Genomic DNA, 144,179 nt, shown 5'->3' on the forward strand with positions numbered 1-144,179 from the left:
ATCCACTCGAGGAGATCGATCTGGGGGATAGGATCACGAAAAGACCAACCTACATAAGTATTAAGGTAGGGACAAAAATGAGGGTAAATCTGATTGAAGTATTGACCAAATACAGAGTCTGTTTTTCCTGGGATTATAACGAAATGCCCGGTTTAGATCGAAGCATGGTGGAGCATCAACTGCCTATCCAACCTGGGAAAAGGCCAGTGGAGCAACACACTTGACGATTTGCTCCGGACGTCACCTTGAAAATTAAGCAGGAGATCGAAAGACTCCTCAAAATTCGTTTTATCATAACTGCGAGGTACATCGAATGGTTTGCCAATATAGTACTCGTCATTAAGAAAAACGGAGCTCTTAGAATCTGTATAGATTTTAGAGATCTGAATAACGTCACGCCAAAGGATGAAAACTCGATGCCCATGCCAAAAATGTTGGTCGATTCGGCCGCAGGTTTTGAATACCTGAGCATGCTTGATGGTTACTCCGGCTACAATCAAATTCTTATAGCTGAAGAGGATGTCCCCAAGACAGCACTTCGATGCCTTGGAGTTTTAGGGACATACGAATGGGTCGTGATGCCATTTGGTTTAAAAAACACAGGAGCAACCTATCAAAGGGCTATGAATGCCATATTTCGTGACTTCATTGAAAACTTTATGCAAGTGTATATTGACGACATCATGATAAAATCGTCATCACAAGGAGATCACTTGGACCACCTTCAACGCTCGTTTGATAGAATGAGTAAATATGGATTGAAAATGAATCCATTAAAATGTGCTTTCAGTGTGCATGCAGGAGACTTCCTGGGGTTTGTGGTACACAAACGAGGCATCGAGATCAATCAAAACAAGACAAAAGAGATCTTAGACCTCGAAAGCCCATCGATAAAGAATTAGCTCCAGTATTTGTTGGGAAAGATAAACTTCTTAAGACGTTTCATATCGAATCTAAGTGGTAAGACGAAGGTGTTTTCGCCACTACTGAAAATTAAGAAGGAAAGTGATTTTCACTGGGGACCAGAGCAACAAGAGGCTTTCGACGCCATTAAGGGTTACCTTATGAAGCCTTCTATTATGTTATCTCCTAGTAGGGGGAAAATATGAGTTTATATATCACTACATCGGATACGACTATAGGGAGTATGTTGGCACAAGAGGATATTAATGGTGTCGAGAGACCCATATATTACCTCAGTAGAATGTTAATAGATGCTGAAACTAGGTACAATCTCATCGAGAAACTGTGTTTATGCTTGTACTTTTCCTGTATGAAATTAAAGCAATATATATAACCAATTGATGTTTATGTTTCGTCTCATTATGATATTATTAAACATATGTTGTCTAAACCTATTTTGCATAGCCGAATTGGAAAATGGGCACTAGCTTTAACAGAGTTTTCTCTGACATTTAAACCTTTAAGGCTATGAAAGGCCAAATTGTGGCAAATTTTATAGTGGATCATGCCATGGTCGAACCACCACTAAACATGGTTGACACCAAACCATGGCGGTTATATTTTGATGGGTCAAGCCACAAGGATGGAACGTGATTCGAGGTGTTAGTATTATCCCCACAGGATGGCCTGACGAGATTTAAGTGCAAGATCAACGAAAAATGTTCCAACAATGAAGCTGAGTATGAGGCCCTAATAATTGGTCTTCGACTCTTGAAAGGGTTAAGAGCCAACAAAGTTGAGTTAAGGGGAGATTCGGAGTTGGTAATCAAGTAGGTCACACGAGAGTATAAATGCATCAAGGAAAATTTGTTGAAGTATCTTGTGACGACAACATAACTGTTGGAATACTTTGAGGTGGCAGACATAAAACAAGTGTCGAGAAACGAAAACCAAGAGGCCAATGATCTGGCCCAGATTGCTTCCAGGTATAAGATGTCTAAGTCGAAATTCCAAGATATGATTGAAGTTCGAGAAAAGATGGTGTCGCCTGCACCGCCACTAAAGAAAGATATCCTCGACAGGAATGACAGTCATGATGAAGGGTTCGACGAAGAATGTTAGGAAGTTTTTGGATCCAAGAAGTCTTGGGGACATGGAGTTTTCACTGTCAACAGTTCATCACCAACGGACTGGAGAAAACCAATCGTGGAATATTTAGAGAATCCATTTGGAGGAATTGATAGGAAAATCAAATACAGAGCTTTGAGCTATATGCTGTTAGGAAATTAATTGCTGAAGAAAACACCAGAAGGAGTACTGCTTAAATTCCCAGGAAATACATAAGCATATTTGGCCATATCTAAGGTACATAGTGGAGCCTGTGGTGCGCACCAGGCTGGCCACAAGATGAAGTGGTTGTTGTTCGGACAGGGCGTTTATTGGCCCAGTATGTTGAAGGATTGCATCGAGTTCACCAAGGGATGCCAGGAATGCCATGTGGATGCAGGTGTTCAACACATGCCAGTGAGTGAGTTGCATGCGATTATCAAGCCATAGCCTTTTAGGGGGTGGGCATTAGACGTCATTGGAGAGATTCGACCAGCCTCATCGAAGTAACTGAAGTTCATCATAGTCGGGATAGACTACTTCACTAAGTGGATCGAAGTTGTCCCTCTAGTGAAAGTGGATCAGGAGGTGGTGATTGAATTCATCAAAAAACATATTCTCTATCAATTTGGAATCTCATAGACCATTACGACAGATCAGGGGTCAGTGTTTGTGGGATAAAGGATGCAAGAGTTTGCTGGTGAAACAGGTTTTAGGTTGGTTACCTCTACGCCTTACTACACACAAGCGAATGGCCAAGTCGAAGCGGCCAACAAAGTGATAATAAGCTTAATTAGAAAACATGTTTCCAAAATGCCAAAGAATTGGAACAAGACTTTGGACCAAATCCTATGGGTCTGTCAAACGTCCCCAAAGGAGACAACAAATTTGACGCCTTTTCTACTAAAATTTGGGCATGATGCGATATTACCATTAGAAATCTGTTTGTAGTTCGTCAGACTACAACACCAAAACGATCTCCAGTCGGAATAATATTGGGAGATGATGTTACGAACTGGTCGATTTGGACGAAGAAAGATTGGTTGTGATGGAAACACTGACACGATAGAAAGAACGCGTTGCCAAGGTTTACAACAGGAAGGTAAGGGAAAAACATTTACAGTGGATGATTATGTTTGGAAAGTAACCTTGCATATTGATAAAAGAGATTGAACTCTAGGAAAATGGTCTCCAAAATGGGAGGGACCATTTCAGGTAATCTGAACATTTACCAACAATGCTTATGACATCAAAGAACTTGGTATGGATCAAAAGGTCTTGAGAGTTAATGGGAAATATTTAAATAAATATAAACCTATGCTACAAGAAATCCAAATCCAAACGTAATAAAATTCATTAGTTCATTGAAGTGGCCTAAAAGGCGCTACAAAATGGTCGATAGACCTTACAGGATGAAAACAAGAAAAGGATCAAACATGATATATAGACTTGAACTCCTCAAAAGAGGTTATCTCATGAATAATCCTATTGGCTAGAGAAAAATTATTTCCACGCTAGTGTTTGATATCGGCATCAATCTTGAGGCATTTTTCTCCGTGGGATATCCCCTTCAGAACCTCACGGTCGACAACCTCTTGAGTTGGAATTTCCTCAGCCGTCTCCAAGGACGTCTTTTGCGCTTCCACATCAGCAGTCTTTCTATTAAGTTCAGCTATCTGGGCTTGGTAGTTGGAGATTTGCTGGTCGAAGGCTTGTTGTTGATGAAGGCGTTCCTCCTTTTTGTTTTCAAATTTGTTGAGCTTTTGTTCACATGCCTCACTGGAGTCCCATTCAAGCCTTACCTCATTAAGTTTTGTTTTGATCTGAAGGTCAACATTTTGACGTAGGCTAAGGTCCTTAAAAAATTGGGTGAAGAAGGCCTCTAACTCGACAAAATACTTGACCATTGTGGCAGGAAGATCATGAAGGGCCAGTGAGTCAAGGAATTTAAAAATATCACGGGTTATCCCTTCTTATGTTTCAAGAGCACGTAGAAAGTCGCTCTCGAAAAGTGACGCCTTCAGTTGTTGAAGTATGAAAACAACCTCAACATTTAGCTCCGGGGGAGGAACAACAGTCGAAAAGAGAGGTGGCGCATCGGTTGAAAGACGATGAAGTTGTTGTAGTTTCCGAAGTGCCTCAACGGGGTTCCACTGTTTGATAATCCTAATCTCGCTCGAAGTTAAAAGACATGTTGATGCACTTCTATCAACAACGTTTGGCGGATTTAGAGTTGGTGGGGAGACATGATTTTGATGAGCCGATGGTGAGGCACTCTGGAACTTAGCTTGCCACTGTGGACTCAAGACAATGTCGGCAGAAGGATGGTCGGTCTTATCTTCGACCACAGTTTCGACCGGAATTGGAGAGGCCACGGGTTCCTGAAAGATAGAAGTATTAGAACTCACGACGAAAAGAAAGCCATGGTTGGTGGAGGTAAAGATGGACGAACACCTGAAGGGCGACGAGGGATGGAGAAGCGGTAGGAGTCCTCTCTGAATCACGAGGAGTTAAAGCTTCCTCAAGGTCATCTTGGATTGTCGGGGTCGAAGCCGATGGAGCCACTTTCGATGGAGTCTTTTTGTCCTGAGCCTTTTTCTGCCGCATAGGAGTAGGAGGCATTTTGGGCGGTGCCTTCGACGTGGGAAAAATGTGCGAGTTAACACTACCGTCAGACTTCTCATTTCCATTAAGGTACTTCTGAAGGTACCTAAATTTCAAGATGAGTGAAAAGGTAATGGGAATTACTAAGGTAAAAGTTTTCATGATATTGATGCGTAATACCTGCGAAGTGGGGGTCGAAGGCGCTCGTTGATTCTTCGATGGCTTGGCTAGAGTTGGATCTGACGAGGGAATGACCCTCTTTCGACCCTGATAACAGGAACTGACAATTTTTGCATCCACGGAAAAAGAGGAAATGAAATTAGTAACATATACCTTTTTGGGGGCTTCATCGACTTGAGAAGTTTGGATTATTTGGTCGGGAGCATTAACAGACGGGGGAGGAGGAGGTATATCACCAACGAGGGTGGATAGAGCGTAAACCATGTTCTGGAGAAATTGGTCACTAGGGAAAGAACGACCATGGTAGGAAGACCACCATTTGTCGAAATCAATTATTGTCAAAAAGGATTGTTGGAATTTGAACACTAGAAGTTCATAACGGTGAATAGATTTACAGAAACGAAGACAAGATTTATGATCATCGGAATTTAATGATCGACCATACCATACAATATCAGTGACATGCGATACCAGAGGTTTCAGAACCATTTAACTTAAACCAAACTGGCGAGCCACCAGATTGGGTTGATAGCTCATGAAACTGAACCCCTTCGACCCTGGTTCAATTCTGTAGGATAATAATGTAGGAGTCAAAAAGGCTCTTGATATTGTGTTCGATTGTGTTGCGGTCTGCGGAGAGCCACCTGGAAAAGGATCTTTGAACCACTTTGGGCCGAAGGTTCGATCAGCAAATGCAGTCATGCCAGGAGCAAATTTATCTGCTTCGATGAACATATTCAAGTACTTCATGAAGAGATGTATGTTGGGAGTCTCTTGGCAGGTCGTCTAAGCCAACCTAGCCCCTTCGATTGGTCGATCTTCAGTTAGCCTCATGATGCATTCCGACACGGGATAGCCCAATTGATACTCAAAAGTAGCATTTAACCAGTGTTGTAAAATCCATAAGGGACCTGACAGATTCAGGTCCTTGGGAGTGTTGGAGAGGAGTTTTAGTTTGAGGGTTGCAAGCCCCAAAGCCTGATATAAAGAGGTTAACAAAAATTTACCTAAAGACACCTGTCGACCCTCATGAATTTGGATTGCCAGGGTGATGTAGCTCTTCACTATCTGCAAAGAGTCTGGACAAAATATGTAGTAGGAAAGCCATAGGGTAAGGAAAGCTATATGTTCTTCATTGGACACCTCGAAGGAGTTTTTGTTGTGGTGATCTTCGATGTAATTCTGGAGACTGGCTCGACTGAACGAGAAAGTATTCTCCGTCGAAAGTGTGGGGTCGAAGACTTCCCCTAACGGCGAAAGACTGGTGATTGTCGCCACATCGAAGAGTGTAGGTGTTAGCATCCCATAGGGAAACTGGAATGTGTTGGTAGAACCTTCCTAAAAATACAGAGATACCACGACCTAGGGATAACTGATAATGATGGTGGAGTGTCTGGGGAACTGTGTTGCAGGAAAATCATCATTATATTTTAGGACATAATTAGTGATAAGACGACTAGCCGAAATCTGAACCATCAAAAGGCAAGTTCCTCGGTCGACGAGCTCATGTAGAAACCAGCCTTTTCATGGGGTAATTTGTTATCTGACAAATTTCGGCCAAAGAAGGCAAATTCACTCGACTAGGAAACCCGTCAGAATATGAGATCAACAAGAAGTTGGACAATCCATGGGTCGACACCAAGAGTTTCGGTCATAGCCGAAGGGTATCTCTATGGTGAGGGTGATCGTGGGCGGCCAAAAATGTGGGCAGTTATCTACGCACATGGGAGAAGTGGGCCGACACATGTCATCTTAAGATAGGTTCGTAACCCCCCGATAATTACTTTTTATTAGTATTTAAGAAAGTGTTAGGGATCATTGGTAGGGTGACATTTTTATCATTTGCAGTAGGAGTGCACTTGAAGTACCAAAGCGTTTACAAGAAAAGAATCATCTCCCTACGAAAAATGTACATTTGCCTCAATTTATATTCATCAGTCATTTAAACTTACCAAATTGTCTTTACTTTATTGCTTTACTTTCACTATATTTTTGCCTGTCATTGCTTTTTACTACCTTTCTAACTCACCAAGAGTTATATTTAATCCTTTTGAATATTTCAAAGACATTGCCCACTAAAACATCATACACTTAAACACTAAGTCCAGGACTTTGTAGCCGGTCCTGCAAGTAACCCTCTCATAGGAAGGCTAGAGATTGTTGGCAAAGAAACAGGTATACTTGACTACAAGTGAAAAGGTTTCATGAAAATTAAAGCTTCAATATTTGTGAAAGTCATTTTCTACAAGCTAGCCATGTATTTTCTAATGCTTACATATGGACTTTCTTTCACCTTGAAAATCCACTTGCAACCAATGGTTTTTGTGTGAGGTGGTATATTCAACCTGCATTACTTCAAACCACTTAGGTTGAGATAAGGTCTACTTTATGGTGTTGAGTTCTGAGTGAACCATGAATACCTTTGGTTTGGGTTTGCCAGTTTTGACTCTTGTAAACAAGAAGTGATTATTCACAAGTGAGGTATTTGGAGGTTGACTACGAAAAAAGGGAGATATTGATTTCGTGGACTCAAACATGTACTAGTGAGAGAAGGAATTGGTATTTTCACTTTCTAGAGGTGACTTTTGAAGTAAGTTATCTGTAGATCTAGAAAGACATGTGAAGTAACCTATATGCAGATTTAGACAGACTATGACTGAAGTCAGGACTATGGTTATGACTGGATGTACTTGTGTTTAGGATGAATATTATTAAGATTGTTTGATGGTTCAACAATGTGTCTAATTGGTAAATTTTGATTTGAGGAAGTTGACTCAAGTTGGGAATGATGAGGTTTGACTGACTCAGTCTGAGAGATTGACCCTGGTAGGTGAAGTTAAATGATTGTGTCAATGTGTATGGTAGGATGAGTTTGATTAGTTGGTACAAGTTGAGATTTGTTACATAAAGTTAGAGGTAAGGAAGAGCTATTATGAACTTGGTCTAAGTTTTTTTAAGGAGAATTTTATGACATAAATTGTAGGTCAAAATAGGAAAACTTTATTTCATCAAATAATACATCTTTTGAAATAAAGATTATACTGTCATACCCCAAAATTTGCCCATTAATATTTCAAGACATTTTTCAAGGCATTCTGACTCATTTTTATGACACTGATCTTAAAGGAACAAAGGCCCAGCTCACGAATGGCCCAATCCAGAAAATGGCCCAAACTGGCCTGTTCGCTACACGCTCGCCTAGCGAACGTTACGTTCGCTACCAGCTCGCCTAGCGAACGTTCGCTACGCGTTCGCTACCAGCTCGCCTAGCGAGGCTGACAGACAACAAAAAATTTCGGGCTTCGTTCTGAGCCCATTAGGTCATGAAAAAGGGCATTATAAATACCAGCACTTCAGTAATGAAAAGGGGAACGAAAAGGAAAAGGAGAACCCTAGCAAGCAAACCCTAGCGCTCACAGTCGGAAAACCCTGAAGGAAAAGCCGGCGGCCGCAAAGCTACCTCCGTCCAACTCAATCCGGCTCGCCAATTCAGCATTACCACTCCATTGCAAACAGGTTTGCACTACTATTATCACTTTATTTTCTTAATTTGCATGTGATACCGCTTTATGTTCGTAACTTGCATGTGATATTATAATTGAATTCATAAACATATTTGAGGTTTTGCATGTGAATGTAAGGGTGCCTGAATATTGTGAATGCTGAACCATGTAATTATGTGTTGGATGCCATAAGCCATGCTGCAGGTTGAAGTCATACTATTCTGAAATTCAAAACCCGCAGCCGCTCGCTAGCACATCGCTAAGCGAGCATGTAGCGAGTATTCGCTAGGCCTTCGCTAGGCGAGGCAGGCGCGAACCTGACAGTAGCCAGCTTTTCTGTTATGACTTTTCATTCATGTTTTATCATGGCCAGGCATTGTTTATTTGATCCTATTACTGTTGTGATTTCTTTTGCGGTGTAATCCTCGATTGCACCCTGATTTGGTATGCTAACCCGTTTGTTGAATTTTGCAAAGGTTCATATGTCCCAGAAAAAAAGACCGTCGTTAGGTCTTCCACTTTATTTGTGGGATACCCTTGTGGAGGCTCACCCTAAATTGCTTAATTAATTTTAATGTGTTAATTTTAATAATTAATTTTAATAATTAATTTTAATGTATTAATTTTAATGTATTATTTTTAATGTATTGATTTTAATGTGGAGACTCATCATAATCACCTAATTAACTTTAAAATGCGGCCTTTAAATATGTGATCTTGGACCTCTCTTTTGCCTTACGATATTACGGTATTATGGTCATGTCCCGCGAATGTGGGGATACACTTAGCAATGGCCCTTCGATTAAATCATCATAAAATAAATCATGGTCCCTCGGATGTTGCCTTCGAAAATACAATTTTGTCCCTCGATGACCCTTCGGTGTAGCCTACGGTTAAATGATGATCGTCCCTTCGAATGCTAAGGTATCCTTACAACTGTTGCCTTCAATGACCTATCGATGACCCTACGGTGACCCTTAAACATCCAAAGGGTAAGATTACTTACTTCTCAATAGTAAGGACAGTTTTACCCTCATAAGGATAGGAAATGCCCATAACGACCTCAGGAAGGTATAACTCTCAATTACTGGATCATAACCTAAAACATGTTCCACCCCTCACACTTTACACTTTACAAATCTTAGAAAATCACCACTTGGTATACATTCATACTAGAATCATTACCGAGTTATATTTTTCTAAACCATTTTCAAAATCAAATGAGATAAATACTTTGTATACATTCATACGAGAATCATTACAAAGTTAAACTCTCTTTCAAACATTTTTTAAGCAATTCACCGACACTTTTCAGACAAAAATATAAGTGATCCAGTAATTAAGAGCCCATGGATAACCATGGATACAAAGGGTGCTAACACCTTCCCTTTGTATAATGTACCTCCCGAACCCAAAATCTATTGAGGTCTTTCCTGTTCTTTTCCACCTTTCCTTATTGGATAAAAGAAAAGTCGGTGGCGACTCTTGCTATCCGCGACATTGCGATAAAAAGCAAAATACCCCAAGTCAGTTCACCGTATGACAGAACTGGCGACTCTGCTGGGGATGCTTTAAAAAGAGAGGTTACCTTAAAAACAAGATCACTTATTCCAAATTGTCTGATTTACTTTTAAGGGATTGCTTGGGTATTTTTGAGTGAAAGATCCTACACCCGGATCTAGTGTACCTTAGGTAAGTAGCAATAGATCATCGCGACTATCCGGCGTATACTGGAATGGTTAAAATGATGGCTACGGTTAATGTGACACTTTGGATGTCCTGATGTTCCTCATGTTTACTTGAGGAAAAATTTGGCATCTGCGTGGTGTCATCAAAGCATTAACCAGACCTTTAGAACCCTAATTGACTCATCCTAGCCATTAGAAAGTAGTGAGATAACTGACTTCGGTTCCGACTGGGGTTGGTTGAGACTCGATACTACACTCTTTGAGATTGGACTTTAGGGAAGCTTCGGTCAACCACTTGGTGTTGCACTGAAGTGGACTTGAAGGAAGGTCAATGATTGGAGATCCTTTTAGAACCCGGTTACTATTCTAGGACAGGTTGAACCAACTAAACTTCAGTGGGGAGGGTACTTACCTATGGAACTCATGCAAGCCTTAAAACCTAGGAATGATGGTTGTGTGACTTGCTTGTGCTTGTTATTTATTTAACCTCATAACATCATAACATCATAACATCATGACATCATAACATTGTACTAACCATTTCAAGGACTTAGGGATTTAACTTTGCTCTGTTTTGTATGAAAAAAAAAACAAAAAAAAAACAAAAAAAAAAACAAAAAAAAAGTTTCCCTTTTCGGTAGTTTATGCAAAGTTAAATTCCAAAAGGCCTTGAAAACATTTCATGCATTGCATAGCATAACATAGCATAACAAGTACTCTAAAGGGATCAGTGTTCTCACGGTTTTCCTCCACACAGAAAAATGGACCTCGAACAAACTGTCAAGGATCTCCATGCTCAGAATGCTCAACTCCAGGAGATGATCTTGAACTTATCCAGGGGGCAGGAGGAACTGAAAGCTCTCTTGCTCGAGAAAAAGAAAGACAAGAAAGCTGTGAGTTACATTAACCCGGGAAGAAGGCTTAAAGGACAGGCTGCGGGAATCAAAATCAGAATTCCGAAGGATCAAGAAGAGGAAACAGAGACAGATTCAGAAGATGAGAATGCTGATCCTTTCAACCCTGAGGATGACGATGAAGATTACGAGAATGAACAGTACTCTCCAAAAGATGGCAAGTACAAGTTGCTGGAAGAACGCATGCTAGCTATGGAAGGTCAGAAGGCGCCCGGTCTGGATTTTGAAAGTTTGGGTCTAGTCTCCGATGTGATCATTCCTCGCAAATTCAAGGTCCCCGCTTTCACTCAGTATGATGGGGCATCTTGTCCTCAGATGCATCTGAGAGCTTACGTGAGAAAGATTCAGCCGTATACCACTAATAAGAAGCTCTGGATCCATTTCTTCCAAGAGAGTCTGTCTGGCACACAATTGGAGTGGTATTATCAGCTCGAGAGCTCTGACATCCACACATGGACTGATTTAGCAACTGCTTTCTATAAACAGTACCAGTATAATTCTGAACTAGCGCCTACTCGGCTACAGTTGCAGAATATGACTATGGGATCTAAGGAAAGTTTCAAAGAATATGCTCAAAAGTGGAGAGATTTGGCTGGCAGAGTCAAACCCCCTATGACTGATCGAGAATTAGTGGACATGTTCATGAGCACACTGACTGGCCCATTCTACAGCCATCTATTGAGGAGTTCCTCATTGGGTTTCACTGAACTTATATTAACAGGTGAACATGTTGAAAGTGGCATTCGAAGTGGGAAGATACAGGCGACTATCTTTGATCCTCCGGAGACTCCTAATGGCATCACTGCCCCTCTGCCTAATCATGACGAGACTGTCAATGCTGTGGAAGATACTGATAACGATTATGACTTGGATAGCTGGATTTTCCCAACAATTGGTGACGGACCCAATAATTGGAAGGCTGAAGACACTATCCCGATTTCCTTTAGTCAGGAGTAATTGTTATTGCTATTTTTGTGTTTCAAAGCATTGTGTCTATACCCGGGGCATAATAGCTAATTTTTCAAGGGTTTTGTCATTTCATAAGCATATTCATATTCAATAAATCAATGGACTTTTTGCATTCAAATATTGCGCTCTTTATCTTTCCTGTCATTTTTTTCAAAACAAGCTATGTTTTCTTGCACACACGCACGTAACAGTTTTCCGATCCATATCCACTCTGGATCCTATTGATAATAGTTCTGCTACTGTTCATTATGACTTTGAAAATCCGATATACCAAGCCGAGGATGGAAGCGAGGAAGATTGTGAAGTCCCTGGTGAACTTGTCAGACTGTTACTACAAGAAGAAAAGACCATACAGCCGCAGGAGGAATCAATTGAAATTGCAATGGGTACTGAAATAGACAAGAAAGAAGTCAGAGGTTTCTTGGGGCACTCGAATTACATTGCCCGATTCATCCCACATTTGACTGCTACCTGCAAACCCATCTTCAAATTACCAAAAAAGAAAAATCAAGAGATGGTATGGAATGATGAATGACAAAATCAAGAAATATCTCCAAGAACCTCCAATTCTAATGCTACCAGTTGAAGGAAGACCTCTAATCATGTATTTGACCGTGTTAGAAAATTCAATAGGGTGTGCTGGGGCAACATGACGAGTCTGGTCGAAAAGAGCATGCCATACACTGCCTTAGCAAAAGGTACCGACTGTGAAACAAGATACTCACAGCTCGAGAAAGCTTACTGTGCTTTGGCTTAGGCTGCTCGCCGACTAAGACAGTATATGTTGAATCATACCACTTTATTGATTTCTAAGATGGATTCTATCAAATATCTACTTGAGAAACCTGCTGTCTCCTGAGAGAGTTATCACTGATAATGGTACTAAACTGAACTCTACACGCAGTTCAAAATAAAGCACCATAACTCTTCTCCGTACCGGCCAAAGACGAACGGCGCCGTGGAGGCTGCTAACAATATCAAGAATATAACAGTAACATACAAAGACCGGCAGGAGATGTTACCTTTTGCTCTTCATGGTTACCGCACTTCGACAGGGGCAACCCCTTTCTCTTTAGTCTATGGAATGGAAGCCGTTTTACCAGTGGAAGTTCAGATTCCCTCTCTAAGAATTGCGAAAGATGCAGGCTTAGATGAGGATGAATGGATTCAAACTCGACTCGATCAGATAAATCTGATTGATGAAAAGAGACTTGCGGCTGTTTGTCATAGGCAGATATATCAGAAGCGCATGACCCAAGCATTTAACAAAAAGGTCAAGAGACAGGTGTACCAACTTGGCGCCTTGGTGGTCAAGCGTATCATTCTACCACAAGGTGATCCCAGAGGCAAATGGACTCCCACACACGAAGGGCCATTTGTAATTAAGAAGGTATTCTCTGGTGGAGCCATGATGCTTGCTACAATGGATGGCGAAGAGTTCCCGCATCCTGTGAACGCTGACATAGTTAAAAAATACTACGCATAAAAGAGACCCGCTAGGTCGACGTACCTAGGCAAAAGTAAGGGCATCCCGGCGAACCAAAAGGGTTCGGGCAAAAAAATTAGGGATAAACATATAAAGACATACACCCGGCAAGTCGAAAACCTGAAAAGGCGGCTTGAGCAAAAAAAGGGTATCCCGGTGGACTGAAAACCTGAAAAGGCGGTCCAGGCAAAAATTAGGGATTAAAGCGTATGACTATGCCCCGTTCTCTGTCTGCTTCAACCAAGTTCAAGGGACTGAACAAGCCAATCACTTTCATCCGACAGCAGGAGATGAGAGGCTTGAAGACATAATGACAGTAGTGGAATTAAAATCAACAGGACTTTTTCTGCATAGCTTTGTCTTCGTTTCTTGACGATTTCCTCTTACTAGGATTTCTGTCTCCTTGTACACAAATTGCCTGTTTATAGGCCCTCTTTCTAAATCAATACAATTCTGTTTCAAAAAAAATGCTTTTGTTTTACTTTCTCTATTTTGTTTGCATAAACGTCCATTGATTTAACTTGAATTGATATATGCATTTGAATATGATCAATGTTTATCAAAATACATGCATAAAATAACAATGACAATTACTAAAGGACTTCAGGATCGAGGAGAAGGTCTAACCAGGCTTTCCAATGAATCTGTTGCCAATTCTATTCCCCGGCTAAGCCAGTTATGCCCCAGAAGAACTTGGCATCACTAGACTGGTCATCTCTTCTACCCCAGCCAGGCTCTGTTGAATATCTCTGCCATCAGATAAAGGTCAAATACCCCTAGCTAAGGAAGGGTCATCAATACAAATATCTCCGACCAGAAGACTGAGATTTATTTCCCCAGTAGAGTCCCCAAGCAGAACTTCTCATACGCATAACTCATTCATTACATCATTTCACAGCATACGCATGCATACAACATTCGCATTTATTTCTTGGCATAACACGAAACATCTCATGCATCATGACATAGCGTGAAGCTAACGTTTCTGTGCAGGTTAATTATCCTCCGGATATAGTCAAAGTAAAAGGTTCATTCAGACATACACCTTTATCAATTAGGTACAAAGTTCGGATACGTATTTCAGATATCATTCATGGGAACATTCATTCTGACAACACTCCAATATCCTCCTAACGATGGCATCTTTAAGCTCATCCCAGACATTTATTGCAAGTACAACATATACAGATATCATCAGATGCTACCTAGTGTACGGTACATTTCTGAAGTGTAGTCTAGTGTACGACTACCCCTTTTTTATCATCAGATTCAGCCTAATGGACGGCTCAGTCTGCTCAGATGCGGTCTAATGTACGACCCAATTTGACCTTCGTCTCTTCAGATGCTACCTAGTGTACGGTACATTTCTGAAGTGTAGTCTAGTGTACGACTACCCCCTTTTATCATCAGATTCAGCCTAATGGACGGCTCAGTTTGCTCAGATACGGTCTAATGTACGACCCAATTTGACCTTCGTCTCTTCAGATGCTACCTAGTGTACGGTACATTTCTGAAGTGTAGTCTAGTGTACGACTACCCCCTTTTATCATCAGATTCAGCCTAATGGACGGCTCAGTCTGCTCAGATACGGTCTAATGTACGACCCAATCTGACCTTAGTCTCCTCAGATGCTACCTAGTGTACGGTACATTTCTGAAGTGTAGTCTAGTGTACGACTACCCCCTTTTATCATCAGATTCAGCCTAATGGACGGCTCAGTCTGCTCAGATACGGTCTAATGTACGACCCAATTTGACCTTAGTCTCCTCAGATGCTACCTAGTGTACGGTACATTTCTGAAGTGTAGTCTAGTGTACGACTACCCCCTTTTATCATCAGATTCAGCCTAATGGACGGCTCAGTCTGCTCAGATACGGTCTAATGTACGACCCAATTTGACCTTCGTCTCCTCAGATGCTACCTAGTGTACGGTACATTTCTGAAGTGTAGTCTAGTGCACGACTACCCCCTTTTTTTATCATCAGATTCAGCCTAATGGACGGCTCATCCTGCAACTCCAATACAGTCTATCATAAGACCCATTTGGATCTTCAACTTAGAGACGATCTAGCGTATGATCCATTCTGATTTTTCATCCTCGGCAAAGTCATCTGCCTAACGAACAACTCACTCTGATACTCAGATATGGTCCAGTGTATGATCCATTCTGATCCCTTATCCCCAGCAGCATATAGCATACTCAGACTCCCCAGCGAAGTCAACAGCATGATGGATGACTCATTATATGGTCTAACGTACGACCCGGTATGACACCCATGTCTTCAGATATCGTCTAACGTACGACACAATCTGAAGCTCTCATCATCAAACTTCCTGGATGGTACCTTTAAGCCCATCTTCATCAAGACTAACCTGTGATTAGCAAGAGCAAATTTTTGGGGCATTCTAGTGTTCAATAATCTTCCACCTCCAGACCACGAATGGCGTACACACCATTCTAACTCTCTCGGTTCAAGAATATTGAACAGGGGCAGCTGTCATACCCCAAAATTTGCCCATTAATATTTCAAGACATTTTTCAAGGCATTCTGACTCATTTTTATGACACTGATCTTAAAGGAACAAATGCCCAGCTCACGAATGGCCCAATCCAGAAAATGGCCCAAACTGGCCTGTTCGCTACACGCTCGCCTAGCGAACGTTACGTTCGCTACCAGCTCGCCTAGCGAACGTTCGCTACGCGTTCGCTACCAGCTCGCCTAGCGAGGCTGACAGACAACAAAAAATTTCGGGCTTCGTTCTGAGCCCATTAGGTCATGAAAAAGGGCATTATAAATACCAGCACTTCAGTAATGAAAAGGGGAACGAAAAAGGAAAAGGAGAACCCTAGCAAGCAAACCCTAGCGCTCACAGTCGGAAAACCCTGAAGGAAAAGCCGGCGGCCGCAAAGCTACCTCCGTCCAACTCAATCCGGCTCGCCAATTCAGCATTACCACTCCATTGCAAACAGGTTTGCACTACTATTATCACTTTATTTTCTTAATTTGCATGTGATACCGCTTTATGTTCGTAACTTGCATGTGATATTATAATTGAATTCATAAACATATTTGAGGTTTTGCATGTGAATGTAAGGGTGCCTGAATATTGTGAATGCTGAACCATGTAATTATGTGTTGGATGCCATAAGCCATGCTGCAGGTTGAAGTCATACTATTCTGAAATTCAAAACCCGCAGCCGCTCGCTAGCACATCGCTAAGCGAGCATGTAGCGAGTATTCGCTAGGCCTTCGCTAGGCGAGGCAGGCGCGAACCTGACAGTAGCCAGCTTTTCTGTTATGACTTTTCATTCATGTTTTATCATGGCCAGGCATTGTTTATTTGATCCTATTACTGTTGTGATTTCTTTTGCGGTGTAATCCTCGATTGCACCCTGATTTGGTATGCTAACCCGTTTGTTGAATTTTGCAAAGGTTCATATGTCCCAGAAAAAAAGACCGTCGTTAGGTCTTCCACTTTATTTGTGGGATACCCTTGTGGAGGCTCACCCTAAATTGCTTAATTAATTTTAATGTGTTAATTTTAATAATTAATTTTAATAATTAATTTTAATGTATTAATTTTAATGTATTATTTTTAATGTATTGATTTTAATGTGGAGACTCATCATAATCACCTAATTAACTTTAAAATGCGGCCTTTAAATATGTGATCTTGGACCTCTCTTTTGCCTTACGATATTACGGTATTATGGTCATGTCCCGCGAATGTGGGGATACACTTAGCAATGGCCCTTCGATTAAATCATCATAAAATAAATCATGGTCCCTCGGATGTTGCCTTCGAAAATACAATTTTGTCCCTCGATGACCCTTCGGTGTAGCCTACGGTTAAATGATGATCGTCCCTTCGAATGCTAAGGTATCCTTACAACTGTTGCCTTCAATGACCTATCGATGACCCTACGGTGACCCTTAAACATCCAAAGGGTAAGATTACTTACTTCTCAATAGTAAGGACAGTTTTACCCTCATAAGGATAGGAAATGCCCATAACGACCTCAGGAAGGTATAACTCTCAATTACTGGATCATAACCTAAAACATGTTCCACCCCTCACACTTTACACTTTACAAATCTTAGAAAATCACCACTTGGTATACATTCATACTAGAATCATTACCGAGTTATATTTTTCTAAACCATTTTCAAAATCAAATGAGATAAATACTTTGTATACATTCATACGAGAATCATTACAAAGTTAAACTCTCTTTCAAACATTTTTTAAGCAATTCACCGACACTTTTCAGACAAAAATATAAGTGATCCAGTAATTAAGAGCCCATGGATAACCATGGATACAAAGGGTGCTAACACCTTCCCTTTGTATAATGTACCTCCCGAACCCAAAATCTATTGAGGTCTTTCCTGTTCTTTTCCACCTTTCCTTATTGGATAAAAGAAAAGTCGGTGGCGACTCTTGCTATCCGCGACATTGCGATAAAAAGCAAAATACCCCAAGTCAGTTCACCGTATGACATATACTTTCTTTATTCATGCACTTATAGTCTTTATGTGTAGGTGAGACTCCTAAGAGCACACACTTGAGCTTCAAAATTCCAACTTGTGTTAATTATAAGGTTTTAGGAGAGAATAGAGGGTAGCTTGCACATCTAATAGACATTTATCCATTGTTTTGATGTGCATTTATACTATCTTAACTTGCATTACTCAAACAAACATTTTTAAAATTAATTTTTACCTTAATTTTCTTGTTCAAACGATTTTTTTTTAGGATTTTTTAATGCATCATATATGTTTCTTAGACACCGTGCAAAAATTCAAAAATTCTTCTAATTTTTTGAGGTGCATCTCTGAATGCATTCAATATACAATTTATTCGTTTTTTAACCATAAATTTCATTATATTTATGAGTTACTAAAATTTCATTATTTAACCATAAATTGAATTTTCAGACATGGTTTATTTATTTTATGTGTACGGGCAACATTCCCATGGACATTTTTTCCATTGAAGTCCTAAAAATTGTATTTTCTTTTTAAATATAGAATATTTTTATATAGGTGTAAGAATAAACGTCAATATTTTTCAAAAATATATTTTTATGAATTTTTCGAAGATATATTTCCAAAATAAATTTATTCATAAAATTAAGATATAAATAAAAAGAAAATAAATTTTATATATTAAATACGTTCAAAAATATATCTTTAAAAATAAGAGGGTATTTTTGAATTTTCACGTAATACTTAAAAAATATTAAGATGCATTAAAAAATTCTCGTACTCTTTAAAATTAAGTTTTTCTTACCATAATAAAACCCAATAGATATCTAGTTATTGTTTGGATGCAGATTTATTCCTATCTTTCTCGTGTCCCTAACCACATTTAACATGATAAATGAAGAAGCTACGTATAAGATATTTGTTTGGACTGTAAGAAGCATCTCTCCCCTATTGTAAAAGAAAATTTGTTATTAAACTTTTTTCGGTTTTTAAATTTAGTACAACATCATATTTCAATCAATTACACTAAACTAAACGTAGAAACATCTGGAGTGCAAGAAAAAGTTACCAAGTCAATTATAATAACCAAAAAGCACACTATATAACCAAAGAGGTTAGAGAATGGAGCCCATAATAAAATAAAATAAAAAGTAGAAAGGACGTTGTTTCAGCTTCATACAAGGAAAAGGACAAAACACTTTGAACTTATCACAACATTAACCAGGGTAAAATCGGAACATAACTATTTCAAAACAAAAAAAAAATCATCCATTTTTTGTCTCACAATATTTTCACTCTACTCTCTAACTCTAATCTACTTTTTCTTTCTTCATTCATGTATCAATAAATATTACCACCATTTTGGTTTCTTTTTTCTTTTTTATGATAAGAAGCTTCTGAAGATGAAGAAGATGAAGATGAAGATGAGGAGATTGCAGCAAAATAATAGTTCTCACTCTGAATATTGTTACTTTCTTCCTCATCCATGAAAATCTGCTTGCATCTACATTCCACGCTACAGAAAGCTCTATCGCCTCTTCATTATTTCATGTTTCAAATAAAATAAAAACACAAAAAATAAGTATATAAAATCTCAACCGAGAATAAAAAAAAACTTTTTTTTTTCATTTTTTTAAGGAACAAAATAAAAATGAAGAATAAATATACATATAAATATAAAACATTAAAGTAGAATAAGATCTAGGATATTTAAACATAAATTAATATTGTAAAATTTTATATCATAGTTTATAATATAAAAGGACTTACTTGTACATGTAGATGTCTTTTCCTGGTAACAACCTTTTCCTGCAGAGAAAACATAGTTTCAGAAACGTTGTATGTTGTTGTTCCTGAAAATGAGATTCATGATGAAAAGGAGATTGTTTATGGAAGCTATTAAGCATCATTGCTTTGTTAATAACTTGGGGAGTTTTCTTGTTGTTCTTGCTTATTATACCACCTTTTTGAGATTCTAATACTACACTCAAACCCACCATTTTTTGTTGTTGTTGTATATTGTTTTGGTGGTTTCTACTTGCTAGTGAATGGAAAGTGTATAGTTTTGATGAAGAGGAATTTATGGAGAAGATAGTACAAATATTGAGAGAAGATAGAAATGAAAAGAAGAAGAGAAAAAAGTGTGTGTGGTGTGATGGGACCCATAGAACTATATGGATGAAACAATAATAAGAAAGGACAATCAGTAATTTGATTGCTTTTGATATGAAAATGCCACGTAGTGGTTATGGTTTTTATTATTATGATTTTTGTTTCGTCGTTTTGTGATAATGTTTTTGGTAGGAGTGTGTTTTTTGGATGTGTAGTATTACTAACATTCTAAACTTTGGTTGACAAGGGAGAGAAAAGAAAAGAGAATGAATGACCCAATACAATGCATAGTCAAATTTAACTTTTGAGCTTTTAGGTGAAGCAGTATTGTATGGGTTATGATAATGAGTTGTTGTTATTATATTAGTATTATGGGTTTGTTGGTGATTTGATTCAATTTGAATGTTTGAAGAGAGTTGCTTTTGGGTTAGTTCAGTTTGTCATTCATTGATTAGAACAAAGAGTCATTTTATGCATAGTCAAACTTTGGTGTTTGTTTTTTATTTTTTATCTGTACTATGAAAACGTTGGAGTTAATAACGTACCTATATTCTCCAACAAACCGCAACTCTTGTATTTTCATAAAGATTAGTTTCACTTCAACATAAAAACACAAGGCATTCAACTACTAGTCCTTTTACTTTCTATGAAAACCACTTCTAAGGTTAAATAGAATAAAGATTAATTAAATAAATATTACAGTATATACTACAAGTATATTCTAAATAGATAATATAAATAAATTACTAATGTCAAAACTGTGTCTTGATAAATGTTATTATAATTTCAATGTCCTGTTTAATCTTTCAAGTTCACTAATATCCAAACTTAAAATGGAAATAAAATGTTATCTTGGCCCTTGACTGTATTTTAATAACACATTGTCTATAAAGTGCAAATTTTAGAGTGCAAATTTTGTTACATATGAAATCTATTGAAACTAAACTCAACATATATATATATATATATATATATATATATATATATATATATATATATATATATATATATATATTCACTTTTAAGAGATTAGAAATATCATGTATAGTGTAGTAGTAGTATAAGCGAAACTCCAACTTCGAAAGGAATCTTGCATTATTATTTACCCGGACAAATATTCCTTCAAATGATACTAACAAAAAACTCAAGCAATAATGACTGGTATAGTATTTTGCATTGTCTTTATGGTTAAAAACAACTATTCAACTTGTAAGAACCACAAAGTCTTCCATAATTTAAAGGATTGTGACAAAGAGAATTCATATAGCCATGATTCGTGTAGCCTATACTAGAGGTAATGATGGTCGACATAAGTCACATTCCAACAAAAGAACTACTATAGGAATAAAGAGCCAAAAATGTCCTTCCAAACCTAACTATACAAAAGCTTTACTTTATTAGCTTTTAGGAGTTTTTAAATCGATTGCTCCCGCGGTATAAAATCAACTGTTTTGAAAAACATGGACATTTTAAATCAGTTCTGAAATTGATTTTAAAATGTTTTCATATCTTTTAGAGAACACACACAAAATATATTTCGCATAATGGACATAACATTAATTTATATTTCAAGTATTTTTGTTTAAAGTTTTATTGAATGAACTATGAAACATAGAAAGAGATGTCACAAGATCTTCTTGTGTTCTTTAAATTTTGTTCATTACTTTGTTCATGGATGGTAGCAAGATATATATATATATATATATATATATATATATATATATATATATATATATATATATATATATATATATATATATATATATATATATATATATATATATATATATATATATATATATATATATATATATATTAATTGTTATGCACTGTCAATGTAAAAAAATTTACACTGTCAATACATCACAATCATTTGTTTGTGTTACTTTACATATGATTATAGAAAAAGTCAAACTTCTCTAAAAAATCAATGATTGTGATTAACTGACAGTGTAAAATATCTTTACACTTTCAGTACATTTCAATTAAACTCATATATATATATATATATATATATATATATATATATATATATATATATATATATATATATATATATATATATAAAAGCTTATACAAAACTATCAGTTAGTTAAAAAGCCAAAAGTTTTTTATTTTAACTAATTTCCCTGACTTCTTCTAACCACCATTTTAAATAACTATCTAAAATAGTTGTTCTACTTTTAATATTCTCCATCCCCACAAGCTCGAGGTTGGAGAGATGGATAAACTTTGAGTTTGAGCTGAAAATCTTGGAACAAGTTGGTTGATAGAGGCTTCATGAGAGCATCAACTATGTGTGCAGTCCCAAATACACGTTAGATTTGAAGCTTGTTTGATACAACCCTCCCACAGACAAAATGTATATCCAACTCCATGTGATTGGTCTAACATAGATGAATTTATGAGATAACATTACAACACTTAAGTTGTCACATAATAGAGTTGGTGCAACTTAGTTAACATGTAATTTGGACATGAGAGATTCAAGCCATAAGAACTTAGAGGTAGTATGATCCAAAGCTTTCTAATCCACTTCTCTTTTAGAGCGTTTAATTGAAGATTGTTTCTTTGAGATTCATGAGACCATGTTGGGACCAAAGTACACACACGATCATGAAGTTGATCTCTTATCATCAAGATCACTAGTCAAAACTTAGCCACTAGAAGCCCTTGAGGAGAATTTCTGTAAAGGATTAGTTGGTGAGAAAAGTAAGCCATGATGAATTGTACCACTTAAATATCGAATGACACATTTGACTACACTCCAATGTGATTACAAAGGTTTTGTCATGAATTGGAAGACTTTATTGACATAATAATCTATGTTTGCTTTGTTTGCAATGGATGGACTTTGGTTCTCTTCATTTGCATCAGTCATGTTGGCCTTAGACAATAACTCTTTGATGTACTTGGTATGTGTCAGCAATACAACTTCATTGGGTTGCTGATGCATCTCGATTCCAAGAAAATACTTTGGTTTGGAAGTTTCTTCAGGGAAAACCTATTATAAAGATTTGAGATCATATCATAGATTATTTTAGAAGATGCGCTAGTGAGAAGAGTGCCATCAACATAAACTAATGTGTATAGGGTGATATTTTGATGCTTATAGACAAAGAGTGAGTGATCACACTTTCTAAAGGAAAAATCAAATTGAAGTACAATTTGATGGAGTTTTTTCTACAGGCCCTTGGAGCCTATTATAAACCATATATTTTCTTCTTTAATTTTCACATAATATTTGAATTGATGTTGACAAAATCAGGTGGTTGATGCATATTCACTTCTTATTGAAGATCTTCATTAATAAACGCATTATTGATGTCAATTTGTTGGATTTTTCATTGACATGTAATAGCCAATGACAAGATGATTCTAATGGTGGTAGACTTGACTACAAGTGAAAAAGTTTCATGGAAATCAAAGCCTTGATGTTGGTGAAAGCCTTTTTCTAAAAGCTAGCCTTGTATTTGTTAATGTAAGAACAAACTCAGTATCTACAATTCATCTCTAAGATTTTGATAATAACAAAGGATGAAACAAAATGGTACCCTAACATATTTTATCTAAGTACGCAGGACTCTAATAAAAAAGAAGTCAGATAGACATACATCAGATATAGACACAAGTTCAGAATGACCACTTAGACGCAACTCAAGCAGAAGCTCTGACTCTGAATAAAGGAAACGTACAAAGCGTAACAAACAAAGAGAAATCAGACACTCTAAAGCGGAAGAGCGCACTCTAGGATCTGAAGCTTTTACACTCTGACGTAATCAATCAGGAAGACATCAAGAACCTCTGAAGACAGTCAGCTGCAAGCAACTTTCTGAAGATATACTTGCTGAACAGAAACTCTGATATCTGAACATTATGATTCAGAAACGATCTCCAAAGACTTAGCTATGAAGACTTCCACTTATGGCAAGAATCTAATTTTGGAAGAAAGTTATAGCGCCTCAAACTGCTTTAGAAAGAACACAGAGATTAATGACATTTATCAACCATCATTGCCAAAGATCCTTTCATTCAACGGTCTCCTCATCACTTCTATATATAGGATGGATCACTTCACTAAGTAGACAACGGAAACACACGAGAATACACAAACTCTTTCATATCTCTTACTCATTCTCATTTTCACACGAGTTGCCGCTCTAAAGTGTGAACAATTCTTTTGCCCTTACCTTGTGTAATTTCTGCTTACCTAGAAGCACTAAGCACTACTGTAATTTTATTTAATTGCTGAATTATTCTCAAGTGACTTGTGAAGTCTGTAAACTTGAGAGGGCTAAGAGATCTTTATACTCTTAGACGATCATTATTGTAATCTTTCAAGATTAGTGAATTAAGTCCTTATTGAAGGCGAAATCACCTTGGCTGGGTGGACTGGAGTAACTTTGAATTTCAAGCGAATCAGTATAAAAATTTCGTGTTAACATTATTATTTTTCGCGTGTATTTTGTTTCCAAAAAGTTTTTATTATTAGTTAAAATAATTCAAACCTCCCTTTCTTGTTTTTCTCTACCTTCAATTGGTATCAAATCTTCGGCTCTGTTATTGATTTTCTAATCAAACACTTAACATTGTAGAGAGATCCAATGTGAGAAAAATGCTATGGCCAACACCAATGAAAGAGAAAGTTACAATGCTAAACCTCAAATCTTTGATGGAGAAAAATTTGATTACTGGAAAGACAGAATCGAAAGTTTCTTTCTGGGTTATGACGTTGATCTATGGGACATAGTTACTATTGGCTATATACCTCCTATATCTGATGTTGGTATTGTTATTGCCAGAAACAAGATGACGAATGATCAAAAGCGTGACTTCAAGAATCATCACAAAGCCAGAACAAAATTGTTGAATGTCACTTCCTACAATGAATATGAAAAGTTCACCATCAGGGAAACTTCCAAAAAGATACTTGACTCCTTGAGGATGACTCACGAAGGAAATTCACAAGTCAAAGAGACAAAGGCTCTGGATCCAATTCAGAAGTATGAAGCTTTCAAGATCGAGGACGACGAAGCTATAAAGGTAATGTTTTCTAGATTTCAAAAATTGCAAGACTCAAGGTTCTGGACAAAGGCTACACAGCTGCAGATCATGTCAAAAAGATTTTCAGAAGTCTGCCAAAGAAATGGAGACCCATGGTCACTGCATTAAAATTATCAAAGGATCTGAACAACATAAGCCTAGAAGAACTCGTCAGCTCCCTCAGACGTCACGAGATAGAACTTGAGGAAGATGAGCCCCAAAAGAAGAACAAATCTGTAGCCCTGAAATCCAGATCTGAGAGACGTAAACTAGAAAGGAAAAAAGCGCTCCAAGCTGAAGAAGATGATAATGATAACTCTGAAAAGGAAGACTCTGACGATGAAGAAGAGTTATCCCTTCTGACCATAAGAGTGAAACAACTCTGGAGAAAAAGGAATAACAACTTCAGAAGACCAAAACCCAAGGGAGATCTCCCAGAATTAACTTCCAGAAGCAAATCAAACAAAGAGGTAACATGCTATGAATGTAAAGAAACAGGTCATTACAGAAACAATGCCCAAGGCTCAAGAAAGAAAGCTCTAGAAGAGAAAGTTTCAAGAAAAATTCCTTCAAAACCAAGAAGGGACTCATGCCCACCTAGGATGACATTGAATCTGATTCCTCTGAATCATACTCTGAAGAACATGCAAATATGGCATTCATGGCTACCACATCTGGTAACTCATCAGAAAGAGAATCCGATCCTGAAGAGGTATTTTCTGATCTTTGTCGCTCTGACCTTGAATCATGCATCTCTGAATCTCTAAACTCATATTAGAAACTTAAACAAAAATTTAAAGCATTAAAAAGGGTCCTTGAAGGAACCATTGAAGAATGTGATAAGCTTGAGATAACAGTTTCTGAATTAAAGGATGATATTCTGATTCTGACAAGAGAAAAAGAATCCACAAATAAACAATGTTTAAAATTTGAAGAAGCTTTATCTCAAGCCCCACAAACTTCCAACACAATTATATATGAATATGAAAAAGCTTTTCAAAAGTTTCTGAAAATGGGATCTAAAGAAGGATAATGGCTTCTATGATTTATGGAGTCAGTCAGAATAAGAAAAGAGGAATAGGATATGATTCTAATGAAGACAAACACATATCTTCTGCATATAACAAACCTAAATCCCCATTTTCTTATCATTATACACATGCACAAACACAACGGTTTACTAATGCTAGAAAACCCAAAGTCTTAAGAAACTCTGGGAGAACTAATCACAAAGGACCCAAAGAATTATAGGTACCAAAGGATAAGATAATTTATGTTGTAGATATCCTATGCAACAGAGTTAAGACACCAATCATGGTACCTGGACTTTGGGTGCTCGCGACATATGACAGGAAGAAAGCATATGTTCCAAAGCCCGGAGCTTAAGGATGCTGGCTTTGTAGGTTTTGGAGGAAATCAAAAAGGAAGAATCAGAGGCTCCAGAACTATTGGTAATGGATCTCTTCCCTCTATATTTGATGTTCTCTATGTAGAAGGATTAATGCATAACCTGTTATCAATAGGCAAATTAAGTGATAACGGTTATGATATAATCTTTAATCAGAAAACATGTAAAGAAATTAATCAGAACAATGGAACAGTTCTATTAATTGGCAAGAGGAAAAACAACATTTACAAAATAAATCTTTCAGATCTAAAAGATTAAAATGTTTAATGTCTGTAAACAAAGAGAAATGGGTATGGCATAGACAGTTGGGACACATTAGCATGAGAAGACTCTCTCAGCTAAATAAACTCGAGTTAGTCAGAGGTCTACCTAAGCTGAAGTTTTCTTCAGATGCCCTGTGTGAGGCATGTTAGAAAGTAAAATTTTCAAAAACATCTTTTAAAAATAAAAATGTTGTTTCCACCTCTAAGCCTCTAGAACTTCTTCACATTGACCTTTTTGGACCTGTTAAGACAACTTCAGTCAATGGAAAGAAGTATGGACTGGTCATTATTGATGATTTTAGTCGCTGGACATGGGTAAAATTTCTAAAGCACAAGAGTGAGTCTCACTCTGTATTCACTAGCTTCTGTTCTAAAGTGCAGAACGAGTTTGACTCTAAAATCATCAGAGTCAGAAGTGATCATGGTGGCGAATTCGAAAATAAGTTCTTTGAAGAACTGTTTGATTCAAATGGAATATCCCATGATTTCTCATGCCCTAGAACTCCCCAACAAAATGGAGTTGTAGAGAGGAAGATAGGATACTCCAAGAAATGGCCAAAACCATTATCAATGAAACAAATGTGGCTAAGCACTTTTGGGCAGAAGCAGTAAATACAACGTGTTATATTCAGAATAGAATCTCTGTAAGACCTATTCTGGAGAAGACTCCCTATGAATTGTACAAGGGAAGAAAACCCAACATTTATTACTTCCATCCTTTTGGATGCTCATGTTTTATTCTTAACACTAAAGAACATCTGAACAAGTTTGATTCAAAAGCACAAAAATGTATTATGTTAGGATACTCAGAACGCTCTAAAGGCTATAGAGTATACAACACAGAAACCAAAATTGTGGAAGAATCAATACATGTCAGATTTGATGATAAGCTTGACCCTGAAAAGTCAAAGCTAGTTGAAAAACTTGCAGATTTGGAGATAACTCTTGCAGAATCTGACGAAAAGACTAAAGCATCAGAGGAAGCTGAGAAGCAAAGTTCAAAAACAACTGAAATCTCAACTATCCAGAAAAGATCAAGAAAACGTCCAAACATCTCTGAAGAATTAATTCTGGGAAACAAGGATGAACCTGTCAGAACAAGGTTGACATTCAAAGTATCTGAAGAAACTCCTCTAGGATTAGTATCTCTGATTGAGCCTACTTCTTGTGATGAGGCACTTCTAGACAATGATTGGATTCTGGCAATGAAAGAAGAACTTGATCAATTTTCAAAGAATGACGTCTGGGATCTTGTCCCAAAGCCTAAAGGAACTCATATTATTGGAACAAGATGGGTATTCATAAACAAATTGAACGAAAAAGGAGAAGTAGTCAGAAACAAAGCACGACTGGTGGCACAAGGTTACAGTCAACAAGAAGGCATTGACTACAACGAAACCTTTGCTCCAGTCGCCAGGTTAGAATCCATTCTATTACTTGTATCATTCACTGTAAATCACTCCATTAAATTATATCAGATGGATGTCAAGAGCGTATTTCTTAATGGTTATATATCAGAAGAAGTGTATGTTCATCAACCCCTAGGTTTTGAAAACTCTAAATGTCCATAACATGTTTTTAAACTGAAAAAGCCATTGTATGGTCTAAAACAAGCTCCTAGAGCTTGGTATGAAAGACTAAGCAACTTTCTTCTGGAACATGACTTTATTAGGGGAAAGATTGACTCTACACTCTTTTGTAAAAACATTAGAAATGATCTCATGATATGTCAGATATATATTGATGATATAATTTTTGGTTCAGCTAACCCTTCTATCTGTCAAGAATTTTCTGAGCTAATGTAGGCAGAATTTGAAATGAGTTTAATGCAAGAACTAAAATTCTTTCTGGGAATACAAATCAATCAAGCTTCAGAATCTACATATGTATATCAAAGTAAATACATAAAAGACATTCTGAAGAAATTTGAAATGTCAGAATGCAAACCAGCAAAGACACCCATGCATCCAACTTGCATTCTGAAGAAAGAAGAAGTAAGTCAAAAGGTTTGTCAGAAGCTCTATCGTGGTATGATAGGCTCTCTTCTCTATCTGAAGGTTACCCGTCCTGACATTCTTTTTAGTGTATGTCTTTGTGTCAGATTCCAATCAGATCCAAGGGAATCTCATTTAACAGTAGTTAAAAGAATCCTAGGGTATCTGAAAGGAACCCCTAACTTTGGCCTGATGTATGAGAAAACATCAGAGTATAGGCTCTCTGGATATTGTGATGCAGATTATGCAGTGGACAAAATGGAACGTAAAAGCACATCTAGGAACTGTCAGTTCTTGGGAAACAATCTCATATCTTGGGCTAGCAAAAGACAATCAACCATCGCTCTGTCTACCGTACAAGTGGAATATATATCAGCTTCACTATGCACTACTCAAATGCTCTAGATGAAAAATCAACTAGAAGACCTTCATATATTTGAGAGTAACGTTCATATCTTCTGTGATAATACTGCTGCCATATGTTTAAGTAAGATTCCTATTTTGCATTCCAAAGCGAAGCACATAGAAATAAAACATCATTTTATCAGAGACTATGTTCAGAAAAGGGTAATATCTTTAAAATTTATAGATACAAACCATCAATGGGCTAACATCTTCACAAAACCCCTCGCTGAAGATAGATTCTCATTCATTCTGAAACACTTAAAAATTGAAAGTTGCCCAGAATGAATCTAACGTGCTTATCTGAAATAGCAAAATAAGGCTCTGAAAATAACATCTCGTATCTGGATCTGACTTTGATACTTTTACCAGTTAGGAGTCATCTGAATAAGAAATCCTCAGGATCCAAACCCTTTGTATTCTTGAAGATCAGATAGATCAACATGTGGGCTATCTTGCGTCTGACCTTAGATCTTTTAGACAATTGTCTAGCAGAAATCAAGAGACAGACCCTTGAGATCTCCTCGAGCAGTGTGCTGATTTGGGGATTAGACTTCCATCATTAGCTGTAATCATATCTCTCCTAAGCGTGTCAACTCGTTTAATGTGTCATCATTTATTTTTTAACTTTTCAACTGCTCATAATGTTGTCGTTTTGAATGTTTTCTATGTGTATTTATAATATTCACAATTCACAATTTCACACTTTACACTCATAGCCAACACAAACCTTTCTTCCTCTCTAAGTTCCTCAAAGTTCTTCAACCTTCATCAATTTCATCAACTTCCTCATGGATTCCCAACAACAATATGTCTACAACTACTCTCAACAGATGGAATCAACGGAACAACCTCCCAAATCTTCTCAACAAACAACTGCAACAACCGGTGTTGTCTCTACCCCCATTTATAAAGAACCACACATTTTGGATCATGAACCACACATCCATCTTGCTACGCCCTTTGACAAGCTTGAGGTCTTGTATGAATCATTGGTGGACTTTGATAACATGAAGAGGAACATAATAGACCTTAGTGAAGAACTCAGAAAGCAAGGGTGGGAAAACTATTTCCAAAGCCTCTATGGTCCTGTCTATACCTATCTGGTAAAAGAATTCTGGCGGTTTGCAGACTCAGATGATCATTACATAGTGTCATATGTTCTGGGGGTAAAAATCATCATCATTGACAAGTCCATCGCCATCCTTCTGAACATGGAGAATACATGGGGAAGAAGGATTCCTAGGGTAAAGTACATGTCCCAGGAAATTTCCCCAACCATTTTCAAACAGAACGCTGAAGGAAACTTCTCAAAGAACAAGGAACTTCACCAAAACCTCCGAGTATAGATGAAGATCATTCTGGTAATCATTCATCGTCGCCCAGCATCAAACTCTCCTGACTACATCAAGACGGATCAGAAGTGCATACTCTACTACCTTCATAAATGGCTTAAGCTGAATCTGCCAGCGCTGCTATTCAAATACCTGAGAGACTCTGTAAGAGACACCAAGAACAACATAAAGCCCAGAACCTGCATCCCTCTGGGAAGGCTAATCTCCGATGTTCTGATCGAGAGCGGGCTGATGGATCACCTGATTCATCACAATCTGATGGAGGATGTCACTATGGACACTGGAAGACCTATGAACGCTCGCAATCTGACAATCATGGGGGTGATTGAGCAAATTAGGGTGAAACCCTTGTTGGACACCTCCTGGGAAGCCCTCAAAGATCAGAGGAAGATTCCAAATAGCCTCTACCTCTTCTCCAAAATCGATCCTACAGAGGTTGTTGCACATTATCTGTAGGATCTCGCAAGCCAAGGAGTTGACATCTCAGAGTTCTCTGTGGATTGGCTGCCTGAGCATCCATCCAACTTCATGAAGAGACAACGAGAACCTTTTAAGAAGTCAAAGAAGGCCAAGAAAGCAAAGCTGGGGGAATCTTCTGTATCAAGACCTTCGGTCCCTCTGATTGAATCTCCAAGTAAGTCTCTGCCTCCTCGTTCTCGCTCTATAAATTTAAAGCAAATTGCTTCTTCTCTTCCCCAGACCACACCCATCTGCACTCACTCTGAACCCTCTCCCTCTACCACCAAACCATCTGATACACCCACCTCTAATCCACCATCACCTTCATTTCAAAAATTTAATCTCTCCACCACAACCCTACCAATCTCTGAAGCTGAAATGCTTAACGAACCTCTTTCACCAATCTCTTAAACACCATCCTCTCCACCTTACTACATCCTCTCATCTGACTCAGAATCCTCTGACCCCTAATCCCCCACCTTGGCTCAGCTTCAGGTTAGTGCTCTTGCCCCACAACAACAACTTGAAACAGAAGCCAACACTCCTCCACCATCTGAACAACCACAAATACCAACATCTAACCAACCCACACCACTACCATCTGAACAACCCACACCACTACCATCTGAACAACCACAAACTCCACCACCTGAACAACAAACAACACCACCATCTGAAACTCCCATCGTACCACCCTTTGAACACATTATTATCCATACCTCTCAACCTCCCGATGACACTACCCAAACACCACCAGAATCTCCATCCCCTAACTCTGAACCAGAACCTACCTTCCCCACCCTATAAGAAGAAATCTCTTGATTTGCTAAGTCTTCAGTGGAGAAGATCGGATCTCTACCTAAGGACTCTTGTATCAGTAATGATCCCTCTGCAGTGAGGATTCACTAGAATAGAGTGATCAGATGGATGACCTCTGAGGCCTTCAAACTGAAAAGCCTCTCTGAACAAGTCCGCAACGACTTTATTAGAGAAGTTGAAGAAAGGCTACAGGCACGACTGGTTAGAGAGGCAGAGGAAAAGGCCAGAAGAGAAGCAGAAGAGAAGGCTCGTCTGGAAGAAGAGCAAAGGGTTAGAGACGCTATAGAGAAGGTTACTGTTGAAGTTGCTGCTGCTGTGGCTGCTACTGAAGCTGAGGAAAAAGCAAAAGGCAACACTAAAGAGGTAGCATGCATAGTTGTAGAAGAAGCTGCAAAGGCAAGCAATGATGCTCTGGCTCAGGGGGAGCAATCAAACTCTGATTTTTCTCCTCTGGTACTGAAGACTCTGGAAGAGCTACATAAGGAACAATAAATTGTTAGAGCAAGACTGGATCAACAGGACTCCGTCAACAACAATATTCAGAACCTATTGACTCAGCTGCTCCAAAGGATGCCTCCACCTCTGAACCCTTAGGAACTTAGGATTCTCTTGTTGTTTTTATGTTTTCTTTTATGTATTCTATGTTCTATTTCTGAATTACTGTTTACCTGTACCTGTCTTTATCATATATGAACTTCTTCTTTTTCCTACTCTTTTATGTGCTAAGTCTTTTTGAGTCTGACAAAAAGGGGGAGAATAAAAACAGCTCTGATGAAAATATAAATAAGCCTTTTGCTGCACTACGCACATTAATCTCTTATGAAAACTATAAGTTATACAAGATCATAACCAAGGTAAAAACTAGCTGCCACACAAGGAAAATCTTATAAGAACTTCTGAAAAGCCTTATGATTTATCTCAAAGGGAGTCATATCTCATCTGACTATGAGATAGTATTTTCTATTCTTGATGATAGTATCATTGTTTCATCATCACCCTGAAATTTTTTTGTCATCATCAAAAAGGGGGAGATTCTAAGAACTGTAAGTTTAGGGAGTGCCTTAGAGGGGGTGAATGAGGCACTTAGAGTATTTTCCGGATTTTTGACGGTTTATGACTTTTACTTTCTGAGTTGCTTAAGTGATGTAAAAGCGGTAAAGTGCAGAAGTAAATGACATAGAGATTTATAGTGGTTCCCCTCACAGATTGAGAGTACTTCACTCCCCTTTCAACACGAAAGAGAATTTCATTAAAATGTTAGATTCCTAGACAAGACACCTTAAGGTCTTTCTATCTATTCTAACATACCAAGAACAATCCTCTTGGATTTACAATGTTGAAAGTCCAATCGAGACTCAATTTCTCACAAATGGACCTCTTGTATCCACACACCGGATAACAAGGATAATACCTTACAAACTTATCCTTAACAATCCTAAGAATAAGTTGTAATCAAAGAATATGACTCTGAATAATTTGTATAAGATGAGATAGATGAAAATTGAAGTATATCAATTAAATAATTGATCTTCTCCTTTGTAACACTCAAATCTCACAATAATTATCCAAGTGTTTTTGAATTGGAATGAAACTATGATGCTGAAAAATGAAGGTTTATGCAAAGTTTCATTCTTAAGAAAATATGGATGAACACTTAGAAAGTTTGAGAAAATGTGTGTAAATGATTTAAATTTTTGCAAGGAGGTGATTTTGAAATCTGAAAAATTATGTTTATATAATGTCTAAAACACCTCCTCAGATGAATGAAATAATCCAAAAGGTGCCATGTTTCATGATGAAGAGACCATAGGAGTTTTCATGAAAAGATGCAAGTATTTTTCATTCTGGATCAGTGGTAATCGGTTACCTAAAATAGGTTAACCGGTTACATGCATTCAACGTTAAAATAATTTTAATTTTACTTGAGGTAACCGGTTACCTTAAATTGGATAACCGGTTACATGGTTCCAACGTTTAAAAAAGGTTTGAAAATTACTCAGAGTAATCGATTACTCACATATTGATAACCGGTTACTCTAACACAGTTTTGAAAAAATAACTTTAAAAAATGAAGTGTGGTGGTTTGATGATGCATAAAACTATTTTTAATGATTATGATATGAATGCAACATGTTGTGAACACTTGTATAACTATCTAGAGTTCAAGTGTTACCTTAATCCATGTCAAAGCCGAATCTTCATGTGATTCACCGAGACTTGATCATTTGATGGAAACTTCATACACGAGCTTTAAACCTTGATCAATCTTTTTGTTAATCCGACTTGAGCTATGAAGCAAGGTTTGTCGTCACCAAAATATATGAGCAGTCATGTCTCCACAATCTCCCCCTTTTTTATGATGACAACCCAAAAACCATGAAGATGTGATCCCGTGGTGTCTCTCTATCAATAGTTCCCCCTTAAACTATGCTCCCCCTTAATTGAAGAGTTAAGGATTCTTTGAATTCTGCATTTTCGTTAGAGAAACACAACCAACAAGGAAATATTATAGAAATAATAATTTCTCTTCTTCTCCCCCTTTGTCATTAACAAAAAGGGTGAAACAAGAGATAAGACAACCAAGCAAGCGTACATAATAGTCTAAACATCACATACCACATAAGAAACTTCAACCATAAGATAAACCAATATTTGTAACAAGGTCTGAACATAGAACTAGAATGATACGAACATCAAAAATAAACATAAACTAGTGAAACAACAAAACAAAAAAATAATAAAAACAAGTTTAATCACTTTCCGACATTTCATCTCCTTCATCCTCTTCATCCTCGTCTACATCAACATTTTCCTCCACATCTTCTTCACTCAGGTTAGGTTGGCGGTTTAATGAGAGGAAAAGTTTTAGCGTTAATGGATTTATCCTTTTTGTTAAAGAACTTACCGAGCCTTTTAACAAGGAGCATGAAGTTCTCATCTTCCTCCAATGCGTCATCATCTTTATCTTCTTTTGAGTCTACCTTCAAGGCAATCCCTTTATATTTCTTTTCTTGGCTTTCATGTTTCTCAAGCCTACCAAGTTCTAACTCATGTTCTTGAAGTTTGCCAAAGAGAGATGCGGACGTCATTGTTGAGAGACTTTTCTTTTCGGAGATAGCCGTCAATTTTGGTTGCCATTCTCGAGTCAATGATCTTAGTACTTTCATATTGAGATCCTCATTTGTAAATGTTTTTCCGAGAGCAATCAAGTGGTTTGTCAAGTGAACAAATCTCTTTTGTAGCGCCACGATGGATTCTCCGGGCAACATTCTAAACATCTCATATTCTTGACTTAATGTATTCAACCTTGATCTCTTTACTTCGGCGGTGCCTTCATGTGTCTCCACTAAGGTGTCCCATATTTATTTTGCCGACTTGCATTGAGATATGCGGAAGAACTCATCCATGCTTAAAGCACTTTGAAGAATGTTTATTGCTTTCTTTTCATTTAAGATTTTTTTCTTATCATCTTCATCATACGAACTCTTTATCTTTGGAGTACCAACACCATTGATCACACTCGTAGGATTATGTGGGCCATTTCCAACGACTTCCCATATGCCTTCTCCTTGGGCTTCTAGATGTGCCTTCATACGGATCTTCCAAAAATCAAAATATTCTCCAGAGAATAATGGTGGTTTGTTACTACTTCCACCGTCTTTAAAAACCGGATTCGTGCTTACGGAAGCCATGTGGATCTTTTAGGAACAGGTTACCTATAACCTACTCTGATGCCAATTGTAAGTTTAAGGAGTGCCTTAGGGGGGGGGGGGGATGAATGAGGCACTTAGAGTATTTTCCGGATTTTTGACGGTTTATGACTTTTACTTTCTGAGTTGCTTAAGTGATGTAAAAACGGTAAAGTGCGGAAAGTAAATGACACAGAGATTTATAGTGGTTCCCCTCACAGATTGAGAGTACTCCACTCCCCTTTCAACACGAAAGAGAATTTCACTAAAATGTTAGATTCCTAGACAAGACACCTTAAGGTCTTTCTATCTATTCTAACACACCAAGAACAATCCTCTTAGATTTACAATGTTTAAAGTCCAATCGAGACTCAATTTCTCACAAATGGACCTCTTGTATCCACACACCGGATAACAAGGATAATACCTTACAAACTTATCCTTAACAATCCTAAGAATAAGTTGTAATCAAAGAATATGACTTTGAATAATTTGTATAAGATGAGATAGATGAAAAATGAAGTATATCAATTAAATAATTGATCTTCTCCTTTGTAACACTCAAATCTCACAATAATTATACAAGTGTTTTTGAATTGGAATGAAACTATGATGCTGAAAAGTGAAGGTTTATGCAAAGTTTCATTCTTAAGAAAATGTGGATGAACACTTAGAAAGTTTGAGAAAATATGTGTAAATGATTTAAATTTTTGCAAAGAGGTGATTTTGAAATCTGAAAAATTATGTTTATATAATGTCTAAAACACCTCCTCAGATGAATGCAACAATCCAAAAGATTCCATGTTTCATGATGAAGAGACCATAGGAGTTTTCATGAAAAGGTGCAAGTATTTTTCATTCTGGATCAGTGGTAATCGGTTACCTAAAATAGGGTAACCGGTTACATGCATTCAACGTTAAAATAATTTGAATTTTACTTGAGGTAACCGGTTACCTTAAATTGGATAACCGGTTACATGGTTCCAACATTTAAAAAAGGTTTGAAAATTACTCAGAGTAATCAGTTACTCACATATTGATAACCGGTTACTCTAACACAGTTTTGAAAAAAATAACTTTAAAAAATGAAGTGTGGTGGTTTGATGATGCATAAAAATATTTTTAATGATTATGATATGAATGCAACATGTTGTGAACACTTGTATAACTATCTAGAGTTCAAGTGTTACCTTAATCCATGTTGTAACACCTCAAAATTTGCCCTCCTCTCTTGGGACTAGCTTAACATATTTGCATTGCATTTTTTAGGTCATTAGGCATTGCATATTGCATATCATGTGGTTACATTGTGCAAGTCATCCCTCAAAAGTCTTGGTCAGAAGATAAGAGGTTGGGATTCAAGCTGAGGGTTTCATTGATTGAATGGACTTGATCATTAACCATCTGAGGATGTGTGATTCAAATTAGGGTTTCATGGTTTCTCAAGGATATTGAACTTCATCTTGGTTGAAATGATACATCATCATCATCATGGTTTTGTCATCATCAAGAGATTGATCAGATACCTTGAGATTAGGGTTTTGACCACTGGTAAACCCTAATCATCTGCATTGGGCCAATCAGGGCTTGGCAAGAAGATGGGATTTTCAGTGGATATGGGGATCATCATATGGTTGTATTGAGCTCATGGAAGCTAGGGTTTCATCATTGAGCCATTTCATCAGGAGTTTGAGGCTCAACTTGATCAATGCATAGCCAGATTCATCTATCAGTCAGAAAAGTCAACTGTGGTCAAATGTGCTTGAACTGATGGATTTGGAGGTGGGAGAGGGTTGGATATACTTCATTCATGTTGAAACAAGTTTCATTTGGCATTCCAAACATTAGGAATGAAGAAAATAAAGTCAGGAGAAAAGTTTCCAAAAATGGAAAGTGACTTGTAATGAAAGTTTCCAAAAATGGAAAGTTTTTCATCACAAAATTACATGTCCAAATATGCTTCAAATGAAAATTTGTTCAACATGAAAGTTGTAGATCTTGCTCTCACCTTTCCAAAAAATCCAAGAACATGAATTTCTCATGAATGGTTGGCAAGATATGGTCCAATCATTTTCCAAAAATGCCTAAATTCAAAGTGGCATAACTTTCACATGGAATGGTCAAAATGGATGATCTTTCTTTGAGCAAACCAAATTTTACATGTACTTTCATGAGGCATGGTCAAATTTCATCAAAAATGGTCATGGCAAAATGGCATTTTTCAAGTGGATTATTTGAAAATTGGTGGGAAAATAGGTGAAATTTTAAAATACATGGTTTTGGCACAAAAAGCTCATTCCAACATATCACATACATCATTTTAGACTTGCTTGAACTGTCATTTATTGTTACATTGCTTAATTTGGAAAAGGCATTTTTGACATTTCACATAAAAACTCATTTTCACTAATACACTTGATTTTGCTAATTGAGATTAAAAAGTGGATTAAGCATTGGTATATAACATTAATCATAACAGAAATCATAATAACTTTTCACATTTTCAAGATCTAACAACTTTTCCCTCCAAAACCTCTCAATTCTCCAAAATTTCTTCACACATTTTTCATCAATTCTCACCAAATTCTTCATCATTTTTGATCATTCTTCTTGGATCTACACTCCACAAGCGTTTGTGCTCATCTGTTTCAGCAAACTCGTGGCCAAAGGTTGAAGAATTTGGACTGTCATAACCTCACACATCCATGGCAAATTGAAGGTTCTTGCAACTGGAGCATCGTTGAGCTAAGGCATCCACTCCAATCCACTTCCACGTCACCAATCTTCATCTATTTTGGAGTTTTGGACATTGAAAAGCACGATTCATCATCTGCCATATCCATAAGGTAAAATCTCGATCTCAATCATTGCTTAAATCGTGATATGGATTTGATAGGTCTTTGATCGTAGAACAGCATGCTGCTTGTGGTTTTGATTTTAGTTGAGAATTGGATGAGATATCGTGATTTGAACTTTGACCTAGGAAGTTTCTTTTGCTCGATCCGGTTAATATGTTGAGAGTTAGGGCAAATGATTGTTAGTTTCATGATCCTTGTTGAACGGTGATTCCATTGATGTATGATTTGTTTGATTTGGTTGACAAATGTTCTTGACCATTTTCTGGAATTGTTGCTGTTGGTGGACGATGAAAACGCGTTCAAATGTTTTGTTTGATCCATATTTTGCCTTGCTGCGTTTGAAAACATGTTTCCCGCTTGCCAGAGCCAATGAGAACGCGCCACTGTATTAATGAATACGGCGTCGTTTTGGTCACGCTGTTAAAAATTACAAAACTGCCATTTCAGTTTAATTCATTTCCTTATTTCATTTTCTTTTTTCAATTCCATTTCATTTTTGATTCATGATCTTAGAAAATTCATAACTAATTCACTTCTTGTCCAAATTTTGTGAGGTTTTTTGCATGATTCTCCTTATGATGTGTAGTTTTTAATGGTGATTTTTATGATTTTTGTGCACGTGTGAAAAAATAATTGGCCTAGGGATTGTTTGGATGTATGCAAATTGTATATGCTTTGCCATATCACTCATGAAATGATGATGCTTCCATAGAAATTGATGAAATTTTTTGTGCTTATTCTGGACTCTTTGCTGGTGATTTTGATGTATGGTTTGCAATTTTTGGAAGCCTGGTTGATGAGATATGAATTTTTGATTAGAGGTGTGACAGTTTGTGTCACACCATGCTTGATGAATTTCATGATTTTATTTGATGTGCTTGTGAACATTGGATTGAGCCAAATTTTTGCATGATTGAGCATTGGTATGTTGAGAATACATGTGAATTTTTATGGATTTTTTGATGTCATTTCCTATTTGATTGGAATTTTCTCTCCTGTTTGGTCATTTTTGTGATTTTTTGTGACACATGTTGGTATTTGGTTTGTGAAATTCTTATGCTTAATTGGATGATTGTGAAATTTGGTGGAGTAATTCTAGACATATTATAGGTCATTATGGTTTTGATCCCATTCATTTATCATGTATTGTCACTGTTTTATGCTTGATGGAAGTGAATGCTTGTTTTGATACCATGTGTTGGCTTGTTTGAACTTGTCTGAACTTTATGAATTTCATTGCCCTACTTCCCTTGATACAAATGAGCTGAAAATTGATATGATATTCATTGGATATGTTCTGTTTAGACTTGAATTTTTGTGGAATTTATTGAAGTGTTTTGGTATGCTTTTGATGATGATCATTCTGTTTGGTCCTTTGAGGTTGCAAATTGCATGTTTGATGCCTTTTCTTTCATAAAATGATGATAATGAATGATATGAGCAGGGGACCAATTGGATTTGTTTCTAAATGGATTGATTGTGATTTTGATTAATTTTCACTTGCTGTTTTGGATTTTTCATCTCCTTTGGACCCTAGGCTTGTCCTAGTGGTCCTGTTTCTCACTTTTGAATTGTGTTTCAGGTTGAGATGCAAATGCTTTAAAGGAGAAAAATGCAAGTTGATTAAATTGAGTTTGGTTGCTTGTTGTGAACTAACTTGTGTGTTTTGTAGGATGCTTGGCTCACTTGAGTTGATTGTGCTTTGCACATTGCATTGTCTGATTATACATTGTCTGTTGGTTCTTAACTTGTCTGTGTTGACTTTGTGACTTGAATACTGACTGTATTAGATTGATTTCAGGTACCATAGTCGCTTTAGTTCTTTAAGAACTTGCTGTGCTGCTGCTTGGTTGTATAAACCAATTGAGGTAGACTCTCTTGTCTCCATGTAGTCTGGAAGACCTGGCCTGTTACTTGGCCAGGCAACTGTCTGAAGTCCTCCTTAAGAGGCGATGTTTGTGATTGTTTAACTTTGTCCCCAAGCAGGAAAAGATCTTGATTAAGGCAATTGGCGGAACCCAAGGGATGTGCAATCCATCCCCCGCTATTCTGTTGAGTCGTCCCTCTGCTCACACCACTGTGTTGATGCATTGGGACATTAACCCAAGATCTTGTACAGTTGTACAGTTGTGTCAGAGTCATGAGTGTAGAAGGGTTCCTCCATTCTGAACCCACGCTCCTTTGTCTGAAGCTCTCCCTGGATAGGGATAAGAGCTGTGAAGTCTAATCTTCACTCACCTTTCATCTGCTTCACCCTGACTCTCAATGTCAGGGTTAAGAGCTAAACACCACCCTTGTACAGATGACTTGCCTTGGCAGTCTGACCCTTTGTTTGAGCCCACTTTTTGACTGGATATAGTGTGTGCTAACTGTGAATGTTTGATTTGTTTTGTTGATGCTTGCATGCTTTTCTTTTTCCTGGTTAGGATTAGCTTGCTGTTGTGCGAGTAGATAGAAACCATAACATAGGGCAATGATGCATGATAACACTAGGCTCGAGTACAGCTCCCTAGTAGTGTGTCTCCCTTTGTATCTGGTTAGAATTTCTTTCCCCTTCGTAGGGGAACTACGTCGCCCTGATCCTCATACCAGATGAGGTACGTAGGCAGGAGACCGTGCGAGGTCTCTCCGGGCACTTTTTTTCTTTTTGTGTGTGTTTGCTTATTAATCCTCTTGTGTGTCAGGATATGGATGTAAGCCCAGCGATTGGTTGTCCGTATCCTGATTGTGTTTGTTTGGTTCGGAAGCCGATGTAAGTCCAGCGATTGGCGTTCGGGTTCCATGTTTGCCTGTGTTTGTGTGTGTCTTGTTTGGCGTGCGTGAGCCGAACTACGGCAGCTCTGATTCTCGTTCCAGACGAGATACGTAGGCATAGGATGCGATATCCTAGCGAGCCCCCTCCTCTTTTACCCCACCTGTGTGGTCTTCAGTGTGTGTGTGTGATGTTTGTTTAGCAACCTTTTCTTTCTTTTAGAGCGTGGATCCCGTCGAGTACGACGGACGTGAGGGGTGCTAATACCTTCCCCTTGCGTAACCGACTCCCGTACCCTTTCTCTTTGGTCGCGAGACCATGCTTTTTCCTAGGTTTACTCTGAGCGTTTCCTTTCCCTCTTTTGGGATAAATAACGCACGGTGGCGGCTCTGTGTTGTTTTTGTTTTAGCCCGCCGGTTGTTTTTCGCGGATGCGACCACATGTCAAAGCCGAATCTTCATGTGATTCACCGAGACTTGATCATTTGATGGAAACTTCATACACGGGCTTTAAACCTTGATCAATCTTTTTGTTAATTCGACTTGAGCTATGAAGCAAGGTTTGTCGTCATCAAAATATCTGAGCAGTCATGTCTCCACAACTCTGATGAAAATATAAATAAGCCTCTTGTTGCACTACGCACATTAATCTCTTATGAAAACTATAAGTTATGCAAGATCATAACCAAGGTAAAAACTAGCCGCCACACAAGGAAAATCTTGTAAGAACTTTTGAAAATCCTTATGATTTATCTCAAAGGGAGTCATATCTCATCTGACTATGAGATAGTATTTTCTATTCTTGCTGATAGTATCATTGTTTCATCATCACTCTGAATTGTTTTTGTCATCATCAAAAAGGGGGAGATTGTAAGAACAAACTCAGTATCTACAATTCATCTCTAAGATTTTGATAATAACAAAGGATGAAACAAAATGGTACCCTAACATATTTTATCTAAGTATGTAGGACTCTAATAAAAAAGAAGTCAGATAGATATACATCAGATACATACACAAGTTCAGAATGACCACTTAGACGCAACTCAAGCAGAAGCTCTGACTCTGAATAAAGGAATCGTACAAAGCATAACAAACAAAGAGAGATCATACACTCTGAACCGGAAGAGCGCACTCTAGGATATGAAGCTTTTAGACTCTAACGTAATTAATCAAGAAGACATCAAGAACCTCTAAAGACAGTCAACTGCAAGCAACTTTCTGAAGATATACTCGCTGAACAGAAACTCTGATATTTGAACATTCTGATTCAGAAACGATCTCCAAAGACTTAACTATGAAGACTTCCACTTATGGCAAGAATCTAATTTTGGAAGAAAGTTATAGCGCCCCAAACTGATTTGGAAAGAAAACAGAGATTAGTGATATTTATCAACCATCATTGCCAAAGATCCTTTCATTCGACGGTCTCCTCATCACTCCTATATATAGGATGGACCACTTCACTAAGTAGACAACGGAAACACACGAGAATACACAAACTCTTTCATATCTCTTACTCATTCTCTTTTTCACACGAGTTACTGCTCTAAAGTGTGAACAATTCTTTTTCCCTTACCTTGTGTAATTTCTGCTTACCTAGAAGCACTAAGCACTACTGTAATTTTATTTAATTGCTGAATATTCCTCAAGTGACTTGTGAAGTTTGTAAACTTGGGAGGGATAAGAGATCTTTATCCTCTTAGACGATCATTGTTGTAATCTTTCAAGATTAGTGGATTAAGTCCTTATTGAAGGAGAAATCACCTTGGTCGGGTGGACTGGAGTAGCTTTGAATTTCAAGCGAACCAGTATAAAAATTTCGTGTTAATATTCTTATTTTTCGCGTGTGTTTTGTTTCCAAAAAGTGTTTATTATTAGTTAAAACAATTCAAACCCCCTTTCTTGTTTTTCTCTACCTTCAGTTAATACTTCCATTTGTATTTTCTTTCACCTTGAAAATCCACTTGCACCCAATAGATTTTTTGTGTGGTGGGAGATTAGTAAAAGTCCAAGTGTCATTTTTTAAGAAAGTTATATTTAACCTACATTGCTTCAAACCACTTAGGTTGAGCTAAGGCATGCTTTATGATGGTGATATATGTGTGAACCATGAATACCTTTGGCTTGGATTTGCCTTAGACAATAACTCTTTGATGTATTTTATATGTGTCAGCAATGTAGCTTCATTGGGTTGATGATGCATCTCGATTCCAAGAAGATACTTTGGCTTGCAAAGTTTCTTCAGCGCAAACCTGTTATGAAGCTTTGAGATCATATTGTAAGACCCTAATTTTGGCCCTAAGATCCCTCATGGCCCATAACATCTCATATCATGGCCTCAAGGATCATTGCATACCCTAGCTGCCCTCCTAGTGGGTGGGATACTTTGTGAGTGTGGTTCTTGATCACCAAGCATGTATTGCATTTGTATATCTTTTCTTTTCATATGTTTACTAACCAAATGTACAAAAATATTGTCATCTAACCTTGTTGCTTGCAGATGGAGCCAACTAGGTCAAGACAGTTAAAATCAGGCATTGAGCAATGGATGGTGACCATTCTTGAAGAATTTGGGCACCATGATCATTCATCATAAGTTCATATAACTTGTGATATCATTTGGGATCAAGATCTCATGTGAAAGAGGCTTGGAATTCATCAGAACATGGCCCAGTCATCCAAAACCCTAGAAAAGTCAACAAAAGTCAACTGTGGTCAACTGTGCATTTAATCAGGATTTGGGAGGTGTGAGATGGTTGGAAAGGTCTCATTCATGTCCATATAAGCTTCATTTGGAATTTCAAAGATCAAGGTTGAAGGAATTGAAGTCAGACAAAAAGTTTCCAAAAATGGAAATGACCTGTAATTCTCACCTGCCCAAAATGGAAAGTTTTTCTCCCAAATATTACGTGTCCAAGAAAGCTTCAAATGAAATTTTGTCCAACATGAAAGTTGAAGATCTTGTTCTCACCATTCCAAAAAGTCCAAGAACTTGAAATTCTCATGTATGGTTGGCAAGTTATAGTCCATTCAATTTCAAAAATGACCCATAATCAAAGTGGCATAACTTCCACATGGAATGTCCAAATTGGATGGTTCTTTTTTGAGCAAACCACATTTGACTTGAACTATCCAAACCCATCATCACATTTTTTCAAAAGCCTTCACATAAAAAGGTCATTTTTGAAGTGAACCAATTAAAATGCAAGGGCAAAATGGTCCAACTTGAGAAATAATGAGAATTTTGGAATGGGGACTTTTGCAACACCTCACAAATGTTATTTGGAAATGGTTTAAATCATCATAACAGGCCAAGGTGCAATGGTTGGAGAATTCACTTTTGAAATGAACTTGAAAAATGAACAAAGTGCCATGACATAGTGAAATTGAGAAATATACATTCAATGGACATGAGACCAATTCCATTAGCTCCTAAATGAGATTTGTGACTTGTTCAAAGTGATAAATCACTGTTGCATTGCTTCTAACCATCCAAGGGCAAAAAGGCCAAAATACACACATAAGCTCATTTTGCTAATCACCATTTTTGTGCTAATCTTGATTAAAGTTGGGATTAAGCAACCATATATAAGCTTAATTGTAACAGAAACTCACAACACTAATCACAATTCTCAGATCCAAAAGCAAAATCTCACCAATTCTCTCATTTTTCTCCATTTTTCACCAAGAACTTTTTGCATCAATTCATCAATTTTCACTAATCTTTGTGCTAGTTCATTGTGGATTCATCATTTGTAGGTGGTCTAGGAGTTCTGTTTGAAGGAATTGATTGAAGAATCAAGTAAATTCGCAGCTGTTGCAAAGTTTGCTCTTCCATGGCAGTTGGCGAAATCCTTTGATTCGAGCATTCTTGAGCTGAACTCTCTTCACCATTCACCTTCCACAACGATATGCTGCATCTGTTTCTACAATTCAGGACCTAACACGCACGGATTCCGGTACTGCACATCAAGAAGGTTAGAATTCGATTTCTACCAAACTCAAAATCATGATGTGGTTATTGTAGAGCATAGTTTGTAGAGTACGTAGCAATTTGTGGAATTGAAAATCGTTAGGATTTGAGAGAGCAATCGTGAATTTAAACTTTGATGCAAAATCTTCTTTCGCTCGATCTGTGCTGTACAATAGGAATTAGGAGATTTCATTGGTATATTATTGTTCTACGTTGCGTGACGGTCACAACGGTATATGGCTCGTTCATTTTCGTTGAGAATAGCTCGAAACCGAATCTGGAATGGAAGAAGATCAAGAACGATGATGAACATTGAGAAAATCTGGAAAATTCGCACGCTAGATCTTGCATTCCCGTGTTTCCGTTTGAAAGTTTGTTTCCCGCGCGCTTGGACGAATCAGGAGAGGCCACCGCATTAATGCCATGCGACGTCGTTTTGGCCATGTTTCCATTATTTACAAAAATGCCATTCGCTGTAATTAAAATCCATTTAATCCATTTAACACTTAAATAATTATTTCAATAAATCTTACAAACTTCAAAAATTCATAGATTAATCATCCCTAATCCAAATTGAGTGAGGTTTTTTTTGACAATCTCCAAATTTCATCTAGTTTTTTTTTGGCATAATAGTGTAAGTTGTGCCTGGTAGGATTTTTAAATGATAAATTGATTTTTTGACATGTATGACATAATTGCATGTTTTACCATTTTTATCACCAAATAATCATGCATTGTCCAAAATTAATGAAATTTCATGTGATGATTCTTGACACATTCCTGGAATTTTTGGTACATCATTTGTGATTTTTTGACCTCTGGTTTATTAGATATGATTTATTTAATTTGAGTGTGACAATTTGTGTCACACTATGATATGCTGAGTTCACCAATTATTTTTCCATGCTTCCCCTAGGCCTATGGCCCTGATTTTTTGCATGAGATACAATATGTATGTTAACTTTCAACATGAATTTTTGTGGATTTAATTGGTCCATTTTCTAATTGATTTGGATTTTTGATTGCTGTTTAGCATCTTTGGGTTGTTTCTTGTGTAACAAACTTTACATGTGTTGTTGAATGCTCATACCATATCATGTGAATGTGAAATTTAATGGAGTGATTCATAACATGTTTAGGTGTAGTTTGGCTTTGGTCCCATCCATTTCTCAATTGTTTTCACCCTGTTATGAATTTTTGAAGTGAATGCTTGTGTTGATACCTTGAATTGACATGAATAATTGTGCCTGGATTTCTTGATTTTCATTGACATAGCTCCACTAGTCCAAATTGCATGAAAATTGACATGCTATACCTTGAATATGTCCTGTTTAGGTGTGAATTATTTGAGGATTTTTGGAATTGTTTTGGTATGCTTTTGCGTGAAGTTATTCTGTTTGGACTTTTGATGTTGCATTTGACCTTGTTTGTGATGTTTTGGTCATGAAATGAATAGGGCGAATGATATAAACATGGGATTAATTGCTCTTGTTTTTGAATTGCTTTTATTTGATTTTGGTTGAGAATTGCTTGCTGTTTTAAGATTTTTCCATCCTTTGGGACCCTAGGCTTGTCATAGTGGTCTTGTTACTTATGTTTGAGCTTGACTTTGACTTTTCAGGTTAAAAAGCTAATGCCTTAAGGAGGTTGATGCATATTTGAGTTGAATTCATTTGACTATTGTTGACTAACCTATTTGTTTTGTAGGGTGCTTGGTTCACATGGACTTGGTGCTATGCACATCATTGTTTGATTGTTGATTGATTCTTATTGTTGTTGCTTTGTTTATGTTGGGATGCTGATTATATTTGACTGATTTCAGGTACCCTTAGTTGCTCAGTTCTCTTAAGAACTTGCATTGCTTTGCTTAAATAGCAATTGGCATTGAGGTATAGCACCTTCTTCTCCATGTAGTCTGGAAGACCTGGCTTGTTATTTAGCCAGGCAACTGTCTGAAGTCCTCCTTAAGAGGCATTGTTTGTGATTGTTTATATTTGTCCCAAGCAGGAAAAGTCCTCATGTGAGGCAATTGGTGGATATAAGAGATATGTAGCCTATCTCCCACTATTCTGTGTGTCTTCTCCTTGCTCCCATTACATGGTTGTAGCATTGAGATCCAAACCCAAGATCTATAGAGTCTTCAATTGGGGAGAGAGTTCCATCTTTCTGAACTCCCCCACATTCTTATATTTACATGCTCTCTCGGACCTGAGATAGAAGCAATGAGGCACACCCCTCATATCCTTTCATCTGCTTCACCTTAGCCCCTCAATGGCAAGGTTAAGAGCGACACTTACCTATTACAGTGGACTTTCATAGTCAAACCCTTTGATTGAGCCTCCTTGTTTGGTTATAGAGTGTGCTATATGACTATTTGTGATTTATTACTCATTTGTACACGATTGCTTGCATGCCTTAGTGCATTTACTATCATTCATTGCTCCTTGTAGCATGTCCATTATTTCATACCTATGTGATTTGTTTGCTTACCCATTGAGGAACCAGTTATAAGTCCCTGTAAGTTGGCATCTGTTCCCATGACATGGAAGGGGTAGAGTGTAAGACCTCATTGGTCACTCATATCCATTGCCTAGTGCATTTGTTTGTTGTATGTGAGGATACAATTGTAAGTCCCTGTGAGTTGGCATTTGTACTCCCATGATCATACGGTGGAGGATGGAGTAAGTCCGGACATATTGGCTTCCAACTTCCATGTTTGTTTTGTTTTAAGGATAGTGGTGTAAATCCATTGAGTGGTATCCGGTGTCCGCTTTCGTTTTGTTTTGTGGGATTGGAGTAAGTCCATTGAGTGGCATCCGGTACCATTTGTTATTTACGTTGCTATTGCTCATTGCTTATTCCAAAGGACGCACTTGAGTCATCTTCTATATGACTTCAAGAGGCGAACCGCTTAAGAAGTTTTACATTCTCTTCGTCCATTCATCCCATTGTGTCCTAAAACTTTTCACACATTGCTTTCAAAAGACTTGAGATATAATTGTGCAAACATTCTCACCCCTTTTCAAATTAGAAACTTGGACCTTAAGTCCATGATTTTTCAAACTCCATTTTGTAAATACCTCATTTTGAATTGACTTTAATCATACTTTGACCCCACTTTGCAAATAATTCCAAATCAATTAACTTCACTCATTCAAATGATTTTGTGGCTTTGTCCATGCTTATTAAGTTTTCATACATTAGCCGTAGGTTTGATTTATCCTAGTTGGTTGATGTTAACCTCACCTATTTGTCCTTAGTCGATTGAATTGTAAGTCTTCCTCGCTTATTATAGGGTTAACCCCTCACTAGCGAGTGGAAGCTTTTCTCACATGGTGGACGTGTTGTTTCATAAGGTTGAGTTTTCTCCCGTGGATAACGTAAAACCTTAGTGCTATTGTTTTAAAATGAACTCACAAATGTTTGGAAATCTTTTAGCCGAACTATGGCGTTTTGATCCTTACCTTTGATGGAAGGTACATAGGCAACGGGTTCATCCGTTCAAACACAAAAATAATTAATTTGTACATTCTTTCCTCATCATCCCAATCATGTTTGCACAATACTTATGTCATGACAAATAATAATTTTTCAAACAACAAAGTGTGAAAAGGGCTCCCTAGGAGTACCTAGGACGCATTGGGTGCCTAACACCTTCCCATTGCGTAATTTACCCCTTACCCGATCTCTGATCTTTTCATTAGTTTTCTACGTGTAAAACTTCTTAGGTTTTTGTTCGCTTTTTAACCAGTCCTTAGGATAAATAAAAGTGCGGTGGCGACTCTATGTTCATCGTATACATTGCTTATGATTTAATTGATAGATCATATAGCGACGAATACACCGCTACAGAAAAGTGGCGACTTCACTGGGGACAAAATCCTTGGTGGTATTGCCTACTTTTCACCTTTGTTGTGCTATATTATTATTTGTTATTTGACATATTTTTGTACGATTTGGGATAACTGTATTGATTGTAATGTGTGAATTGCTTGATATACAATTGCTGTTTGCTTTGGTGATCTCTGTGAGATGAGTTCTATACCCGAACTCGAGTGCACTCTAGGATAGGAGAATGACGTAGTCTTGTCGACTGGTGTGGAGTATTCCTTAGCCAGTTGACTTGCGAGTCCATTCACTTGGTGGAGGTCATGTTGGATTAATAATGTCACACAAGTCATTTGTGGTTAGGCATTATTCGTTCAATCATGTGCCTTAGAAGCCAAGGACCTTAGTTTACCAAACCCATCTTGGCCTATTTTTAGGACGTAGTGCGGAGGTCGTTCAGATGTAAGATCTGATGCGATTGTTACGCGATACTACACTCATAAGAGTCTCTCTTGAGAATATTTTTGGAATACGAGTATTCGTTCCTCCGATAATATTCGAAAGATGGGACGATGATTATGGGAACCTTTGGTAGAACATGTCTGGCAGGTTTAAACCCTAGTACACTCCCTTTGGGTGGTTCTTAACCAAGACTCCATGCTCGTGACTCTCAACAAACCCGTGATTCGTGGTTGAGTCGTTCAAACATTGTTAATATCAATGGAACCCGGATCAGGTGTAAAACCTAAAATCCACCAAAGCGGCTGGTTGATATTAAGGATGATTGAGCCGGTTCATGTACCGTTAATATCAATGGAACTTGGGTGTCGATAAGGTGAAAACCTAAATCCACCAAAATGGATGATTGATATTAGGGATACGTTGAGCTTTCCCATGACCTTTGTTTGGTGTGCTTTGCTTGATCCTTGAGTGTGATTGTTGCATTCATACATTCATGCATTCATCTGCATTTCATGTCATCAGAAAAAGAGAAAATTTTCAAGGAACTTAAAAGGGTTTATTTGCAAAATTTTCAGACATGGAAAGACCAAAAAGGCATACAAAGAAGTACAGTTTCAGACAACCAGATGTAAAAGAGTTAAGGAATCTGACATCTTATGTACTAGATCCCTTGGGTTTCAAGGCTCGATATGGGAAGCTTCTGCCTTTGCTGACTACTCAGGTTGATGAGGGCCTGATGAGCACTCTTGCTCAGTTCTATGATCCGCTGTATCACTGCTTCTCCTTTCCGGACTTCCAGCTATTGCCTACCTTGGAAGAGTACTCTCACATTATTGGGATCCCGATTCTGGATCAGGTGTCGTTCAGTGGCCTAGAGAGTATTCCGTCTGCTAGAGAGATTGCTAGTCTGTTGCATATAGATGAAGCTTTGATCAAAGCTAATCTGATTACCAAAGGTGGGATTAAGGGTTTTTCTTCCGAGTTCCTTGTCGCTCAAGCTACCTTCTATGGTGAGGCCAGGAGTGAGGATGCCTTTGAGGCTTTGTTTGTATTACTCATCTATGGATTAGTGCTGTTTCCCAACTTCGACAAGTTCGTGGACATGAATGCTATTAGGATCTTCTCAGTTCTTAATCCAGTTCCGACTTTGTTGGGCGATGCCTATTTCTCTCTGCACCTGAGGAATATGAAGGGTAGTTGAGTTATTGTCTGCTGTCTACCTTTGCTGTACAAGTGGTTTATTTCGCACTTGCCGCAGACCATTGCTTTTAAGGAGAACAAGGGATGTCTACGGTGGTCCCAGAGGCTCATGTCTCTCACTAATGATGATATCTCTTGGTACGATCGCGTGTATGATACTGTTCAGATCATTGACTATTGTGGTGAATTCCCGAATGTGCCTCTTCTTGGTACATGTGGTGGGATCAGCTACAATCCTATACTTGCACGTCGTCAGCTTGGGTTCCCCCTAAAGGATAAACCTCATAACATTCTGTTAGAAGGTGTATTCTTCCAGGAGGGTAAAGATCCCCAAGGCTTGAAAGCCAGATTCGTCCGTGCTTGGCGCAGTATTCGCAGGAAGAGTAGGAACGAGTTAGGCCCGAAGAATTGTATTGCTTTGGAGCCTTATACCTCCTGGGTCAGACAGAGAGCTGCCACTTATCTGATGCCATACGATCATCCGAGACCTACACCTTTGGATGTGGCTGGGCCTTCAACCCTCCCTACCCAACGTGTAGAGGAGTTGAGAGAGGAAGACCTTTCGCGTGCTTGGATCCGCGAAAGAGAGGAATTATTGCAGCAGCTTAAGGAGAAAGATGCTCTGATTGAGTTTCTCGAGCATAAAGTGATTGACGACCCGAACGACACTTGGACTTCTTTGCTTCCTCAGTCTTCCAGGTTTTGGAAGAGGAAGTATGATCAGCTTGCTAAGGCGAAAGCAGATATGGAGGCTGCTTATGAGAGAGAGATCAAGAAGCTGTGCACTTCTCGTCTTCCAGCATCCCGAGCTAATAGGGATCCATAGGATGTTATTTTCCTTTTCTCCTTGTAATTGAATCAAATTGATGTACTTCTTTGTCCAATATATTGAATGAGATATTTTCCATGTGAAATTCCAAATGCTTAAATACTCAAAATATTGCAAATAATACCCTAAGGGTTCCTTGAAAATAAAACAGAGCATCCGCACAAGCATTTCATGCATCATGTTGCATAAGCAGGTACCCTTGTTTCTGGTCTCCCTGTCCTAACTCTGTGTTCTTCATTTATTTTGAAGACAAGCTGACTCACCGGTATTACACCCGAGCCAATTCTGCAAGAGTAATGGATCAGCTAGAACAAGAGAACCGTGAACTGAGGGATGAAGTCGCCAGACTTGGCGCCCTGATGGAGCAACTTCTCGCTGCCCAGAATCAGCCTGCTCTACCGCCTGCAACTCCTGTCCAGAGGACTGTGATCTCTGAGGTTGCTACTTCCGCTGTGCCTGCCGCCAGTGTTCCTTATATGCCGAATGCTATGCCAGCCGGGTTCCCATGGGGTATGCCTCCAGGTTTCATGCCTGATATCCCAGCTCCAACGTTTGCTCACATGCCGGCATCTAGCCCGGTCCTTACTGCTGTTCCTCCTATTGTGCACGCCATGCCAAGGGCAGAGGACCCCATCTATCATTCCGAGCCATCTGAGGGCCCGGACGTTAATGAAAAAATGGATGCTATGAATGACCAATTCCTAGAGATGAGGAAGGAATTGAAGACCCTCCGTGGTAAAGATCTATTCGGCAAGTCTGCTGCCGAGCTCTGCCTTGTTCCAGGGGTAAAAATACCGATCAAATTCAAAGTTCCTGACTTTGAGAAATACAAAGGGAACACCTGTCCTCTTGCACACCTGGTCATGTATGCCAGGAAGATGTCTACTCAGACTGACAACGATCAGCTATTGATCCACTACTTCCAAGACAGCTTGTCTGGTGCTGCGCTTCGTTGGTATATGAGTCTGGACAGTGCCAACATTAGATCCTTCAATGACCTTGGCGAGGCTTTCGTCAAACAATACAAATACAACGTCGATATGGCGCCTGACAGAGATCAACTCAGGTCTATGTCGCAAAAGGATAAGGAAACTTTCAAAGAGTACGCCCAGAGGTGGCGAGAGCTGGCAGCTCAGATCACTCCACCGCTCGAGGAGAAAGAAATGACTAAGGTTTTTCTGAAAACTCTTAGCTCATTTTATTATGAGCGAATGGTGGCTAGTGCTCCCTCAGACTTCACCGAGATGGTGAATATGGGGATGAGACTTGAAGAGGGTGTCCACGAGGGACGACTGGCCAAAGACGAAGGCTCTTCTAGCAAGAGGTACGGCTCATTTGCTAAGAAGAAAGACGGGGAAGCACATGCTGTGCAGTCCCATAAATCAAGGAAACCTCCCGTTCAGAGGAAACCAGCACGCCGTGCTGGTCATCAGCATCAGGTGGCCCATATTGCGCCTGTCTTCAAAGACAATGCCCAGCATCAGCAATATCAACCTCAGCAACAGTATCAGCAACCACAGTATCAGCAACAGCAACGCCCACAGCAACAGGCCTACCAGCCTCGTGGAAGCACAACAAATCAAGCCAATTTGAGTTATGACCGGAAAAAGATCAGCTTCGATCCTATCCCCATGTCATACGCAGAGCTTTATCCCTCCTTGTTGGAGAGAAAATTGATAACTCCCAGAGATCCTCCTGCTATTCCTGCTAATCCACAGTGGTGGTACAAACCGGATCAGCATTGTGTATATCATTCTGGAGCTCCGGGACATAATGTCGAGAACTGTTATCCACTCAAGACAAAGGTTCAAGACCTGATGAGATGTGGGATTTTGAGCTTCGAAGATTCGGGCCCAAATGTTACCAAGAACCCATTGCCTTCGCATGGGAAATCTGTAAATATGGTCCAGGGATGCCCTGGGAAATATAAAGTCAAATACGTAAGTCATATTCGACGATCGTTGGTGGAGTTACATCGCCTGCTGTGTCAATACAGCCATATGGAACATGACCACGATAAGTGCCGTATCTGTTCGGTGAACCGTCTGGGTTGTAATCAGGTACGAAGAGAGCATCAAGAGCTACTAGACGAAGGAACCATTGAGATTCTCCAGAATCGCAATGTCGACGAAGATGAACCTGAGGTTAATGTCATATCTCCAGTGTTCAAATTACCCGAGCCTGTTGTTATTCGCTACGATAGCAGCAAGCCGAAGACTTCTCCTTCCCTTGTGATTAAGCCAGCCGGCCCTGTGCCGTATTCCTCTGATAAAGCTGTGCCGTTCAGGTACAATCCAGTTGCTGTGCAAGATGGGGTGGAAGTGCCTTTGCCTTCGACTGCTGTGACTAACATTGCCGATGTAAGCGGCTTGACCCGGAGTGGTCGAGTTTTCTCTGCGCCTCCTAAGGCCCCTGTTGCTTCTGAATCTTCTGAGCGTCCAGTTGGGACTGCTGTCAATAGTCAGAATCCGGCACTTGATGTTGCCAGACCCTCCTCCATACAAAAAACTCCTGCTTCTTCAGCTGGCCCGAGTGGCATTTTGAACGAAGAATCTGATGAGATGCTGAGGCTCATCAAGAAAAGCGAGTATAACGTTGTAGACCAGCTCCTACACACGCCTTCCAAAATCTCCATACTATCCTTGCTGATGCATTCAGAACCCCATAGGGAGGCTCTGCAGAAAGTATTGGACCTGGCGTACGTTGATCACGACGTCACTATTGAGCAGTTTGACAGTATCGTTGCAAACATCACTGCTTGCAACACCTTGAGTTTCAGTGACGCGGATCTCCCCGAGGAGGGAAGAGACCACAACATGGCCTTACACATATCTATGAATTGCAAATCTGATGCTATGTCCAACGTGCTGGTGGACACTGGATTATCTCTTAATGTGTTGCCTAAATCCACACTCTCCAGATTGTCATATCAAGGTCCTCCTATGAGGCAGAGTGGGGTCGTTGTGAAGGCATTTGATGGGTCGCGCAAGACCGTGATTGGGGAAGTTGATCTCCCTATCAAGATAGGCCCGAGTGATTTCCAGGTTACCTTCCAGGTAATGGATATCCACCCATCATATAGCTGTCTCTTGGGCAGACCATGGATTCATGAGGCTGGCGCCGTGACATCCACCCTACACCAGAAGCTGAAATTTGTGAAGAATAAAAAACTGGTTGTGGTAGGGGGAGAAAAGGCTCTCCTGGTTAGCCACCTGTCTTCCTTCTCGTATGTCGATGCAGAGGATGAAGTTGGAACGCCGTTCCAAGCTTTATCTATTGATGAACCTATAGAGAAGAAGTCTCCTTCATTTGCTTCCTACCGTGATGCAAAGCTGGCCATTGAATGTGGTGCAGTCGCTGGTTTAGGGAAAGTGATTGAGCTAGAAGACAACAAGTCCCGGGCCGGCATTGGCTACTGTTCTGGGGCATATAATGAGCGAGGTCTGTTCACGAGTGGAGGATTCATCCATGATGATCAGCCTGAAGAGGAAACTGCTGCTATCATTGAAGAAGATGCAGAGGATATGAGCAATTTTGTTATTCCTGGTGGTGTCTGCCACAATTGGGTCGCTGTGGATGTTCCTACAGTTATCCATAGATCAGAGTAAATGTGCTCACTTTGTTTAAAACCCTTCTCCCGTGCCAAAAGGAGAAGTGATGACATTGTTTGGCTCATATATACAATGATATTTTCATTCAATTAATGCATTGTTAAACATTTGTTTTTCCATTTGTTTTCACTTTTCGCTTTGCATGAAATTAGTGATCACAAAAAACCCATAAAAAACAAGAATAAAAGCAACATTTTTCATCTGCATAATGGTTTGCTTGTTTAAATGCTAAAGCTTTTCATTAACCAAAATCATTATGCAGGTTGATCTTAAAACCCATTGAACATAATGATCCAATGCCATCTCCCAACTTTGAATTCCCTGTATTTGAGGCAGAGGAAGATGATGTTGAAGGAATTCCTGATGAGATTACCCGTCTCCTTGAGCACGAGAAGAAGATCATTCAGCCGCATCTCGAAGATCTGGAAACAGTCAACTTGGGGTCTGAGGATTGTGTTCGCATGGTGAAGATTGGGGCACTTCTTGAAGAGTCTGTCAAGAAAGATTTGATCAGCTTGCTACGAGAATATTCAGATGTCTTCGCTTGGTCGTATGAAGACATGCCGGGTTTAGATACAGATATTGTGCAACATTTCCTGCCCTTGAAGCCTGAGTGCGTGCCTGTGAAGCAGAAGCTCAGAAGAACTCATCCAGATATGGCAGTGAAGATCAAAGAGGAAGTTCAGAAGCAAATTGATGCGGGGTTTCTGGTGACTTCTACATATCCTCAATGGGTGGCCAATATTGTGCCTGTTCCTAAGAAGGACGGAAAAGTCCGTATGTGCGTTGATTACAGAGATTTGAATAAAGCTAGTCCGAAAGATGATTTTCCTCTACCACACATCGATATGTTGGTAGACAATACAGCCAAATTCAAAGTCTTTTCCTTTATGGACGGATTTTCCGGATATAATCAAATCAAGATGGCACCAGAGGATATGGAGAAGACGACATTCATCACACCTTGGGGAACATTCTGTTATCGAGTGATGCCCTTCGGTTTGAAGAACGTCGGAGCCACGTATCAACGAGCCATGACTACCTTGTTTCATGACATGATGCACAAGGAGATAGAGGTCTATGTTGATGATATGATTGCTAAGTCCAGAACGGAAGTTGAGCATGTTGAGCATTTGGTGAAGCTTTTTCAGCGTTTGAGGAAGTTTAGACTTCGCCTGAATCCGAACAAATGTACTTTCGGAGTCCGTTCCGGAAAGTTGTTGGGTTTTGTTGTCAGCGAAAGAGGTATTGAGGTTGATCCTGCAAAGGTCAAAGCAATACAAGAGATGCCTGCACCCAAAACTGAGAAGCAAGTCCGAGGTTTTCTCGGCCGCTTGAATTACATTTCCAGATTTATATCCCACATGACTACCACATGTGCGCCGATATTCAAGCTCCTCCGGAAAGATCAGTCTCATGATTGGACCGAGGATTTCCAGAAAGCTTTCGACAGTATCAAAGAATATCTGTCTGAACCTCCGATTTTGTCTCCGCCTGTGGAAGGAAGACCTCTGATTATGTACTTAACAGTTCTTGAAGACTCGATGGGTTGTGTACTCGGTCAACAAGATGAATCAGGGAAGAAAGAGTTTGCTATCTACTACCTCAGTAAGAAATTTACTGATTGTGAGTCTCGGTACTCTATGCTTGAGAAGACGTGTTGTGCTTTAGCTTGGGCTGCTAAGCGTTTGCGCCAATACATGATAAATCATACAACTTGGTTGATATCCAGAATGGATCCAATTAAGTACATTTTCGAGAAGCCTGCTTTAACTGGGAGGATTGCCCGTTGGCAGATGTTGTTGTCTGAGTATGATATCGAGTATCGAGCTCAGAAGGCTATCAAAGGTAGTATCTTGGCTGACCATTTAGCGCACCAGCCGATTGAAGATCATCAGTCTGTTCAGTATGACTTCCCAGACGAGGAAATTCTGTATTTGAAAATGAAAGATTGTGATGAGCCTACGCTTGATGAAGGTCCAGAACCTGGTTCCAGATGGACGATGGTGTTTGATGGCGCTGTTAATCAGTATGGAAATGGAATTGGGGCAGTGATTATTAATCCCCAAGGTACTCACATTCCGTTTACAGCAAGGTTAACTTTCAAATGCACGAATAATATGGCTGAGTATGAGGCCTGTATTATGGGACTTGAAGAATGTATTGACTTGAGAATCAAATACCTTGACGTGTATGGTGATTCGGCCCTGGTTGTCAGTCAGATCAAGGGAGAATGGGAGACGAATCAGCCAAGTCTCATCCCATACAGAGATTACGCAAGAAGGATTTCAACTTTCTTCACAGAAGTTGAATTTCACCATATTCCTCGAGAGGATAATCGGATGGCAGATGCTCTTGCTACGCTTGCTTCCATGATTGTGGTCAGATGGTGGAATGATGTCCCTAATATTGCCGTGATGCGCTTGGATAGACCAGCCCACATATTTGCAATTGAAGAAGTCAATGATGACAAGCCTTGGTATTTTGATATCAAGAATTTCCTCCAGAACCAGGTCTACCCACCTGGAGCGTCTGTGAAAGATAGGAAAACTTTGAGAAGGTTGTCAGGCAGTTTCTACCTCAGTGGTGAAGTGCTGTATAAGAGAAATTTTGATATGGTTTTGCTCAGATGCGTGGATAGACACGAAGCAAACCTGTTGATGACTGAGGTCCATGAGGGTTCATTTGGTACTCATTCCAATGGACATGCCATGGCTAAGAAGATGTTGAGAGCAGGCTACTATTGGCTGACAATGGAGTCTGACTGTTGCAAGTATGTAAAAAAATGCCATAAGTGTCAGATTTATGCGGACAAGATTCATATTCCTCCGACACTTCTGAATGTGATTTCGTCACCATGGCCTTTCTCTATGTGGGGAATCGACATGATCGGCATGATTGAGCCGAAAGCGTCCAACGGACACAGGTTTATTCTCGTAGCAATTGATTACTTCACCAAGTGGGTGGAAGCCGCTTCATATGCGAATGTGACCAGACAGGTGGTTGTGAGGTTTATCAAGAACCAGCTGATTTGCCGTTATGGTGTGCCAGAGAGGATCATTACTGATAATGGATCCAATCTGAATAACAAGATGATGGATGAATTGTGCGCTGAATTCAAGATTGCACACCATAATTCCTCTCCCTACAGACCCAAGATGAATGGGGCTGTTGAAGCTGCTAATAAGAATATCAAGAAGATTATCCAGAAGATGACTGTCACGTACAAAGATTGGCATGAGATGCTGCCATTTGCTTTGCATGGATATCGTACGTCTGTACGCACTTCAACAGGGGCAACCCCTTTTTCTCTTGTTTACGGTATGGAAGCTGTTCTCCCAGTAGAGGTGGAGATCCCGTCAATGAGAGTCTTGATGGAAGCCAAGTTGACTGATGCTGAATGGGTTCAGAGTCGTTATGACCAGTTGAATTTGATTGAAGAGAAGAGATTAACTGCCATGTGTCATGGTCAGTTATATCAGCAGAGAATGAAGAAAGCATTCGATAAGAAGGTCAAGCCTCGCGTGTTCCGAGAAGGTGACCTCGTACTCAAGAAAGTCTTGTCTTTCGTGCCCGATTCCAGGGGCAAGTGGACTCCAAACTACGAGGGTCCATATGTTGTTAAGAGAGCCTTTTCAGGCGGTGCTTTGATGCTTACAACAATGGATGGGGAGGATTTCACTCGTCCTGTGAATTCAGATGCAGTCAAGAGATACTTTGCCTAGAAAAAAAAAAGGTATATGCAAATGAAAAAAAAATAGAATAGCTCGCTAAGTTGAAAACCCGAAAGGGCGGCTTAGGCAAAAATGAGCGTCTCGGTGGAAAACCCGCAAGGGTAATCCAGGCAAAAATTAGAGACTTGAAAAAGAAAAAAAGAGAATATTTGCATCCCGCTAGATTGAGTACCTCACCCTGGGGCAATCTAGGCAAAAATTAGGGATTTGGCAAGTAACTGCATCCTGACAAGACTTTCTGTTCACCAGCTGTCTTTTCGTCAGAGGATTCTCGATTCGTCGTCAACTGAAGCTTCGAATACATCGAGATTCAAATTGGTAGAGAAAGGATCATTATGTTCAATGTAGCCCTCTTCCAATATATATCACTGATTTCAAATTTGTACAGATCTATGGAGTCTTGCCATTTGCAGGCTACCATTCCATCAAATAAATTTGAGCTTTTTATCCGATTATTTGCACTCTTATTTGTTTCAATTCAACAAATGTTTTGCATGTTTTAATTGATAAAATATCATTGTTTTGAACAAATCAAATTTTTCAAAACTGTTGTTTTAAACAAAGTGAATATTCACAATGTTGAAAGGATACCTGAGGATATCTCAGTGCTCTCCCAAGGGTGGTATGATTCCCAACAGGTAAGACGTTTGTTCATATTCCTGGTTTGGTTGTATCCCTTTCTCCAGATCTTTGTTGGGGTTGTTCCTCAAGTAAAGTTGTTGGTGGGGTTGTTCCCCAGCATGATCACAAGTAGAGTGTTGTTGAAGACTCAGTTTTCTCCGGCAGCAGTTTCTCTCCAACATGGATGTTATTTCTGGAAGATTCAGTCAGTGGGTTGCTATCCCCGTACTTATCTATCCCCTCAGCGCAGTCGCGAGTAGAGCGGGTATTGATATCCCCATCATGGTCGCTAGCAGGTTGTTGTCACCCTCTCCAGTGCAGTTGCCAGTAGAGTTTGTTGATTTCTCTCTATCAGAGTATTGTTTCTCCTCAGCAGAGCGGGATTTATTTTTTACTCAGTGGTTGTTTGGGTTGATATCCCAGTTTTTTTTCATCCATCCCTCCTCAGCTTTGTCTGCAGAACGGTTGTTGTGGCAATATTGCCTGTTGAATCCTCCAATCCCCAGTATGGTCAGCTGACGGCTCTGTCATCCAGAGAATGGATTGATTTCCTGATTACTTTTGATCATCAGTAGGGTGGCTTATATTGCAGAATCTACTGATGTGATCCTTCAGATGCATATTCTCCCCGAGTAGAGTGGTTTGTTGCAGAATCTACTTGTGAGGTGCTTTCTCCTTCAGTGGGTTGTTCCCCGAGTGAGTAGCCGGCGGTTTTCCCCAGTAGAGTTGCTTATGCAGATATATTCTACTTGGATGATGTTATTCTCCTTCAGTGGGTTATTCCCCGGATTTTTTTGGAGTTGTTATGACTGTTGTTTCTCAGTTGATACTGGGACCCCCTGCAGATGTTTTGAGAATTTTTCTTGTTCCCAACAGATTCGTCTTGGTGGCGGTTTCGCCCGTTGTGACTTTCTGTGCCTTAATTGGGACTTTCGCTGATTCATTACTCAGAGATTTGGTGTATCCTGATATCTCCAATCCGCTGCTCCCCAGCAGTACCCGCAGATCTTTGCTTTATAGCATGTTAGATCTCCGCAGATTGGCTTTCCAGCTGGTTTTTCCCCTGGAAGTATAATACCGGGCGTTTGATTCCTGGACTGTTGTGTTAGATATGTCTGTTTTGTCAGTATTCATCAAACATAAAAACACATATTCATGCATATTCATGAAACATTCATATATTCATGTTGCATTATTTTGCCATATATCTCTTGTTTGTTTGTCTCCTGCTATGGGTTTCATAGATCTCTCTAAAAGATCTTCCCAAGCGGATGTCGGGTTTTAAATCTCTCCATATAGAGTCAGCCCCATAAGCAAAAAAAGTCTGTCTTTCATTCTGCAGTTCCCCACTGAGATATACCCTCGTGGATGACGGTTTCTTCCGTTTCCTCCCAACCTATATATTGGGGTGGATGTTCCTATTGAGTTATACTCTCATAGGACGTGTCTTGATTCAGTCTGTCTTTTCGGAATATTCCCGAATTGGCGTTTTGTTGAATATCTTGTGCTTCCCAGTGGGTTGTTCCCCAGCGGAATTTTCGGGCATCTACCCTTATACCGGTAGTTGTAAGTCCTATTGTTCCTCCTTTCCTCTTGGCGGGATTTGTGGTTATATACCTTTTATTCCTCAGCAAGAGTCGATTGGCCTCTACCCTGATACCGGTAGTTGTAAGTCCTAATTTTCCTTGCCTTTTGATGAATTGGTGGTTATATACCTTTTATTCCTCGGCAAGAGTTGTTGGTTTTCTGCCTAGTTGTGGGTAGTCGTAAATCATATTTTCTTACTCTCCAACAGAGTTTGTGGTCTGTTATAAACCTCATTTTGGTTTCTCGTGCGGATTCGTGATTTATTCTATCCCCACGCAAAGTTTTTGGTTTTCTACCCCGTATTCGGTAGATGTAAACCCTAATTTGCGGTTATTCCCCACCAGAGTCTGGCTTCTACCCCGTATTCGGTAGTTGTGAGTCCTATCTCTTTTACCCTAGCAGAGGTAACCCTTTGTGGTTCGATCTGACTATTGGTGAACTTTCTGTTGTTGTGGTTTCATCCCTAACGGAATTGGTATCTCCCTGCGGTGATTTGTATCCCCAGTTGAGTGTGTGGTCTTCTACCCCGTATTCGGTAGTTGTAAATCCCATGTTGTGGTTTTGTTCTCCCCATCGGAGTTTGTATCTTATGATACAGGTGGATAATTGCCGGTTGCTTGCAATTTTATCCCAACTGAGTCTTTGGTTCTACCCAGTAGTCGGTAGTGTTAACCTCTTGTTTCCTCAGCCAGATTTTCGGTCTTCTACCCCGTATTCGGTAGACGTAAACCCTAATCTCTTTATGGTTATCTTCATTCGTTATTCGATGTTGATATTCCTCCTTTCTTCTGGGTAGTTGCTCTTGAGTAAGCACTTATATCCCCAGTAATCTTCTGGATCATTGCCGTATGCTTGCAATGTTATCCTTTTTTGAAGTCGCCAGTGGGTCTTTTCGCCGTTTGCTAGTGATTTGTTCCCCGGATTATTGATTGATTCTCAATACATCCCCAGCCAGTCCCTGCGGATAATTGCCGGATGCTTGCAATTTATCCCCAGCGGATCGTCTCTCATTTACCCGTTTGCTTGGTAATGATTGTTGCTTCCTTTGATCGGTCATCTTTATATACCTAGTTGGTATCCCGATGCCTTTCTTTTCGGTCGATTTATCCTTTATTAACCCAGTAACCGGTTGTGGATAATCTTCCATGCGAGTGTATTATTCACGTTCTGACGGTAATGAATAATATATCTCATGCACTCTTCAGTCGAAGCCTTTCGTGTTTCCCTGGTCGAGTAAGATTCGTTATTCCCTTTGCGGAGTCGAATGTTCTTTGTTATCGGATAATTGCCGGATGCTTGCAATTTATCCTTTGAGTTGTCTTTTGTTTACCCGGATGCTTGGTATCGATTGTCTCTCTTTTTTTGGTTAGTCACCTATTATATACTTCGGTATCTCTGGTGTCTTTTCCTTTCGAGTATATTATTCACGGTCTGCCGGTAATGAATAATATTTCTCATGCGCTCTTTAGTTGGAATCCTTTGTTGATTTTCCCCAACTGAGCAAGATTCGTATTCTTTGTAGGATCGAATATCCATCCTTTAACCAGTCTGTGTTTCGGATGTGTGTTTTGGCATATATACCAATTCACGTTTTCGGTAGTTCGCCTATTATATACTTCGGTATCTCTGGTGTTTCTTACCATGCGAGTTTATTATCTACGTTTTGACGGTAATAGATAATATATCTCATGCGAGTATTCTTACCCACGGTCTGCCGGTAATGGATATTATATCTCATGCACTCTTTGGGTTTGTGTCCCCAGTTGAGTAAGATTCGTTTTCCCTTTGTGGATTCGAATATCCATCCTATAAGTTGATTTTGCTTTTTCAAGCCCTCCTTTTGGATGATGAGTGTCTTGGCATATATACCAATTCACGTTTTCGGTCGGTCACCTATTATATACCTCGGTATCCCTGGTGTTCCTTCCTGTCTACTCCCTATTATGACTTTGGTCCCCTGTGGAGTCAGATTTTCCTGAGTTTATGTACCTTTTTCAGGTCTTTCTCAGATGATTGGTCGATTGATATCTCTCACCCTTATACCGGTCTTAGATATTCATTCCTCCTGAGTTTGTTACCCTTATACCGGTAACATCTCATCCTTTGGTTTCCCCTGGAAAGTCTTTTCTAGACTACCCCGACGGAGCTGTGTTTCTATTTGTGTTGCTGTATTGGTGTTCTTCCCAGTACACGCATTTTACGAGTCAGCTTGAGTCTTTCCAACGAGATTTATTTTCCTTTGGAATTGCTTCTATCCCCGGCTTGAGTCCTTTAATTCCCCAGTGAGGTCTCCAGTCTGATTTCTGTTATACTAATCAGAGTCGTGTCTCGCGCACGTTGTGTCAGTTTTGTTTTCCCAACTTGAAGTCGTGTCCTGCTCACGCATTCTTTTTCTTTATTATCCCCATAAGAGTCTTATTAGAGTCTCTGTTCCTGGTGAGTGAATTACTCCGATGGATCGTCTTTTCTTCTGTGTGCACCATATATTCCCCACAGAATTTGCTTTTGCATGCATACATCTGCATCATGAGGTCTCTTAGGGACCAAAAATTTGTCTCATTACTATTATTTAAGCCCATTCTACCGCGTCGAGATGAAGATTTCTAAACTTCACTTCTCCGGCTAGAATGACCTTAAATAGGGGCATCTGTAAGACCCTAATTTTGGCCCTAAGATCCCTCATGGCCCATAACATCTCATATCATGGCCTCAAGGATCATTGCATACCCTAGCTGCCCTCCTAGTGGGTGGGATACTTTGTGAGTGTGGTTCTTGATCACCAAGCATGTATTGCATTTGTATATCTTTTCTTTTCATATGTTTACTAACCAAATGTACAAAAATATTGTCATCTAACCTTGTTGCTTGCAGATGGAGCCAACTAGGTCAAGACAGTTAAAATCAGGCATTGAGCAATGGATGGTGACCATTCTTGAAGAATTTGGGCACCATGATCATTCATCATAAGTTCATATAACTTGTGATATCATTTGGGATCAAGATCTCATGTGAAAGAGGCTTGGAATTCATCAGAACATGGCCCAGTCATCCAAAACCCTAGAAAAGTCAACAAAAGTCAACTGTGGTCAACTGTGCATTTAATCAGGATTTGGGAGGTGTGAGATGGTTGGAAAGGTCTCATTCATGTCCATATAAGCTTCATTTGGCATTTCAAAGATCAAGGTTGAAGGAATTGAAGTCAGACAAAAAGTTTCCAAAAATGGAAATGACCTGTAATTCTCACCTGCCCAAAATGGAAAGTTTTTCTCCCAAATATTACGTGTCCAAGAAAGCTTCAAATGAAATTTTGTCCAACATGAAAGTTGAAGATCTTGTTCTCACCATTCCAAAAAGTCCAAGAACTTGAAATTCTCATGTATGGTTGGCAAGTTATGGTCCATTCAATTTCAAAAATGACCCATAATCAAAGTGGCATAACTTCCACATGGAATGTCCAAATTGGATGGTTCTTTTTTGAGCAAACCACATTTGACTTGAACTATCCAAACCCATCATCACATTTTTTCAAAAGCCTTCACATAAAAAGGTCATTTTTGAAGTGAACCAATTAAAATGCAAGGGCAAAATGGTCCAACTTGAGAAATAATGAGAATTTTGGAATGGGGACTTTTGCAACACCTCACAAATATTATTTGGAAATGGTTTAAATCATCATAACAGGCCAAGGTGCAATGGTTGGAGAATTCACTTTTGAAATGAACTTGAAAAATGAACAAAGTGCCATGACATAGTGAAATTGAGAAATATACATTCAATGGACATGAGACCAATTCCATTAGCTCCTAAATGAGATTTGTGACTTGTTCAAAGTGATAAATCACTGTTGCATTGCTTCTAACCATCCAAGGGCAAAAAGGCCAAAATACACACATAAGCTCATTTTGCTAATCACCATTTTTGTGCTAATCTTGATTAAAGTTGGGATTAAGCAACCATATATAAGCCTAATTGTAACAGAAACTCACAACACTAATCACAATTCTCAGATCCAAAAGCAAAATCTCACCAATTCTCTCATTTTTCTCCATTTTTCACCAAGAACTTTTTGCATCAATTCATCAATTTTCACTAATCTTTGTGCTAGTTCATTGTGGATTCATCATTTGTAGGTGGTCTAGGAGTTCTGTTTGAAGGAATTGATTGAAGAATCAAGTAAATTCGCAGCTGTTGCAAAGTTTGCTCTTCCATGGCAGTTGGCGAAATCCTTTGATTCGAGCATTCTTGAGCTGAACTCTCTTCACCATTCACCTTCCACAACGATATGCTGCATCTGTTTCTACAATTCAGGACCTAACACGCACGGATTCCGGTACTGCACATCAAGAAGGTTAGAATTCGATTTCTACCAAACTCAAAATCATGATGTGGTTATTGTAGAGCATAGTTTGTAGAGTACGTAGCAATTTGTGGAATTGAAAATCGTTAGGATTTGAGAGAGCAATCGTGAATTTAAACTTTGATGCAAAATCTTCTTTCGCTCGATCTGTGCTGTACAATAGGAATTAGGAGATTTCATTGGTATATTATTGTTCTACGTTGCGTGACGGTCACAACGGTATATGGCTCGTTCATTTTCGTTGAGAATAGCTCGAAACCGAATCTGGAATGGAAGAAGATCAAGAACGATGATGAACATTGAGAAAATCTGGAAAATTCGCACGCTAGATCTTGCATTCCCGTGTTTCCGTTTGAAAGTTTGTTTCCCGCGCGCTTGGACGAATCAGGAGAGGCCACCGCATTAATGCCATGCGACGTCGTTTTGGCCATGTTTCCATTATTTACAAAAATGCCATTCGCTGTAATTAAAATCCATTTAATCCATTTAACACTTAAATAATTATTTCAATAAATCTTACAAACTTCAAAAATTCATAGATTAATCATCCCTAATCCAAATTGAGTGAGGTTTTTTTTGACAATCTCCAAATTTCATCTAGTTTTTTTTTGGCATAGTAGTGTAAGTTGTGCCTGGTAGGATTTTTAAATGATAAATTGATTTTTTGACATGTATGACATAATTGCATGTTTTACCATTTTTATCACCAAATAATCATGCATTGTCCAAAATTAATGAAATTTCATGTGATGATTCTTGACACATTCCTGGAATTTTTGGTACATCATTTGTGATTTTTTGACCTCTGGTTTATTAGATATGATTTATTTAATTTGAGTGTGACAATTTGTGTCACACTATGATATGCTGAGTTCACCAATTATTTTTCCATGCTTCCCCTAGGCCTATGGCCCTGATTTTTTGCATGAGATACAATATGTATGTTAACTTTCAACATGAATTTTTGTGGATTTAATTGGTCCATTTTCTAATTGATTTGGATTTTTGATTGCTGTTTAGCATCTTTGGGTTGTTTCTTGTGTAACAAACTTTACATGTGTTGTTGAATGCTCATACCATATCATGTGAATGTGAAATTTAATGGAGTGATTCATAACATGTTTAGGTGTAGTTTGGCTTTGGTCCCATCCATTTCTCAATTGTTTTCACCCTGTTATGAATTTTTGAAGTGAATGCTTGTGTTGATACCTTGAATTGACATGAATAATTGTGCCTGGATTTCTTGATTTTCATTGACATAGCTCCACTAGTCCAAATTGCATGAAAATTGACATGCTATACCTTGAATATGTCCTGTTTAGGTGTGAATTATTTGAGGATTTTTGGAATTGTTTTGGTATGCTTTTGCGTGAAGTTATTCTGTTTGGACTTTTGATGTTGCATTTGACCTTGTTTGTGATGTTTTGGTCATGAAATGAATAGGGCGAATGATATAAACATGGGATTAATTGCTCTTGTTTTTGAATTGCTTTTATTTGATTTTGGTTGAGAATTGCTTGCTGTTTTAAGATTTTTCCATCCTTTGGGACCCTAGGCTTGTCCTAGTGGTCTTGTTACTTATGTTTGAGCTTGACTTTAACTTTTCAGGTTTAAAAGCTAATGCCTTAAGGAGGTTGATGCATATTTGAGTTGAATTCATTTGACTATTGTTGACTAACCTATTTGTTTTGTAGGGTGCTTGGTTCACATGGACTTGGTGCTATGCACATCATTGTTTGATTGTTGATTGATTCTTATTGTTGTTGCTTTGTTTATGTTGGGATGCTGATTATATTTGACTGATTTCAGGTACCCTTAGTTGCTCAGTTCTCTTAAGAACTTGCATTGCTTTGCTTAAATAGAAATTGGCATTGAGGTATAACACCTTCTTCTCCATGTAGTCTGGAAGACCTGGCTTGTTATTTAGCCAGGCAACTGTCTGAAGTCCTCCTTAAGAGGCATTGTTTGTGATTGTTTATATTTGTCCCAAGCAGGAAAAGTCCTCATGTGAGGCAATTGGTGGATATAAGAGATATGTAGCCTATCTCCCACTATTCTGTGTGTCTTCTCCTTGCTCCCATTACATGGTTGTAGCATTGAGATCCAAACCCAAGATCTATAGAGTCTTCAATTGGGGAGAGAGTTCCATCTTTCTGAACTCCCCCACATTCTTATATTTACATGCTCTCTCGGACCTGAGATAGAAGCAATGAGGCACACCCCTTATATCCTTTCATCTGCTTCACCTTAGCCCCTCAATGGCAAGGTTAAGAGCGACACTTACCTATTACAGTGGACTTTCATAGTCAAACCCTTTGATTGAGCCTCCTTGTTTGGTTATAGAGTGTGCTATATGACTATTTGTGATTTATTACTCATTTGTACACGATTGCTTGCATGCCTTAGTGCATTTACTATCATTCATTGCTCCTTGTAGCATGTCCATTATTTCATACCTATGTGATTTGTTTGCTTACCCATTGAGGAACCAGTTATAAGTCCCTGTAAGTTGGCATCTGTTCCCATGACATGGAAGGGGTAGAGTGTAAGACCTCATTGGTCACTCATATCCATTGCCTAGTGCATTTGTTTGTTGTATGTGAGGATACAATTGTAAGTCCCTGTGAGTTGGCATTTGTACTCCCATGATCATACGGTGGAGGATGGAGTAAGTCCGGACATATTGGCTTCCAACTTCCATGTTTGTTTTGTTTTAAGGATAGTGGTGTAAATCCATTGAGTGGTATCCGGTGTCCGCTTTCGTTTTGTTTTGTGGGATTGGAGTAAGTCCATTGAGTGGCATCCGGTACCATTTGTTATTTACGTTGCTATTGCTCATTGCTTATTCCAAAGGACGCACTTGAGTCATCTTCTATATGACTTCAAGAGGCGAACCGCTTAAGAAGTTTTACATTCTCTTCGTCCATTCATCCCATTGTGTCCTAAAACTTTTCACACATTGCTTTCAAAAGACTTGAGATATAATTGTGCAAACATTCTCACCCCTTTTCAAATTAGAAACTTGGACCTTAAGTCCATGATTTTTCAAACTCCATTTTGTAAATACCTCATTTTGAATTGACTTTAATCATACTTTGACCCCACTTTGCAAATAATTCCAAATCAATTAACTTCACTCATTCAAATGATTTTGTGGCTTTGTCCATGCTTATTAAGTTTTCATACATTAGCCGTAGGTTTGATTTATCCTAGTTGGTTGATGTTAACCTCACCTATTTGTCCTTAGTCGATTGAATTGTAAGTCTTCCTCGCTTATTATAGGGTTAACCCCTCACTAGCGAGTGGAAGCTTTTCTCACATGGTGGACGTGTTGTTTCATAAGGTTGAGTTTTCTCCCGTGGATAACGTAAAACCTTAGTGCTATTGTTTTAAAATGAACTCACAAATGTTTGGAAATCTTTTAGCCGAACTACGGCGTTTTGATCCTTACCTTTGATGGAAGGTACGTAGGCAACGGGTTCATCCGTTCAAACACAAAAATAATTAGTTTGTACATTCTTTCCTCATCATCCCAATCATGTTTGCACAATACTTATGTCATGACAAATAATAATTTTTCAAACAACAAAGTGTGAAAAGGGCTCCCTAGGAGTACCTAGGACGCATTGGGTGCCTAACACCTTCCCAATGCGTAATTTACCCCTTACCCGATCTCTGATCTTTTCATTGGTTTTCTACGTGTAAAACTTCTTAGGTTTTTGTTCTCTTTTTAACCAGTCCTTAGGATAAATAAAAGTGCGGTGGCGACTCTATGTTCATCGTATACATTGCTTATGATTTAATTGATAGATCATATAGCGACGAATACACCGCTACACATATCATGAATTATTTTAGGAGATATGCTAGTGAGAAGAGTGCCATCAACATAAACTAATGCGTATATCGTGATGTTTTGATGCTTATAGACAAAGAGTGAGTGGTCACATTTGCTTGAGGAAAAATCAAATTGAAGTACATTTTGATGGAGTTTTTGCTACATGCCCTTGTAGCCTGTTATAAACCATATATTTTATTCTTTAATTTTCACATAATATTTGAGTTGGTGTTGACAAAACCAGGTGGTTGTTTCATGTACACTTCTTCTTGAAGATCTCCATTGAGAAAAGCATTATTGATGTCAATTTGTTGGATTTCCCATTAACATGTAATAGCCGATGACATTATTGATGTCAATTTGTTGGGTTTTCCATTGACATGTAATAGCCAATGACAAGATGATTCTAATGGTGGTAGGCTTGACTACAGGTGAAAAAGTTTCATGAAAATCAAAGGCTCGATGTTGGTGAAAGCCTTTTTCTACGAGCTAGCCTTGTATTTGTTAATACTTCCATATGTATTTTCTCTCACCTTGAAAATCCACTTGCACATAATATATTTTTTGTATGGTGGGAGATTAGTAAAATTCCAAGTATAATTTTTTAAGAGAGTTATATTTAACCTGCATTGATTCAAACCACTTATGTTGAGACAAGGATGCTCTATGGTGGTGAGTTCTGTGTGAACAATGAATACATTTGGTTTGGATTTGCCAGTTTTGACTCTTGTAAGCATGGAGTGATTATTCATAAGAAGGGAAGTATTTTGAGGTTGACTATGAAAAAAGGGAGATTATGATTCTCTGGACTCGGATATGTACTGGTGAGAGAAGGAATTGATACTTTCACTTTCAGGAGGTGACTTATGAAGTAAGCTATGTGCATATTTAGAAAGATTGTAACTGAGGCATGACTATGGTTATGACTGGATGTAATTGTGTTTGGATGAATATTATCAAGATTGTTTTATGGTTTAAGAGTGTGTCTAGTTGGTAAAATCTGATTTGAGGAAATTGGCTCAAGTTGGGAATGATGAGGTTTGATTGACTCAGTCTTAGAGATCGATTCTGGTGTCATACCCCAAAATTTACCCCACTTTTTCTCATTTCATCTGGCCCATGGTCCATTTCATCTGCATAGTCTTACCCTAATTATCTATCACAAGACATTTATCTGCATTTTCATTTTTTCAAATAAAATCATTTATTCAAAGATTTCTTGTTATTTATGGTGCAAAGCATTGAATTGTCACTAGAAAGCTAATTCATGAGCTAGGGTTTACATGGTATGCACTTATGAATCAAGCATATGGGATCCTTGTGCTATATTTGGCTTTGGGATGTTCATTTCTCTTGGACTAAGTCTTTAGGGATCCCTATTTTTGGTCTAAACTTATTGATTACGTTGATTACATCATGGACATGTGAATTTGGAAGTCATGTGCAAGTTTGATTTTGGTCAACAAAGTCAACCATGGGAGGTTGACCTTTTGTTGACCAATTTCTTTATGGGACCTTTTACATGATAGTATTGGTTAGATTTTTCTCTTTTGGATTCAAGAACATTCACATTCATTGCAACTCAAATTCAAGAAGTTCAAATTTTCAAAACTCATAATTTGGAGGGAAAAGCACTTTGCTTGAAAAATAAGTCACAAGTACATTTCAAAGGCCAAGATTCATATTACAAGTATCAAAATTTCATTACAAAAGGGAAAGTACAAATTACACACACAAAATTTTTTTTGACCTAAGGTTGACCTTTGATCAACTGTTGACCAAAAGTCAAACTAATCTTAAACCTACTCTAAGTCTACTTTTCTATTGATTCTTCATGTGGTCCTCCAAGTACTTCGAGTGCATTCCAAAATAATTCATATTCTTGATGCCATAATGCCAAACCTTTGTGCCATGACAAAACCATTTCATGATGTTACTATACACCAACCCTGCAACAAATAAGACCAAGGCAACATTAGTTTACACTTCATGTAATGCAACAAAGTCATGACATCCCATACATTGTGCCCTAACACATGCCAAATTAAGTTTTTACATTCAATACACCAACACACACAATGTACACTTTAAATTCAACATTAAATATTCACACATAAGCCAACTTGACAGCATACATGTACATTTATCATACACAAGCCAACCATCCAAATTCATGAAAATCACAAGCTATCAACAAACCAAATTAGCATACCCAGTTCATCATTCTCAAATCAACTTGTTACAAGACTAATGCATCCAAACAGCCATACCATGCATCTAAAGCACCATCATACATTGACTAAAACCATAATTAATAACAATTATCTAGCTGACATTTGTTTCAAGTTGATTATGCAAATCCATTCTAACAAACTACTAACATGTTCAATTAACATCATTTTAACTGTTCTAACATTAACCTTCAAACTAACATGATTTTCTAAGCTGATTCACTAGTTAATTAATTTTCTCAAACTCCATAACAATTCAGCTAATATGATAATTAGTTCCAATTCCAATAACTTAATAATTCAAGTTTCATGAGAATGATTCAATTACTAACAATTATGTTCAAACTAACCAACAACTCAAACTATATACTAACCTAAACTAACATTTTTTTTACAACTAACAACCAACTAACAAAATTAACCTAACAATTAGATCACTAACTGTCAATCTCAACTAACATCTCTAAACTAATCATACTAACAAATTTTTCATTAACATGTAAATATCTCAAATAACTCTCTAACTGTCATAATTAACAAATTAACTAAATTATATTTCCTAACAATTAACTAGTTCACCAACTCTCATAAGAGTTAATAAAAACTAATTTGATTCCCTAACTATCACAATCAACAAACTTGATTAACTGGTTTTTTCTAACTATCATATAACTAACTAACTCCAATTAACCAATTACATGATTCCATAACAGTTTAACAGTCCAACATAATCTCTAAGAACATTTTCTAACTGTCATCAAATTTACACTTCCAATGGCTAAAATCTCAACTCATTAACTATCAACTGATAAATTTAACTCACCTAACTAACTTACTCATGAATCAATTAACACTAATATATGACCTAAACTATAACTAACTTGCCTTAACATCTACCCCTAAACAAATACAAATCCCATCCACTTCAATATCTATCTAAACCAAACTTTCCTCAATCATGAAGGGGAGTTCACACTGTAAATTTACTCTCAGATTACTCTCCACTCTCTGCAATTCTCTCTACTCTCCCTCACCAACACTAAAAACTCTTCAATCTCCATTGTTGAGCAGAACTTCACATTGAAGTTTTGCTCCAACTGAGTTAAGCCCATATTCTTATCATTATCAATTCACTCTTCCTAATCAGCAATAACAACACTACCAATCCTACATGCTAAGTGCATAGAAGAAGAAGAAGGAGGAAGAATAACAACAAGTAGCAAAAGATTTAAAGCGTACCTAATACATCTCTGGTACTTTTCTATGCAATTTCTTCTTCAACCGCTTCAACGCTTTCCAGGGTAAACCTCGACCCAATGCTTTTAATTACTAGCCAGACATCCTTTACACTTCACACCCCTGGTAGAGAGTGAATTTAATTATTAATTATTATTATTGGTTTTTTCTTTTAATTCTTTTGTAGCACATTAAAAATCCTTATTAAAAATTACACCCTTTAATAAATGAATATCATTAGATTAGGTTTTTAGTTAGATTGATTTTAATTTCTTTTAATTTTATTTAATGATTAGGTAGAAATTATGATTAACATGATTAAATTTCAATTGATAATGCTTCTAGTTTTGTTTCCTAATTGCATGTGTTTGTTGTGTGATTTTTAGCATGATCCTTTATTGATTGATTAGTTGATCAATTTAGTTTGATCAATTAATTACATTTTTGACTTTATACTTGTTGTATGAATTTTCATGAACAATTTCATGCTCCCTTTAGGATACCTATTCATTCAAGTGATCATAAGACTCTTAATCCCTTAATTGAATTAGACCTTTACACTTGTTCACACTTGTTCCATCAAGACAATCTCAAGTCCAGTCACATTCAAGACCCTGAAGATAAAAGGACATCAAAACCTAGTCATGTTGGGCTTCATCCATTCAATCACACCTTGCTTCACCCTTTTCAAAACAAAAGACTCTTTTTAACTTTAAAACACTCTTTAATTATTATGTGAATTGCGCGCCACGAGCCTTAAGAAATAGAGAATAATGAGAGGGATCGTTCATATCCTTATTATGAGTATCTTTGAATACGAGGCATGGGCCCCAATTATTCAAAGTATTTTCCTTTGTTCATAGACTTTAGTGAAATTCAAATTAAAACAACTTTCAACCTTTCATCCACAGATCACACCTCAACAATCCATATCATCAATACAATTCTCTTTGGACCAAACATTACACTCTTTGGATACCTATACACTCTGGAGGTTAATCACCTGCTCTTGTTTTATCACCTCCTTCATGGGTTAGTCACCTTCTCAAGGTTAAACACCCACCTCTGAACCATACATAACTCTTGAGGTTAATCACTAGTTCTTGGTTAATCACCTTCTTCATGGTATAATCACCTTCTCATGGTTAAAACCCTTTTTCATGCATGTTTGCCTTGTGAGACCCAGGCTTAGGGAAGCCCATCTCATGCATGTTCGCCTTGTGGGATTCAGGCTTAGACGAACTCCTTATTCTCATGTATATCAGCCTCGTGAGACTCAGGCTTAGGAAAACCCCTTTTCTTTTATGTTTACCTTATGAGACTCAGGGTTGGGTAAACCTTTTTGCATGCATGTCTGTCTTGTGAGACTCAGGTTTAGACAGGCCATTTCATGCATGTGTTCCTTGTGATACTCAGGCTTAGGCAAGCCCCCTTTCATGCGTGTTTTCCCTGTGAGACTCGGGCTTAGGAAAACTCCTCATTCTCTTGCATGCCTGCCTTGTGAGACTCAGGCTTAGGCAGACCCCCTCTTTGTAGGTATTGATCCCTGGATATAGGCAAAACCCTACAACTCAGCATTGTCTAATCACCATCTATTGGTTAAAAGCCACACTCTTTGGTTCACATACACCACTTTATGAGTTCAAACAATACACTCTTGGTCCAAACAACACCTTCATCATTTCACAAATCTTTTTCCCATTCATTCATAAACTCTTTCTCAGTTCAATTCAATCATTTGAAAATAACTTTCTTTTTAAAAAAGAACTATTATAATTTGTTCCTTAGAAGTCAAACTAAAAGCATAGAGCATCCGAACAAGGATCTGAATCAGCTAACGTCAAAGCACTTCTAATACACGATTATAATTGTTCCCTAAAAACAACCAACAAATTTGTAGTTTTCTACCATGAACTACGAAGCTCTAATTTTCTCATTGCACTATGAGAATACGTAGACATGAGGGTTTGAATCCTTGGCGAACACACTAATTAAAAACTTATTTTCCTCCTTAATTAAAACTAGTCACAAGTAACCTTTAGATAATAACACCCGTCCGCGCAAAGAACAATCAAAATGGTTCCCATTGAATACAACGAGTGTGGGGGGTACTAATATCTTCCCCTTGCATAAATGACTTCCTTACCTTATTTATCTACCCTTAAGATTTTATTGATATTTTTCTTTTCTCTTAGAATAAATAAAATTTAGTGGCAAATCTGTTGTATTTCGAACGTGTGATGCGCTCAAGTATTTTTCACAGTGCAACACCTTGTAGATGAAGTTAATTGATTCTGTCAATATGTGGGGTTGGATGAGTCTGTTTAGTTGGTATACGTTGAGATTTTCTACATTAAACTAGAGACAAGGAAGAGCTATTATGAACTTGGTCTATGTTTTTTGAGGGAGAATAATGTGACATAAATTGTAGGTCAAGAGCACATACATCCTTTGAAATAAAGATTGTGCCTTCCTTATTCATGCACTTGTAGTCTTTATGTGTAGGTAAGACTTCCAAGAGCACATACTTTAAGCTTCAAAATTCCAACTTGTGTTGATTATAAGGTGTTAGGAGAGGATAGAGGATAACATGCACATCCAAAGACATTTATCCTATGTTTGGATGTGCATTTATACTATCTTAACTTCCATTGCTCAAACAGACATTTTTAAGATTAATTTTTACCTTAATTTCCTTGCTCAAATGGACTTTCTTAAGATTATCTTTTTACCATAATAAAACCCAATAGACATTTAGCCATTATTTGGATGTGCATTTATACTATCTTTCTCGTGTGCCAAACCATATTTGACATGAAAAATGGAGAAGCTACATATAGTATATCTGTTTGAACTTGAGTAAGAAGCATCTCTCCCCTATTGTAAAAGAAAATTGTTATAGAACTTGTTTCGATTTTTAAACTTAGTATAAAAACATATTTCCATCAATTACACTAAACTAAATGTAGAAACATCTAGAGTGCAAGAAAAATCTACCAAGTCAATTATAATACCTAAAAAACACACTATACAACCAAAGAGGTTGGAGAATGGAACCCATAATAAAATAAAATAAAAATTAGAAAGGAAGTTTCAACTTCATACAGGGAAACAAAAGGAAAAAACACTTTGAACTTATCACAACATTAACCAGGGTAAAACCGGAACATAACTATTTCAAAACAAAAATAAAATCATCTGTTTATTTGTCCATAATATTTTCACTCTACTCTCTAACTCTAATCTACTTTTCCTTTCTTCATTCATGTATCAATAAGTATAACCACCGTTTTGGTTTCTTCTTCCTTTTTTATGATAAGAAGCTTCTGATGATGAAGAAGAAGATGAAGAGATTGCAGCAAAATAATAGTTCTCACTCTAAATATTGTTACTTTCTTCCTCATCCATGAAAATCTGCTGGCATCTACATTCCACGCTACAAAAAGCTCTATCCCCTCTTCATATTTCCATGTTTCAAATAAAATAAAAACATAAAAATAAGTATATAAAATCTCAACAGAGAATAAAAAAAAACTATTTTTTCTTCTTCTTTTTTAAGGAACAAAACAAAAATGAAGTATAAATATAAATATAAATATAAAACATTAAAGTAAAATAAGATCTTGGAAATTTAAACAGAAATTAATATTGTAAAGTTTTATATCATAGTTTATAATATAAAAGGACTTACTTGTACATGTGTGATACGGTGAACTGACTTTGTGTTTTTGCTTTGAAAAGCAATGTTGCGGATAGCAAGAGTCGCCACCGACTTTTCTTTTATCCAATAAGGAAAGGCGGAAAAGAACAGGAAAGACCTTGATTAGATTTTGAGTTCGGGAGGTACATTATAAAAGAGAAGGTGTTAGCACCCTTTGTATCCATGGTTATCCATGGGCTCTTAATTGCTTAACTCACTTATGTTTTCCTTGTTTGAGAAAGTGTTTGAGAAATATGGTGTGTTTAGAAAATATTTTGAAAGGAGAGTTTAACTTTGTAATGATTCTTGTACGAATGTATACAAAGTGTTTATCTCGTTTGATTTTGAAAGATGTTTAGAAAAATATAACTCGGCGATGATTCTGGTGCGAATGTATATCAAGTGGTGATTTTCTAAAAGATGTTATGAAAAGTGTGAGGTGTGAAAAGTATTTTAAGCTGTGAGCAAGCATTTAAGAGTTATATCTAACCAAGGTCTTTATAGGTATTTCCTATCCTTAAGAGGGTAAAAATGTCCTTACTATTGAGAAGTAAGTAGTCTTATCCTTTGGATGTAAAGGGACATCGTGGGGTCGTCAATTGGTCATTGAAGGCAACATTTGTAAGGATACCTTAACATTTGAAGGGACGATCATCATTTAATCGTAGGCTACAAGGAAGGGTCATTGAGGGACAAAGTCATATATTCGAAGGCAACGTTTGAGGGACAAGGTCATATATTCGAAGGCAACGTTCGAGGGACTATGATTTATCTTGTAGGGACATTGACCTTTTGATCGAAGGGACTATGACTTATCTGTTTAGGGATGATGATGATTTAATCGAAAGGGCCTTTGCTAAGGGTATCCCCACATTCCGGGACATGACCGTAATATCGTAAGGCAACAAAGAGAGGGTTACCCTAGAGGTGCAAGTGTGGAAATGATTGGATTCAGATATATTATCTTGAATTAATTTATCTAAATTCGATTATTTATCTTTCCATGCAATCCTATTAGCATACATCTAGACAGTTATATTCACAGTATGGAGAAATTAAAGTGCGAAAAATAAGACTACGCTATTACATGGCTTCGGGATGGGGTACATAATTTAAAAGGGGATATGAAATATCTAAATCTTAATTAACGAGTACAAAAGTAAAAGGGCATACAAAATAATAAAACCTAATTAAACTAAAAAGAAAGAAATAAAAAAAGTCCTAATTAAATCTATTACATAGAAAGTTCATGACAAATGAAATAAATAAACTAAATTTAACAATGAATTAAGAATATTTTTAGTCTATAATAATAGAAACTTTTTTTTTATGAATTTATGAAAAAACTTAGACTAAATTGATAGAAATTTTAAAAGAAAGAGAAAAAAAAATATAATTAGATTTTTATTATTCAAAATAGCTCATTTTAATTAATTAAGTGATATATGAAAATTTAATTAATAAACTAGATTAAATTATATCCTAGTTTAAATAACTAATATAATATATTAATTAGAAAATTAATTAATGGATTTTATTTTTATAATAGAAAAATATTGGTGAATTAATTATAGTGGAAAGGGAGTAAATATAGTAAAAACACTTTTGCACAACACCACCATGCATGTTACAGCTTTCTCTCTTACGGCAAGCTTCTCTCTTACGGCAAGCTACTTTATTTTTTCTCATGTTGTTTCTTTCATGTGAATACAATAAACATATAACTTCATCTTATATCAAACCACACACATAAAATAAGATCATATGTAATCATCATGCAATAATAAAAATAGTCATGCACAAATCAAGAAGCTTATATTATTTTACTCATGTATTAGTTCTCTTTACTGCAAGTGATAATGATAAAACAAACCTTACACATACATGTTAAAGACAATCAATGATTTATATTATCACCATTATATCATCATCATTATTATGTAATAACAGTATGTGAAATAAACATAATCATGCTAGAAACAACACTCATATAATAATAATTAAATGACAGATATAATTCTTTAATCATGCAAACCTTGCCTTATGTATCTTCTTCTGCTGTATCTCTCCTCTTTTTCGTCTTTCCTCCTTTCCGTCTCCCCCCTCTCGCTGCAGCCATATGAAGTATTTATAATGGTGTGGATTAAGGTTTAACCTTGCTAAATATTTGGATCCCTTCCTATACTTTAGGAGAGTTAGGGTTTAACCTTGCTAAATATTTATTAAATACAAATAATGAATAATTCAAATGACTTTTAACAAATAAAAATTAATTTAAATTTTAGTTACAGAATTGAATTAAAATTTAAACCTATTTCTATTTTTACTTTCATCATTAAAAAAAAATCAAAATTATTCTTACTTATATCAACCAAAATTATTTTATAATTTATGGGCTTTTAAACAAATGTTACTCTTATAAATAAATTTTATTAAGTAAAAACGTGAATTACTAAATAAATACTATTTATAAATAATGAATAAATGGAACATGAGTCACTAAATTATAAAAAATAGTTATTATAATTTAATGAGCTTTAACAAATAAAATTAATATAAAATTTTAATTATACAATTAAAATTCAAATCTATTTTTATTTATATATATATAATTTATTTATATCATACAGATAACCAAAATCATTATTATTTTTTATATTTGTATCACATAATAAATAAATTAAAATTTATAATTTATATGAGAATGTATGTTAATGAATGAATGCAAATGTTAAATGAATGTCATGCATGAATCAATTTATCATAAAAATTAACAGGCAAATTTTGGGGTATGACAGCTGCCCCTGTTCAATATTCTTAAACCGAGAGAATTAGAATGGTATGTACGTCATTCGTGATCTGGAGGTGGAAGATTATTGAACACTTAGAATGCCCAAAAATTTGCACTTGTTAATTAAAAGATAGTCTTGATGGAGATGGGCTTAAAGATGCCATCCAGAAAGTTTGATGATGAGAGCTTCAAAGTGCGTCGTACATTAGACCATATCTGAAGACATGGGTGTCACACTGGGTCGTACGCTAGACCGTATAATGAGTAATCCATTATGTGATATTAGGGTGAGCTGAACCTGATGAGATAAGGATCAGAATGGGTCATACGCTAGACCGTATCTGAGTAGCAGAGTGTGCCGTCCGTTAGGCTGTATCTGGAGAAATAAAGATCAGAATGGATCGTACGCTAGATCGTATCTAAGTAGTAGAATGAGTCGTCCGTTAGGCTGTATCTAGCGATAAAAAGTAGTCGTACGCTAGACTACATTTCAGAATGTACCGTATGCTAGGTAGTATCTGATGAGAAGAGCCAGACTGGGTCGTACACTAGACCGTATCTGAGTTGCAGAATGAGCCGTCCATTAGGCTGTATCTGAGGATAAAAGATCAGAATGAGTCATATGCTAGATCGTATCTGAGTAGCAGAATGATTCGTCCATTAGGCTGTATCTGATGATAAAAGGGGTAGTCATACGCTAGACTACATTTCAGAATGTACCGTACGCTAGGTAGTATCTGAGGGGATGAATATCCAAATGGGTCGTACGCTAGACCGTATTGGAACAGTTGAAGGAACCATACGTTAGGCTGAATCAGAATGAGCCGTACGTTAGGCTATATCTGATAATATTTGCATATGTTGTATTTGCAATAAATGTCTGGGATGGGCTTAAAGATGCCATCATTAGGAGGATATCAGAATGCTTGTCATAGTGAATATTCATATGGATTATATCTGAAAGATGTATCTGAATCTTGAATGTAATCGATAAAGATATCCGTCTGAATGAATCTTTATTTTGATTGTATCAGGAGGATAATTAACTTGGAAAAAAAAAAGTTAGCCTCATGCCATGTCATGATGCATGAGATGTTTTATGCTCTTGAAAATAAATGCGAACATTGCATGCATGTATATGCTGTGAAATGATGCATGAATGAATTATGCGTCTGAAATTTTTTGCCATGGGAAAATAAATCCCGATATTTTGGTTGGAGATATTTGTATTGATGACCCTTTTTTAGCTGGGGATATTTGATTTCTGTCTGATGGTAGAAATATTCAACAGAACCTGACTGGGGATAAAAGAGATGACCAGTCTGTCTAGTAGTGTCAATTTCTTCTGGGAATAACTGGTTTTGCTGGGGAATAGGATTTGCAACCGGATTTGTTAGAACGCATGGTTAAATCTTATCCTTGATCCTAAAGTCTTTTAGTAATTGCTATTTCTATTTTATGCATGTATTTTCGGTAAACATCAATCATATTCAAATGCATATATTAATTCGAATTAAATCAATGGACGTTTATGCAAACAAAACGGAGAAAGTAAAACAAAAGTATCTTTTTGGAAATAAAATTGTATTGAATTTGAAAAAGGGCCTATAAACAAGCAATTTTAATACAAGGAGACAGAAATCCTAGTAAGAGGAAATTGTCAAGAAAGCAAAGAAAAAAAACAGCTATGAAAAAAAAGTCCTATTGATTTTAATTCTACTACTGCTATTATGTCTTCAAGCATCTCATCTCTTGCTGTCGGATAGAAGTGATTGGCTTGTTCAGTCTCTTTGACTTTGGTGAAGCTGACCGAGAACGGGACATAGTCATACGCTTTAATCCCTAATTTTTGCCTGGACCGCCTTTTCAGGTTTTCAGTCCACCAGGATACCCTTTTTTGCCCAAGCCGCCTTTTCAGGTTTTCGACTTGCCGGGTGTACATTTTTATACGTTTGTCCCTAATTTTTGCCCGAACCCTTTTGCTTCGCCGGGATGCCCTTACTTTTGCCTAGATATGTCGACCTAGCGGGTCTCTTTTATGCATAGTATTTTTTAACTATGTCCGCGTTCACGGGATGCGGGAAATCTTCGCCATCCATTGTAACAAGCATCGTGGCTCCACCAGAGAATACCTTCTTAACTACAAATGGCCCTTCGTATGTGGGAGTCCATTTGCCTCTAGGATCACCTTGTGGTAGAATGATACGCTTTATCACCAAGTCGCCAATTTGATACACCTGTCTCTTGACTTTTTTATTAAATGACTGGGTCATGCGCTTCTGATATATCTTCCCATGACAAACAGCCGCAAGTCTCTTTTCATCAATCAAATTTATCTGATCGAGTCGAGTCTGAATCCATTCATCTTCATCTAAGCCTGCATCTTTCATAATTCTTAGAGAGGGAATTTGAACTTCCACTGGTAAAACGGCTTCCATTCCGTAGACTAAAGAGAAAGGAGTTGCCCCTGTCGAAGTGCATACTGAAGTGCGATAACCATGAAGAGCAAATGGTAACATCTCATGCCAGTCTTTGTATGTTACTGTCATCTTTTGTATAATCTTCTTAATATTCTTATTAGCAGCTTCTACGGCGCCATTCATCTTTGGCCGGTACGGAGAAGAGTTATGGTGTTTTATTTTGAACTGCGTGCAAAGTTCAGTAATCATCTTGTTGTTCAAATTAGTACCATTATCAATGATAACTCTTTCAGGGATGCCATACCGACAAATAAGACTATTCTTGATGAACCGTGCCACCACATTCTTGGTGACATAAGCAAATGAGGCTGCCTCTACCCACTTCGTAAAGTAATCAATAGCAACAAGAATGAAACGATGTCCATTAGAAGCAGTAGGTTTAATCTCTCCAATCATATCAATGCCCCACATTGCAAAGGTCCAAGGGGCTGTCAACACGTTCAATGGAGCAGGAGGTACATGTACTTTGTCCGCATAGATCTGGCACTTGTGACAAGTTCTGGAGTGCTGGTGGCAATCAGCTTCCATGGTAGACCAACAATACCCTGATCTCAGAATCTTCTTGGCCATCGTATGTCCACTAGAATGAGTCCTAAAAATACCGTCATGCATGTCTTCCATAATCTTTTCTGCTTCCTTTTTATCCACACAGCGAAGCAAAGTCGAATCATGATTACGTTTGTATAATACTCCATTACTCAAAAAGAATTTAGCGGAGGACTTCCTCAGAAATTTTCTGTCATTGATGGATTCCCCTTTAGGGTATTCCTGAGTTTCTAAATATCTTTTTACTTCGTGGAACCAAGGTTTCTCTTCTACTTCATCAGCATTAAGTTCATAACAATATGCTGGTTCATCTAATCGTTCAATGGTGATCATGGGAGCTTCATTGTCCCATCTGACTCTGAACATAGATGACATGGTAGCCAATGCATCTGCCAACTGATTCTCTTCTCGTGGAATATGTTCGAATGTAATCTCTTCAAAGTATGGGATTAATGTCAACACCCGCTCTCGATAAGGGATGAGATTCGGATGTTTAGTGTCCCATTCTCCTTTGATCTGACTGATTACTAAGGCCGAGTCTCCGTACACACTCAAAAACTTGATTCTCAGGTCTATAGCAGCTCTGAGTCCCAAAATACATGCTTCATACTCAGCCATATTATTGGTACAATCAAAGCATAATCTAGTAGTGAAAGGCGTATGGCAACCCTTGGGAGAAATAATTACAACACCAACACCATTGCCCAATGCATTAGAAGATCCATAAAAAACCATAGTCCATCGAGATCCCAGTTCGGGTCCTTCATCCGGTCCAGGTTCTTCATAATCAGTAACAAGCATAACATCCTCATCAGGGAACTCAAAATTCATAGATTGGTAATCATCAACTGCTTGATGAGCCAAATGATCAGCTAACACGCTTCCTTTGATTGCTTTCTGGGTAGTATACTGGATATCATACTCTGTTAAAATCATCTGCCATCTTGCTATTCTTCCGGAGAGAGCAGGTTTCTCAAATATATATTTGATAGGATCCATCTTAGAAATCAATAAAGTGGTATGATTCAACATATACTGTCTTAGTCGGCGAGCAGCCCAAGCCAAAGCACAACAAGTTTTCTCAAGCAGTGAGTATCTTGTTTCACAGTCGGTAAACTTTTTGCTAAGGTAGTATATTGCATGCTCTTTTCGACCAGACTCGTCATGTTGCCCCAACACACACCCCATTGAATTTTCTAACACGGTCAAATACATGATTAGAGGTCTTCCTTCAACTGGTGGCATCAGAATTGGAGGTTCTTGGAGATACTTCTTGATTTTGTCAAAAGCTTCTTGACATTCATCATTCCATATTATCTCTTGATTTTTCCTCAGTAATTTGAAGATGGGTTTGCAAGTAGCAGTCAAATGGGAGATAAATCGGGCAATGTAATTCAAGCGTCCCAAGAAACCTCTGACTTCTTTATCTGTACGGGGAACTGGCATTTCTTGAATAGCTCTCACCTTAGCCGGGTCAACCTCAATTCCTTTACCACTGACAATAAAGCCCAAGAGTTTACCGGATCTTACTCCAAAGATGCATTTTTTCGGGTTCAATCTCAACTTGTATTTCTTCAACCTCTCAAACAGTTTGTATAAATGATCGAGATGTTCTTCTTCAGTATGAGATCTGGCTATCATGTCATCCATATATACCTCTATTTCATGATGGATCATATCATGGAACAAAACCACCATATCACGCTGGTATGTTGCCCCTGCATTCTTTAAACCGAATGGCATTACTTTGTAACAGAAAGTGCCCCATTGCGTCACAAACGTAGTTTTCTCCATGTCTTCAGGTGCCATCTTAATCTGGTTATAACCTGAGAATCCATCCATGAATGAGAATACCTTGTGTTGAGCGGTGTTATCTACCAGAACATCAATGTGCGGAAGTGGAAAGTCATCTTTGGGACTTGCTTTATTCAAATCTCTGTAATCTACACACATTCGCACCTTACCATCCTTCTTTGGCACTGGTACCACATTAGCAACCCATTGAGGATAAGAAGTAACAGCTAGAAAACCTGCATTAAATTGTTTCATAACCTCGGCTTTGATTTTCTCAGACATTCCAGGATGCATGCGACGAACCTTTTGCTTAACAGGATGACAATCTTCCTTTATCGGCAAACGATGTACTACTATATCAGTATCCAGTCCTGGCGTGTCTTCATAAGACCAAGCAAAAATCTCTACATAGTCATATAACATCTGAATCAATCTTTCTTTGACACTGTTTTCCAAGCCTGATCCTATTTTGACTTCTTTCTTGTCTACTTCAGTACCCAGATTTACAATTTCAATTGATTCCTCATGCGGTTGTATAGTCTTTTCTTCTTGCAGTAACAGTCTGACAAGCTCTCCAGGCACTTCGCAATCTTCCTCACTTCCATCCTCGGCTTGGTAGATCGGATTTTTAAAGCCATAATTAACAGTAGCATAATTATTATCAACAGGATCCAGAGTGGATATGGATCTGCAATTTGTTACGTGAGTGTGTGTAAGAAAACATAGCTTATTTGAAAGATGACAGGAAAGATAAAGAGCGCAATATTTGAATGCAAAAAGTCCATTGATTTATTGAATGTGAATATGCTTATGAAAATGACAAAACCCTTAACAAATTAGCTATTGTGCCCCGGGCATAGACACAATGCTTTAAGAAGTTCAATTGTTCATAATAAAAATTACAAAATTTGAAACACTAAAATAAGCAATAACAATTACTCCTGACTAAAGGAAATCGGGATAGTGTCTTCAGCCTTCCAATTATTGAGTCCGTCACCAATTGTTGGGAAAATCCAGCTATCCAAGTCGCAATCGCTATCGGCATCTTCTACAGCATTAATCTGATCTTTGACTATCTTTTCAGAGCTAAACCCCAGGCCAAATTTATCAGACTTGTACGGTACATCGATCAGTTGACCCCAGCCAGTACGACCACCATCTTCAACCACGGCTTGAGCATCTTTCAGAGAAATCATAGCAGGAGGAGCACGAATAACCTTGGGCACACGGGAAGTTGGCTTAAGGACAGGACTAGTCGGAGGAACTACTTCAAATGACTGAGAAGGAGTCTCAAAGAATTCACCATCCATCTCGACGTATTTGAAGGTATGCACACTACTGACAATATACTCTTCTTCTCCATACACAGTGACAATCTTGCCCTCTATTGGATACCTCAGCTTTTGATGTAGAGACGAAGCTACAACACTTGCCCCATGGATCCAAGGGTGTCCCAGCAAGCAGGAATAGGCAGGACGAATGTTCATTACGTAACAGGTAGTGTTGAAGACTTGAGGTCCTATCTTGATAGGGAGAACCACTTCACCATGGACAACACTCTTCGCACCATCGTAAGCACGCAATACAATGTCACTAGGTTTTAGTTCAATGCTTTTACAGTCAAGCTTATCGAGCACAGCTTTCGGTAGCACATTCAAAGAAGAGCCATTGTCGATCAACACATGAGACAAGGTGATCCCCTTACACTCAATGGAGATATGCAGAGCTTTATTGTGATTCTTTCCTGCTGGTGTCAGGTCAGCATCAGAAAAGCCTATGCCATTATCAACAGCCAAGTTAGTAACATAATTTTCTAACTGATCGACAGATGTCTCCTGAGGTACATGAGCGGTCTTCAAGAATTTTATCAACGCATTGGCATGAGATTCAGAAGATAACAACAAGGATAACATCGAAATTTTAGACGGAGCATGCCCCAGCTGTTCTACCACATCAAAATCACTCTTACGGATGATTTTCAGCATTTCTTCCATTTCCTGCTTGGCAACATCTTCGGTAGTAACTTCGACTGGTGTCTTTGACTGAGAAGGATTGATTACTGGTCCCTTTCCTCGAGTTTCAGGGGCGGGAGGTGGGATTTTTGGAGAGAAGATCCTTCCACTTCGAGTAATTTTACTAGTCCCAACAATGTCAACGTCATTAGGATTAGCAGAATTATCATCTTGCTTTATGTCGTAGATGTAAACATCACCTCCATAATTCCATGGAATGGCTTTGCTTGAGGAATACGGTACTGGGCCAGGTGCAGTAATAATTAGGGGAGCTACCTTGGGCTCAGCAGTAATCTTCACAGGCACTCTAGTAGCGGTAATATTCACTAGAACTTTGGACCTAGCAATCACAGATATTTCTTCAATAGGGTTTTCCACCTTAGGAATCTTTTCAAAGAGAATTGTACGATCATCCATTAGCCGTTGAATACCATTCCTCAACTTCAAGCAATCATTGGGTCAGAGTATATAGAGATCGCAATTTTCAGCACAACCTGGAAATAAACTAGCTTGCAATAAATTCTTCTTGATGATCAGGAGAGGAGATGCTAAGTCAGCTACATTAGTAATGTGAGAATTGTCATCCATATCATTAACAGTCTTGTCATGATTAGGCATAGGAGCAGTGATGACATTAGGAGTCTCCGGAGGATCAAATTCAATTTCTCCAGCGTCGATCATATCCTGAATCTTATTCTTCAACAACCAACAATCGTTTGTATCATGCCCGGGGCTATCGGAGTGATATGCACACTTGGCATTGGGATTATAACGAGGAGAAGTAGTGTTGGGATTTGCAGGAGGATCTCTGAGGGTAATTAAATTTGCTTTTAGCATACCCTGCAGTGCTTGTGCTAAAGTCATATTGATCTTGGTAAACTGCCTTCTTGGCCTGTCTTGTCTGTGTTGGAAGTTTTGAGATGGCGGTGCTGCAATCGTAACTGCTCCAACAGTATGGTCACGATTTTTCTTGTTATGACCCCTTTGACCGTACACAGCATTTGATTCATTCTTCCCCTGATAGGACTTTTTGGTGCTTGCAGAGGTAGCCGCCTGTATCTTTCCACTTCGAATGCCGCTTTCAACACGTTCACCCGTCAATATAAGTTCAGTGAAACCCGATGAGTAACTTCCCAATAGATGGATGTAGAATGGGCCAGTCAGTGTACCCATGAACATGTCCATTAATTCTCGATCAGTCATAGGGGGTTTGACTCTGCCAGCCAAGTCTCTCCATTTTTGAGCATATTATTTGAAGCTTTCTTTAGAGCCCATAGTCATATTCTGCAGCTGTAGCCGAGTAGGCGCTAATTCAGAATTATGCTGGTAGTGCTTGTAGAAAGTTGTCGCTAAATCAGTCCAGGTGCGGATGTTAGAGCTCTCGAGCTGATAATACCACTCTAACTGTATGCCAGACAGACTCTCTTGGAAGAAATGGATCCATAGCTTCCTATCAATGGTATACGGCTGGATCTTTCTCACATAAGCTCTCAGATGCATCTGAGGACAAGACGCACCATCATACTTAGTGAAAGCGGAGACCTTGAATTTGCGAGGAATTACCACATCAGAGACCAAACCTAAGCTTTCGAAATCCAGACCGGGCGCCTTCTGACCCTCCATAGCTAGCATACGTTCTTCCAGCAACTTATACTTATCATCTTTCGGAGAGTACTGTTCATTTTCATAATTTTCATAGTCGTCCTCAGGGTTGAAGGGATCAGCATTCTCATCTTCCGAATCATTTTCTGTCTCATCTTCTTTATCCTTCGGAATTCCAATCTTGACTCCTGGAGCCTGTCCTTTAAGCCTTCTTCCCAGGTTAATGTAACTCACAGATTTCTTGTCTTTCTTCTTCTCGAGCAATAGAGTCTTCAGTTCCTCCTGCCCCTTGGATAAGTTCAAGATCATCTCCTGGAATTGAGCATTCTGAGCCTGGAGATCCTTGACAGTTTGTTCGAGGGCCATTTTTTTGTTTGAGAGGAAGACCGTGAGAACATTGATCCTTTAGAGTACCTGTTATGCAATGTTATGTTATGCTATGCAATGTATGAAATGTTTTCAAGGACTTTTGGAATTTAACTTTGCGTAAACCACCAAAAAGGGGAACTTTTATTAATAATTTCTTTAATCAATGTTCATTACAAGAAAAAATGAAAGCTCAAGTCTCCCAGGGACGGCTTCTTTTTGGGCGGAGATATGCATTGAGACTTCGTTCCTCATTAAGTTGGCTGGTGAGCTCTAATACTTTCTTCCTTTCAGCACAGAACTGAGCTTCAAAAGTATCCCTTTCCTCTCTCAACTGGATCCAAGATTTCTTCAATTCTTCAACATTGGTAGGCATATCTGGATAAGGAATGATCTGAGGGGTACCTCCTTCAACTTTTGGTTCAACAATCAGAGGTCCGATTGCAAGATATGGCATGATAAGCTCACGAGCTCTGGTGCGTACCCATCTGAGATAAGGTTCCATAGGAATATAGTTTTTCTGTCCTAAAGTACTTCTTTTCACCATGCCCCAAGCTCGTACAAACCTTTGACGGAGACCTTGAGAATCATTGTCATAGTCAAACACAGTGCCTTGGATAATTATTTCATGTGGACCATCTCTTCGAGCATAACCAAACTGACGTAAGGCTAAAGCAGGATTATAAGTAATACCTCCTCTTATCCCCAGGAGTGGTACGTTAGAGAATTCTCCACAATGGTCAATGATGATAACATTTTCTTTGGGTTGGGGACACCAATGGATGTCTGAATGGGAGAGCGACATTATCCTTTGAGACCATTTCAAATTTTACTCATTCTTCAAGACTGATTGAGGAAGGTGTGAAATAAACCACCTAGATAATAAAGGTACGCAGCACATGAGAGTCCCTTGCCTTTTCATAGTACGAGTGTGAAGGGAATGCAAAATGTCTCCAAGCAAGGTGGGCACAGGGGTTATGAGTGAGAAATATCTTAACATCATTCATGTCTATGAATTGATCCGGATTAGGAAATAGCACCAAACCATAGATTAGTAATGCTAGAACATCTTCGAAAGCGTGGACACTCATAGCTTTTAGGAAATCTCGGTCCTTATTTATCAGAAATTTGGCAAGTAAACCCTTAACTTCACTTCTTGTTACCCAATTAGTTTCAATGTCGGACTTTGTCATGTGTAAAGCCGCGACAACCTCTTCAGACCTCAGAATCTTTTCTAAACCACTGAAAGGTGTTTGATCAAGGATAGGTATCCCAAGCAACCTGGAAAATTCTTCTAATGTGGGTACCAACTAATAATCTGGGAAGGTGAAGCAATGATGTTTAGGATCGAAGAACTGGAATAGAACTCTCATCATATCTTCCTTGAAACCGGTGGTAACTAAATTGAGGAGATAACCATGTTTCTTGATGAACTGAGCATGATCGGGAAGTTCTGACACTAAATCCTTGAGTTGAGGAGAGGTCGCCACAAAATTGATCCGGATGGTCTTCCTGGAAGCCATAGCCCTACAAAACAGAGCAAAGTTAAATCCCTAAGTCCTCGAAATGGTTAGTACAATGCCATGATGTCATGATGTTATGATGTTATGATGTCAAGTAAGTAACAAGCACAAACAAGTCACACCATAATCATTCCTAGGTTTTAAGGCTTGCATGAGTTCCATAGGTAAGTACCCTCCCCACTGAAGTTTGGTTGGTTCAACCTGTCCTAGAATAGTAACCGGGTTCTAGAAGGATCTCAAACATTGACCTTTCCTTAAGTCCACTTCAGTCCAACACCAAGCGGTTGACCAAAATTTCCCTAAAGTCCAATCTCAAAGAGTGTAGTATCGAGTATCAACTAACCCCAGTCGGAACCGAAGTCAGTTATCTCACTACTTTCTAATGGCTAGGATGAGTCAATTAGGGTTCTAAAGGTCTGGTTAATGCTTTGATGACACCACGCAGACGCCAAATTTTTCCTCAAGTAAACATGAGGAACATCAGGACATCCAAAGCGTCACATTAACCGTAGCCATCATTTTAACCATTCCAGTATACGCCGGACAATCGCGATGATCTCTTGCTACTTACCTAAGGTACACTAGATCCGGGTGTAGGATCTTTCACTCAAGCATAGAATACCCAAATAATCCCTTAAAAGTAAATCAGACAAAGAAACAATTCGAAAACATAAGTGATCTTATCTTTAAGGTAACCTCTCTTTTTAAGAGTCCCCAGCAGAGTCGCCAGTTCTGTGATACGGTGAACTGACTTTGTGTTTTTGCTTTGAAAAGCAATGTTGCGGATAGCAAGAGTCGCCACCGACTTTTCTTTTATCCAATAAGGAAAGGCGGAAAAGAATAGGAAAGACCTTGATTAGATTTTGAGTTCGGGAGGTACATTATACAAAGGGAAAGTGTTAGCACCCTTTGTATCCATGGTTATCCATGGGCTCTTAATTGCTTAACTCACTTATGTTTTCCTTGTTTGAGAAAGTGTTTGAGAAATGTGGTGTGTTTAGAAAATATTTTGAAAGGAGAGTTTAACTTTGTAATGATTCTTGTACGAATGTATACAAAGTGTTTATCTCGTTTGATTTTGAAAGATGTTTAGAAAAATATAACTCGGCGATGATTCTGGTGCGAATGTATACCAAGTGGTGATTTTCTAAAAGATGTTATGAAAAGTGTGAGGTGTGAAAAGTATTTTAATCTGTGAGCAAGCATTTAAGAGTTATACCTAACCAAGGTCTTTATAGGTATTTCCTATCCTTAGGAGGGTAAAACTGTCCTTACTATTGAGAAGTAAGTAGTCTTATCCTTTGGATGTAAAGGGACATCGTGGGGTCGTCGATTGGTCATTGAAGGCAACATTTGTAAGGATACCTTAGCATTTGAAGGGACGATCATCATTTAATCGTAGGCTACAACGAAGGGTCATCGAGGGACAAAGTCATATATTCGAAGGCAACGTTCGAGGGACAAGGTCATATATTCGAAGGAAACGTTCGAGGGACTATGATTTATCTTGTAGGGACATTGACCTTTTGATCGAAGGGACTATGACTTATCTGTTTAGGGATGATGATGATTTAATCGAAAGGGTCTTTGCTATGGGTATCCCCACATTCGCGGGACATGACTGTAATATCATAAGGCAACAAAGAGAGGGTTACCCTAGATGTGCAAGTGTGGAAAGGATTGGATTCAGATATATTATCTTGAATTAATTTATCTAAATTCGATTATTTATCTTTCCATGCAATCCTATTAGCATACATCTAGACAGTTATATTCACAGTGTGGAAAAATTAAAGTGCGAAAAATAAGACTACGCTATTACATGGCTTCGGGATGGGGGTACATAATTTAAAAGGGGATATAAAATATCTAAATCTTAATTAACGAGTACAAAAGTAAAAGGGCATACAAAATAATAAAACCTAATTAAACTAAAAAGAAAGAAATAAAAAAAAAATCTTAATTAAATCTATTAAGGGAGTAAACATAGTAAAAACAATGAAAAGCTAAAAAATAGGTCCTAGGGGCTCGAAACTAGGACCTCTACGTTGCAATGAAAGGGGAGCTACCAACGAGCCATGTTGGTCCATTCGTTATTTATTCGCCTTCATTAAAATATATATTAATTCTACATAGATTTTTCCATTTTTGCACAACACCACCATGCATGTTACAACTTTCTCTCTTACGGCAAGCTATTTTATTTTTTCTCATGCTGTTTCTTTCATGTGAATACAACAAACCTGTAACTTCATCTTATATCAAACCACACACATAAAATAAGATCATATATAATCATCATGCAATAATAAAAATAGCCATGCACAAATCAAGAAGCTTATATTATTTTACTCATGTGTTAGTTCTCTTTACTGCAAGTGATAATGATAAAACAAACCTTACACTTACATGTTAAAGATAACCAAGGATTTATATTATCACCATTATATCATCATCATCATTATTATGTAATAACAGCATGTGAAATAAACATAATCATGCTAGAAACAAAACTCATATAATAATAATTAAATGGCAGATATAATTCTTTAATCATGCAAACCTTGCCTTATGTATCTTCTTCTGCTGTATCTCTCCTCTTTTTCGTCTTTCCTCCTTTCCGTCTTCCCCCTCTCGCTGCAGCCATATGAAGTATTTATAATGGTGTGGATTAGAGTTTAACCTTGCTAAATATTTGGATCCCTTCCTATACTTTAGGAAAGTTAGGGTTTAACCTTGCTAAATATTTATTAAATACAAATAATGAATAATTCAAATGACTTTTAACAAATAAAAATTAATTTAAATTTTAGTTACATAATTGAATTAAAATTTAAACCTATTTCTATTTTTACTTTCATCATTAAAAAAAATCAAAATTATTCTTACTTATATCAACTAAAATTTGTTTATAATTTATGGGCTTTTAAAAAAATGTTACTCTTATAAATACATTTTATTAAGTAAAAACGTGAATTACTAAATAAATACTATTTATAAATAATGAATAAATGGGACATGAGTTACTAAATTATAAAAAATAGTTATTATAATTTAATGAGCTTTAACAAATAAAATTAATTTAAAATTTTAATTATACAATTAAAATTCAAATCTATTTTTATTTATATATATATAATTTATTTATATCATACAGATAACCAAAATCATTATTATTTTTTATATCTGTATCACATAATAAATAAATTAAAATTTATAATTTATATGAGAATGTATGCTAATGAATGAATGAAAATGTTAAATGAATGTCATGCATGAATCAATTTATCATAAAAATTAATAGGCAAATTTTGGGGTATGACAACATGTATATGTCTTTTCCTGGTAACAACCTTTTTCTGCAGAGAAAACATAGTTCCAGAAATGTTGTATGTTGTTGTTCCTGAAAATGAGATTCATGATAAAAAGGAGATTGTTTATTGAAGCTATTAAGCATAATTGTTTTGTTAATAACTTGTGGATTTTTCTTGCTATTGTTTCTTATTATACCACCATTTTTTTATTCTAATACTAGACTCAAACTCACCATTTTTTGTTGTTATATATTGTTTTGGTGGTTTCTACTTCCTACTGAATGAAAAGTGTATAGTTTTGATGAAGAGAAATTTATGAAGAAGATAGTAAAAATATTGAGAGAAGATGGAAATGAAAATAAGAAGAGAAAAAAAGTGTGTGTGGTGTGGTGGGACCCATACAACTATATGGATGAAGTAGTAACAAGAAAGGACAATCAATAATTTGGCTGCTTTTGCTATGAAAACGCCACGTAGTGGTTATGGTTTTTATTATTATGGTTTTTGTTTTATCATTTTGTGTTTATGTTTTTGGCATGAGTGTGTTTTTTAGATGTGTAGTGTTACTAATATATTGTACAAAACTTTGGTTGACAAGGGAGAGAAGAATGAATGGTCCAATGCAATGCATAGTCGCATTTAACTTTTGAGCTTTTAGATGAATCAGTATTGTATGGTTGTGATAATGAGTTATTGTTATTATATTAGTATTATGGGTTTGTTGGTGATTTGATTAAATTTTAATGTTTGGGGGTTACTTCGGTTTTCCATTCATTGATTAGCACAAAGAGTCATTCTATGCATAGTCAAACTCTGGTGTTTGTTTTTTATTTGTTAAATGAAAATTTAGATTGAAGACATATGTAATGTCAACATAGGTTTGAGATGTAAGTTATATTTTTTATGAAGGCAAATTTATGTTATTTTACTTGCATGTTGCAAATTATAAAGTGGTATAAATCATCCATATGTGTGAGACTATTTTTTTGGGAGGTACAAGGATGGGATTAAATTGAGTTGGATGGTTGTGATTGGACGCCACTGTATATTGGGAGTGATGTATTTTCAAATATTTTGACAATTAAGTGAATACAAATTATGAGTTTAGAATTCATGATTAGAAAGATATCAGACATGATTCTCCATTTAATATTAGACCCTATAGTTAGAGGATTGGGTTTTAAGACGTAATAGTTTAAGCGATAATTGGATCACTAGAGAGTTGTTGATAAATCATGACATATCTTATTTGTATGACACTGATTTGATCATTAATCGTGTTCTAGTGCACATCTAGAGCGTGCTTAAGTTATGGTTGTCTCTTTGATTATTGACTTGGGATGACTCGGTTTGTTGAGAGATTCGACTTGGACAAGTTTAGAACAGTTTCCCCTTAGTTGTTAGTTGGAGGAGTCAAATGGCATCTTAGAGTAGGAATTCATTCTTCATGTTGGCAAATGAATGGGAATACTTTCGTTGAAACTTAAGGGGCAAAATTGGAGATTTATTCAACGAGTCCAAATATGAAACTTGAAAGGATTTTGGATCAACTAATGGATTCAATAGATATGTTGCATTGAATTATTTGGTGGATGTCACACGTTCATATCCTTGTTCAAATGGTGTTTGAGAAATGTCTTCAAGTTTTTACTAAATAAATTTGTTTGCTTAAGAGACAATAAAGCAAAGAGAAACAAGGCAATTCATCTCCAGACTAGTATATAGCTAGCATCATATGTTGCCCAGGGTAGGGTTCTCGTCGGCCCTTGGTTGCTACATTCGCCCATTGACCGCAACACTCATCCCTAATTCGGCTTGGGTAAGTGTGTTCATCACTCATTATAAAACTTGTTTAATAACGTATCCTTACGCACTAACGATATGGAAAGCTCGGTCAAAGGGAGAAACCACGTTCTCTAGAATAATATGGAGAATAATGGTTCCACGTTTAATACTCTTAAAAGATGAGCAGAACAACTACTTCTTGGGTCCAAAGATATAAATCCAATAGAACTCTATAAATAGATCAACCACAAGATTGAGACAAATCAGTCAATTCACCTAAGATTCACAGATACAGATCTTCTCACCACTCTGCATGAGTTTTCTAACACCATCAACAACCCTATAACATCACATATATCCCTCCAAATATAAGGTCATCCTTATTGTATGTTTTTAACAAGTGAAATTGAGACCTACCGTGGGACCCGGTAAAAGTAACTTGGGTCAAACTCGTTATCATTCACTCGTCACTTCTGTCACCCTTTCCATGAGGATGCAGAAACAAAGCTTAGAAATCATCGTCAACACCATTGTATAGAATTATGAACTTTCCTATGTATTTTTGACATTATGATGCTTATTATTATAAGATTGAGATTTTATATGTTTTCAATTTACTTTACTATATGACATGATTATGAAACTCACATTTTTTCGACATTATGATACTTATTTGATATTAGATATTTATGATTGGCACTTTATTATTTAAAAAGTGATATAAAATTAAATAATAAATTATAGAAATATTATCAAAAAATAATAATAATTTAAATTAAAAAAAATATTATAAAAAAATTGAGATGATAATAATTTAAATAAAAAAAGAATATTATAAAAAAAATCTTATATATAAAATTACGACGGTTTGAAACCGTCGCAGCCAACATAAATTATATTTAGAATTAGTAAATATAATTACGACGATTCGAACCGTCAGGATTTCACAGTCATGACGGTTTGAAACCGTCGTATCCAGCATTGAAAAACAAAACTAAAACTGAAACTCACGATGGTTTGTAACTGTTGTTACTTACAATTTATGTCAGTTTCCTAACTGTCACGACTTAGAATGATAGTTGGCATGAAGATTTTAGAAACAGTTGCAGTAAAGCCCAGCGACACATGTTTTTGTGATAGAACCAAAATTGTCACGACTTGCAATTTACGGATGTTGGAACCATCATAACCTGTCAAAATTAACCGTTGCAACTTGCCAATTTTCTTGTTGTGGGGAGGGTTACCAGTTGGTAGAGAATCCAATTCATCCCACTGGAAGTATGATAAGAAGGTTTTAACGTCGAACATTATACTCGTCGGTCCTAGAATAGGCTTCAGAAGGAGTTAGAGTCCAGAATCACCTTCTCCAACTAAGATTCAATTGACATCTCCCCCCATAACAATGATCCCTCGACCATCACAATGTAGTATGGTAATTTATAATATAATAAAATTAGATGTTAGGGAAAACTCTCATTTGACGTTTCCTCTTAATCTGCCACCTCACTAAAATGAGGGTAATTTCGGTCCAAAAATTACTTTTTGCAACTAATGATGTCACATTGTTCAATTTCAGCTACATTTTTATTGTATTATACCTTGGCTTGCTAGGTTTGGATCAATTGATTATGTCACATGGTTCAATTGCAATTCCTTTTCCTCTTTTCTCTTTTCCCAATGTTAGCTCCAATTCAAAAATTTCTTCTACTTTCTGCCAAAAATGCAAGTTCACGTTCTCTCTCTTCCTCTTCTTCTTTCTTCTCTCTTCCACTGCCTCTATATTCCTCTTCTTCTTTCTTCTCTCGTACACCACCTCTCTCTTCCTCTTCTTCTTCCTTCTCTCCTCAGTTACCTCTCTCTTCCTCTTCTTCTTTCTTCTCTCTTCCTTTTCTTCATCAAAGACTATAGGGTTCTGGGAAGATTTAAATAGATCTACAAATCGAATTTTTTCAAGGTAGATATTGGGTTATGAAAGATATTGGATTTACAGAGATCTTCATTTTACATTTGTGTTTAACTCATGGTTGCAAGGTAAAAGACAATTTTTTTTACTGCTTCAGGGAAATCAATTATCAGAGTTCTTGTAAAGGTTATTTGTTTTTCCTTGTGTAGGTTTTAGAGGTTTGGCCTATGATTAATTGGGATAAAGGAAAAGCTGTCATACTTTTATGCCTTTTAATTTGATGGGTTTCGATGAAGAAATGTGCATCTTGAATCTTTCAGTTAGAGTCTTGCTTTTTTATGTTTAAGGTTCAATTTATTCTTTTTGATTTTATGGGTTTGGATGAAGAATCATTGAAGGTATTCAAGATGTGACCTTTTTATATGCTAAATGTTTTATTTTCGTCCGACATATAAATTATGCGTCTACATTTTCAAGTTTCGCAAGTGAATCTTTGAAAGAATGGGTTGAATCTTAGGGTAGTTCAAGTTCGGGATGTAGTTGGATTAGTGAACCGTTCATGTGATTTATCACCATATATTTGAAACTTAAATGAATTTTAGATGTGATGGACTAATTGTTGATTGATTGCGTATTACAGATATCTCGCACATTAAAGAAGAGGAAATGCCAGAGAGGGAGTGTGTCTTCTCAAATCAGATTTCAACAGTAACTGTTCAAGTTCTCATTTGTTCATTGGCATAGAGTCACCATGCTTGAATTTGTTTTAAACCTTAACAAGTTGAGGATTGAATTCATGGGAAATTTCACACTTATCTGCTATAGGTTTGAACTGTTTCTTAACGCTTTTGCTTTATTTCGTTTTCTGAGCACACTAATGTCATTATAGCTCTGCATTTTATGGAAAATAACAACTCTACATTTAGCATCAGTCATTTTTATTTTTTTAACATTAGGACACAACTGAAAGTGTTGTGTATATCAATGTTTAATTGATTTTATTAGTTTATACATATCTTCCTACTATGTTGTCATATCCCAAAATTCATCCTACCCACATACAACTTTCACCTGATCCATGACCCGATTACATATACATACATTCATTGTTCCATCACCATAATTGCATTAACATTCATAACCAAAGGCATATTGCATGAACCCAAGGCATGGTGTTTACACCTGAGAGAAAACTGGAGTCTTCCGGTAAATCTCTAAAAAAAAGGAAAATCAATTCCCCTAATCATGGAAATCGATTTCCCATGCGAAAGCATCAGCATTAAGTCTGTTTTTTTTACCCAGAGTGCCTTTTGTTTCACCCACTTACCCACTTGTTTTCCCTATAAATAGAGGCACTATTTTCCCTCATTTTCCATGCTTTCTAGCCCCCAAATTTTCTGTCCAAATATAATTAACCCTCTTCTCCAAACCTAAATCAAAACAAAAAAAAAATTCTCTCCCAAATGTCACCCCCACCAACTTTTTTCCACTTCATATTTTTTCCTCAAAACTTCGCACTCTCTAACACTCATAACACAGTCCCTTCACTAAGCTTCCACCATAAATATTTTCATCCCAAACTCATTGCTTCACATTCAAGCTTAACACCATTTCAACCTAGCTCTTTTCACATTTTTTGGGTAATGATTTTAGCTTAAACTTTTTAACTTTTTGGTTTTGTTTTTGATTGAAAAATGGTTTTTTGTTCTTGATTGATCTTTTGAGAGGGTTTAGATTCAAGCTTGTAAAAAATGATTAACTTTGGCTTACACACTTTTTTTTGAGATTTTTACTCTTACTACCTTTTTGTTCACCTTTTTGTGCTTGCTTTGTGTTTGTTATCATTTATTTTTATTATTGACTTGTTGTTGCATTTGTTTGGTTAATGAGGTCTATTAGATCATGACCATGGTTATTTAGGGTTGATTAAATCTTCAATGTTTCAAACCTATTAATGATTGATCATTAAATTATTCATGATACTTTGAGGCATTGATAGATTGCCTCTATTTCAACCATATTTGAGCCATTTGATGCATAGATGAAACCATGTTCTCTACATTAACTTGCTAATCCATTTTCTTATTGTTATTCTACTAACCACTAACTACTAACTTCTAACATTTATATTATTATACCTTAATTCCTTGCAATTTATTGTTCATTTTATTTTATTTACTTTATATTTATGTTCATTATTTATCTATTTCTAACATTTACATTATTGCACTTTACTTCCTTGCAATTTATTTTATTGTTCACTTTATTTCAAGTACTTTATATTTATGTTTATTGTTATTCAACCATATCATTTATATTATGCTAATTTATTTACTCTTTTACTATCTTGCTAAATAAAAAAGGGAGTAAAAACAAAAGAAAGAGAACAAATCATAATTGTTTAAAATATTGATATATGAACTTAGGGTTGTATAACTTTATTTGTTATAAATCTATTGTAAGATGATTATTAATCATTTTCAAAACTTTGCGTCAACGATAAGTTGTCCCCTAATGTGTCATATTTTGAGTTTTTGACCTATGGAAAAATAGTCCTCGAAATGTTCATTTTGCACATATTACTAACCATTAATTATACTTCACTAACTTTGTTTATCATTAACCTTCATTATTGTATGTTTGGCATTACTAACTTGTTATTTATTTTAATGTCATTTATATCCACTAACCATTATTATCGTGATATTGTCATTCTTTATCTTATAATTTACTTTTATGTCATTATCTTATAATTTACATTCAAGTATCCATTACCATCATCATTGTACAAATTCATCATGCATGTTTATTTATTTGTTATTTATTTTATTGTCATTAAACATTAAAAACAACAAAAACATGATAAAAATGATAAGACCAAAAGTATTCACTCCACTCTTAATCAACTTGGACTTAGAGGATTTCATTTTAGGACCTTTACTTGGAGGCGTTTTCCTTATCTTTGTGATACTTTGTAAATGTTGAATTTTGTCCGTAACTTACATGCATGTTGTAAGAATGACATCATGACACCACCTTAGGAGGACATGTTTGTAAGACCATTATCCTTTGTTTAGCTTATGTCACTTTTACACACACAAGGCTTTCTCTTGGGCTACCTTACAATCAGACCCTTTAGTTTCTTGTTGGTTACTTTGAATTCATGTTCCATAAGCCAAATTTCATAATCGAATAAACCAAATCCTTGATTCAACGTCAAGTGGCATTTTCATAACCAAATTCAAAATACAATAAAATTACGATTATTATTGTGCGCCATGAGCCTTAAATGGTGGAAAATGAGTAAGAATGGAGCATTACTACCCTTACTCTGATTATTTTGGACGCAAGACGCTTGACTTGTTGTCTAGAATAATTGCCTCCGCCCATAGACTTTAGTGCAATATAATAAAAACATTCATTTCATAAAAAACTTATTCAAGGTAAAAATAATACAACTCATCAAACTCATTTTTGTGCCTTAGGGCATCATCCCAAAAACTCTTTTCTCAAAGGTAAAATCAACCAACCCATAAATATTTTCTACGCCGAACTACGGAGCTATGATTCCTCATCCCCGAATGAATGATACATAGGCACAAGGGCCTCAATCCTTGGCACTATAATAATAAAACACCTGCTCTTTCACAGACATTCTTTTGAAAATAAATCAATGATAGATAAATCCCCGTGTATGTAAAACAACCCAAATGGTTCCCATGGAGTACCATGGACGTAAATGGTGCTAATACCTTCCCATTGCGTAACCGACTTCCGAACCCAAACCTCGATTGCGAGACCGATTCCTTATTCGCTTTTAGAGCTTCCCGTACTCGTATCTTTGGAGGGTTTTATCGACTATTTCCCCTCGCCTCTCCGATAGAGGCATACAAATAAAATTCGGTGGCGACTCTTCTGATTCTGCCTCCCTTTAGCATCTCTTTAGTCCCGATTTTTTTATCGTGAAATCCCGGTAGCGACAGTTGGCGACTCTGCTAGGGAATACAATTTTTTCTAAGCAAGTCTGGCCTAATTTGTGTTGTTCCTATATTATGCACGTGAAGATTTATGTATTATTTTTTTTTCTATATATATATATATATATATATATATATATATATATATATATATATATATATATATATATATATATATATATATATATATATATATATATATATATATATATATATATATATATATATATATTTCTTTTGTTGCTAACATGTACATATTTTCTTTGTTTGTCTGTTGGTCCGAAACCTTGGCTCTATGGCGAAGAATTTTGGAAGCAATGATGATTGCAAAGAAAAACCTTGTGTGAAAGACTTTCCACACGAGTCTGAGAGTTTTGCTTGAGATAGGAGAGGTTGAGTAGTATTGGTCTGTGAGGTGCCTTCCTCGTTAGGGTCGTACGAGAACCTCACTTAGTGGTAGATTCTTTTAAGGGGATTTATGATCGTCGTGCTTTTGGCGTAAGCATCTTTTCTTTTACTAGAGTCAATGATCATAATACCCCTTTTAGAACCTTTAAACTATGGCTAGCCTAGACCGATGGTCGCGTAGTATTGGCCACCGAGGTGCCTTTCCTCGTAAGGGTTGATACGAAGATCTCACTTAGAGTAGATGACTTTGATGAAGCAGTGGCCTGGCAAGTAAATTGACATAAGTGGCTGACAGTCAAGGAAGTCAATGACTCTAGGGGCGGTGTCTTACACCCAATTTTCCAAAAGCCTTAGATCACACAAAGCAAGAACCTTGGTTTACTAAGCGGTCATTATTAACTTCATGCTTCGTCACAATGGTCCGAAACCATGAACCCATGCCTAAAAACCTGTGGAAATAATAAACCAATCATTCATTCATCATCAAAATAATAAGCGAAGCTCTTAAAATTTTCGTTTGTTCGAACGCAGAATTACAAGGTTTTTTTCCGGCACAATCATGGATACTTCAACAAGGAAAATCACCTTTACTTTCCGCTTCAAGAGTCCCGACATCGGTTCATTAAAGTTCTTATGTTCAAAGGTCGTAGCTCTCAAAGACAACAAGTTTAGAGCCAATTTAGGGAACATCATAGATCTTCTAACCGAGAAGGTTGACTATGGTGATATCACTATAATGACCCAATACTATGACGTCCCTTTAAGATATTTCACTTTCCCCGACTTCCAAATCTCTCCAACCTTGGAAGACCTCGAGAGACTCCTTAACTGATCAATCAAAGAATACAACCCTTTCCAAAGTTGGAAGAAGGCTTCTATTTGCTCGAGCTCTGACTCGCCTTAGGTATCAATGCCAATAAGCTAGTGGCTAATTGGGGCGTTAAAGGATCTATCAAAGGTTTAACCCAAAAGTTCCTTGAATCCCATGCTTGGGAAATGATTAAAAAAGGAAGGCCCGACTTTTGTAGTGCAACCTTGGAACTTTTGATTCATGGAATTATCCTTTTCCCAAATATGGACAAGCTCGTGGATGATTTAGCAGTTAAAGTTTTTCTAACAAATAATCCGGTGCCTTTTTTACTTGCCGACTTCTACCATACCTTTCATACAAGGCGTGAGAAGAAGGGAGGTACTTTCCTCTGTTGTTCTCCTATGTTACATCTATGGATGAGGGCCCGCATGCCTCAAAGTGGACCTTTTGCTCAAAACAAACTGACATGGACACAAAGGTTCTCATCTCTCTCCGCCAACTCAAATCTATGGTACAAGAGGGAATGGGATACAAAAGATGTCTTCGCAAGATGTGGAGAGTTCTCTAACGTACCCTTAATAGGAACACAAGGTTGCATCAACTACAACCCTGCTATAATCAAGAGACAACTAGAGTACGCCATGACGAGTCCTCCCAAGGAAAGAGATTTCATTCCATTCATATATAATACTTAGAACCATTGTGAACCTTTTCTTGATTGATCTCTTGCAATGAGGGTCTCAAACCCTAGATATGAGCTTGATGAGGCATAGGTGGATGCACTACCTACAAAAGAAACAAAGTTATACTAGGCATATTTTTTGGTATTTTGGTTAGTAAACAAAAGAAAATAAAGTATGATACAATCAGAAGTGCTTGGTGATATCTCTCATTACAAACCCAATGAATGATGGGTAAGGAGGATACCAAGGTGTGATCCCAAAGGCCAATGCAAATGATGAGATAGCATGAGGGATCTTAGGGTCAAAATTGGGGTATTACATATAGTCAGATCCTTGAGAAGACAAAGAAGGTTATTCTTTGTGATTATTATAATCAGTTGATTATAATGGATTAAGTCTTTGGGTATAAGGCAAAATCACCCTGGTGGGTGGATTGGAGTAGCTTTGAGTTTCAAGCAAACCAAAATAAAAAATACTTGTGTTTTTATCTCTTTGTTCTTATTGTTTGTGTGATGTTCTTGAGTTGGTAAAAATATTTTGTTTTTAAAACCCAATTCAAACCCCCTTTCTTGTGTTTTTTACACCTTCAATGTGTACAACACACTTCTTGCACAAAGTGTTGTGTATGGAGCAATGTCATGTTACACTCGCTACACAAGTGAACTTGTCAATGTAAGACAAAATTATATACCATGGTAATCTGAGTTTATTGGTTATGATGTGACATTTGTTGGTGATCATAGATATCATTATGATTTCTTTATGGTTTGGTTCAGGAAGAAAAACCAAAATGTTAGTTGCTCGTCTCGAACCAAATTGAATTTTAGGATTATTTATAAAAGTAAGAAATTGAACCGAATCGTATTGAAAAGAACCAAATTGTATTTGTCACATTTTAGCAGCAAGAAAGGCATACATGTTTACCTGCTTAGGTTATATATTTCTTTGATTTTTTGATAATTTTGAAGTTAATTTTGGTTGTTTTCATTATGTATTTGAAGTTAATACATATTTTTGGACTATGTTTTTTCATTAACTTTTTGTTGCTTTTACTTCAGTTCTAATGACAATTCAGATCGCATGCTTGATTGCCAAAAACTAAATGATCACAGGGTTGGATTTCCTATCTATAAATTTGAAGGCCATGATGCATCAGTCCTCTGTCTACAGGTGACCGGGAGATTTTCATTGGTTCTATTTATTGTAGTTTAAAATTTAAATGTGTAAGTCAATTATGGCCATTTTAGTTTTTTTTATCTTTGACTCTCAAATTTGATATGTTTAAGTGGTGTCATGCTAAATCATTTGTATTTGGAAGTGATGCCGAAGATGGCATTATAAACATTTGTGATCATGACAAGGTTTGAACTCCAAGTTTTTCAAAGTAATTCTATCACTCCCACATATTGTAATTTTTTTATAGTTTATCATTCATCTGGATGCCCGAAGTATTTAACTGTACATATAAGTTTTTTGGTGAGATTACGATTGTTTCTTTTAGGTTTGTAAAACATCAGGTTATGCTGATCCAACTGTATCACATGCTTCCCCTAGTTTGTTATTTCGTCATTAGGGACATAGGTATGAAGGTGTGATAGTAGATGATCATGCACATGTTCATTAACCTTTGTTCTATTATGAAGTCAGAACAAGGGGGGAATAGAACATTCAAAGTGAATGTTAAAACTGCAGACTCTGAATGCCTTAGTGCAACAAGTTTTGTGAAGGAAAGTGAGTTATGGCACAAAAGATTTGGTCATCTGAACTTCAGAAGCTTAAGGCATTTAAATTCAAAGAAGTTGGTACATGGAATTCCTGCAATTAAGAATCCAGAGAAGTCATGCAATATATGCATGAGAGGGAAGCAACCAAGACTACCATTTGCATCTGAAATGCCTCCAAGAGCAAAGAATTCTCTAGGTGTGGTGCATTATGACGTGTGTGGACCAATTCCATTACCTTCACTTGGAGGGAGTAAATAATTTGTGTCATTTATTGATGAGTTCACAAGAATGACATGTGTATCCATCATAAAGTTCAAATACGAGGTGTTTGCTGAATATAAGAAATTTAGAATCAAGGGTGAGAATCGAAGTGGTCAGAAGCTGAAAATTCTCAGAGTTGATAGTGGAGGTGAGTATAATTGTACAGAGTTAAGAAGGTTCTATGACGAGAATTGAATTGAGCATGAGGTGATTGCTTCATACACCCCTTAACATAAAGGTCTTGCTGAAAGAAGAAAATGTTATTTGCTTGATATGACAAGGAGCATACTGAAGGAGAAAAAACTACCCCACACCTTGTGGGGAGAAGTTGTTTCCACCTCAACATATATGCTTAACAGATGTCCAACCAAAAAGCGGAAGGAAATTGTTCCTTTAGATAAGTGTACTGGAGATAAGCAAAGTGTGAGCCATCTAAAGTGTTTGGTTCTGTTTGTTACAAACATATACCAGATGCTAAGAGAAGGAAGTTGGATGACAGAAGCAAAATTATTTTGCTTGTAGGGTACCAGAATATAGGTACTTATAAGCTCTACTGTCATGTCACTAACAAGGTTGAATTCAATAGAGATGTCATTAAGAAGGAATCAAAAGTGTGGGATTCGAGTAAATCTCAATCTAATTCTGGTGTAGAGTTAACCTCTGAAGATACTTTATAATCTGAAGGTTCTGATAAAGAGTCAGAATCAAAAAATGATTCTGAAGGTGACTCTGACTTTGAAGGCGAGTCTGACTCTGAAGGTGAATCCAATTTTGATCCAGATTCTGGTGGTGATTCAAAATCTAGTGAAGATCCAGACTCTGGGAACATTCCAGACTCTGAAGGTGGTCATGCTTCTAAAGGTGGTACTTATGGGGTTCCATCATATGACATTGTTCTAACGTCCGAAGGATATTCGGAACATGTTCAAAGTCTATAAAGAATCAGAAGCATACCAAGAAGGTTTGTAGAGTTTGACATGCTGCAAGATACTAAAGTAGACTTTGAAGGAGAAGTCATTAAGTGTACCATGTTAGTAGACTTTGAACCAGTGAGTACATAAGAAGCGCTTAGAAAGAAAGTGTGGCTGAAGGCCATGAAAGAAGAACTTGAGGTTATAGAAAGAAACAAGACTTGGAAGTTGACTGAGCTTCTAAAGAACAAGAAAGTTGTCTGCGTCAGATGGGTTTTCAAGGTAAAAATCAAGCCAGATGGATCAATTAGCATACACAAAGCAAGGTTAGTGGCAAAAGGTTTTCTACAGAAACCTGCATTAGACTACCTTGAGGTGTTTGCTCCTGTAGTGAGACATGATACAATCATATTCGTGATTGCGATAACTTCTAACAGGAATTAGCCTATGATGCATTTAGATGTGAATCTGCATTTCTGAACGGTCCATTGCATGAAAAAGTATATGTGTCACAACCTCCTGGACTTTTGAAAAAGAATTAGGAAGCAATGATGTATAGGTTACATAAAGTGTTGTATGGACTGAAACAACATCCTAGATCTTAGAATCTAAAAATTGATTCATTTTTCAAGATCCAAGGATTCAAAAAGTGTGAGATGGAGTATGGAGTTTATGTTCAGCATACTTCTGAAGGAAATATGATTATGGTGTGTCTCTATGTTGATGACATATTGCTAACAAGGAGTTGTGAACATGAGATAACTAAGTTCAAGAAGGTGCTGATGAATGAGTTTGAGATAACTGATATAGGAAATATGACATATTTCCTAGGGATGGAGTTTATGTACTCTGAGAAGGGTATCATTTTGGATCAGCTGAATAATGAACTTCAACTTCTTAAGAGATTCAAGCTTTTGAATTGTAAGACTGTTGTCACACTGTCAAAAACAAATCACAAATTGGATTCTCATTCTAAAGGTGATGACGCAGATGCCACAACTTTCATGCAGTTGGTTGGCTCTCTGAGGTATTTGTGTAATACCAGGCATGTCATTTTCTATGTAGTTGGAATGGTTAGTAGGTTCACGAGTAAACCGAAGTGGTCTCATTACCAAGTTGCTGTCAGGATTTTGAGGTATATTAAGGGGACTTTGAAGTATGAAGTTTTGTTCCCTTCTAGAGAAAAGACTAATTCAGAGTTGATGTATCACTCAGACTCTGATTGGTGTGGAGACAACATTGATAGAATAAGTACTTATGAATATTTGTGTAAGTATTTGGGAGATCCTATCTCTTGGTGTTCCAAGAAGCAACCAATTATTGCTTTGTAAACCTGTGAAGTTGAATACATTACAGGTGTTCTGGCTACATGTCAAGTTTTTTGGCTTATGAATTTACTGCATGATCTGAAGATCAAGATAAACAAACCTCTGAAGCTGATGATTAATAACAAGGATGCAATTAATCTTGCTAAGAACCCAGTGCTGCATGGAAGAAGCAATCATATTGAGACTAAGTATCACTTTTTAAGAAGCCAGGTTCAAAATGGAGTGCTAGAAGTTATGCACTGTAGCACCCAGAAGCGACTGTAGCAACTGGCAGATGTTCTGACGAAAGCGATCAAGACTAATCAATTTCTCCACTTGAGGGGTGGAATTGGTGTTATTAGTTTTGATTAGTTAAATCCTAAATTAAAGGATGGTGTTAAAGGGTGATTTAGTATTTTAGTATTTCTCCTATGTGGAATTAGTGTTTGTATATATAAGTGAGTAGTGTGCTTAGCCATTAAGTAATGTAACATGTTGTACGCAAAAGTAATGGAGTAACCATTTTCTATATAACCGTTAGTGGAATTGTAATGAAAGTTTATTAGAGTTTGTTACTCTCTCTCTCTCTCTCTCTCTCTCTCTTCCTTTATCTTCATCTTCTCCATCTTATGCACCAATAATGATATATCCATGTATATGATCATGGATTTAGATAAGTAATTACTAGCATCAGAATTAAGACCAATTTCTAAAATAATTTCAAAAGCGGATTGTACTCAATGAATCTCTTAAAGAGTATCTACAAATTTATAGCTTCTTGCATCAACTGTTTTTTATTCCGACCTTGATTTAAATCTAATACTGGATGGAAAATGGCTAATAAATCCTAAGGAATTTGAGTGTTACAACAACCTTATCAATGAACTAGTGAACCAAGGTTCTTTTGCAAACTAGACTTAACTTGTAAAGTTCAATTTATGTTGTCAATCGCAAATTTTGGAAAATAGTAGTTTGTTAAAATTCTTTTGTGATATTGTGCTGTAATGCCACTCTAGTTTCTCTTTGAAAAGACTATAATGAATGGAGTATTGAGGCACAATTACATTTTGTTCATATTCTGCTACGTTATAGCACTTCTTTTTTGTTCATATTCTGCTACATTATAGCACTTCTATCACTACTATTTGACAACATTAAGTTTTATTAACACTATAAGTAAAGTTCTTTAGAATTACATAGTTATTATTTTCCCCTTTCATTTCTAGGAATCTAACTATGTGAGATATTGGATTGAACTCTAGTATGGTCTAAGGGTAGCTTCTTGGTTCGACAATCTGACAGGATCATTAGCATGTGGTCGAAGTCTGTTCACATGTTGTAGTCGAAGTATGCTAGGATTGTTAGCATGTCGAATTGGGCCTGTTTGTTATGCCCAATTGTTTAAGTTAGCTTGTTCTCTAAGTTAGCTTGTGTAATGGTCCTATGTGTAAAAGCTCATTAGTTTAGTGTGTTAGTTTCTTATAAATAGCATACAAGTCTCTCATCATTGTATAACACAAATCCTAATTAAGGTGAAAGAGGTTATTTGTTATTCTGTAACACTTGTAATCTTGTTTCACATAGAAAGTAAATAATAGCAGTTTATAACCAACTTGTTGTGTTCTTCTTGATTCCCTTTTTTCAACCCCTGCGGGTTTCTTACCGGTCAAGAAACCAATTATACTTTGTTATTCCAGTATTGTTTTCAAAACAAATTGGTGCGATGAGCATGGAAAATATGTCGTCAACAAAGTATGAGATTGAAAAGTTCACCGGAGTGAATGATTTCGGTATGTGGAGCTTGAAGATGAAAGCCATACTGGTTCAGCAGGGTTGTTTAGAAGCGTTGAAGGGAGCCAAAGCCATGGACGATGCATTAACGAATAAAGAAAAAGGACTATGGTAGAGAAATACCACAACGCCATCTTATTAAGCCTTGGTGATAAGGTTCTTCAACAGGTTTCAAAGGAGACGACGTCGTCGGGATTATGGGTCAAACTCAAAAGTTTGTACATGACCAAATCGTTGGTTAATCGCCTCTACCTAAAGCAAGCTCTGTATTCATTCAAGATGAGTGAAGACAGAGTTCTAGCTGAGTAGTTGGATATGTTCAACAAGCTGATTCTTGATCTTGAAAATATCGATGTCAAGATCAAGGATGAAGATCAAACACTGTTGTTTTTGTGTGATTTTCCCATACCACATGCTCACTTCAAAGAAACTCTCTTGTATGGAAGAGATTCTCTGACCTTTAAAGAAGTTCAATCAGCCTTGTATTCTAAGGATTTGAATGAACGAAAGGAGCACAAGCCATCTTCTACTGGTGAAGGCCTGTCAGTTAAGGAGAAATTCACAAAGAGAGATGGCAAGTTCGAAAAGAAGACAGGTAAAAGTCAGCAAAAGTCTTATAGTGGTGATGCATTTGGTATTCAGTGTTATCACTGTAAGAAGGAGGGTCATACAATAAAAATATGCCCTGAACGCCGGAAAGATCATGGAGGTAAGGATAATGGTAACGAGACCATTGTTCAAGATGATTTCGACTTATATGATGTTCTTGTGGTTTCAAGCGGAGACTCAAGTAAATAGTGAATTATGGATTTATGTTGCACTTGGCACATGACTCCAAACAAATACTTGTTCGAGGAACTATGTGATCAAGATGGTGGGCATGTATTGCTTGGAAACAATAAAGCTTGCAAGATTGCAGGTGTTGGATCTGTGAGATCCAAGCTCCATGATGACTCAATAAGGTTGTCGACTGAAGTCAGGTATGTACCTGATTTAAAGAGAAATTTGATTTTTTTTGGTGATTTCGACAAGAAAGGATATGTTTTCTAAGGAGAGAAAAGTATTCTAAAAGTCAAGAAGGAGTCGAGGAAGTCTTAAGAGGCGTGAAGAAACAAGACTTGCATATCCTTGAGGATTAAGTTGTCAATGGATCTGCAGATGTTGCATCCACGAAACCTTTGTCAAAGACAGAAATTTGGCACATGAGATTGGGCCATGTTAGTGAAAGGGGTATGGTCGAATTGGGGAAACAAAATCTACTTGGTGGAGACAAAGTCGAAAAGCTGAAGTTTTGTGAACCCTGTGTACTTAGAAAATCTTGCAGAGTGAAGTCCAATAAAGGCAAACAAAGAATATACGGATCTCTTGATTACATCCATGCCGATCTTTTGGGGTCTGCAAGGTGTCCATCACATTCAGGAGCAATGTATTTTATGTCCATAATTGATGATTATTCCATAAAGTTATGGGTATTCATCCAGAAGACTAAGGATGAAACTTTTAAGAACTTCAAAAGGTGGAAGACTCTTGTCGAAAATCAGACAGGCAGAAAGGTTAAGAGGTTGAGAACCGACAATGACTTTGAATTTTGCAATGAGACGTTCGACAGTTTTTGTGCAGACTCTGGTATTGTAAGGCACAAAACTACTGCATGTAATCCCTAACAAAATGGTTTGGCTGAAAGGTTTAATTGAACCATTTAGGAAAGAGTTAGATGCATGTTGACTAATGTTGGGTTAAAAAAAGGTGTTTTGGGAAGAGGTTGTTTAAACAACAACATATCTAATAAATAGATGTCCTTCGAATGCGTTAGATATGAAAACACCTGAAGAAGTTTGGTCGGAACACCTATCAAATTTCAACAAACTTAGAGTATTTGGCTGCATAACCTATGCTCACATTAGGCAAGACAAGGTTGAACCTAGAGCTCTGAGATGCATGTTCATGGGATACCCTGAAGAAGTCAAAGCTTATAGGTTATGGTTCCTAGAGCCAGGTCATAGGAGGTGTATCACTAGTCGAGATGTAGTTTTTAGTGAAGTTGAGATGGCTTTCAAGAAAACTGATGACGCTAGTCGAAGTGTACAAATATTTGAAGAAGAACTAGAACATGAAGATATTCTTGTTTAGGTGGAGCATGTCGATGCTAAATTACGTATCCCAGATCATGTCGAAGAAGAAGCACAAGATGTTGAAGATACTGAGGAAGTTGAGGAGACTTTCGGTGACTACCTGTTGGCAAGAGATAGTCCGAGAAGAGTCATCAAGACACCTCAAAGACTTGGATATGTGTATCTCATAGCTTATGCCTTAATCCCTGCAAGTGAGATTCTAGATGAAGAACTTGTAGACTATAAGGAAGTTATGAGGAGTCAAAATAAGACTGAATAGATGAAGGTCATGGATGATGAGATGAAGTCTCTTCATGATAACCACACTTGGGAACTGATCAAGAAATCTGTTGGGGCCAAGTTAGTCAGCTATAAGTGGATTTTCAAAGTTAAGGAAGGAATCAAATGAGCGACGTCGAAGAGATACAAGGTAAGATTGGTCGTAAGGGGTTTCACTCAGAAATAAGGTGTCGACTTCAATGATGTGTTCTCTCCTGTTGTGAAGCACATGTCCATTCGAATGTTACCTGCCATAGTGGCATAATTTGACCTAGAATTGGAACAAATGGATGTGAAGACTGCTTTCTTATATGGAGATCTATATGAAAAAATCACGATGAAGCAACTTGAAGGATATGCAGAAAAGGGAAAGGAAGATTATGTGTACAAGTTGAATAAATCTTTATATGGATTGAAACGATCTCCTCGGCGGTGGAATAGGAAATTCGACAAGTTCATGACACACATTGGTTTCACTAGAAGTCAGTTCGACCATTGTCTTTACTTCAGATTTCGAACTGGAAATTCATTTGTTACTTAGTTGCTTTTTATGGATGATATTCTCATAGCAAGAAACAATGTCAAGGATGTAATGAAGGTGAAGCCTAAACTCAATAAGGAGTTTGATATGAAGGATCTGGGAGTTGCATCCAGGATTCTTGAAATTGACATCCGAAGAGACAGAAAGCAGTCGAAATTATGCTTATCTCAAGAGACATACCTACGTAAGATTCTCGACAAGTTTGACATGTCGAATTCAAAGCCTGTTGTGACTCCGACAAACCCTCAACTCAAGTTGAATACAGATCAGTGTCCAAGTACTGAGGTTGAAAGAGATTATATGAATAATATCTCATATGCTAACATAGTAGGTTCTTTGATGTATGTTATGGCCTGTAATAGACCCGACATAACATATGCAGTAAGTCTTGTAAGCAGGTACATGGCGAATCATGGAAAGGCTCACTGACAATCATTGAAGTGGATCCTAAGATACATAAACGAGTCTCTGAAAAGGATCCTGATTTATGGTGGAGCATGTAGTAAAAATAATAAAGAAGACATCAAAGGGTATGCCGATTCTGATTATGCAGGTTGTATGGATTCCAAAAAATCTATTTCTGGATACATGTCCACTATGTTTGGCACAACAATTAGTTGGAAAGCAACACTTCAGAAGGTTGTTTCCTTAAACCACTGAAGTGGAATATATCGCCCTCACTAAAGTTGTGAAAGAAGCATCGTGGCTTGAAGGTTTTGCTAAGGAGCTGAAACTTTAAGGTCGATTTATCATTGTTAAATGTGATATTCAAAGTGCTATACATATGTCTAAGAATTCAGTATATCATGAGCGAACCAAGCACATCGATGTGAGACTGCATTTCGTCAAAGGGGTAATCGAGCGTGGAGAAGTCCAAGTGAAGGTTTTGACATATTACATTGATGCTGATATGATCACCAAGACATTATCAAGTTGTAAGTTTTTCTACTATACGCAGTTGATAAAGTTTCATGAAGAAAGATAGCATGTTCCCTTGATGTTATAGAGCTTGTTCTAAGGTGGAGATTTGTGAGATATTGGATCAAACTCTAGTATGGTCGAAGGGTAGCTTCTTGGTTCGACAATCTAACATGATCGTTAGTATGTCGTCGAAGTCTGTTCACATGTTGTAGTCGAATTATGTTAGGATCGTTAGCATGTCGTCAAAGTCTGTTCACATGTTGTAGTCAAAGTATGCTATGATTGTTAGCATGTCGAATTGAGCCTGTTTGTTATGCCTAATTGTTTAAGTTAGCTTGTGTAATTGACCTGTGTGTAAAAGCTCATTAGTTTAGTGTCTTAGTTTCCTTATAAATAACATACTAGTCTCTCATCATATAACGCAAATCATAATTAGGGTGAGAGATGTTATTTGCTATTTTGTAACATTTGTAATCATGTTTCAAAGAGAAAGTAAAAATAGTAGTTTATACTCAATTTATTGTGTTCGTCTTGATTCCTTGTCTTCAACTCTGGTTCGATCAAGAAATCAATTACACTTTATTATTTCGGTATCATTTTCACTACAAACCACATGTTACATTGCATCATTAGGATCTACCACACGCACTTGAAGATGAAAGGGGATGATGGGTTAGCAGAAAAATTATGTATGTTTCCCAAACTAAAGTTATCTAACAACATGACCATCATGTGTTAGATAGTTGTTTAGAGTTCAAATAAAATATATCTAACGCAATAAGAAAAACAATATTTTTCTAATTATTTTATATTTTCATGCAGAAAAGACTTCACAGCATATGCAAATAGCTTTTGTCTCACATAAACTTCATAGCTGCAAAATTTAAGAATTTGATTTATACTTTTTTTGCATTGAAGTTCTGTGTGCATCCCTTAATGATCGCTTAGATATTTTTTTTGACAGTATCTTTGTACCAAGAATCTTATTAACATTATGTGATAGTTAACAACAGGTGCTTCGAGAATTTAATCATGTTAATCCACAAGATGACGAGGAAGGAAAAGTTTTTCATCTGAGCATACTGATTGAGTTTGATGAATTGGAGGTAGTTTACCTATTATGCTTGCATATATCAGATTGAAGTAACTCTTTTGAATTGTAAAGTATAATATTTCTGTTTTTTATAGATGGATGAAACTTCTCCTCATTAATTTTTAAATATATGCAGATTTCTACAAAGATGATACTATTTATGAAGTTGCTAAGAATGTATAAGATTCGTTACTTCACACATTCACTCTAAAAGCCAACTTCTTATTAATGGTAAAGCATAGTATTCAGGTTCATTTAGTGATGCCAATAAGCTCTAATAATTTATTGAAATACTGATATTATTCACGATTCCCTTGAACATTCATTTTGTATTTTTCTTGATTACTTATATATGTTCAATACTTGTGCAATTCTCCATGACAAATTTTTAATCTCTTATTGAAATTTGTACAATTAAAATAATAATTGAATAAATTTTTGTCAATAATGTAAATACAGAAACAAATATTAGGGATTCAAATACGAGAAAAATATTTATCATTTATTAAAATTTATATAATTAAAGTAATGGTCAAACAAATATGTGACAGTGATTTAAATATGGAAAAAGAAACATTTTTGATCCAAATACAAGAAATATATATGTTACATATTAAAATTTGTATAATTAAAATAATTAATGAATAAATATATAAAAAGTTATACTTATTAAAATGATTAATAAATATAATTTTTATTTATGATATAAATACAAGAAAAATATGTGTAGGACATTGATGTTAATATGGGAAAAATGAAACTGCTAATATAATTATATAATATGTAGTGAGTGAATAAAATTTGTTTGCTCATATGGTGGAAATGATATTGAACGGAAAAAATGAAACAAATGATCCAATTATGTATTGTGTCAATAAGATTTAATAATATTTTTATGATATAGTTGAAATTATATGAAATGGAGAAAATGAAATTATTGATTCAATAATGAATTATGTAGTGAGTCAATAAATTTTATTAAATTTTGCTTGCTCATATTGTGGAAATGGTGTTAAACGGGGAAAATGAAACAACTCATTAAATTATGTATAATTATATAGTGAGTCAATAAAATTTTAATAATTTTTTTTTGATATAGTGGAAATTATATGAAACGGAGAAAATGAAACTATTGATCCAAATATTGAATTATGGAAATTTATCGACCATTTTTTTCAAATATGTGAAAAATATCAAAGGAGTTTATTAAAAAAGATTGAGTAGATATTTTAAAATTGTATTCTCTTTTATAAAATAATTGTCTTATTTGTAAAAAACTAAAACGACTGATTTATCGAATACAAGTTTCAATAGTTTTTATTTTTAATCATATTTTTCATAATATTGTTGTTTAAATTTCATCTTCTACATGTATTATTATTTCAATTTAGATTTACTAACATTCTTAATTATTTTTTCTTTTTTCAACTTCATATTTTTATTTCAGTTTGCAAACAAATGTCGATCCAAAAGTAATCTCATCCTAAAACGTACCTTGTGCGTATGCACGGGCTTGTTACTAGTTGGTATGTAAAGCGAATGTTGATTGACCCTGGAAGCTCGACAAATGTGTTGCTCTAGAACACCTTTGAGAGAGTTCAACTTGATTCAGATGACATATGAGCATTTTAAGGATCCTTAGTTGGCCTCTTGATCGAACATGTATAAATGAAATGCCACATAACACTCAAGATGATGTTTGGGATGAAGGAAATCACAAAGACAATCAAGGTAAAGTATCTTGTAGTAGATGCCTCATCAGCATACAACACCATCATGAGGCGACCCACCCTCAACTATGGGGGTTGTCTTGTCCACCCTGCATTTAAGCATGAAATATCCTCTACCCAACAAGCGATTTAGGGTGATTTAGGGGGAACAATAGATCTTCCAAGAATGTTATCAGAGTGGTCTTGAAATGACAAGGGAGGAAATGGTCATCATTGTCGTCCCACAGCCAGTCGCACAGAAAATTGATGAAACAAATTTAGATCCTAGATTGAAGATGGAAATTAAAAGGCTCACTCCTACAAAGGACCTAAAAAAGGTATATACGGGGCCTTGGACTTCCAAGTTACCAAGCAATGCACCTCCTTGTCTGAAGCCGATCAGGAGTTGGTCACATTATTGAGGAAGAATGTTAACATATTCTTTTGGGTTCCCTCTGACATGCCAAGGATATATACCAGGGCGGTCTTCCATCGAATCTCTATTGATTCCACCGTGAAGTCAATACCTCAAAGGAAGCGTAAGGTGGTCGAGAAGAAGTGGGAAACCATTGACGAGGAAATATAAAAACTAAGAAGCGTTAACTTTTTAATTGAGGTTAAGTACTCATCCTGGTTAGCTAAAGTAGTCTTGGTTCATGAGTCACCAAGTAAATTATGCATGTGTGTCGACTTCAGTGACCTAAGTGCCCCATGCCCTAAGGATCCATATCCATTACACAATTAGTTTTAGTATCATTTATTTAATAAAATAATATAAATAAAAGGGGAAAATAGAGTTTAGTGAGGGTGTGAAGGGAAATTGAGGGTGAAGTAAGTAAATGGAAATTCTAGATTAAATAAATATATCCTATGAAGGGAAGTTCAGTTAGATCATGAAATTGAGAAAAAAAATGGAAAATAGGCAGAAGACTAGAGCAATCCTAGGAAGGAAGAGAGCGGTAGATCTCAAAAAAGCAAGAGAGTTCAACGATTAACAACTTCGAGGTAAAGAGAGAAACTCTTTATATATGGGTGTTTAGACAATAGGATAGTGAGGGATCATAATCCTATTATATTTTTCTCCTTAATTTCTATATGTGATTGTTGTTTGTGTGTTTGTGGGAAAAAGGGTTTTCCTTGAGCCCTTCTGCACTGATCTCTATTAACTTGTATGAGGTTAGGAATAACTATTTATTTTTGTGATTTCAGCCTTACCTTGTTGTTGTATGATAATTTATGGTTGTACCCTTTTGCGTCAAATTTTCTTAATAATAATTGGATTATGGTATAATTGTTTGTGACTATTAATCTGTGTTATGGAGTAAATTATAAAAAGTCTGAAAAATCTCAAAGGGCCAAATTTTTATGCCATTTCAATGGTGTTACTTATATGTATGTTTTGGGGGGGAGGTTAGAACTTAAAAAGGTGAAACAATCGAGGTTTGAATCTATTCAATAAGGAGAGAAACACAGAAAATCGCAGGTAGACATGAGTGGGGATTGATCGTCTTATTTCAGACATGATTTGAGTTTCGTAAGCCTGTTTGAGGCACCATTAGTTGCGTTAAAAAGCTAATGCAATAATATTTCTTTTGAAATTGTGAAATGTGGTCTAGGAGCACTACAACAATAGCAGTTCGCTTTTTTTTTATACCAGAGGCGTGGTCAATTTCAATCATACCTTGGTCATCATGTTTCACGCATAACTAGAGTTTTGTAAGTCTGTTTGGGGAGTGGTCAGTTAGTTAGAAAGACAGTTTAGTGATCTTTTAAACTGGTGAGTTTCATAATTTTATCATAAGTCTGTAATTTTTTATTCTATTTTGAAATCAGACATTGTATTTTAAAGTTTCAATCGGGTGATTTATCGAGTTGAATCAAGAAGCTTGAGTTTTACGTAGTTGGTGATTTTAGTGACTTTTTGTTACCTTTTTGATGAGTTTAAGATTCATATTTGTTTCATTAGAGTTGTCAGAGTTTCCTTCAGGTTGTTTAGAGTTGGAGGTCAGAATATAGGACACACTCTAGTTGAGTTGGAGCCTTTTGACATTACAAGGTTGCATTTTGAGTAATATATTTATTTGTTTAAGGGTGTTGATCCAAACAAGTTATATGAGACGTGAATGGTCAACCTCTTTGTCGGTGAACACGCCTTAAGAATAACCATCTCCTCATCATTTGAGGAAGAATCCCCCTTTTGTTCAAAAACAGATGATCTGTTTGTCAGAAGTGTAATAAGGTCCAACGTCCTCGGCTTCCTTAGGCCCTACATAAGGGTCAACCATTATATTTTTGTTTCTAAGAAACAATAGAACATAAAGAAATCACGACCACAACTACAATACTCCAAGGTGGTGACTATAACCCTCAAGACCTACAACTCTACTATAATATAAACCCTATTTCGAACATTTCTTCAGAAACCCTACTCATTATGGCGGGAGGGGAGAGAAAATAAATTCAAACTTGGAAAAATGTTGTGAACAAATAACTAGTAATGTAGAAGAGTTGTGCAATTGAGATGAACCCGTAGAAGTCTGGGAGCAAAATAGAGCAATGAAGTGGAAGAAGAAACTTTTATAAGGGAGTTAACCCATAAGGGACATTTTAGCCTCCCCCACAATTTTGAAAAACTCAGCACGTTGTTGACACATGGCACTAGCATTTAAGGTCTCGAAAAATAATTCATCATTGCTTACATTAAATAGAAGTAAGTGTGATTATCTGATGATTGAATGATATTCTTAGCTGACACTTTATCTAATAAATAGGCATCTGGAAAGGGGAGATGTCTCACCCCTCAATTAGGGGTATAATCTAAATAAAAGAAGGGACTCGTCTTACATTAAAAATGCCGCACTCAACCGAGGGACTCACCCCACTTTAAAAAGGTTGCCTTCAGTTGAGGGGTCATCCCCAAATTTAGGGACTCACCTCACATTAATAAAGTCACCTTCATCTAACAGACTCACCCCAAGTTGAGGGACTCGCCTCACATTAATAAGGTCACATGCAGTTTAGGGACTAATATAAGACTTTTTAAAGTTAAGGGATTAAAATGAACTACGAGGCTAACATACAGGACCAAAAAGAGTCTTAAACCTAAAAACAAATAAGTCGAGAATCAGTTTCGTTCGATCATAGATCCTTAGCCTTTCGGATTCTCTTACTATCCTAATTTTGGGTTGTGTTTCAACAATCCGTGAAGAACTTTTGGTTTGTGTTTCAACAATCCATGGACAAATTTCCTCACAAGGTTCTTCGTTTGTGGGAATCTCACATTCTTTTCCTTTGTGATAAAGTTCTTAGAGAATTCCACATCTCAGGATTCAATAATTACATTACACTCCAAATTCAAAGTTTATATGCTTTACTATTAGGTGCATAGCCTGCAAAAGCACATTTGATCCCTCGAGGATCCAACTTAGTCTTTTTAGGATCCATATTTTTATAATAAGCTACACACTACACACTCTAAAATAACTGATATTTGATGCTCTGACTTTTCATACCTCATATGGAGAAATACCAATTTTCTTTAATAGAATTTTATTCATTATATGACAAGCATATAGAAAAACTTCAAAATATGCATCTTTCTGAGTGAATTAAATGACAACTTAGATAGTTTCCATAGCCCTTAAATAAAATGACAACTCAAAATGAATTCTTATATGACAAGCAGATAATTTCCATACCCCATAAATTAAACGAAAATTCAAAATGAATTAACATGTCATTTATCATTTCTTGATATTTATGATTCTTTCTTTCGGTTAGACCATTTTCTTGTGGTGTATGAGGTGCGTAACACATGTACAATACCATATTCTTCAAAATATGCATCAAATTAAATCCAAAAATATTCATCTCCCCTAACACTCTGAAAGACTTTAATGCTTCTACTTGATTTATTTTCTACTTCCGCTTTATAAATTTTAAATGCATTAAAAGCATCATCTTTGTGCTTTAAAATATATCATGTGTGAATATAGAGAAATCATCAATAAAAGTAATTTTCTCTCATGGATTAATATGCCATTAAATTCACATAAATTTGAATGCATAAGATTGAGCAAGTTGGTATTTTTTTCTACACTATAAGAAGGTTTCTTAATCATTTTGGATTTAACACATATTTCACATTTTTTAAAATTATTAACATCGCATGAAATTAAACCGGATTTAATTAATCTTTTATAGTACTAATACCAATATGAGCTAATCTACTATGCCATAAAGAAACGGATTCAATTATATAAGCAAAAATAGAAGTCTTATTAATAATGTTGTCAATAGGGCCAAGCTTAACCATAATAGTGCAAAGCTAATAATCGTTTTGTCATATGAAACATGAAGCATCATACCACATTCCTTATATTTTACCTTTGATCACCATAATTTTTCTCACAATAACAATTATGTTATCGTCGGCTTGAAGAACATTTGCCTCATTTTGGGACTTATTGTGCTTGCAATATCGAGCATAATGGTCCTGTTTGCCACACACATAGTAGTCGCCTTTGGGTCCCTTTGATCTGCCCAAATTTTTGAACTTATTTTGATCCTTCTTAGGACCAAGATATTTCTTCTTACCTTTTGCGCTCATCACATTGGCTTTAGAAAATCCACCAGCCTCAGATTTCTCTCTATCTTTCGATTCATCCTCGATTCGAAGATGTTTCTAAAGCCAATGAGAAGTCCTCGGAATCGTGAAACAACTTCTTCCTATAGCTTTTCTAGGAAGATGGAAATTTTTCAATAATTCCAAAAACTTGGAAAGCTTTAGGAATATCGATCTTCACAACCCTCAGTTTCTTTACCAGAACTTGTAATTCATGCACTTGTGCAAGTATAGGTTTTGAATCCAACATTTAAAATTTAAATGCTTAAAAATTAGAAACTTTTTAATACCTTCCTCCTCAACACAAAATTCGAACTCAAGTGCCTTCCAGGTTCCCCTTGCAGATTAATTATAGGTGTAAAGGTCGTATAGATTATCATATAGTATGTTCACAATGTGTCCATAACACACCATCTCATCCTCCTTTCGTTTCTTGCATTCTATCTTGAGTTATTCGGAATCATCGTCTTGTCGTTCTGGAATCGGTGCCAATTAAGGAACAAAGACTCAAAAGATCTTCAATGTAGTCAGGAGGAAGATTATCTTGTCGTTCCACTTAAAGAATTTTGTCCCATTAAAACGGTCCAACTTGACAAGGTCATAGTTCATCATTTTGATGTTTGAAATTAAAGTATTTGTAACCATTACTTAAGATACTATTATATTGTTAGAAAAATTATAAGTTAAATGGAATTTTAAATATGATCATGTATAAAAAAAATAGCATGTCCGGATTCTACCATTGCCATTAATCCTTTAGAATTTGGAGATACTATCATATTTTATACAAGATTGCCATCTACTTCTCTATCTTTTTTAAATATGATCATGTATAAAAAAAAATAGCACGTCCGGATTGTACCATTGCCATCAATCCTTTAGAATTTGGAGAGGGTAAATTTGGTGAGTTCTTTTTTTTTTTGTTGAGACTTTTAAAAGATAGAGAAGTAGAAAATCTCAAAGGTGGAAGTGCCAAAAGCACGTCCCTTATTGTTGGGCCGTATATGAAGTAAGATTAAGATTTCACGACCTAGCCCAAACTAAACACTACCATGAACTATCCTTTTAACTCCCTATGCTATGTTTAATTTGGAACGGTTAGTATCTCCTTTCTTCTTTAAAATACATATAAAATATTAAACTTAGCAAATTGATTAATGTCAAACAATTATTTTGTGTAGCATGAGTTGTAAACTCCAAATGACACTTTTTGATGACTATTTTTTTTTTAAAACAACATGGAAAGATTGAAGTGTAAAAATACTTATAAAATTTGTGCATTTAATTATTTTCTTTTTTTTATAAAAAATATTTTTTAAAAAAATTCACCGAAAGATATTTATCTCATACGTAATTTATGATAAATTATAATTAGTACCATATAATTAATATATTCTTTTGTTCAAAAGACATAAAAAAATTAAATTTAATTAAGTGATTAATGACAAACAATTATAATTAATATATGAATTATATGTTTTAAAGATACTCTTTAGTCACTTACTAATAGAAAGCAACCGGAAAATATTAGTACGAAAGAATTATAATTGTGAAATTTTTTATATTAAATATTTTAAATAATTTTTTAATGATAAATATTTTTTTATGTATAATTTTATTCTACAATGGAATCAAAGTTGACATATAAATAAGGAGGTAGAGTTTGTTGGATGATCTTTAGTTTTTGATGTGGTGGATAGGGTGATCAGAATGTAAGGTTAGTAGTCTGAAGCTCAAGTCAGAATAATAGTGAAAAGTGATGTATGCATGAGAATGAATTTGAATACTTGAAAATAATGTATTTTCCTTTGTAAATAGTAGGAGAAACAATTGGTAACTGAAAGTGTGTGGATCATGGTAGTCCTCTGATTGATCTGGACAACAAGAAAAGTTCTCACGTGCGAAATCTCCTGCACAGAGGAAAAAGAGAGTAACTTGTTTTGTATTTTATCTTTTACTCTGCTATTGGATCTTTGCCTTTTGGACCTTGTGGACCGTCTGGAACAAATTTTATAATAAATAATAATGGGTTGCTCTTCCCATCCTATGGGGTTATCACCCACCCCTATGAAACCCCAAAATACCATTCACATTCAAAGATTGACACCCCTATTTAACAATAATCCGACTTCATCAAAGAGACGCCCTCATTTTTCTCAAATTTAATTTGGATATTAATCTCCAAATAAATTCAAGGGTGAGTTCGAATAACAAAATCTGAACTCACCCTTAAATAGTTTTTAACTCATGTAAGTGTTTTTATTTCAAAGCTCGCAGATGAATTTAGATTTTAAAATCCGGACTAGCCCTCAAGACCATCAATTACATGGAAGTAATCTCCGGATTTTTTTAGCCTTTACATCTTGTATTTAGTGTGTTATTTGCATTTTGGGTGCATCCAAATGATAAAATCTTTAATTTAGAGGCATTAAATTTTATCTGAGTGGATAAGCAACACATATGTTAGAAAGAACAATCCTCAGTAAAATAGAAGAGTGTAATAAGTAATTGTTTTTTTTTACTTGAATTAGAATGGAGATCAATGAACGTCAAAATTCTTTAAAAAAATTATCCCCATTGTATTTTTATGGGTGAACTTGAATTAAAAACCTCAATTAATATCATATTGTTGAAATACTCTCAAGATTTTAAGTAATTTCTTAGAGTTATATATTATTTTTTTATATGATTTATGTTTCGTTGTGAAATTAAAATTGACGGGAGTATCAATGGTATTGAAGTATAACGATACTCTAACTCTCCGCACAATTGACGAGGGACTGATATGCAAGGTTAGTTAGCACTATAATGTTGATCAAGGCATTATGTGAAGAAAAAAAGGGAATGAAAATTAAATTTGAAATTGTGTATCTTAATTCTTCGTGCGTCATTTATATAGAGGGACAATTATCAAAACCTAATATTTACCAAACGTGTGATACGGGAAAATGTTGGATGTATGTGAGATCCGAATTGCCTGCAGTGCTCTTCCATAGAGTAACTTTCTTGTGCCATGAGCAATCTAAGCATACTATAACTTTCTCTATCGGCTTATGGCTATTTTAGAATATTTTTTTAAAAAAAATAACCACTTTTTTCAAGAATAATACGAAAATAATCATAATTTTAAAATATTTACTAATATAATCACTTTTTTTTAAAAAAAAAAACCAATGCGCCATTTATTATGGCGCATGCATTAATCAATTTGTATTCATGCGCCAGTGCAATTGACACATGCATGTAAAATGTAAGAGCATGCGCCACTGCAATTGATGCATGCATGTGACTACTCTTTATTTTTTTACATGCATGCGTCAATTGCAGTGCACATGCTCCTACATTTTACATGCATGCGCCACTGCAATTGGTGCATGCTCCTATATTTGACATAGTTTGGTAAATAAATTGAAAATATGATTATTTTTGTATATAATTTTAAAAAATTGGTTATTTCAAAAAAAAAATCGCAAGATAATATATAATACTATTTTATTTTAAAGATATTAGAAAACTAAAATTTGATTAATGGTAAACTAGAACTGTACATTTATCTTTACAAAAATAAAAAATAACGTGAAAACAATAAAATGAAAAAAACATAATTGATTCATTATAATTATTCATTTTTTATGTCAATTTCATAAACAAATGTTACTTTTTAAATATTTCTTTATTACATTTATTTGTTTCGTATATAATTTTAATAATAAATTTTAATTTTGTTATTTAAAATATATAAACAAATTTAATTAATTGAATAATGAAAAAAAATTGTCCTTTAAAATTTGTAAATTTCAAAAATATTTTTTAGTGCCTCATTTCCTAACAATGTAAAAAAATAATATAAAATATTTATTATTTATGTATTATAACTATTTTATTTTTATGATAAATATATTTAATAATATTAGTTTTAAATAATTATTTAATAAGGTACTTTTGTCTTGTGTATAATTATTTTTATAAAACTAAAAAAAAGTGAAAGAGTTTTCGGAACTTAGTGATGTGAAATTACATTTTTTATTTATTTTTAATTGTACTAAGTACTATGAAGTTTTATTTTAAATTGTTTAATATAGTAGCATAAAATGATTTAGATTGTTTTCCTTAATTTTTCATACGTGTAGGCCAGAAATATACGGGCAGTATTGAATTTTTAGTAGTGATCACTTTTCTAGAGCGCTATCTTATGCTTTAGACATTCAAATCTGGTGCATTTAGGGGGATTCTATGATGGAATGTTGTGGCCTATTTTCATCCTTAAGTCTAGATCAATAATACTTATATCAAATCTTGATCCTTGTATTTATAAAATGAACAATATTTTTTTATAAATAAAAAATAATATTTTTTAAAAAAATATTTTTATTTTTAAATTTTTATTATAATAGAAATATATAATTTGTGATTAATCAATTTTATTAATATATTAATCATAAAAATATAAATTATTAACCAATATTTTTCTTATAATTCATTAATTAAATTTACTATTTCATTAACCAATAAATATCGTAATATTAACCAAGTTTTGACATTAAAATATAAAATATAATAATCAGAATTTCCACTCTATTATATTTCAAATTTTAATATCGGGATTTGTTTAATTTTATGAAATTTACTGGTTAATGAAATAGTAAATTTGGTTAATAAATTACAAATAAAATACGTGGTTAATAATATATATTTTTATGGTTAATGCAATAATAAAATTGGTTAATTATAAATTTTATATTTATGTTATAAACATAATTTTAAAAATAAAAATATTTTTTATAAATATTTTTTTTATTTTTAATTTTTTTAAAAAAAAAATATTATTCACCGTATAAATACGGTAAATAGTATTATATGTAAGTATTTGGTGTATAGATTTGTATAAGAATAGCATTATTGATTTGTAAATTACTAATATAAAAGTAAAACATATATTATTTATAAAATATTCTAATTTAATTTTTGTCCCAATTCAAAATGAATTAGCTTCTGAAATGCACGACAAGTAATTCATAACCTATTAGAGAATTCTTTTTTAGAGCAACACCTTTGTGAGAGACACCTCACATATTCATCCAAAATTTTAAGGTGATAGGTGAGTGAGTTCTCTCACTTATAAATGCTCAAGTCTCCACATTTTCAATCAATATGAGACTATTATCCACACTATTTACACTTGATAAATTTTCAACACCGTCTCCCACTATTCTTCCCGCCAAAACTAAAAATCCTACTCAAGGAAAACGAATAAATTGAAAACACAACTCTCAAAACACACCAAAAGACAATTGGAACAAGGAAACTCTCCAAGGAAATTCAAGAAGCTAGTCTTCTAAAACTCTATTTTTCTTCTTTTTCTTCCATTTTTGTTGATTCTTACCTAAATCCCCCATCTCCTTTAATAAGTTGCTAAAAGTATGTTAGATTAGACCAAAAGATTTACTCTCTATTTGCAAACTGGTCTAGTTTTGTCCATGACACAATTCAGTCCAATAAACCCCACTTGGTTTATTTATTGGTTGCTTTTAGGGTGAGATGTATATGTTATATGTCAATCATATGTGGGGGGAAATGGTTGTCAGTTCACTTCTTTAGTCACTCTAAGTTTTTTGCGGATTGATAAAGTATATAAATTATTAATTAGTTTATTAGGTTTTGTGCTATAGTTTTAATCTTGTGTGATAGCATGTGATATACTTTGCTTGATTGTAATGTATAACTAGATTAGGACCCGCGCGATGCGCGGGTGGTAAAGAAGATCGTGTGATAGTAAATAGAAGTTATTGAAATAAAATAAAACTTTACTTATGGTAGATATTATTTATTATAAAAATTCTAATATAGATAATAAGATTAACATAAGAAAAGAAAATAGTCTAATTTTAATTGAAAAGTAATACATTTATAAATATGAAAATGCAAGGTGAGACATCAAAATAAATGTTAAAACATGAAAGAAGACTTCAAAATTAGAATCAATTTTTATGATTTTTGGTTATTTTTTTCTTAAACAGGTATTTGTTGTTCCCTTGTTTTGTTTTAATGGATTTTTGAGTCTTTAATTTGTATATGAGAAGTGACTGATCATCAGAGAATAATATCTGAAGTTCATCGTTGCTACTATTATTTTTTGAATTCCCTTTGATATGTGCTTCATCATATGATGATGTTATGATTAGCCTTCGTTTAGCACTGCGAGTTTTTGTTTTTCTTTTCTTGTATGATTTACCATTGATGTTGTCACCATCATTTCCTCTTCCATGTTCTTCTTCTTCTTCTTTTTCTTCTTTTTCATCTTCTTGGTGATCTTCTTTATTTTGAATCATTGATGGTGATATGGACTTCTATACGTAATAGGCATATTGTTAGTATTCATAAAATTAGTAATATATTCGTATGGTTATAGTACAAATTTAATTACCTATTTAATAGGTGTTTTTAGAATTGGTTCCTATAGAATAACAGTTGGTACAAAAGTTCATGATACTGTGGAGAGTTGTGACCATTCTTTTAAGTTTTTTTACAGACAACTATATTTCAAAAATAAGAGTACGATGACAGAAATTTTGTAGTATTGATGGTGCAAACGTGTTAGCTTGTTGTTGCAAGAGCATTTAAGCTGTTGTTTTGAGTAGCTTTTGTGCCTTTTGATCAAACAATGTTAAAGTCGCTTTAGCGGTTTCATCAGACACTTTTAGCATTATCTTGAACCTGTGATTACATGTTTTTTATATTATATTACTAATAATAATTTTGATAAGATAGTTTATGATTGAAAATATCTAACCTTGGTTTTGGATACTTTGAAGATGTTTCACACGAAGGACATTTCAATTCATGGTCTTCTTGCTTAAGTTTCTTCATACATTTTTCCCATCCAATGTAACGACATCCAAATGTATCATCAATTTCATTTATAGTTGCTGAAACTGTGAAGAAAAAAACCTCATGTATTTAAAAGTTTAGAAAAATTGGTAAGTAAAATAACTTTAGAATTTTATTTTCCTATGTCATTGCCATTATATTTTGTAGTGTAGTTATATTTTTGGTCATCATCAATTGAGGTGAGATATTTGAAAACTCAGTTATTGGAATCTCCTTTATTTCTAGTTGGTCATTTGATAGAATGTATAATTTATATAAAATAAAAAAAGATAATGAAAGACTAACTTTAAATTTTAGTTATTTAAAATGACAATTCAAGAATGTTAGCATTTAACGGATAAAGTATATTTGATGGGTACATTACTTTTTTTAGACGTTGGAATTCTGGATTTTCTAGATTGATGTAAATCCGGATTGAGTTGATCAAGTATTCATCTGTGGAATAAAAATAATAATTTATTTGTGAAAATGGAGATCTTTTGAGTGAATAAAATATTTATAATGTTTAAATGTATAGTTACCTCTAAACATATTTGTTGTTGTAAAGGTGATTGCAATAATAGTGGTTTTTTCTGTTTGAGTTATCATCAAATTTTCAAATTTAATAGCTATTTTTTTTCTCCATAATGTGACCTGAATAATTTTATTCCTACGAATAAATTATGATTAGAATGTTAAGGTTAATTTTAATTTAATATACTTAATTTATATATGAATATATGAATAAACAAATATGCGTAGTTGAAACTTACTCTTGTAGCCTCAATTTGAGTCTGATAATTTTTATAGGTTTTCCTTGTATATAAACGTGTTCTTTATGTCTAAGAGGATGAAGCACTCCAACTATGTCTGAAAAAAACTTGAATATAGTTATATAATATAATTTATATTATTGTAGGGTAACTTGCGTATAACACTACCAGAGAGAACATTGTTGTCTTCAACTCTTTCTGAAATTGTTGCTATGGTAACAAATTCAAATCAATGGCGTAAAATTATAGATTCTGAGTCTTGAATATTTGTTACTGCATTAGTTAGCAAAAACCATATCTTTTTTAAGCCTTTGACTAAATTATGGTATAAGATATTTGGTTATTGTTGCATGTAAAGGAGTTCCCTGAAGAAAACAAATATAGCAATAAAATATTGAAATCAATAATTTTATAAAGAAAAAATAATAATGTTAAATATTTAGAATATAAAATTATATTTTGTTAACCACAAATAAAATATTGTAGATAAAGAGTTAATACATTCTCATCTAACAAAATCATTTCTATGAATGTTTGTTCTTCATCATTTCGTAGATTATAACGTTTCACAATCAAACAACTCTGACTCGAAGTAACGAATCATCAAGATCGATATTAAGATCTAAGATTAAATTTTTCATTACTGATTGTGTGATAATATAAATATACAATGAATATGATTGTTGTTATGGTGGGGTGTTTAAAAATTTAACTGATTGTTAGTTATATAGGACAACGTGTTATGATAAGATATGTGTTTTTCTATGTTTATAGTTTATAAACGGCTAAATAAATGAATTTTTTATAATAATAATAAATGAATATTATATGTATCAGTTATCTTTCATGATTTAAAAACCTAGTTTAATTTATTTATTATCATTATTTATGTCTTATATTTGTAAAAAACGGTACATATATTTAGAATAATAATATATGTTTTTATTAGAGTATTTATAAAAGGAAAATATTTTATTTTTGTAACATTTTATAATGTTCTATTAATTTTCAATTTTTAGCAAGATTATAAAATTTAAATATTTATTATTTTTATTATTAAATTTAATCGTGAACAACTTTAAATCTAGTTTATTGTAAATATTTTATCAAGATTCGATTTTTTTGTTAGTGTTACAAATAAACATTATTTTTTTCATAGACTAAATTATTTTTTATCATTCAAATGAATTTTATTTTAATATTTTAATTAATGGGTAACAATGTTCATATAACTATAATATATGTTAAATGGTGATGGATAAATTTTAATAAAATTGATTATGAATATTTTTTATAATAATATTTGTTTTTATTTATGTCTATATAAATGATAAAATATTTAATCTTATTAATATTTGAGATAATTATATATATATATATATATATATATATATATATATATATATATATATATATATATATATATATATATATATATATATATATATATATATATATATATATATATATATATATATATAATAAATTATACATATTTCTCATGCCTTTGGTTTTTGAAGGTGTAAAACTGATTCTCCTAATAATTAAAAATATGTATATTTGGTTGAATATAATTTAATTAGTCAATTATTACTTATATTTATTATTTATAATTTAATAACAATATGAAGAATATTATTTTGATTATCCAATTAATGTAAGTAAACAACCATGTCAATCAATTTTAAACCGTATGAGTTATAATGAACCTTAAATTAGTATGCAAATTTATTATTATATTCACTAAAATGTGTGACTCAAGTTCATCCACATATCGGTTTTCTTTCATGATCTAAAACATATCTATTATACTTATTAGTATTTCATAAGTTTTATTTTTTTTAAATGATATAAATTTTTATAATAATACTAATACACATCTTTATTAAAGTATTTATAAATAAAAATATTTTATTTGTGCAACTTTTCATTATGTGATATTAATATTTGGCATAAAATATTATATGTATTAATTTTTTTAATGTTTAAAAATAAAATAATATATTTATTATTCATACGTATTTTTAAATTTTTAATAATAATTTTAATAATACACAATTTAATTATTTATTATATTTATTATATAATTTTTATAACATTTTTTAATGATGGAATTAATTTTTATGACATTAATTTCTTTCAATAATTTTTTTACAATCATTTATGACTTTTTCGTGCTCATAAATAATATTTTATTTATCCTTTTTTTATAAATAATATAGTATATTAAAATGATAATATTAATGGTTAAAAGGAAATGTAGTGTAATTATTTCATTATAATTTTAATTAAAGTTTATATTACGATTTTATTGGTAATAAATATTTCAAATTAGTTCACAAATGAAATTGATAACTTTTTATTGTAATTATGAAATAAATAATTGTAAATTTAATACAATTTTATTTTTTAGTAATAAAAATTAAAAATTAAATTAAACTACAGACGGATAATCAAAAGTATAATGTAATAGAATTCAATTAGTTTTTCAAATATAACAAATTTCAGTTGACATTGTAAAATAAATTGGTAAATTAAATGCTTAAACTTATATAAAAAATAATTGGATTTATATACCTGTCATTTTAAATTTGAGTTGGTTGTGTGAGTGAGGTCTTAAAGAACTTCCTTGTACACAATGTTTATGACAATATTTTCACTTGGTTGGTCGTTATCCGTCGTGAGAATGTCTAATCCACTTTTGGTAGTTACCCTTGAGAAACACTTCGAATACACTAAAAAATAAAAGGAAAATTATTGATAATCAACTATTGGAGTTTACGGAATGGGGAAATTAAATCGTAATCGAAGATATCAAAAATTATAAACAACTATTGGAGTTTACGCATACAAAATGTTGCAATCTTAAATTCCAAATCGATTTGTCGAAAACTGTAGGAAGAGGAGACTCGAACAGTAATTAAGGATCGAAAATCTATTTGTCAGTAATGGTAGGAAGGAAAAAATTGAATCAGTAATGGTAGAAAGTAGAAAATTGAACTGTAATTGGAGAATTCCAAAATCTATGTGTCGGTAATAATAGGAAGAAGAAAATTGAACGATAGAAAAAAGAAAATCTAATGGGAGAACAATCACCCTTCCTGAGATATTAGTAGGAGTAGAAAAAGAATTTGTCATTTGTAACGTGGTATTGGAGAATTAGGAAAGGTGAAAAGGGGGTTTTGGAAGAGAAAGAGTCAAAGATTGAGTGTTGATAAATAGTGGTGTTGGCAAATAGTAGTGTTTTGATTGGTGGATTAGTAAGAGGTGTACACATAAACTAATAAGATGATGTGGATTATTTTTGAAGAAGTTAGTGTTAGGTATCGCAAAATAATTTAAAGCATTGACTTTAATATATATAAATAAATGAGTCTTTCTAAATGTGTTAACATGCGTTTTTTTATTACCAATATAGAAAATATCAAGAAAAAATGCATAACATATAGAAAAATTGAAGATTCCTCATACATTGAGATTTAAGTCGCTTGTAAGGAAGCTAGATGAGTTGGTATGACTAAACATATCTATTATTGATTATATGTTTAATAGTACCGTTGATTAATATTTGTGCTTATTTGTAGAAATTGAGAAATGGACTCGCATACAACAGAGAAAAAATGTAAGTAGTTTGTCATAAAAAATATGACGAATCTTTTATCAATGAATATACCTACAATAACAATGTAAGTATAACTTAACTCTTTTGAAATATTTATTAGACTCCTTAAGATTTGAGAAAATATCAAACATTTTAGCATTTCTTAAAGGCGGAAAGAATCTGACTGAAAAATAATTGTTTGCTTGATAAAGTGTTTAGCTTTTTTATCTATTGATAAGAGATTCAAGATTTAAGTCAAAGTTATCTCATGTTCATATATATGTTCTAATAAGTGGATTGAGTAGGCCTTGTTTAAATGTGAGTTTTGGTTAGAAGAACTATCATGTTCATATCTGTTAAATATGCTGCCACACTTATTTTTGCTTATTTACATGTTTCCATATTGCTTAATTTTTGATCGCATACAAGTTCACGTTTTAACCTATTGAATTAGAGTACCATGCTTGAAATGAACCTACTTAATTTTTGGAATTATGTTCTGAAAGTTCACTTTATGTTACTGTTCTTGTAATGTTAGAACACTTCGTAGTCACGATGAGGGGAATTTGTCGACAAACTTTGCCAGTTAGCATTAGAAATGATAACTAGACCTATATTTAATGGTTACTAAAAAAAATTCATGATCCGTATAATAGATACATAGGTAAATCGATAATTATTCAGAAAAGAAAGAAAGTAAATATAGATCAAATGTGTATTGGTTTTATATCTAACAAGTGTCTGAATTATAAAATTTTAGTCACTTAGAATTCACTAAATTTGCTCTTTTATATGCGTAGGAATAATTATAAGCTATAATTCAGAATTCTTTGTCTGTAAAAGAACATCTTAGATATTTTGTTGTAAGAGATTTGAAGTAGCGTCATTTTAATCATCTCAAGTTATTAGATTTACGAGATCGTCGTTTTTTTTTGAAATAAAAGAAAGAATGAAAAAAATGCAAGAATAAATTATTGCACTTAAAGAAAAGAATTCAAAATTTGATGATTTGATGGAGGAAATCGTACTATTAAAGTAAATGGACAATGCTAGGAAGAAGAAAATTGCATTCTTAATGCAAATGTAAAATTCTAGTGGAAGACACATAAAATATTTTTGAGGTGTCTAATCTTAATGAATTTTGACATAGTGTAAATCATGCTTAAAAAATTGAGTTTTTTGTTAAAATAACCACACTTTTTAATTTAAATTCCAAAATAACCTATTTTTCAAAATAATTATGGAAATAACCACATTTCATGACGTATGCGTTAGTTGAACTAACACATCTAATTTCTAATGAACAGGAGACACCAATAACTTGGGCGCATGCATTGGACCATGCATGTGAAGGCACCACATGCAATGGCACATGCATGTGAAGGCACCACATGCATTGGCGCATGCATGTATCCATGTGTGTGTGCTCCAAAAGCATTGACGCATGCATGTAGCCATGTGTGTGTGCGTCCAAAGCAATGGCTTATCCATGTGCATTCAAATACAACATTTCTCCCATAATTTTTCACAAAACTTCTTACCCTGCTTCCATTTTCTTTCAATCTCCTTCAATTTTCTTTAAAATGTCTGAATATTCATACTTGTGTCCATATATTCACAAGAGAAATGTCGATTTTATCTTTTCAGCAGTGCAGCCTACGATGAAGATCTGACTTTAGAATGTAGATACGTTCGAACATCTTAGCACCTTGAACCGTTTGTTAGATAGAGACATTGCAGATGGTGAAAGGATCAAAAGAATTCAATGTCTTGATATGACGTTCAACAAAAATGGAGAAGTTCGTTTCTGGATGGATATTAAAATCGACAGAGACATTCAGAGGATGATGTATACTCCTCACAAAATTGTTTTGATGGTTGTAATCACATAGTTATGTTGTTGTAATCACATAGTAATGTTGTTTATGTGTTGTATTTGTTAGTAATGATATTTTATTTGTTGTAGTTTCTTGTGTTATTGTTTATGTGTTGCTTATGTGTTGTATTTGTTTGTGATGATATTTCCTCACAAAGTTATCATATGAAATGAATGTTAATTTTAATATAAAGCAAAAGAGTTACAATTAAAATTATCTTGTTATGCTTGTTCTAACACTGGGACAATTAGTACGATTATGACCGGGATGACGACATGAACTACATAATCTAACCATTTTGTTCGCCGTATCCATTTTGGTTCAAATACGGGTGCTGTTTGGGCGACCCTTTTTATTTCTTCGCATTATTTCATTGTGCCAGAGAATGTCCACTTGATATGCAGGTCAGTAATACTCTTTTACTAACACTGAAAATCTAATTTTGTAAACATTGCAAAGGCTTATGACTTTGTAAATGTTGGATAGTAAGTTGGAAGGATCCAGTCGAACCTTTGAACATGCCGTCATGACATGGGAGCAGGGCATACGAAAGGCTTTGAACTTTCCGTAATCGCACCAACCTCTATCTAGTTCAACTCAATAGTGTCCCCTCGACATGCCTTCATTGTGATCCATGGACTCAGCAACATTATACCAACCTTTAGTACGGTCAAACACCATGACCACATGTGTGTTAGCTTTGGCAGCTTCCTCTTTAATGAATTTCATTGAAGCATCACTGAACAACTGCCCATATTGTAACACTGAACTCCATTTGGAACGTCTAGTCTCAAACATCGCCCCTAGCCTGAAATAGGTTGCTTGCACTAAAGAGGTTATAGGTAGGTTTCAGATGCTTTCGAAGATAGAGTTCATTGATTCCATAAGATTTATTGTCATGTGGCCCCATTGTTGACCGTTGTCATATGCCCTAGTCCACTTCTCCAATGGAATATTGTTGATCCACCTTACTATATCTACGTTTGACAATCTGATGTCTTTGCGATAGTGTTTGAAAGAAGGTTCTGTTAATGCATACCCTGCATTGACAACCTTCTTTCGCAATGTTTTGTCTTTGATCTCTCGCATGAAATTTTGATCGATATGTCTAATGCAGTAGACATGTGTCGAAGGAGGATCCTGCCAACCATTATCAATGTTTTTGTAGGAACTCACTATTGAAGGGTGTTGGTATGAGATCAAACATAAGTTAGACTGAGGAGCAACGTGCAATCGGAGATTTTTTAGGAAAAAAATCTATCCCCTAGCAGTCTCCCCTCAACTAGGGCAAAGGCAATTGAAAAAATATTGTTGTTGCCATCTTGTGTCACTTCCATCAGTAGCGTTCCTTTATATTTCCTATACAACCATGTACCATCAATTTGTATACTACAACTAACTGTAACTAATATATTTTTTTCAATCTTTTTGATCTAGGTGGTCAGTTAAAGGGATGAACTACAATAGGTCTCCCAAACACGTTGTAGCAGTCTATCGCAATCTTTTAGACCACATTGGACCAGACGATGTATTACTACTAAACAACACTACATTTGATTTAAAAAATTATCCAATTACATTTCCTCTAATCATGTCATATTCTTATACAGTTTATCTGGAGGTCGTATCTAGGTCTTGATCATCAGGTTAACCATGATGATGCTACAGTTTGGACAGCAAAAACACCAATTATCAGGTTCACTATTGTGGAGATGCACCAGAGTGACCGTGTAAAACTGCAGTTCAGCATGCAACAACAAATTTCAGAACCTCCGACGTGTTTGGGAGATTGGTATCAACAAAAAGTTGATGTCCAATGGGATTATTCCGATTGGAGAGACTTCACAAAAGAGATGTGTCGTCATTTGAGGAATCGACGGTAACACATCTTAAACGAACCAGTCATACATGGTGCTAGACCAACTTAACATTACATGGCATGGTTTAGGTTGGTTACAACGCAAGGGTTTATGTCTGAGCCAAGGTATTTGATTGATTCATGCCAACAAGATATGTCATCATACGCCTAATAATAAATCCCCGCCCAAGAACAATGTCAACCCACCCAAACCCAACGACCAACCTCACACCATCACCCTAGCATATACACCAAACCACCAAACACTCAACCTCGCAATCAATTCATCCGACACACCCAAACTTAAAACCAGGAATCAAAGCCTAACCAACAACAACCATACACATCCACCACAACAGTTTATAGCCCAGATGATTCATACGATTCAACGTCGTGCCATCGTAGCCCCCCACAAATGAACACCCAAACAGCCCATCGCCACAACACTCAACCATTGTTTGACTTTAGTAAACCACATGAACCATTGCTTTGTTTCCAAAACGATTCAATGTTCCAATTCGGACAACCAAACCGTCCACAATACATCCAACTACGAAGACCCAACTACGACAACATGGGCACCACACTCAATTACAGAAGCGCCATTGGCGATAATCCCCTCAATTATTGGGGAGAAATGATGAAAAATCTATCAAATATCGTTAGACCTTTCACCATAACTTCACACCAGCCACCATTGCATCATGTCAGCACTCAAAGACCCCAAACACCTTAGGGAAATCGTGGGAGACCTCGAAGACAGGCTAACGCACCTAGATGTGGAACAGGGGGCGTTTCAATCGGGCGGATCATTGATTTTCTTGTCAATTGCTATGTATTTTAACTTTATATTATAATATTATTTTTCATTTAAGTATTTATTTAATTATTTATAAATATAAAATACAAAATAAAATAGAAAACATTGCATAGTGCATGCGCCACATGCATTGGCGCATACACATGATGTAGTGTAAGCATGCGCCAATGCAATTGGCTTCAAGGCATGCATGCGCCCAACCAAATGGTGTCTATGCTCATTTAGAAATTTGCAAGGCATGCATGCGCCCTACCAAGTGACGCCTGAGTTCATTGGAAATTAGATGCGTCGGTTGGACTGACGCATACATAATGAAATGTGGTTATTTTCGTAATTATTTTGAAAAATAGGTTATTTTAGAATTTAAATAGAAAAATATGTTTATTTTAAAAAACTATTCTAAAAAATTCAAGAAAATGAATATTATTTTGATGAGTAATTTATTTTAATACATCTTTTTTTCAGGGATCATACTCTTTACCATGAAAATTGGTAAACAACCACTGATCTTCCAAATTACTAAATTTGGTCACTTACAGGATCGATCAGATTGATCCTAGGACATGTGCTAATTGTTTAAAGTGAATTCTAGTAAACACGAATACTTCGACAATATTTTAACGATGGTGATTAGTGAAACTACTTAGGCAATAAAAGACTAACACAAATTAAAGAGAGAGAGAGTGTAAAATAAATGAAGATAACTAACAACAAAAATGAATATTGGAAACAAAGATGTATTTCTGGAAAAAAATAAAGATATATTGTATTACTTCAAAGTAACTGACAATGGTGTAAAATGAACGTACATTTCTTAATTTACGGTTCCTCTCCACACGGGTACTTGATAAATTTTACAATTTGTACACACTTTGACACCCCCTGATCCTAACACTAAGACCTTCTATTTATACTAATCGAAATAACTGTTTCCAACAACCTCTTAATCACGTCGAGACAAATGGCGTTTTGCATGGATGCAACTATCCATTATGCTTCACGTGTACCTTCAGCAGTTTCAGATAAGAACAAAGTTCCCTCCTTTATTTGAAATTTTGAATCTCTAGTCAAAACCGTCTTCAAACACTAAAGAATATTTCTAAGTCCTAACTACACACTGGCCCTTCTCATCTAGGGACTTTCGACTAGAGCTCCCTAATATCAGATTCAGTCGAAAACATCTTCACATGGAATTTCCATTTTATCACTCTAAAATGGGCGTCGAAATTAGGAGCTAACAAATTTCCCCCCCAAAAATGTTATTTTTGACACATAGAAGAAAATGACATTTTTTGCGAACATGCTTCGACGCCTTGGACAACTCTGGCATATTGCCAAAGGTTCAAATGTTACAAAACCTTTCAGTTTCTCCCAGCTGTCTGGTGACGTCAGAGTCATCATTACCTTTTTCCTAACCACGTCTCTTCAGCCCACAACCGAATCTTTTCAATCATCATGTTTCCTATACTCTAGGAGATCGTGGGTTAAGACATTAATTACCACCTCTCCATCACACTATCCAAGAAAGACACGTGTCCCACTAACTTGTCAACCATTAATGTTCATTTGAAACGCTTTTTCTCCCAAGCATGACTATAAAAGCCACAAACTTACCAATTTCACTTTTTACACTTTCTGAACTTTCAAACACTCTAGCTATTCATCCTCAAACAATCTTGAAACAAAACCCAGATTATCTTTTCTTCTTCCAACTTTCAACAACGATGGCAACCTCAAGCAAAACCCCCAAAGAAGTGAGCAAAGCTATCAAGACCACGACTATCAAATTAAAAGCTCCCAAGAAGATTTTGAAACTCTCTTCTTTCACCATATTACCTAATCCATTGATGGTGGGTAATCAATAATATATCCCAAAACCCAAAAAGAAGGAACAACGCAGGATCTACGCTTCCCAGGTACTTACCCTTGTTTCTGTTTCTAGAAAAACTCATGCATTATATGGGCCTTTGACTGATTTAGACACTGATTTTAGCAAACTTAAAGAATACTTTCCCTCTTACCATAAATGCAAGCCCATAGGGCAAGCGAAAAAACCTAGGGTTGAACTAACCGCTGCTAAAAACCCAAACACTAATGAAACCATATATTTGAGATTCATGAACAACAGATTTAGAGTTTTTCGCGCTACTCCCTTATCCAAAGACCCAACAAATTATTTGGAATGGCTAAAGAAAATAGAAAAAACCAAAGCCTAAAACTGGAAAGACATGGGAATTTACGACCTGATAATATTGTCGAAGGTAGGATTGGAGTATAGTGCATCCATGTTGTTTTCCTCACTATTTTTATGGGATAATACACATTACACTTTTCACCTCCCATGTGGCATGGCCACACCAAAACTTTTCGACTTAGCCGATATCACAGGGCTAAAACCCACTAGACACACGTATGACCCTGAGATTGATTCTGAAGATACCATAGCTTTTTCGACCTCTAGAGCAACGTATTCGACTCACATTGCACGCTATCATGATAAAGACACTGACACCGTCTTTGATGTGGGACACATATCTTTCTTAGATCTGTGGTTGTTTCATTATGTATTCTGCTCGAAATCTCTGCAAGTTGCCAAAAATTACCTCACCTTGGCGAACCAATTATATGTTGGACATGATGTTTGCCTAAGTGAAATGATATTGGAAAGCCTTTATGAACCATTGAGTGATGGAGTCACTCAATTGAAGAACTTGGGTGAAAAAGGGAATCTCCTCGTCTTTGGTTCCTTTTCGCTATTACAACTCTGGCTTAATGCCACGTTCGAAGCAAGTCTACCGAATAAAGGCCTCGTTGATGAAGAAGCTGAGGAAGTAAAAAATAGAGGGTCGAAGGTATTCGACTGACCCAACTGACTCCCAATGGCAAAGGACAAGCCCTTTGACCAACTTTCATGGGCTATATAATGATGTTCTCCAAGCGCCATGTACTTACTTCGAGTATGGCCCCCTTTGCTGCCAAAAATTATGGTCTAGAATGGTTTACAAGGTCTTTCCCATCTCCCTCCAAAAAATGAGAGACATAATCTTTGCTGATTTGGGAAGCCTTTTTGACCCCTGGGATCTTAACCCTTCGACTAAACCCCTCGAAGGTTCAGGTTACTTTGATCGCCTATCAACCCAACCTTGTTGCTCGACAGTTTGGGTTAATTTAGGCTCTCCCAAAGTGCTTGTATGATAAAAAAGGTAGCCTCCTTCTCTACAACACGGTCCATAATGAAACCACCGCCCTTAAGTAGATAGCCAGATATACTGGCAAGACCCAACTCACTCCTATCAACTTCGAGCCTAACTTCCTCTGCAATCGAGATTTTGGGAGATGGTGGAACATATACTATACTAAAGAGTTATATGATGTCTATTCCTTTATCCAACATTTTGACAAAGCTTTTCTTCTTGTGCAGGAAAGAACCAAAAAAGGTACTTATATGCTTATTAAAGAAATCTAAGCGTTCCAAAATTACTTTGAAACTGCCTATAGGCCTGATGATCTTAGTCGAACCATCCACGAAGCAGCTGTCACGCTCAAAGAAATTTTTTCAAAGAAAATGGAAACTCTGAAAATCCCTTCGTACGTTCCTCATGAGAAACACTACGAAATGGATTTCGAATTGTTTCCCCCGAAATTTCCTCCACTGTCTAATGCTGACTTTGGAGTGGCCCTTACCCCTCCATTTCCAGACTGGTTCATCTGTGGGGACTCCATTAAGATCCTCCGACAGCAGTCACAGAAAAAATCCCAGCGGGTGGTTGCGACTAAGCATACTCTAGACAGTTTCAAAGGGCATCTTCCTATAGGGATCGAAGATGTTCGCATCGAATCAGACATATATGAAGGTGTGACATGGGAGGTTTTTCTCGAATCATACCCCTCTATTAGGATATTTACCCTTAGCTTACATTAATTGCTCTATGCTATTTTCTTTTAGCCACTAGGGTCCCACCCAAGAAACCAACAATCAGAAGGCCATTCGAATCGAAAATTGAGGGAGGCAGAAAGCCTACAAAGGTATATCTTCGTCTTGCCATTTTTTACTCTTTGTTATGTTTAATGGTACTGACACTTCAATACCAAATTCAGGCTGCTCAAAAACCTCTTCTAACCCCTATAAAAATCCAAAAGAAACCCATAGAAACCTCTGTCATAATAGATTCTGACGAAGAGGATCTGTCATCTGTGCTCGACCTAACTTCCAGGAAGAGAAAATAGAAACCAAAGATCACCTACACTTTGAGCCAGCCTCCAATAAAACTTTCCAAGAAAAGGCCTTCTGCACTAACAATCCAAGAGCCTACCCCTGAAGACATGGCGAAGATAGCAGCGACTCAGAGCGAAAGTGATAACTCCAACCCTGGGGTCGAAGGAGACAAGGTAAAACAAACCTCACTCTATCTTGATTAGTTGATTTACTGTCTTTCATCACTTATTTTTCGATTGTTCTGGTTTCAGGATGGTGTAGGAATTACCGCTCAAACAAAAGCTACAACTTCCTCCGCGCCAGCTTCCATAGGAAATGTCCTAAATAGCGCTGGAGAACCCACCTATCGGCCGTCATCTGAAAAAAGCTCCATGAGTGAAATCAATCATCCCATTTATGGTGAGCTTGATACTTCACCACCAAAGACCACTACCCAACACTCTCACACTAGCAGTTCCAATCATGAAGCTAATTCGAATGAAGAAGACGAAGCTGAAGTGAACCAAGATACCATGGTGGTGGATGAAGAAGTACAAGCTAGAGACAATCCTGGAGACGATTCACGCAACATCGAAGGCACAGTCGATCCCCAGCAAGAGGGTAACGATGGCGAAGATACGGTGATGGAGGAAGAGGACGAAGGTAACCAGGCCCTACTCCATGTTGGTAACGATGATGGAGGCTTCAAAGAAGGGGAAACTAATGATTAAGAGGGCCATTACATAGGCGAAGGACATGCTCAGAGTCAAACTCTTGCCACTCCAACCATTGTAGTTATTCCAGCAAGCAGAGTTTCGATAAGTAGTACTGGGGGTCTCTCTGTAGAAGAACTGGCTATTCTAAATCGAAGCCAACCCCTTGAATATCTAAAATCTATGTTAAGTTGCAGGGAAAGTTCTTCTGAGAAAATCCTTAGTACTGCTTCGACATTTGACGATCAACCTTCGAGTACGCCTGCGGATGAAGTGCTTTCAAAAATTAAGGAAAAAATCTTTAAGGGTGGCCTGTTCCTGCTCCTTCTGGATGATCCTTTTGCCCCCTTAACCTTGAGGGCTCTTATTAATTAAGTCAATCTGCTAGAAGCTTCCTTTGAGGAGGCCAATGTTATCTTGGAGATAGGCACTATGATCGACCAAGCTGTCGAATATCACAAGCTACTACCTCAGCTAACAGGGGAGATCGAAAAGAAGGCTGGCTCTGAGGCAGCTTCTTGGGATGTCACCACTGAGTCAACCAACAAGGCAGTGTAACTGGATCACACGAAACAAAAGAATAAAGAGAAGATCGAAGGCCATGATCATGACATTGCTTTGTGGGGAAAAGAAATAGAAGAACTGCAGGCAAAAATCTCTGAAGTCGAAAGAAGAAAAAGTGAACTCCCTGAGTTCGATGATGCCTTGATGGATAAAGAACTAGAATTTGGCATGGAGTTCATCGAAAAAGCGCGAAAACTTGAATTTGAAATCAAACTTCTTCGATCGAAAAGGTCTTTATGTGAGAAACTTCTGGAACTTCTCAAAGAAAACTACCTCCAGATCAAGGTCAATCTTCCTTTTTTTAGTTCTAGTGTCCTTTCCATTTTTGCCTATTTTGATGTAATAAATATAAGTCTTGATTGTAATGAATATTGGCCTTTTGGGCCTTTAAATCAAATTTAAACCATTTTGGCACCTTTTACCATATTGGCTCTGCTTAACTTATACACAATTACTTGTTTCTTATTTTTATTTCTTGGAGTGCTGGCCTATATTTTTTCAAATATTTCCCATTTACTCTCAAGATTCTTTTGTCTTCACTAAGTTCCTCAATCTCATAGGCACCATTAGAGAACACTTGCAAAATTTGAAAAGGGCCTTCCTACTTGGGAGACCACTTCCCTAAGGTTCTATCCTTTCGATCCATTGGAAGGACCACTTTCCAAACCAAGTCTTCAGGTGAAAATGTTTTAATTTTTACCTTCTTGTTATAAGAGTTCTCTACTCTCTTCTTCTGCCGTTTTAATAACTCCAAGGTATTTAGTATTTCTTCATCTAGATCAACTAGTTCATCAACATCATGTTCCAATATGACTCTGATGGAATTTCATGATGCCTTTGAATTCTTGTGGATTGTAGGTAAATTTCTACTGTTAGAACTACATCATGACCAAAGGTCAGTCGAAATGGGGTCGAATTAGTGGCTTCCTTGGGAGAAGTACGACATGCCCACAAAATCTGATTTAAAGTTTTGTGCCAATTTCTAAGCTTCTTCCCCACATGCTTCTTAATCAAACCAATAATCACCTTATTAACGGTTTCGACCTGTCCATTAGCCTGAGCATAATATGGCGTCGAAGTTAAAAATTTGAAGCCCATTTCTTTAGCAAATTCTTGCATCTTTCGATCAGTAAATACTGACCCTTGATCTATTGTGACAGACTATGGGTTTCCAAATCTATAAATAATATGTTTCTGGATAAAATCGATCACATCTTCCTGGCTTACATTTGGTAAAGGTATAACTTTGATCCATTTCGTAAAATAATCAATGCCCACCAAGATATACCTCTGATTCTTAGATGATGGTGGTCGAATTTCGCTAATTAGATCCAAAGCCCAACCTCTAAATGGACAAGGTTTGATTATAGAGTGCAATTCGCTCGCATGGGACATGTTGTATGCCTGTGTGTACCTGACATTCTTGGCATCCTTTAATATTACATTCCAGGTCATGGATATACATCCTGGTTACAGTTGCTTACTCGGGAGACCCTGGATTCACTCCGCAGGTGCTGTCTGTAACACCCTTCTAAAATACCCCAAATATTTAATTAAAATAACAACATATATCAATCAGAGTAGATGTGCAATTAAGGGTCTCACACAATTACTTCACACCATTCACCATGATAACTGTCATGCTCTTTTATTAATTCAAAACATAAAGCATTTGCACAATACACAGCGGATAGAGATTAAATCAATCATGCAAAACATGTAGCATATTACATGTAAACTGGTTCACAACCAACTATAAAACAATTAAAACATCCCATCCCGATGTTACATCTACCAGAGCATGACCCACTAAGGAACTACACTAGACTCCAAGCACTAGCTCCTACTCAATTACTGCTCGTTACCTGAAAAATAGTTGTAAGGGTGAGTTCCTCAATCGATATAATAAGCATTATAAAGTATCATGCAATGTTAAGTAATTTAACACATTTCATCACCCTAATCATAACACACATTCAGTAACGGCACATCAACTCAAACATCATACTCAACACCAACATAAAGCACACGTATAATCTCAATTCATACTCAACACCAACACAAAACACACGTATAATATTGGAATACATCCATTCATATTATACGTCATACATACATTATGCAATGAGACTCCATGCATGCGGTACCGACTATTCGTGAACATATAGTTCAACTTCACCGACCAAATCCAGGTACGGCTACCAAGCTCACTAGTCCCACTCATTTGAAACCTAGTGACTCACATCACTAATTCCTCACCATGGGAATTAGCTACCACCCCAAGGGCCATGCTATGCACGCTAATCACCTAGCATGCAAACATCAACAACAGTCCAAAATGACTAACATCACTAATTTCTCACCATGGGAATTAGCTACCACCATAAAGGCCACATTATGCTATGCCAAATCACCTAGCATGCAACATCAACAACAATCCACAATGGACATATGCTCACACTCTAAGCCATAAAACAGTCCATCCACAATTACATACATAATATATACATTCACAATATTATGCATATTTTCACACATCATCAGCATATTTATCACATAATCATATCATGTCATGCCAAATAATTCAATCACAGTATTAGCACACTCTACTAATACCTATCCTACTCAAAACAACGGGAAATAATCCCTACTATATCACACACCGATATAGACCAATCACCAATTATGTTCACAACATTAAAATATCAATTTTCCAATTTCCAACAGTGTTAACCGGTTAACGCCCTGGGTTAACCGGTTAACGCAACACAGAACACGCTTTCTGGCAAAACTCAACAGTGTTAACCGGTTAACGCCCTGGGTTAACCGGTTAACGCAAACAGAACAGCAATTTTCACAAATCACAACAGTGTTAACCGGTTAACGCCCTGGGTTAACCGGTTAACGCAAGCAAAACAGCAATACTTCACAATTCCTAACAGTGTTAACCGGTTAACACCCTGGGTTAACCGGTTAACGCAAGACAGAAAGCTGTTCCTGCGCTAACACGAAGCAGAATGCAGAATTCTCCGCATTTTCCGCCGTTGGAGGACTTCCGGACCTCCGATTTCAATTACGTAAAAAGCTACACTTTCGGGAAATCAAGACTCGTCCAATTACAGAGTCAATTACAGCTTTAACACAACTTATCCAACACCATTTTTCAGCATTCAACATCCCAATTAGGGTCAAATCAATGGCTTATCACTACCCATTACATGTTAACCCATAATACCCATTAAACGACGATAAACCCCCTTACCTGAGTTAATCCGGCGAATCTTTAAGCTTCAAGCTTTTCTCTTCTCCAACCTTCTTCCTCTTGCTCTGTCTCTTTGCCCTTTTTCCTCTTTTCAGCCGCTTCTCTGCTTTTCACGTGAAACCCTTTCTTTACCAAATGGGACTCTTTTTCTTATTTCCAACTTATATATATTTTC

General features: G+C 36.3%; 1 protein-coding gene and 1 long non-coding RNA gene across 3 annotated transcripts; both read right to left on the reverse strand.

Annotated features, from left to right (window-relative positions):
- Positions 1-18,927: 18,927 nt before the first annotated feature.
- Positions 18,928-92,979, reverse strand: LOC127073201 (FCS-Like Zinc finger 15). 2 transcript variants are annotated; one of them, XM_051014344.1, is made up of 4 exons: positions 92,869-92,979; positions 92,675-92,724; positions 19,615-19,647; positions 18,928-19,381 (listed from the first exon to the last, which is right to left on the reverse strand). In XM_051014344.1, the coding sequence occupies exons 1-4, from the start codon at positions 92,869-92,871 to the stop codon at positions 19,186-19,188; spliced, it is 282 nt and encodes a 93-aa protein (XP_050870301.1). In that variant the 5' UTR covers positions 92,872-92,979; the 3' UTR covers positions 18,928-19,185. The 2 variants fall into 2 exon arrangements, with proteins under 2 accessions (XP_050870301.1, XP_050870297.1); XM_051014340.1 differs by lacking the exons at positions 92,675-92,724; positions 92,869-92,979 and having other exon boundaries at positions 19,615-20,001.
- Positions 70,659-72,631, reverse strand: LOC127073217 (uncharacterized). Its single transcript, XR_007785696.1, has 2 exons — positions 72,511-72,631; positions 70,659-70,989 (listed from the first exon to the last, which is right to left on the reverse strand). It is a non-coding gene; the product is annotated as an uncharacterized LOC127073217 (long non-coding RNA).
- Positions 92,980-144,179: the final 51,200 nt, after the last annotated feature.

Source organism: Lathyrus oleraceus, chromosome 1 (assembly GCF_024323335.1).
Source record: "Lathyrus oleraceus cultivar Zhongwan6 chromosome 1, CAAS_Psat_ZW6_1.0, whole genome shotgun sequence".
In the NCBI taxonomy this organism is placed as follows: Eukaryota; Viridiplantae; Streptophyta; class Magnoliopsida; order Fabales; family Fabaceae; genus Lathyrus; species Lathyrus oleraceus.

Excerpts from the sequence above, each read along its gene's own strand:
- LOC127073201 (XM_051014340.1), bottom strand. The coding sequence starts at position 19,844 with ATGGTGGGTTTGAGTGTAGTATTAGAATCTCAAAAAGGTGGTATAATA. Across the intron at positions 19,382-19,614 it reads AAAGACATCTACATGTACAA|AGGCGATAGAGCTTTCTGTA; the intron begins GTAAGTCCTTTT and ends GAAATAATGAAG.